This window comes from Malania oleifera, chromosome 4 (genome assembly GCF_029873635.1).
Source record: "Malania oleifera isolate guangnan ecotype guangnan chromosome 4, ASM2987363v1, whole genome shotgun sequence".
In the NCBI taxonomy this organism is placed as follows: domain Eukaryota; kingdom Viridiplantae; phylum Streptophyta; class Magnoliopsida; order Santalales; family Ximeniaceae; genus Malania; species Malania oleifera.
This window is the reverse complement of record NC_080420.1, coordinates 72,141,402-72,285,580: the sequence shown is the minus strand read 5'-3', so window position 1 is coordinate 72,285,580 and position 144,179 is coordinate 72,141,402. Positions and strand designations below refer to the sequence as shown.

Genomic DNA, 144,179 nt, shown 5'->3' with positions numbered 1-144,179 from the left:
AAAGAAGATCAATGCTCTCTTAAAAATGCTTTCAAAAGAATGTGAGTAAGAGAGATTATAAATATGCTCTTTGATCTTTAGAGAGAGAGAGTATCAAAATGCCCAATAACTTAAGAATATAATGCAATAATATCAAAAGATATTTAATGGCTCTTGGGCTTGATATATAATAATTTTTTTTGAAAAGTAGTCGTTAAGTAACTGTTGGGCAATATTTTAATATTAAATTTTGAATTTTCAGTCGTTTGGGAGCTTAAAAATGGCTTAATCTAAGTGGTTTGGCCAATTGGGACTTGCTCTGGTCGACTGGGCCAAGGTGATTTTCAAATCCCCAAGGTTTGGTCGACTAGGGCTTAAGATCTGGTTGTCAAATCATTAGGGAGGTCGACTGGGCTTCAACAAGTATAAATGTGGCCGGTCGATTTTTGCCTTTTGTAATTCTCCAAATGGTCACACCGGTCAATTGGGCTGGCTTTGCTAAAATAAAGTTCTGGTCGAGAGGTCTGGCCGGTCGACAGAGCCTTTGAGGCTGGTCGACTAGGCAACTTAAGAATTTGAGTTTAAGTCCTCATTTGACCATAAAAGCACTTCAACCTTATGTGTGTGAGTATGGCATTTTAAGTGAATGGTTTTCCATGAAAAGTTTTGGATCCTAAAGTTATTCTATGACCATTATTGAGCATCAAACCACATCATGCAAGATATACGTTTTACAAAACAAACTTAATGCAATTACAGTAGAAATAAAATTCTTCATTCCTTGCTCTTCATTTTTTCATACAGCAAGCCAGGTGATGTGAGCTTTCATTTACTCATGGCTTCCAATGTACCTCAACTATTTGTGCCTTCTAATAGAATTTTCTGCTCAAACACTAAATGCACAAGTGAGATACTTAGGATTTGTCATTATGAAAATGGGATAGGGCTCATAAATTCAACAAAGCTTATGTTAAACTTGGAGAGGACTCATATGTTCATTAAGGGGAACTTATATACAAAGGGAGAGAAAGAAAAAAGAATAGGAAACTACCTTGCTTTGATTCCTTTAAGGCATCACCACACAATATGTTAAAACATGATTTTAGATTCCAAGAATATGAAAAACATATGAAAACTGAGATACAATACCTTGCACTAGGGATTGTGTTGAAATTTTGATAAGAACAGACAATGGAAGAAAAGCGATTATAATCAAGTGTAGCAATTTTTTAGAAGTCTATAACCTTCGTTTCTCCTCTCCCAATGAACGTGCAAAAATTTAATCACTTTCCCTCTTAAGCTCTTTCAGGCATGAATGCTCTCCCCTCTCTTCCAAAAAAAATGTGTCTTGCCCTCACCATAATCTCCTATTTATAGACAAAGGGTTAGGGTTTAAAAGAAATTTTAATCCCAAAAGTGGCCTTGGGAGCAAGGGAAAATGCTTCCTTTCCCCTCAAGGTGTTTAGAAACTCAAAAATGCCTAAACTATACCAAGATAAGCTAGCCTAACTAGAACAAGGGTTTAAAACATTAAATTGATGCCCAAGGGGGCTCCAAAATGCAATTGGAGATGCAAAAGCTACAAAAAAAAAAAAGGTTTTAAACCTCTTTTATGCACATTTAGCAAGGAAAACAAGGCCTGATCAAAAATGGGCATCGACATATGTGCATTATAAAACACAAATTTTGAAGGCTTGCCAAAATGATGATTTTTGGCTTATAGTGTATCACTTGTGATAAATTGTAGACACAAGGGAAAATTGATCAAAGACTTGCAAAAGAAGAACAAGCATTGCATAAAATTGCACATATATAGAACAATGATCCTACTGTAAAATCTATAATAATATAATGCGTAGATTTAGCATAAACAGAAAGGAGTTGGTTGTTATAATGCATAATTTACTAAAATAAAGAAAAAATAATACACAATTGAAGAGAGAAAGTATATATTGAGGAGAACTAGTCCTCCAGGATAAAGAGAAGAAGTGAGACAAAAAGGGAGAAGTAATGCTAAAAATCTATAAATAGTATATTTAAAATTGTAGTACCTTATAGCTTTAAAATTTTAAGAATGATAGACAAATTTTGGAAAATGCAAAGAAAAATTCAAGATTGAATTTGTCATACAAAACACCCCATAAGAATAAAATCTATGGATCATAGTAGATACATACATTTGTGTTCAACGAATTGAAAGAACTAGACTTCTTCAGTGTGAGAAGGAATTGCATGACTGTAATTTTTAGTGACTTTTGGAATGATTTTCTAAAGAAAAATATGTGCTAGTAGAGATATGTGAAAGAGTTTGAGGGCCACACATAAAAGAAATCCAACTATACAATAAAGGGGGCTGAGAAAGGAAGGAGGCTTTAAGAGGGGGAGAAGAGGGAAAGGGCTTTAAAGGACAGAAAATCATGTCCTTAAGTCAAGTTGTAGGTTGATTACTATTTTTTTTTTGTTAAAATGCAGTAAATAACTGAATGGATCAATAACATTCAACCAGTCTTAGCTAGATAATTTTTTTAAAAAATGGGAAATTTGGATTTGGCATATTGTGGCTTGTGAGCATAATACATTTCATCAATTTATTATAAATCCAATAGAAATTGAGAATAAAAATTAACTCATGAAATGAATTTTGATATAATTGTACCCACGACTTTAAAATCTGAACATTTTGAGGAAAAAAGATTAAAGTTAGTCAAACAAATATTGAAAGACAAAAAAATAGAAACATGTATGATTGAATTAACAACATTACTTAACTTGCAATGTGTGCGCATCTATTAACTAGTTGTAAATGTGTTGTTTATCTGGAATTTAAACAAAGTATCAACCCCATTCGTGGAACTTAAGGCTTGGTTTATTTTTTTAAAGAAAGAAGGAAAGTTAATATATTTAAGAGTCTTATACTCATGATAAGTATAGGTCTTCGATCTGGGTTTATAAAATTGCAACTTTAATCTCTCTCTTTTTTTCTTTTTTTGTTGGGGCCGGGGGGTGGGGGGTTGAAGGGCCAGATTGACCGAGTTATAACTTAATTTACATTGGTTAATCTTTGTCAGTCGATTTATTACTAGGTCATGCCATATCTAGTTCTGACCCATGACCTAGATTGTTCGATATGAGTTTCACAACTATAATTAAAAAGATTACATCTAACAAAAAAAAGGAAAAATTGCATCATTTTAGTTATGGAAAAATAAATTTTTAGGACATCACTTTTTTGCATGATTAAAGAAGATTTAAAGTTGAGATATATAAAAATAATTTTTTTTTATTAAAATCACACTATAAATTCTATATATTTTTTATGGAAGAGATGATATTTAAATAATGTTAAATTAGAATAAGTTTTAGATTTTTATGTCCTATTGTTTGCGCAATTTTTGTGCACTCTCCATAGATGCAATGTGTAGGTTGAGTAATCTGTCACATGGTATACAGGAAGCCCACGATGCTCAAGAGGAGCAATAATCAAACACTTGACAAGTCTTCTCATGAAAAGAGAGTAGGCATAAAAAAAAAATCTTATTTATTACTACCAAAATGGAAGAGCGGACTATGACCACCTTTTAAAAAATGTTGATCTTAGAAAGGAAAGATGACCAAAGTTAATTATAACAAATGAAAATATTATTAATAAGCCTTTTATATTCAAAAACTCCTCAAAATATGCATTTAAGGTTATTGTTGACTTGATGAGTCCTATCTCGTCTTGATAATGACAAATACTAAGTATCTCATTTGTACATTAAGTGTATAAACAGAATTATCTTTCAGAAGGCATAAATAGTCAAGGTAAAATAGAAGTCATGAGGCACTTAAAGAACACATCACATGACCTACTGCATGGCAAATTGAAGAGCAAGGAGTGAAGACTTTTTTTTTTTTTCAATTGTATTGTATTTAGTTTGTATTGTAAATGCATGTTTTGTATGATTTGGTTTAATGCTCAATATAGACCATCAAACAACCTTAGGGAATCAATATTTTCATGGAAAACCTTTTGTCTCAAAATGCTAAACTCATACAAAAAGGTTTGAAGTGTTTTTGAGGTCAAAAGAGGGCTAAAACTCTTTTTTTTCAGTATGCCCAATCGACTAGCCTCTTAGGCCCAATTGACCGACCAAACCATATGGCCAGAGTACAGCTTTTGTAAAGGTCCAATCGACCGGACCTTAAAGCCCAATTGACCAAACTTCACACAAATGATGATACAGTCGACCAGATCATGTGCCCAGTCGACCGAACCTTGTGCCAATTGATCGGAACTCTCGGGTTGGGCCATTTTTAAGCCGAAAATAGTCACAAAAATTCAAATTATTATTATTTTAATGCCCAAATGGTCACTTAATAACTAGATTTTGAAAATCTCTATAAATACCCTGCCCAAAGCTCATTAAACATCTTTTTGCCAATCTTACTTATACTCTCAAATATTTGAGCTTAGTTTTCACTCATCCCTTCAAAATAAAAAGGGCATAGTTACTCTCTTCAACTCTTCATTGCAAAACCCTTTTTGATAGTAAATCTTTTGTTTCTCCTACTTCTTTTCTTGGAAATTTTTTTTGGAGAAACCATTTGGTGCTAGTGAATCTTTGAGCATTTCTATTGCAAGATTCAAGAGCTAGTTTAATCTCTTCATTTCAAATATCATTTTAAGAGCAATCTCCATCTTCTCCAAACCTCATTTATTGCAAACATCTTTTGTCAAGAAATCATTTATAGCATTTAGATATTTGAAAGCATTTATTGCATACTTTATATTTTAAATCAAAGATCATCTACTCTCATTTATTTCAAAATACTTTTTTAAGAGAGAAACCATAAAACTCTATTGAGCTTAAATCTCATCTTATGAGAGTGCATATAGATTTTCATTGTACAATTTAGCTTTTTGTGAAGCATTCATTTGTACGTAAAAATTTATTTATCATTTGTATCCTTGCAGTTCAGGTTGTGAACCATACCGGGCGTGGGCTATCGCCTAGAGAGGTTGGTCCGCCTAGAAGGACTGGTGTCATGGGGGGCTCCACCCAATTGAAGGAGGGTTGTAAAAGGTGGCTCCATCTTGTTAAGGAGCAACATAATGAAATCCTTAAGCGGGTTGACTTGGGGTGAGGACGTAAGAGGGTATAGCCGAACCTCATAAAAATATTGTGTTTGCATTCTCTTTCCCTATTCTCTTTATTTTTTAAGCACTTGTATGTTTATATTTGATTTGTTGTGATTATTGTACATGTGTTGAATATTTGCACACTTAAATACTTATTGGATTTGTGATTGTTTATAAAAACCATAGGCTTGCAAAATACTGGTTATGGTTTTCAAAATTAGGGCAAAAGTGACCTAGATTCTTAAAACTTCCAATTCACCCCCCCCCCTTTTTGAGAATACACCAAAAATCACACTTGGTATCAGAGCCTCGTTGTAAAATAACTTAACCATTTTTGTTAAAGATTGCAATGGCTCATCTTGGTGTATCCCCTTTTGGTGAGGGCTAATTGTCCACACGCTCTCTAATCTTTTGCGGTGTTAACTACACTTTTTGGAAACAAAGGATGAGAATTTTTCTAGAAAACTTAGATTGGAAAGTGTGGAGAGTTGTCTCTAAGGGAGACTATATACCTGTTAAAACTATAGAAGGAAAAAGTGTTCCTAAAGAGGAAGATGAATTTAATGATGATGATATGAAATTTGTACAAGTAAATGCTAATGCCATGTATGTGTTATACTATGCTTTGGATACAAATGAGTTCAATAGAATTATAGCATGCAAAACTGCTAAGGAAATTTGGGACAAACTAGAGATCACATACGAAGGTGCTAAAGACGTGAAAGATAGTCGTATTGATATTGTTGGCCTTACAAGGTTTAACATCTTATTTTGATGATAACAAACAAGAGGAACTTAACATATTTGGTTAAGTGACGACATTTCAAGAGTCAACTATGAAAATGCAAGGTCAAGTATTCACAAGGATCCACTGCAAACTTATACTTCAAAGAAGGATCATCATATGAAGCTTAAAGCACGGATTCAAGGATGACTTATTAAAGCTTGAAGAATATGAGAGCATGGATGTTAAAAAGCTTAAAGTATACCAAATCTTGAAGAAAAGCAAAAGAGCCAAAGAAAAGCAAAGCAAAAGAGCTCAAAGAAAAACAAGCATGAAGACTCAAGCGCCAAGAATGTCCAAAATCTTAGAAGTCTTTATGCCAGTGCTTCATATTCTAAATATCTTTTGAAATATGTTTAAGCTCATTAGGATGCAACAAAGACTTAGAGACCAGTTTTTAAAAACCCTGGAAAATGTCTGTGAAAAGTCACATTCAAGTTTTTCAAATAACAAAAGGTTTAAAATCTTAAAAAATTAGAAGTTTTTTTTTTTAAAAAAAAAAAAATTGACTGGTCAACCAATTGACCAGAATACACTAAATTTTCCCAGTTGACTGACAAATACAATAAGTTGAATAACTGCCTAACCGAATGGCCATTTTGACCTATGATCAGTTAGCCAATAGACAAGTCCAGCCAATTGACACTTTTTGAACTATATTCAGTCAGCCGATTGACAAATTAATGGAATTAATTTATGGAGACAGAAAGGTCTTAGTTGCCTATCCAGTTGACTAACCCTATATAAAATGCTTACCTAGTCACCTGTCCAGCCAACTGATCCTACGGGAATTCAAATTTTGAACTTCAACGGAAAAATTCTAAAAATTAGTTTTTCAAATGTGAACGTTATAAAAACTTGGTGGACACTCCAAGTAATTTGAGAAACAAGGAAACTCATCCTAAAAAGTCTATAAATACTCCTTTAACCCAAGGAATCAAATCACCAAGCATATAATCAAGAAATCAAGCATCCTACTTTCAATATCTCACAAAGCTCACTCTTGCTCACACTCTTGCTGGGAGAATTCTACTGAACTATTGCTAATATTCATCTAGAAAAGAAATTGGTGATATCTTATCTTGAGCTTCAATTATATTTCATCTTGATATTCAAATTCTTGAAATACATAGTGCTGAATTTGTACTAATATGCTCTGTTTGAGAGTGTTCTAGCATGTAGCGTTTATTTTATATTTCTTGTAGTTCTCTGACGATTGCAGGTTGTTGGACCATTGACCAAGAGTGGGGTATCACTTGGAGAGGTGCAGCTCTAGCCTATTAAAGGAGTGACCAAGTGTGGGGTATCACTTGGAGAGGCGTTGCTCTAGCCTACTTAAGGAGTGTTTAAGCATGGGTTATCACTTGTAAAAGTTTTTTTCCACTAGAAAAGGAACGGTATAGTGGAATCCTTTGGTGGTTTTGGCCAAAGGCGAGGACGTAGGCTAGGGATAAGCCGAACCTCGTAAAAACTCTTGTCTCTCTCTCTTTCCTTGCTCTCTTTAATTTCCAGCAAATATTAACTACATGGTTGTGTTTCAATTTCTGATCATATACATTATGTGGATTGGACATTAAATAAACTAAAGCTTAATTTGTTTTTGGGATTTGCGGAAACCAAAAGGAAGTATGTTAGTTAATCAATACAAATTGCGGAAACTATAAGGAAGTATGTTGATTGATTCAACACCCAAGACTTATTAACTGAAAGTTTATTTAAAGTCTAAATTCTTGGAAAGAGTATTGAATTTCATATTGAGCATCATAATGAGAAATCAAATCCATTAACCACATGGCTTACATATATTTACAAGGTTACAAACAAGAAAATATCTTGAATTCTTAAAAAGCTGAAAACTGCCAAAAGGCTATTTTGATTAGGTATTTGTGGATTGAACACTTTGATTGTTGAATGGTTGGTTGATTGTTTAATTTATATTTACTTGTGTTGTGTTGAATACTTTAGTTGTTGGTTTGTGAATTGAACAAGTAAATAAGATTTTGCTAAACAAGTAAATAAGCTTTTGTTGTGTATTTGATAAATCAACAAAGAATTCATAAAAAGAATTAAAAGAAATTTTAATAATCCAATTCACCCCCCTCTTGGGACAACTCCTTAACTTTCAATTGGTATCAGAGCAGGGTTGTAGCAAATCCTAACTAGTAGCTGCATAAAGTCTAGATGGCACACTTAGGCGTAGCTCCCCTTGGAGAGGGTCAATCCTCAACTAGGCCTCCCATCTTTTGTGGTTTAAATTATATATTTTGGAAACAATGCATGAGAATCTATCTTCAAACCATGGATTAGAAATCTTGGAAGGTTGTCACACATGGTAACTTAATTCCTACCAAAAATGTAGATGGCAAGGAAATACCCAAAGAAGAAAAAGAATGGACCGACAATGACCATAGGATGTTACAAATAAATTCAAGTGCTATGAATGCATTATATTGTGCCCTTGATTCAATAAAGTCATGGCATGTAAATCAGCAAAAAAATTTGAGATAAATTAGAAGTAACCTATGAAGGTACTATTGATGTTAGGGACAATCGAATCGATATGCTCACTAGTGAGTATGAAGCTTTTAGGATGAACCCGGATGAATCCATCACTAGTATGTACACTAGGTTCACCCACATAATAAACTCCCTAAATGCATTAGGAAAAACTTACACCACCTATGAGATTATCTGAAAATTCTTAGAGGGCTGCCACCTATATGAGAACCAAAAGCCACTGTGTTGGAATTGGTGTGATCCCAAGAGGGGGGTGAATTGGGTTTTTTTCGCTAATTTAAACAATTATGCCGATTCACCACATTTCATATCTCATTCAATGTATACGCGTGTATGTAAAATAATTTTAACAGTGAAAGCAAATATACACATGTGCAGTAAGTTTAAATCAAATGTGTGTATGTAAATAATTTTGACATTAAATAAACATTCATGCGCATGCTAAAATTAAAGTACAAGAATTTAAATAAGATAGAGAGAGCGACACAAGATTTGTTATCGAGGTTCGGCCAAACTAGCCTACATCCCCGCCTTGGGCATACCCCCCATGGATTCCACTATACCTACTCACTTAACCGGGTGAAGCAGAAGCATTTTACATCCTCTCTTTAAGGGGTGAGGAAAACCCCAGTTCAATTTTTAGGTTGAACCGAACCGGTTTCACTTACGGGGCTGAGACTCCCAAGTTCAATTCTGGGCTAAACCCAACCATCACTCCTTACCACGATGGCGCACCTAACTTTCCTAACCGGGTCAAAGCCAGTCCAGGTCTTTCTTAACCGGGTCTAAGTCTATCACAGGGCGAGTTTCCCTCTTCAATCCACGCTTGGAATACAAATATATTTAATAGAATTTGCGTACAAACAAATGCTTCTAAACTAAGCAGGGATGTACAACATTAAAATCTAATATGTACTTTCGTATGATTTTGAAATGAAGCTCATATAGAGTATGGGTTTTCTCTCAAAATATTTTTTAAGTAAAACTTGAGAGTTTGGAAAATGATTTTCATTTCTAAAATGATTGACCTTTTCAAATTCAAATCAAAAAGGCTGCCAAGCAAAAATGAATATATGCTTTAGCTTTTTTTTGAAGAAGAAGAAGAAGAAGCTTTTCAAGCCAATATATATAAATGAATATATGCTCCAAGCTCTTGAACAACCTAAAGAATTTCTCCAAAAATATACTTCAAGATAAGCAGGAGAAACTAGGATTTTGCTATCAAAATGATTGAACTTTTATAAAATAAAAGGAGAAGCCTCTCAAGCAAGTATATATTAAATTGACATATTCTCAAGGCTCCCTCTTGTGTAATCCAAAGAAATTCTCCAACAAATATATTTCAAGATAAGAGTAGGAGAATATTAGGGTTTTCTTCAAAATGATTGACCTAAGTAAAATTAATCCCAAGAAGGCATTCAAGCAAAATATATGAGGAAGAATATTAGCCCAAGCCTTCAAGGCATTATTCACAAGAAATTTCTCCAAAAAATATTTTTCCAAATAAAATAATATAGGAGAAATTTAATCTTTGAAAACATGAAAAATAGAAAGGCCTTCAAGCAATATACATATAGAGAATGTTATATGTTCAAGCCTCTTCAAATATAACCCCAAAAATATTTTCTCCAAAAATGGTTTTCAAAAGAAGAGAATAGGAAACATTTTAATCTTTGAAAATATATCACAAATGAAAGAAGAAGGTCATCAAGCAATACATATGTATATGATGTATGCTCAAGTCTCTTCACATAAAACCCCCAAGAATATTTTCTCCCAAAATGATTTTCAAATAAAGGAAGAGTAGGAGAAAAATAAGAATTTAAAGAACAAATGAGGTATAGAAGTGTGGGAGAATCAAAGAATGATAAACTAAATTAACAAAGGGATTCTCCAACAATTTTCAAGTGTTTTGGGGTTGTATTTATAGGCAAAAACCTCTTGTGACCGTAATACAGTCGTTAGGACCTTAAAATATATTTTAGCCATTTTTCGGTTGTTGGGACGCTTTCCCAAGAAGGTCAGTTGACCAAGCTCAAGGTTCGGTTGACCGAGGCTTGAAATCCACGAGCTTTGGTTGACCGGCCTTGACTTTTCTGCGCGGACACTATTTAGTGATTTTACCATAATGTTTTCTATACAACTCCAAATAGGAGGTTCTTGATTTCAATAGAAAGCTAAGACAAACTCCAATAACTTTCCTTTTGAACAAATGTTAATATAAGAAGTTTTGTATTGAGAAAAACTACCCATCAATGAGATGGAAGAAACATGAAGGGAATTTTTCTATTACGGACACCTTTCAATTTTTACCCATAACATTTTCTGTGTAACTCCAATTTGGACGTTCTCGATATCAAAAGAAAGCTAAGGGAAAATACCAAAATTTTCATGTTGAGCATAGTTTTAGATGAGATCTAATTGAGTGATAAAATTGCTCATTTCTAATGCTCGGTCGACTGGCCAGTTGACCGACCCCTTTGAAAAATTTAGTTTTTTCCTTCTTTTAACTTTAAAACCATTTAAAAACCTTTGTATAAGTTAGACATTTTATGAAAAGGGTTTTTGATGTTACTTGGAGGTCCTATGGTTAATCTAAGGTCAGGAAGAGCTTCAATTTAAATCATGTAAGATGCATGCACATTCAACTATAATTACTATTACAACCCAGAAAATAAATAAAGTCTTCGTGTCTTCTGCTCCTCAATGTTCCATGGAATACGCCGATTGGTGTTCTTCTCATTGCTCTTTACGAATTCCATTTTGCATTCATCATTTATGCTTACAGAAATATAAACATGTTCACACTCAGTTACACAAGTGGGATACTATGGTTTGTCATTATCAAAACAGGGATCGGACTTAAAAAGTTAACAATCTCCCCCTTTTTGATGATGACAAACACAGGAGGAAAATTGGGATTGCTTGATAAGGCTCCCCCTTACAATATGCATAAATTCAAAATGATATTAAAAAATGCTCAATCATAAGCATGAAACTTGTTTTCCATCTAATAGTTTAAAAGGTATTAGATCACCATTCGTGACAACCTCCCAAACTTTCCAATCCATAGTTTGAAGATATATTCTCATACACTGTTTCCAAAAAGCATAGTTCATTCCACAAAAGATTGGTGGTTGGGTTGAGGATTGACTATAATACCCCGAACCCTTAAACCCGGGTCCAACACGTTATACCTAATAAAATCCTTGATAATCCATAATGAACATATACGCAGTAGAAAACATAAATATAATGTAGTGACCTGAATAATAATATTATTTTAATAATAAAGAGGGAGGGAAATGGAAACTGGGGTTCGTCGACGATAAAATACCGAGAGACGGATTTGGGCTACTCTGAATTTCGTCAAAGAATACAGGGGTTCGTCGACGAATTTATTGAAGGACTCGTCGACAAGGTGACGTGTCTCGTCAACGAATCTGACCCTATAAATAGAGTTCACTCAGATTTTTATTCAAATTTCAGTGCTCTCTCTCTCTCTCTCTCTCTCACCTCTCTCTCTCTCTCTACAACCCTCTCTCACTTCTCTCTTCGTTTCCGGGCCTATTCCTCGCCGGATCGAAGATCTAAAGCCACCACGACATTCCTGGCGGAGTTCTCTTCAAGTTTTCTAGGACGGATCGTCAGTGGAATCGAGTTGGATTTCATCCCAAATTCAGGGTAAGGCCTTTTAGCCCATTTTTGGCCTTTTGAAAATTATAAGAAATGATGTAGGTGGAAAAATACTAATATTCTGTTCTAGAAAATGTTGTTTTCAGGGTGTTATGTAGGAGGCCCTGTGGGTGTTAAGCTAGTATACCATAGGGGCTTTCCAGTAGTCAAGTAAGGGAAATATGCTATACTAAGTGTATTTTTAAAATATTATATAGTTTATTAAATTGTGAAAATTATGTATTAAAGTATGGTGTGGCTTGAGAATATAAGTATACTACGGAGATATGTTTTATGAATTTCAGTATTATGATTTTATGAATTTCAGTACCATGATTTTACGAATTTCAGTATCATGATTTTACGAATTTTAGTACCATGATTATACAATTCCAGTATTATGATTATGCAGTTTCAGTGTTATGAGTATATAGTTCTCAGTATTATGACGTATGAATTACAGTATAGTTTATGCAGTATCATTGTTATTAAGGTTATTTTATAATCATGGTAAATCAAATAGTTATATATAGAGCTATATTATATAGTATCGGACCCTGTTGGACTATACAGTTACAGAGCACGGTACCGTTGCTATAGATATTATGTTATGTTATGAGTGCAACCACCTATTTAGATAATATGTGGTAGTAGGTCGATTACCTAGGCCCTTGATGTGGACAGGCTCCCCATCAGATATGGGTTGAGGTGGGCAGATCAGACCGATGGAGTATAGTGATTTATTTCTGGTTGACTAGTCAGGGTAAATCCCGCCTACGGGCCGCACAACCCTGTCATAAGGGGTTAAATCATGACACACAGTTATCCATAAGGAAATTTTTCAGTTTCTATTACGTATGTACAGATTTACAGAAACAGGAAACATACTTATGTATAATAGAAGTACTTTGAATAATAACCTACAATACTATCATATTAAGCAACATGGAAAGGGGGTGAATTTTATTACTTATACTGTATTTACTTATTCAGTCATACATGTTTATATGAAAATGGATTTTCTTAATATTGTAGCTCATTTGCCACACACTAGTAATAGCATATTTCATCTTACTGAACGTTGGCTCATCCCAGTGTTGAACCATTTTTCAGGTGATTTGGGTAGGCGAGCAGACCAGGCTCGCAGATAGAGGGGCTTCAGTAGTGCCCTGTCAGTAGATAGTGGGTATGTTTGTGGAGGATTTTTGGTATATCTCAGTATAGTTGAGGGTATTTTGGGAAATTGATATATGTGTATATTTTGGGGAAACATGGTAGCACGCTGGTATTGTATGGTATTGGTATTATATATATATTTACGTATAGTCATGTTTATTTGATTTCTGCTTCTCGCTGCTTAGGTTAATGATTGGGTTTACCCTGGTATGGTATTAGAGCATGTAGATTATCATAGTATATATAAAAATAAAAATAAAAACCTAGTTTATTAAGCAGGTCGTTACAGTTTGGTATCAGAGCTTAGGTTGCTAGGTTCTGTAGACTTTAGAGTGTAGCAGAAGCAATACCAGAATATAGGAAAAGGATTTGGGGTTTTTTCTGTGTCTGGGTACAGGATTTTCATGGTGGTTTCTATATTTTTCCTGTGGTGACAATTTTAGGAAAACCATAGTAAACTATTGTCGGGTCATGTGTCTAGGTGATAGAACTGGATATTGGTTAAGGTCAAGGAAGGTAGTTAATTTTTAAGTTGGTACAGGATAGGTTCGTATAGGAGATAAAGTGCTTAAGTGTGTTTCTTGTTTTTAGGATGGACTCAGGAAGCAGTGGCACGAATGCTGGGGAGGATAGGCTAGGACCTTCCAGCATGGGTGGAGGAGATACGGATGTTGTACTGCGTAGCGTCACTCATCAGGTGATGGCTGAGATGGCCAAGAACTCTGGGGAGTGTGGCTATTCGATTGAGCAATTTATGCGTATGAAGCCCCCATCCTTCACTGAAGGAGATGACCCGATTGTAGCTGAGAAATTGGGTCCAGGATATCGAAGTGACGTTAGCAGTGCTTCCTTGTACGGATGAGTAGAAGGTAGCATTTGCAGCATTCAAGTTGACAAGGGAGGCGAAGCGCTAGTGGAGAGCAGCGCGTCTGATAGAGGAGCGGAGGCCAGTTCCAGTACCAGTGATGTGGGACCGATTTAAGGAACTTTTCTTCGAGCGATATTTCCCTGCTATCGTTTGGAACGTGAAGGCAGCAGAGTTTCTGCATTTGGTACAGGGGCAGATGACTGTATCCCAGTACGCGGCTCGGTTTGTTGAGTTGTCGCGTTTTGCATCACATCTAGCACCTGGTGAAGAGAAAAAGGCAAGGAAATTTGAAAAGGGATTGAGGCAGAACTTGTTTGAGCAGGTGAGTGGTTTCAAGGCTCAGACATTCACAGAGGTTGTAGACAAAGCTGCGATTATTGAGAGTGGCATTCAGAGGGGTGTAGCAACTCAGAGTCAGAGGAAGAGGCCTACGCCTCAGGGTTTTCAGGCTGGCACCAGTAGGGGTCCATGGAGAGGAGGTTGCGATAGGGGAGACTAGAGGCAGATGGCAGGACCTCGTGGGAACCAGTGTGCACCAACGTACTCAGCGTGTCAGACATACAGGAGACATCATTTGGGAGAGTTTCGGGTAGGCAGAGGTGTATGTTATCGTTGTGGGAGACCCGGTCACGTGATGCGTGAATGCCCAGGTCAGCAGGACCAGGTCCCATCTTCCAAACCCTATCAGGGAGGACATCAGTAAACTTAGGGAGGATACCAAGTGCCTCGTGGTGGCCAGTAGAGGAATATGGCCCCAGCGCGAGTATACGCTTTGACGCCAGGTGATGCAGAGGCTGCTACGGAGGTGGTGACAAGTACATTTACTGTTCTATCATACCCAGTTATTGTTCTTTTTGACTCGGATGCTACTCATTCTTTCATTTCTACATCTTATGTTAAATTATCTGAGAGTGAGACCCAGTCATTAGATATAGCACTATCGGTAACTACACTATTAGGATCAGTGATCAGATGTTAGAGGGTACTTAGGGGTTATCCGATAGAAATTCAGAGGAAAGTACTAACATCATATCTTATTGTGGTTGATATGTATGGGTTCGATATAATACTAGGTATGGACTGGTTGGCTGCCAATCATGCCAACATTGATTGTTTCCAGAAGGAAGTAATTTTCAGACCTCCTAGAGAAAAGGAATTCAGATTCGTTGGTTCACGTGTATGTGCTCCAACGCAATTGGTATCCGCCATACAGGCGAGCAGATTACTCCTGGACGGAGGTCAGGGGTTTATAGCATTTGTGAAAGAAGCATCTGAAAATGAATTGAAGATTGATAGCACTTCAGTAGTATGAGAATTTTTAGATATTTTTCTAGAGGAGTTACCAGGGTTGCCTCTTATGCGCGAGGTAGATTTTCCTATAGATTTACCTCTAGGTACTGCCCCCATCTCTAAGGTTCCTTATCGTATGGCTGCAGCTGAATTGAGAGAATTAAATGAGTAATTGCAAGATTTTCTGAACAAGGGTTTTATACAACCCAGTGTATCGCCATAGGGAGCTCCAGTATTGTTCGTAAAGAAGAAAGACGGGTCCATGAGGATGTGTATTGATTACAAAGAAATCAACAAAGTAACTATTAAGAATAAATATCCTCTACCCCGTATAGAAGATTTGTTTGATCAGCTCCAGGGTACGCGGGTATATTCCAAAATTGACCTCAGATCCAGGTATCATCAAGTGAGAGTAAAATCGGAGGACGTCGCAAAGATAGCTTTCAGGACCAGATATGGGCACTACGAGTTCCTCGTTATGCCGTTTGGTTTGACGAATGCCCTAGTCGTGTTCAAGGACTTGATGAACAGAGTTTTTTACCAGCATCTGGATCAGTTTGTAGTAGTTTTCATTGATGATATACTGGTGTACTCAAGGAGTTTAGAAGAGCATGATGTACATTTGAGGCAGGTACTACAGATACTCAGAGAGGAGAAGCTTTATGCTAAGTTTAGCAAGTGTGAGTTCTGGCTTGAGAAGGTGACATTTTTAGGCCATGTGATCTCAGGAGACGGTATAGCAGCAGATCCTAGCAAGATTGATGCAGTGGTGAGTTGGGCCAGGCCGAGGAATGTGCAGGAAGTCAGGAGTTTCATAGGACTGGCAGGTTATCACCATCGTTTTGTTGAGGGGTTTTTAGCTTTGTCAGGTCCTCTCATGCGGTTGATTAGGGAAAAAGTCAGATTTGTGTGGGATGAAGAATGTGAGCAGAGCTTCCAAGAATTAAAGTAGCAGCTCGTCACGGCACCAGTTCTGACGATTCTATCGAGAGGCGATGCTTATGTTATCTACAGTGACGCATCTTTGAAAGGGCTTGGTTGCATACTGATGCAGCATGGTAGGGTGATAGCATATGCGTCCAAATAGTTGAAAGAATATGAAAAGAACTACCTTACTCACGATATGAAATTGACTGCGATTGTACACGCATTGAAGGTCTAGAGGCATTACCTTTATGGTGAGAGGTGTGAGATATTCTTTGATCATAAGAGCCTCAAGTATTTCTTTACACAGAAAGAGTTGAACATGCGGCGGAGGAGGTGGTTAGAACTTATCAAAGATTACGACTGTACCATTAGTTACCACCCAGGTAAAGCAAATGTGGTAGCTGATGCACTAAGCCGTAAATCAAGAGACACAACACAGTTAGCAGCGATAGTTCAGCATCCGATTCAGATGGACTTAGAAAGACTCGGTGTGGAGTTAGTGGAGGATGATCCTCAGGCGCTTATTGCCACTTTGGTTGTAAAGCCCACATTGTATGAAAAGATTAAAACTGCTCAGAGAGATGATCTAGAGTTAGTGGAGGTGATAACCAAAGTACAGGATGATCAGGGGGAAGAATTCAGTATTTCTGATGATGGGGCTTTGAGATTTCGCACTTGCTTGTGTGTGCCTACAGATGACAGCATCAGGAGGGCGATTCTAGAGGAGGCACACAGATCTTTATACACTGTTCATCCTGGTAGTACGAAAATGTATAGGGATCTGCAAGAGTATTTCTAGTGGAGTGGCATGAAGGGGGAGATAGCAGAGTTTGTGCAGCAATGTTTGACGTGCCAGTAGGTTAAAGCTGGGCACCATAGGTCAGCTAGTCAATTGCAGCCACTTTTCATTCTCGAGTGGAAGTGGAACCATGTATCCATGGATTTTGTTTCTGGGCTGCCGTCAACATCGCGTGGTCAGAATGCTATCTGGGTAATAGTTGATAGATTGACGAAGACAGCGCACTTTCTGCCCGTTAAGATTAGCTACCCTACGAACCAGTTAGCAGAGATATATATACAGGAGATTGTTCGACCCCATGGAGTGCCGATATCCATAGTCTTAGACCGTGATCCACGTTTTACATCACAATTCTGGAGGAGTTTGCAGGAGGCATTGGGGACTCAACTAACATTCAGCACAGCTTTCCACCCTTAGAACGATGGTCAGACTGAGAGAAGATATGCTTTGTGCTTGTGTGCTAGACTTTGGAGGTAGCTGGATTCAGTTTTTTCCAGTAGTTGAATTTGCTTATAATAACAGTTATTAGACTAACATCGGCATGGCACCTTATGAGGCATTATATAGTAGGAGATGCCGATCTCCTCTTTTCTAGGATGAAGTAGGCGAAAGGTGAGTTTTGGGTCCAGAGATAATTCAGCAAGCGTATGATAAATTCTGACTTATTCGAAATAGGATCAGTGCAACCCAGAGTCGGCAGAAAAGCTACGCGAATACTCATCGCCGAAAACTAGAATTTGAAGTGGGTGATCATGTATTTCTGAGAATAACTCCGCTGAAGGGGATCTTGAGATTTGGGAAGAAGGGTAAGTTGATTCCTAGGTTTATTGGCCCATTTGAGATACTTGATAAAATTGGGTCAGTGGCCTATCGGCTAGCTTTACCGCCATCGTTATTTCGAGTTCATGACGTATTTCATGTTTCTATGTTAAGGAAATACGTCCCAGATCCTTCCCATATCATCAGCCATGCGGAATTGGAAGTCAATGAGGCTTTAGCATATGAAGAAGTTCCAGTACAAATTTTATATAGAAAAGAACAAGAATTACGCAGCAAAAGGATACCACTAGTGAAAGTTTTATGGAGAAATCACGCGATTGAAGAAGCCTCATGGGAGCTAAAAGATGAAATCAAATGAAAATACCCCTATTTATTTAATGAATTATAGTATTGATGTATATGCTTAGATGGTAATTTTATTTGTTGAGTCCAGTGTGATTGTAATGTAGAGTATAAGTTAGAAAGTATTTTGGTTTTGGGGGAAATTTTCTTTTATTTTTGTAATCTCTCAGAACTACCCATGTAACCACGGTATTCCTCCACCATAAGTGAGGGGAGGTAATAAAATAAGTAGACAATTTTGCCTTATGAGATGATAGAAAGGAATACAGACAGTAAATTTCGAGAACGAAATTTTAAAAGGAGGTGATTACGCACTTAAATTGTATAATTAGATGCTTTAATTCATGCATTGCGAATAATATTTTGTATATAAATGCCTAATTACTCTCAATATTTTAACATTATGTTCTATTTATAATATTTGAGTTTTATTAAGTAATTTATGAAATTTTGGTATTTTTTCTTGTAGGGCAACTATCGGAAGCCAAAAACCAACGACACTTTTTAATCTGTGTGTAACTCTCTCATCCAACCTCCAATTCAAATGATTTAGGATGCCATAGAAAGATAAGAAAATTTTCTACAATTTTTATGTTTTGCATTTTGCGAAATAACGGATGCATCAAGATCGAAATCAGATGTGAAGTTAGCATACGCCGTTTTATGGATTATTTTGACAATTCTTTGTAATCTTAGCATAACTTTCTCATCAGAGCTCCGATCGAGACGATTCAAAATTCTTGAAAAATATGAAAAAGAGCTCTACATCTTTTGTGTTCTAAGCATTGAGAGTTACGAGCTGTAAGAGGGTCGAAAGTGTGCTTGAAAGAGGAGGGCAATTCATGTACCTTTGAAAAAAAAAAAAAAAATCAAAAAATGAGATGTGACCCGGCCATGCAGCCGGGTCATCTCATATGGGTGAGGCGCTGGGTACAATAAAGGAAAGACAAAGGAATGGAAAGACAAAAGAAAGGAAAGAAAAGCAAAGAAAGAAAAGTCAAAATGAAAGGAAGGAATGAAAAAGGAAAGAGGAGGGTTTCCTTGGGAGAGTAGGGTGTGCAAGAAGAGTAGAAAGGGGGGTAGCGTGCACTGTGCTGGAGGGAGAGGCGACACCATAGGAGAAAAAAAATGATTTTTCTTGGTGAGACACACAAGGGAGGCTAAACCATAGAAAATTTCTTGGAAAAATTATTTTTTTGGGAGCTTTCTTATGGTTATCTTTTGGGGGTGCTGCGAAGATACACACACAGCCAGTAAAGGAGAGTTGGAAGCACGCAAAATTAATATTTTTTCAGAATTGGAAGGCGGCGAACAACGGCGGTGTTCGGGGTGTTCGTGACGCGCGACGGCGGTGCGGCGAGTATTGATCTTTCCCGTACGCTCCAAATTAAAGAAAATATAGTGAAATCTGTTATGTTGGATTTAATTTTTGGAATGAACTAAATTTTTGAATTCTAGGAAAACGATGTAACCAATTTCGAACTATGCTTGCTCTTTGATGCTAATCTAAAGTAGTTTTCGTTAATGTTTGTTTGAGTTATTCTGTGCCTAATGCTTTTAATTAACTGACCATTAATTAAATGATTTTAGTCTTGTGATTTGCTACCGAAATGGGGGATTATAGGATAGATCTTGGATAATTCAGCGTAGGTAAATATAGAGATCGAAAGACTTGTATGAACCTACATAGCATTAAAAATCGAGGGTCTTACTGCGTTCTTGCGTTATTAATTTGCATACTCTTATGTTAAATAATAAACAAGAATAGGTTCTGATTGACTATCGAAAGAGGCTTTTGGAAAAATTGGTGATTTGCTAACAAATAGAGAAAACGAAGTTGAATTAGCTAAATGAGTAAAGCATAGTGAGAAACTAGGTGAAATCGGTTTCCTAGAAGTTTTCACCATCATCAATTTGACACGCGATAACCAGTTTTAAATTCTCCTGAATAGTTTATTTAAAGTAGCTTTGTTTAAATTTTGCAGTCTAAAATTATTAATTTTTCTAAATAAAATCAAGGTTAGTAAAATTTCGGTACTTGGTAAAATTAAGACATCAATCCCTGAAGACAATACTCTACACATCATTATATTATAAAACTACGATACTGTGCACTTGCAGTTTGCACCAATCAGGAGGGGAGAATGTAGTGACCTGAATAATAATATTATTTTAATAATAAAGAGGAAGGAAAATGGAAACAGGAACAGAAGGAGGCAATAGACTTCGTTGACAACATTGCATTTTAGAGATAATAATAATAATAATAATTTCAAGAAATTTCCAGAATTCGTTGACGTATACAGGGGTTCTTCGACGAGAAAATATCAAGAGACGGATTTGGGCTACTCTGAATTTCGTCGACGAATATAGGGGTTCGTCGACGAATTCACTGAAAGAGTCATCAACGAGGTGACGTGTCTCTTCGACGAATCTGGCCCTATAAATAGAGCAAACTCGGATTTTTATTCAAATTTAAGTGCTCACTCTCTCTCTACGACCCTCTCTCACTTCTCTCTTCGTTTCCGGGCGTATTCCTCGCTGGATCGAAGATCTGAAGCCACCATAACGTTCCTGGCAGAGTTCTCTTCAAGTTTGCTAGGATGGATCGTCGGTGGAATCGAGTTGGATTTCATCCCAAATTCAAGGTAAGGCCTTTTAGCCCATTTTTTGCCTTCTGACAGTTATAGGAAATAATGTACGTGGAGAAATATTGATATTCTATTCTGGAAAATGTTGTTTTCAGGGTATTATGTAGGAGGCCCTGCGGGTGTTTGGGTAGTATACCATAGGGACTTTCCAGTAATTAGGTAAGGGAAACATGCTATGCTAGGTGTATTTTTAAAATATTATATAGTTTATTAAATTGTGAAAATTATGTATTAAAGTATGGTGTGGCTTGAGAATATAAGTATAGAACGCAGATATGTTTTATAAATTTCAATATTATAATTTTATGAATTTCAGTACCATGATTTTACGAATTTCAGTATCATGATTTTACGAATTTTAGTACCATGATTATACGAATTCCAGTATTATGATTATGTAGTTTCAGTGTTATGAGTATATAGTTCTCAGTATTATGACGTATGAATTACAATACAGCTTATGCAGTACCATGATTATTAAGGTTATTTCATAATCATGGTAAATCAGATAGTTGTATATAGAGCTATATTATATAGTATCAGACCCTGTTGGACTATGCAGTTACAGAGCACAGTACTGTTGTTATAGATATTATGTTATGTTATGAGTGCAACCACCTATTTAGATAATACGTGGTAGTAGGTCGAGTACCTAGGCCCTTGACGTGGACAGGCTCCCCATCAGATGTGGGTTGAGGTGGGCAGATCAGACCAATGGAGTATAATGATTTATTCCTGGTTGGCTAGTCAGGGTAAATCCTGCCTACGGACCGCACAATCCTGTCATGAGGGGTTAAATCATGACACACAATTTTCCACAGGGAAAGTTTTCAGTTTCTATTACGTATGTACAGATTTACAGAAACAGGGAACATACTTATGTATAATAGAAGTACTTTGAATAATAACCTATGATACTGTTATGTTAAGCAATATGGAAAGGGGGTGAATTTTATTACTTATACTGTATTTACTTATTCAGTCATACATGTTTATATGAAAACGGATTTTCTTAATATTGTAGCTCATTTGCCACACACTAGTAATAGCATATTTCGTTTTACTGAGCGTTAGCTCATCCCAGTGTTGAACCATTTTTCAGGTGATCCGGGTAGGCGAGCAGACTAGGCTCGCAGATAGAGGGGCTTCAGTAGTGCCCTGTCAGTAGATAGTGGGTATGTTTGTGGAGGATTTTTGGTATATCTCAGTACAGTTGAGGGTATTTTGGGAATTTGATATATGTGTATATTTTGGGGAAACATGGTAGCACTCTGGTATTGTATGGTATTGGTATTGTATATATATTTACGTATGGTTATGTTTATTCGATTTCTGCTTCTCGATGCTTAGGTTAATGATTGGGTTTACCCTAATATGGTATCAGAGCATGTAGATTATCATAATATTAAAAAAAAAACCCTATTTTATTAAGCAAGTCATTACATATAATCTCCACAAATATAATACCAGAGTTTTCTAAAATCTATCTACACATCATAATAAATCATGCATCCACCTGTATTCCCATATATACACATATTTCCCAAAAAAATTTAATACTCACAATAGTATGTTTCACAACCATTCATAATATCTAGAAAACTTAAAACATAAAACATAAATTTTATAGATCCCAAAATTAACTTAGAAATTTACCCTTTTATTTTTCTATTTCCCAATAATGCTATAAAAATCTCGAGCTCTCAAAGCTCGATCTCGAGGATGTCCTGAAAAAGAAATACATTTATATTCGGGTGAGACACATCTCAGTAAGGGAAGAAATAATATATTAAACTCAGCGTGTTGCCATCATGAGATTGTACATATCATTTTATAATATTTGCAAATCATTAACATAATATTGAAAGTCATTTTCTGAACCTAACAATCACATGCAAAGGTTTACCCACGAGATTACCCAAGGATAGGAGTGATTACCCGCCCATACAAGTAGCACCCCCCTGTTCTGATACTTAGGTATCCCGAAGGTCACTACTGAAGTATACCAGAGCACTCACCTTACTCAGTAAGCCCTCAAGTGTTAACTTGATCTCATACTCACGCATTCAACAACAGTTTACCGGCAAAGGCCCTAAGGATAGGGAATTCTACCCGCCCATATAAGTAGGTTCCCCTTGACCTAGTGCATTATGCAACTACTGCCACATCTGAAGCTACTAGTGCACTCACCTTACTCAGCAAGCCCTCAGGCGAAGAGTTTGTCTCGCCCAATCGTAACATGTTTTATATACATAGATACTTCTAATATCATAATACATAATTCTTTCCATCATTATTCAATCATTCACACTATTTCATGTTCATAACTTAACATTTTCTTGTGTTTCACTTTAAGTGACTCTTTCCCATTGGTATCATTCACCTTTCACATTTCATTTCATTGCATTGTTATTCCTTGTCATTTCATTTCATAACATTTTCATTTCATTCCTTTGTACTACAGCTGCTCTTTAGCCGTCATCTGTTAGTCCACATACAAATGCGCTAGAATCTACACAGTCCACATAGAAATTCGCTAGAATCTGCTAAGTCGGATTTCAGCTGTTGCACCTTTACATGGTTGCATTTAATATACACAGGCAACATTGTACATATCATATCTTATTCTCATTGCTTTACTTATTTAGCCTGCATCTCATACATTTAACATATATTTGCATAAAATCTCATGTCACACAATTTAACAGTAAAATTCATACATATTCTTGTAAAATAGGCCAACCCACATTTAGCGTTTAATTACTGAAAATATAATTTCTATTTCTTACATAATTATCCAGAAAATTCCTTTCACTTTGTTCAGTTCATTTCCATAAATACATAACTAAATAAGTGGTCCTAAGCTCAGAAATCATGGTTTTACATGGTTGGCATTTTAATAATTCACACTAAAACATACATATAATATAACATAAATTATTATCTTTAATTTTATAAAATCTTATTTTAAAATATAATTTCCCCTTACCTGATTTCTTGAACTACACCAACAGGGATCCCAAAAAATACCTGTGGCACTCACCTGGACCCTGAATTAAAAATCCTAATTCCATTAAATTAATCCTAAATAAAATATTATTTTAATGTTTCCTAGTGCCATAAATTCTAAATAAATAAATATATCCTTAAATTTAGTCAAATTACCAAATTTCTCAAATCTCACTCTCGCTTTGGAGTAGGACCTAGAAAACCCCAATTGAAAAATTACCTACGTTAAAATGACGATGACGATGACTAGGACCCCGTGGTGATGTCTGATCGTCGATTCAACAGCAGATTTAATAAAAAATTGAGAAATTCGGAGAAATATACCTTTCCCCATGAATGGTGCCTACGTCGCTCCCACGACAAATCCGCTCCAATAGAAATGTCGGTGGCGGAGTTAGGAATCCAACGACACCTTCTGTTTTTTTATTGACGCTCGTTAGGCCGACGAAATCGAAGAGAGAGAGGAGGAGGATGGAGGAGTGAGACGAGGAGTACAGAGAGACTAAGAGATGTTGAAAAGGCTACACAGGAAGGCTTCATTATCTCCTTTTTTTTTCTTTTCTTTTTTTTTTTTTCTTTTTTTGGTTTACTTTCCAATTCTTACAGGTTAAGTTTTGTATATATATATATTCTACTTTTAACTTATATATCTTATATTATAATAATCTTACATATATATATATATATATATATATTTTATTCCAATTATTTTTTTTTTTACTATTCTTTTATTTATTTAGTTAATTAATTCAATAATAATTAATTAATTAATTAATAATTACTTTTAACTTTTTTTTCATACTATTTCTTTTTATTTGTTTACTTAATTAATTAATTTAATCATGTTTAATTAATTAATTAATTAATAATTAATTTTAATTTTTTTTTTCGAGTTATTACATTGACCCTCTCTGAAGGGAGCTATTCCTATATGTGCCATTTTGATCTTTATATAGCTTCTTGTTAAGATTTACTATAACTAGGCTCTTATACCAATTGAAAGTAGAATAGTGATCCCAAGAGGGGGAGTGAATTGGGTTATTTAAAAAAATTTAAGTTCTTTTTAAATTTTTGACTTTCTTGTTTAGGACTCACAGCAAAACTTAAGTAAATCAATCAATTATCAATCAAAACCAAAACACACAACAATTTGATGAAAACTTAAACAATCCAATCAACCACACGATACCAACAACCAAAATAACAAAGAAGTTGCAACTCTTTAAATTGCTTTCAGCTTTTGTAATTAGCCCTGTAATTTGTATGCAAGCTCTACTTTGGATTGAATTTTTATTGCGTTTCTCTTAATTAAGATTTCCGCAAATTAATCAACGTACTTCCTTGTGGGTTTTTGCAAACAGTTAATTGAAACGTACTTTCTATAAATTAAGAGTCTTCTTTGAATTCAGTGTTTAAGCTCAGCAACCTGCACTTAGCATACACAGGAATATATATAGTGCGGAAATTAAAAAGAGTAGGGTTGAGAAGAACACCAAGTTTTACGAGGTTCAGCTTATCCTCAGCCTACGTCCTCGCCTTTAGTCAATTCCACCAAAGGATTCCACTATGTACGCTCCTTTCCAGGCGGAGCAAGCCTTTTATAATAGTCATTCTTTTTTAGGAAAAGAAACCTCTCCAAGCGATCATCCCACGCTTAGTACAACGATCCAAATTAGCTTTGAACCGTCAAAATACAATGAGATGGCTAGAAGAATCTGAGTACAATAAAACCCTCAAAACAGAGCAGATTTGTACAAATTAGAAAACAAAATATACTTCAATCAAATAATAATATACAAAGTATGAAGCTCAAGTATAGAGATAACCAAGGGTTCTTTTAGTGATTGAGAAAACTCATTGTTAGAATCGTAGGTTGATGATTCAGCAGCAATTTCAGAAGATATCTCCCAGATGGAGTGTGAGCAATAAGGAACTTTGGGAGAAATTGAAAGTTTGAATTCATGAATGTTGTGTGATTGCTTGGTGATTAATTTCATAGGATTAAGGGAGTATTTATAGGCTTTTTAGGATTTGTTTACTTGTTTCCCAAGTTAGTTGGAGTGTCCACCAAGTTTTTATAATGTCCATATTTGAAAAACAAATTTTTAAAATTTTCCCGTTGAAGTTTAAAAATTTGAAATCCCATGGAGTTAGTTGGTTGGACAAGCGACTAGGTAGTGTATTTCACAGGATCAGTCAGCTGGACAAGCAACTGAGACCCTTTTATTTCCCAGAAAATAAATTCAGTAAATTGTCAGTCGGCTGACTGAACCACATTCAAAATGTCAATCGGTTGGGAAGACCAAGTTGTCAGTCGGCTAATTGATCCTAGTTCATAATGGTCAATCGTTTGGGCAAGTTTTCAACATATAGCTTGTGTTAGTCGGCTAAGTCATTCCAGGGTGTTCTTGCTAGTCGGCTAACTAGTCCATTCTTTTTCCAAAAACTTCCAGTTTTGATTTGTAAACCCTTCTAATTTAAAAGACTCAAATGTAACTTTACAAAATCATTTTTTTAGGGTTTTCAAAAATTGGTCTCTAAGTCTTTGCACCCTACTGAACTTCATATTTCTAAATTATATTTGATTTGAAGTACTTACAAACGATTTTACTGAATATGACTTTTTATGTACTAAGTCTTCAAGTCTCTTGAGGTTCATCTTGACTTCAAATCCCACTTAGCCTTTAAGCTTTTCGTTTGCCTTTTATTATTATTTCAATACTCTGAGAAGCTTTCACTTGATTTGGCTTTGATTTCCAACTTGCTTCCATGACAAACATGAGTGTAGTTTTATGTAATCCTGAAATAAAGTCACTCAACAACACATGCTAAACTATCCTTCATTTTTTATTATCAAAACAAGATTAAAAAGCCTAGTTAGGCCAACACACATGGATAAATTAGTATCCATGGGCAATGCATAATGTGGCATTAGCATTGGTATCTATAAAGTATATTGGTATCCATTAATATATCAATTAATATTTAAGTATGACAAGCGTAATTATATCCATGAGCATGATATGACATTGATATGATATTGTTATTTGATATTAGTACCCATGAGCACATACATGATATTAATCAATGTTTGAAACATGGGATGATAAATTTAAAAACATAATTGGTATCAAATCTGAATGTATTAAATGTAGGGGGAGTCATATGACTTATTGTTTATACTATGTTTTGTTTCTCTCTAATTTTTCAATTGATATCATGAATTAATGAAATGTTCAATTAGTATTATTTTTTAATGTTTTAATTGGTATCACAAATTCAAAAGTTCAATTGGTAATCATGAATTAAATTAATGAAATTTTAAATTGGTATCATGACTATTTGACTATTGAAGCACACTTCACATGCCATATTGAACATATTGAAAAATAATGAATTGAGTGTGTACATATCCTTGTTATGCATTTTGATTTTAATATGCTAAAAATATGATTTTATTTGAACTTAATCATTTTTTATATCATACTCTTTTTGATTGATGTCAAAAGGGGGAGAAGTTTTAAACAAAAATTGAGCTTGGTATTGAAAAATTTTGAAATTTTGAAAATTTTGAACATGATATACATATCAAAAGGAGAAGGGGTATTTGAACGTGAATGATGATCTTGAAGTTGAATAATGTGATAAGCGTGATAGTAAAAGAGTTTTTGAAATTGATCTTGATATTATTAAGTTTGTTGAGATGGTGTTTATTGTAAGGGGGAGTCCTTTTAAGGCTCACTCAAATTTTTGCTCCTTGTTTGTCATCATCAAAAAGGGGGAGATTGTTGGCCTTACAAAGCTTAATATCTTGTTTTGATGATAACAAACAAGAAGAACTTAACATATTTGGTCAAGTGATGACATTTCAGGACTCAACTATGAAAATGCAAGGTCAAGTATTCACAAGGATCCATTGCAAGCTTATACTTCAAAGAAGGATAATCATATGAAGCTTAAAGCATGGATTCAAGGATGACTTATTAAAGCTTGAAGAATATGAGAGCATGGATGTTAAAGAGCTTAAATCAAAGCTTAAAGAAAAGCATGAGAGCCAAAGAAAAGCAAAGCAAGAAAGCTCAAAGAAAAACAAGCATGAAAACTTATGTGTCAAAAATGTTCACAGTCCTGAAAGTCTTTATGTAAGTGCTTCATATTTTAAATATCTTTTGAAATATGTTGAAGCTCATTAGGATGCAACAAAGACTTAGAGACCAGTTTTTAAAAAACCCTCTAAAATATTTTTGAAAAGTCACATTCAGGTTTTTCAAATAACAAAAGGTTTAAAATCTTAAAAATTAGAAGTTTTTTCTTTAAAAAAAATTTATTGGTCAACCGACTGACCAGAATACACTGAATTTTCCCAGTCGACTGACAAATACAACAAGTTGAATAACTGCCCAGCCGACTGACCATTTTAACCTATGATCAGTCAGCCGACTGACAAACCCAGTCAACTGACACTTTTTTAACTGTGTTCAGCCAGCTGACTGACAAATTAATGGAATTAATTTCTAGAGACAAAAAGGTCTTAGCCGTCTGTCCAGCCGACTGACCCTATATAAAATGCTTACCCAGTCACCTGTCCAATCGACTGACCCTACAGGAATTCAAATATTGAACTTCAACGAAAAAATTCTAAAAATTAGTTTTTCAAATGCGAACGTTATAAAAACTTGGTGGACACTCCAAGTAACTTGGGGAACAAGGAAACTCATCCTAAAAGGTCTATAAATACTCCTTTAACCCAAGGAATCAAATCACCAAACATACAATCAAGAAATCAAGCATCCTACTTTCAATCTCTCACAAAGCTCACTCTTGCTCACACTCTTGCTGGGAGAATTCTACTGAACTACTTAAGGAGTGTTTAAGCGTGGGATATCACTTGTAAAAGGTTTGTTGCACCCGGAAAGGAATAGTATAATGGAATCCTTTGGTGGTATTGGCCAAAGGTGAGGATGTAGGCTGGGGATAAGCCGAACCTCGTAAAAACTCTTGTCTCTCTCTCTTTCCTTACTCTCTTTAATTTCCAGCAAATATTAATTGTGTGGTTGTGTTTTAATTTCTAATCATATACACTACGTGGATTGGACATTAAATAAACTAAAGCTTCATTTTTTTTTTGGGATTTGCGAAAACTGAAAGGAAGTACGTTAGTTGATCAATACAAATTGCAGAAACCATAAAGGAGTATACGTTGATTAATTCAACACCCAAGACTTAATAACTGAAAGTTTATAAAGTCTAAATTCTTGGAAAGAGTATTGGATTTCATATTAAGCTTCATATTGAGAAATCAAATACATTAACCACAGGGCTTACATATATTTATAGGGCTGAAAACAAGAAAATATCTTGAATTCTTAAAAAGCTAAAAATTGCCAAAAGGCTATCTGATTGGGTATTTGTTGATTGAACACTTTGATTGTTGAATGGTTGGTTGATTGTTTAAATTGTATTTACTTGTGTTGTGTTGAATACTTTAGTTGTTGATTTGTGGATCTAACAAGTAAATAAGCTTTTGCTAAACAATTAAATAAGCTTTTGATGTGTATTTGATAAATGAACAAAGAAAATTCATAAAAAGAATTAAAATAAATTTTAATAATCCAATTCACCCCCCCTTTGGGACAACTCCTTAACTTTCAAATATGCTTACTAGTGAATATGAGGCTTTTTGAATGACTACTAGTGAATCCATACAATCCATGTACACGAGATTCACACACATCACAAATTCTTTAAATTCTTTTGGTAAGACTTACCCCACATATGAGATGATCAAGAAAATACTCAGAGGGTTACCTCCAATCCAGGAGCCAAAGGCTACAGCCATAGCTGAGGGAAGAGATTTGAAAGCAATGACGTTGGATGAGCTCATTGGATCACTCATCACATACGAAATGGCAATCAATGAGAGAATAAACGAGCATAGTAGATTGAAGAAAGTCATAGCTCTCAAATCCTCAGCTAGTAGCTCCAGTGTGGATAGTGATTAGGACTCCAAAGAGGGCATGGCCTTGCTGACCAAGAAGTTCAGCAAGTTCTTCAAAAAGAACAGGAGATCCGATAGAAAATATTGAGGCTTGATATCAAAAAAAGGAGGGTCGAGCAAGAGAAAACAAAAATCAGATCCTCTGATATGCTATAACTATAATGAAGTTGGACACATCAAACCAGAGTGTCCATTGCTGAAGAAGGACTCAAAAAAGAAGAAGAAGACAATGAAAGCCACATTTTGGGACAAACATAGTACCAGCAATTCAGACAATGACTCCAGCTAAAATGAAGTCACGAATTTGTGCCTAATGGCACATAGGGACCATAAGGTAAAATCATCATTTTCTTTATCTTCGTATTATTCTAGTGATGATTCGGTAGATAACAGCATGCCTACTTAAAATGAATTGCAACAGAATATCTTCATGTTATTAAAGTGCTTGCGAAAATGACTAAGAAAAACACTGATTTAAAAAACAAAAATAAAGAATTTTCAAAATTTTTAGAAAATCAAAACGAGTCTCATTTTCAAATTTACTAAAGAAAACGATTTGAAAATTGAAAGCTTGGAAAGAAACTAGAAGATGACTCTAAAATTATTTTCAAATTTACTAAAGGCCAAAACAATTTTGAAAAACTCCTTGGCGCTCAAAGAAAATCTTTAGACAAGGAAGGCCTTGGTTTTAATGGAAAGAAAATAAAAGGCAGAAAAATCTTTACAAGGGATATTTTGTAAGAGAATCAAAATCGTATATTCCCTATAAAGACTCCTATTGGCATGCCACATGTTTTAAATGTAAAAAGAAAGGCCATATTAAATTTTACTATCCTTTCAAAAAAAAAAGGATACTAAAATCAATATGGTCTGGAAAGTTAAGGGAGAACCAGGTACTAACCCCAAAGGACCCAAGAAAATTTGGGTACCAAAAGTATTCACTTGAGTATTTCTTGTAGATATGCTTGAGGACGTCCTCCACTAAGGAAAAATGGTATATGGATAGCGTATGCTCAAGGCACATGACGGGTGATAAAGCTACGTTCGCATCCATCGCACCGAAGGTCGGAGGGTACGTCACCTTTGGAGATAATGCCAAAGGAAAGATCATTGGAGTTGGTAAGGTTGGTAAGGAACGCTCTCTTGTTATTGATTATAATTTGCTAGTGGATGGTTTAAAGCATAATCTGATAAGCATCACTTAGTTATGTGATAGAGGATATAGGGTTTCTTTTGAACATGATAAATGCATTGTAGAAAATCCATCTGAGCATAAAGTATTGTTTAGTGCTGAATGTAATGAAAATGTTTATGCTACTAGTTTTGACAACTTAGCCTCTTAAGACATAAAATGTTTTTTCCTGCAATTAATGAGGCTAGTTGGCTTTGGCATAGGAGGTTTGGGCATGCTAGCATGGATTTATTATCAAAATTGGTAAAAGGAGAACTAGTTAAAGGTTTACCTAAGACACAATTTGTAAAAGACAAAATCTGTGATGCATGTCAAGTGGGTAAACAAACTAAGTTCAACTTTAAGAAAAAGAAAAGTATCTCCACTAGTAGGGCACTCCAGGTGCTTCACCTAGATTTATTTGGCCCAAATCAAGTTCAAAGTCTAGGAGGTAAATCATACACCTTTGTCATTGTTGATGATTACTCTAGATTCACTTGTGAAATTAGGATAGCTTCCCTTCAAGTTTAATTCTTTGTTTTATATCAACAATCACAACAAGTAAATACAAAAACAATTCAACCACAACCAATCAACAAGATAATCAAAATCTTGCTCTTTGTATCAATAGCCCTGTAATAAATTGTAAAGCTCGCTGAATTTATGTAAGCCATGTGTTATTCCAAACTCACACTTCTTCTTTGTGTTTAGTTTTTAAACAAACTTTCAGATTACTAAGTTTAGGATGATCAACCAACGTATTCCCTTTCGGTTTCCACAATCAATGCTAATCAAGCCAAAACGTATTATCCTCCGGTCTATTTAACAACCATACACTCAGAATTTAACAATTTAAAGCATACACGCAGGTTGTAAGTATTGCTGAAAAATAAAGAGTAAGGAAGAAGAGAGAGACAAAGTTTTATGAGGTTCAGCTTATACCCAGCCTACGATCTCGCCTTTGGCAAACCACCAAAGGATTCACTAGTTCAATTCCATTGACGGGTGGAACAATACCGATTACAGTCACTCCTTCCTTTAGGCTAGAGTCTGTCTCTCCAAACGATATTCCCTCGTTCGGTCCAATGATTCTACAACCTTGAATCGTCTATAAAAAAAAATCAAGATATAGAAAAGTTTGTGTACAAAAGACACTCTCGCAGTAGAGTAGGTTAGTACAACATTCAACACAAGTATACTTCAAAGTAATTCAAATATAAAAGGATTGAAGCTCAATACTGAATTTAGATCACCAAATATCTTCCAAGTATTGAAAGATTCAGACTTTGAAGGCTCTATTTCGGAATTTGTATCAGCAATAACTCAATAGTTGAAGTAGGATGAACACAAAAGAGTTTGTCAGCTTTTTGAGAACTTTGATTGCTAGAAAATTTCTTGGTGTTGAAAATCTTTGAAGTTTGGGGCTATTTATAGAAATTTAAAAATAATTCCTTGCTCCCCAAGTTTACCTGGAGTAATCCCTAAGTTTTTTAAAAGAGTAGTGTCCAAGAAATCCGTTTAAAAAAATCTTCCTATTAGAAATTTTTAAACAAACATTCGAGTGGCAGTCACCTGCCACGACCTGACAGTCTGTCATAGAAGAATTTTAAAACACAGAACACTGGCAATTGCCTGCCAGAACCCAGCCAGTCACCTAGAATGACCACCCAGGTGCCTAGTTATGTTCAGGCAGTTGCCTGGCGCCCTACTGCCTCTTTGAAAATTTTTCATTTAATTTGGGCAGTCGCCTGACCCTTCTGTTTAAAAAAGAAAATTTTCTTTTTAAAACCTTTCTTTTCTTTGATTTGAAAAACATACTTTAGGGTTTTTCTAAAAATATATTTCTAAGTTTCTTTTGATTTTATGAGAGCTTCAATTCATTTTATATTTGAAATTTACTTGAAGTACTTACAAACATCCTTAAAAACATATTCTTTTGATCTTCAAGTTAATCCTTGTTCTTTTATCATCTTTGAGCTTTTAATCATCTTTCTTTCTTGATCTTTTTGGATTCATAAACTTTATCATCCTTTTGAGTTTTGTCACTACCTTTAAGTTTTGAGTTTTGTCACTACCTTTAAGCTTTTCCTTTTTCCTGAAAAATTTCACTTGAAATAAATCATATTAAACATAACATGATTTGTTGTCATCAAAATAAGAATTGTAAGCCTTGTTAGGCCAACAACCTAGGTTATATTTCTAGTGCATAAAGATGAATCATGTGAAAGATTTGCTAAATTTTGTAGGAAAATTCAAAATTCAAAATGCTATACAATCACACATATCTTGAGTGATAAAGATAAAGAATTTAAAAATCAAGATATGGGAAAATTTTGTGATTTACATGGCAATCCCATAATTTTTTTGCACCTAGGACTCCATAACAAATTGGTGTAGTTAAGAGAAAGAACAGATCACTATAGGAAACGAGTAGAACTATGCTTAACGAACATAACCTTCCCAAATATTTCTATTAATGAATAGAGTATTAATCAGGCCCACTGTCAATAAAACCACTTTATGAATTGTGGAATGGTCATAAGCCTAATATTTCCTACTTCCACATCTTTGGGTGTAAATGTTTTGTTCTCAGGGATAAAGATAACCAAGGAAAATTTGACCCAAAATCTGATGAGGGAATATTTCTAGGTTATGCATTTTTTAGTAAAGTCTACAGAGTGTTTAATAAGAGAACTTTAACTATTGTAGAGTCCATCCATGTAGTGTTTGATGAAACCAATCCCTTCTCCAAAAAGACTAATGAGGATGATCTTCAAATAAGAAAGGGATTAGAAAAATTATCCATTGAAAATAATAAAGAAAAAAGCACAAAAATTAAAGAAACATATGCTAAAGGTAATCAAATAGAAATTGAGGTTCATGAGCTACCTAAGGAATGGAAATTTGTGAAAAATCATCCTAAGGACCAAATCATAGGTGAACCCTCATGTGGAGTAGCCACCCAATCATCACTTAGAAACATGTGTAACCACGTGGCATTCTTATCTCAAGAAGAGCCTAAGAATGTGAATGAGGCCATAGAGGATGAATTGTGGGTGATGTCTAATGCAGGAAGAGCTAAACCAGTTTGAGAGAAACAAAGTATGGACCTTAGTTCCTAGACTTGACGATCATACTATTATTAGAATCAAATGGGTTTATAGGAACAAGAAATATAAGAATGGGGTTGTCATTAAGAATAAAGCCAGATTAGTTTCCCAAGGTTACAACCAGGGAAAGGGAATAGACTTTGAGGAAACCTATGCTCCTGTAGTTAGAATGGAAGCCATTCGAATGCTATTAGCCTATGTAACTTTTAAGGACTTCAAGTTATATCAAACGGATGTTAAAAGAGCATTTCTAAATGGCTACATAAATGAGGAGGTATATGTAGATCAACCTCCATGTTTTGAAAATTACAAATTTCCAAATCATGTTTTTAGACTGACTAAAGCCTTGTATGGACTAAAGCAAGCTCCTAGCACTTGGTATGAAAGGCTAAGGGGTTTTCTATTAGATCAAGGGTTCACTAAGGGAAAGATAGACCCAACACTGTTCTTTAAATCTGAGAATGAAAACATGCTACTAGTGCAAATATATTTAGATGACATCATATTTGGAGCAACAATTGAAGAGATGTGTAATAAGTTTGGCAAAAGCATGCAAGATGAATTTAAGATGAGCATGATGGATGACCTCACATTCTTCCTAGTACTTCAAATAAAATAGGCTAAAAATGGAACTTTTTTCTACCAAACAAAATACGTAAAAGAGCCGCTCAAGAAATTCAATATCGAAGATGCCAAAATTTTGGGAACACCATTGAGCACTTCCACTAATCTAGACAAGGATGAGCAAGGTATACCGATGGATGTTAAGCTCCACTGAGGGATGATTGGTAGTTTGCTATACCTGACTGCGAGCAGACTTAATATTATGTTTAGCATGTGTATATGTGTGAGATTCCAGGATGCACCAAAAGAGTCACACCCATTAGTAGTTAAGAGGATACTTAGATACCTCATCGGGGCCATTGATTTAGCTTATGGTACCCTAAGTATAGTCCATTTGAGATTATCAACTATTTTGATGCAGACTTTTCCGGTAGCAAAGTAGATCGGAAGAGCACGAGCGATACATGTCATTTCCTAGGACAATCTCTAATTTCTTGGTTTTCCAAGGAAGAGAACTCAGTTCCACTGTCCACAGCTAAAGTTGAATAAATAGCAACTGAAAGTTGTTGTGCTCAAACTCCCTACATGAAACAACAACTTATGGACTATAGATTGCACTATGACACTGTTCCCATAAAATTTGATAATACTAGTGCAATAAATATCTCAAAAAACCTCATCTCACACTCACGAACTAAGCACATTGAAATTAGACATCATTTTATTCATAATCATGTGCAAAAGGGGGACGTGGCACTTGAGTTTGTGTGCATTGATGAACAATGGATCGATATATTCATGAAACCACTTTAGGCGGATAGATTTATCCAAATTCGATGTGAATTAGGCTTACTGTACTCTAGGAAAGTTACCTAAAACTACTAGTGTAATCTTTTGAAGAATTAGGCCTATCCCATGATAATGAATGGGGTGAATAACTGAGGGGGAGCAACTCCCTTTGAAATTTCATGGCTGTATAAATTAAAATTCACTCACTATTTGTTTCATGCTTATATGCTTTTGTGAGTATACCGAATTGATTGATATAGTGGATTGCATGCTTGAATGGAACGCCATTTGCATGGCTGATGCAGAACTTTATGACTAGCATGTTGATAGCTATTTAGGGCACGTGCGTGCTATTTTGAATGGAATGCCATCTGCATGGTTGATGCAAAAACTTGTGAATGCATGCTAGTAGTTGACTAGGATATTGCATGATGAATTACATGATCATATAAGGACATACATGTTGTCTAGTTGACTGCAATTATGATTCCATAAGACTTATTTTGAACTCCAAACATCATTACAAGGCTTATGAATTATCAGAGTTTTTTTTTGGGTTATGGACTTTCCTAGCCTTATTATGTTTAACATGTCTGTTGATTTTAAATGGCCAGTCATACTATTTTGTGTACAAATTTGCCATATATATATATATATATATATATATATATATTCAAATTAGTCATAAGGAATAGCTTCTCATGCTAAAGATTTTTTTTTCTTAAATAATATCATGCTTAGCTTAGTCCTTTTGTTGATGAAAAAAGGGGGAGAAATATTTAAGCAAAATTCTTTTTCTTATAACTTGCATTCTCCTGACCTTTTGTTATTCCAATTGGTACAATTGGTATCTAAGCTATATTTCCTAAACTAAATGCATTTTGAGCTGAAATTCAAAACTTCTTAACATGAAAATTTTAATGTCTTCTTTCCACATATGCTTTGATTACATTGTCAAATTTTAAATTATGCATATTATAAGGGGGAGCTGGTAGGCTACCATAGGCTTGGGTCCTCAATTACCAAAAATAAAATTTATAAACCTAACTACTTCCAAGTTCAGTAGAATAGTGAGTAATTCGAGTATCGAACCACATGGACTAAAGTGCAGTTATTTACCACTTCCAGTCTAGTTTACTATACTTTGTGTAAAAAGGAAAAAAGAGAGATTTTGGTGGGTTTTTCTAACAACTATTGAAAGCATGTAAATTCTATATTATCACTACTCGTACAAAGCAGATCTTAGATCATGAATCAAGCCTAGACTGTCATGTGCGCTTGCTATGTCCAGTCAACTATCCATCTTAGACTACGACTAAGTGAACCATTCGGGGGCATAGAGTAACGAAAGTGCACCAATCATCCAGAGCTTGATCAGGAACTAGGGTATACTTTATCTCAACGATCACGAATTCACCCCATATATGAACTGTAGCCTAATCCGTGTAAGTGACTGAAGCCCTAGCTAGGCTATCCTTTACCCCTAGGCTATCATCACTCTCAAAGATGTAAACTTGCATTGTATTGAAATGAAAGCATGTAAATGAAAGCAATAAAGGAAAGCATGTAAAGATGGCTTCAATTACAAACTCGAAAGTTTGTAACTAAAAATCAAGAATACAATAGAGAACCCTAGTCTATGCCACAACACCAGAAACTTGAAGGTTGTCACAAGCCTTCACGAATCAAAGCATAAACTAGTACAGAAATTGAAATCAAAAGCAGTAAATCCTAATCTAATTGGCTCTCAATGGCTTTGTAGGTCTATCACTAACCCAAAAGAGGCCAAAGAGGAACCCTAAGCACATAGTCGAAGCTATTATTTATACCCAAAAGGGTTTATAAGGTTTAGAATTCAAAATAGAAAACTGCAACAGAAAATCTTGCACAGAAGATCGTGCTGTCTACTCGGTCGCACCCATAGTTTCCCCTGGTTGCACCTTGGTTGACGCTCCCAAGAATTCTATGATACAAACTTTAGCATCCTCAACCTAGTCGCACCATGGGGTATTGCTGGTCGAGCTGCTAGTCGAGGCTTGTAGGATCTTAATCTTTAGTTCAACTCAGGGTCTCAACTTAATCGCCCTTCACTGTTGACTCGTTTTGAGTTGTGCTTCTAAGTGCAGAAGTGTCAAGTTGTATTAAGGATGAGCCCAGGATCATATTCCATAGGGACCACTGCGTATCAAAGTATTTGTGAAAGTTTAGTGAATTCCCGTTACTATAAAATGTGGTTTGAAATTTTTTTTCGTCTTTTATGATTTTGAAAACAGTAAAAAAAAAAGGGGGGGGGAGGTATTTGAGAAAAATGCTAAAATGTAACTGAACTTTTATCGAATTTCCAAAAATATACACCTACTAACGCAACCAAACTAAACAGATTAACTGAAACAATTAACCAAACACTCGAGTTACGGGTTATTGCTTCCACCATTTACTAATTTCCTAGGCCTTACTCCTTTTCTTGTTAATCCAATCATTTTCTTGTTAACAAGAAAAGGAGTAAGGCCTAGGAAATTAGTAAATGGTGGAAGCAAATAAGATGAAATTTTATTACTAAAGCTTGAGTAAATTTGCCACATCCGAACAGAAGAAAATAAAAACTCTCATTAAGCATCAACCGAATTTCATGTAAAAATTAGCTGATGAAAATCCTAGGTTAAATCAAGGTTTTGACGTGCCTATCATCAACAAAAAAACAAGAAAGAAGAGCGAGCGATTTATCAACGATGCCTTCAATTTTCAGTTTTAACCAAATAAAAGTGTATCAATAATATCATAGGAGAACTAACAAACCATGGAAAGCAAACGATATTGACCGACAACCCGAGTTACCGAATTTAGCCCCTCATGCTTGCAATCCCAATTTTTCGGGTCAAATTAATTTCACAATAAACCATTGCAATAATAAAATAAAAGAGAACAACTTAAAGAACAATAAACTAGATGTATACTAATACTAAAAGAAAACTAATTATTCCACCCTATAGTCATGCCCAACATTAGCTTAAATGTATACTAAATTAAACAACTTAAACTAGCCTTGAAGCATTCAAAATAACAAACTAAAAAGAACAAGAATTTAATTCATCCAAAGACTACTCAAATAATAAAGTGAAGAAAAAAAATATTCAATCTAATATTAAACTAGACAAAAAATGTATTGGAACAACCATAACAAGAAATATTAAACAAGAGAGAGAGAGAGAGAGAGAGAGAGAGAGAGAGAGTTTGACGTGAGAAGTGCCCCAACACAGCACTGTATCATTCTCCCTTTTGCAGCAATCTGTACGACCCCTAGAAGAAGCCTCCCCTCCTCCAGAAAGGAAAAAAAAAAATCAACTCCTAAACCCTATCCCCTTTTTCCTCCTTTTCTCCTTTTTTTTTTTTATTTTTTTTTTTATTAATTTAAACACATATGGCTGATTGCTCCAGCACCTAGTACTCAAAAGAACAACCCGGTTGCATAGCCGGGTCAAATCAACTCATTTTTTTTTTCCTTCTTTCTTCTTTTTGTTAACACATAATCAGTTCTTAACTTTTAAAACAAAATTTGACCTCATAAACGTCCATATCTCTCAAAACATGAAACAAGAAAGTTGTAGAACTCTTTCTTAGCTTTCCCTAAAATTTTGAATCTTCTCAATCGGAGTTTGGACGACAAAGTTAGGCCCAAAATACGAAGTAGTGTCGATTTTTGCTTCCAATGATTGCCATGCGATAAAAACCACTAAAAATTCATAAATTACTCAATAAAACCCAAATGTTATAAATAGGATACAATGTTAATTTATTTAGGGTAATTAGGCATTTTAATAAAAAATATAATTCGTAATGCATGAATTAAAACACCTAATTATGCAATTTAAGCGTGTAATCACACCCTCCAACTAATGTTTTGCAAGTGTCTAGCAAATAACGTGAATGCATTCAAACTAGGGGAATAGCAACTAAGATTCCAATACTTATGAAAATTACATGTCATGAAAATATGCTTACTAATTTTAGGAACATAGGACACAAATTAAATCAAGTTAAGTATCAACTGAAAAATTTATACACCATCTAGTAACTCAACCAAGGTAATGGAGTGTAACACAGCTCACGTGTACAAGAAATGGTCAGAATTCCAAGATTGACTACCAATAGGAATTAACGGTTTCAATCACAACAATTAGTCTAAGATAACCGCACGGCCTTACTCTAATTCAAAACCATTGTATTGGTGGCTTTCACACTATTACACTTTAAAAGGTACCCACTTTCTTGATTAGTTAGGACTCCGGTAGTAGGTAGCCATTTCCAGTGCGTAAATGTACAAATGTGGCTTTCACGCTACTATGCTTTAAAAGGTACCCTCTTTTTGTTTAGCTAGGACCCCGGTAAAGGTAGCCCTTTCCAATACACAATTGCTTGCCTCTTTTCTTTTCTTTTTTCTTTTCTTTTTTGATTTTTTTTAATTTTTTGATTTTTTCTTTCCTTATTGTAATCAATCCTTGACTTGTTTCTTATTTTCATTTGCTTCAAACTTTTTTTTTTCTAAGTCATTAGGATATGGTTCATTAGAATCCCAAACAATTGAAGTGTATATCAACCAAAAATAGTCTAAGGTAGTCGTTCAAAATTTTCTAACCTGTGTAGTGTGTGTAGCAAGACTTTCAAACTCCTTCCCTTGGATGAAACTAAGTGAAATGAATATAAATCTCTTTTGATTTAAACTTTGATTGCACTACATCCTACATGTTCCATATCCTCAAGAGAAAATTTTGGCATGTAACGTTCACAAATGAGAAATTTAGCATGCTTTGAGCTCCATAACAGTATTTTTCCAAGGTAAACCAACATATATTTAAAGCATGCAAACCATAGGGTAAATTCTCTTCCACCCCCAACTAGAATGTAGCATTGTCCTCAATGATGCGGGAGAAATGAAAGAATTTACCCAAGAGAGCAGTTAAAAATAAAGCAAAATAACTGTAAGACGAACAAAGAAATAAAGGAAAAATTACAAGATAGAGGAAAAAGAAGAAGTACCTGAACCACTTTGAAAAGAACACAATCCTAGGGAATAAGAAATAACAACTAAAGAACAAAGGAAAACAATGAGAGAAATAAAAATATAAATGAAAAAAAAATGGAAAAGAAAAGAAAAGAAAAGAAAATGAACTATACTAAGTGGGATCAAGCAAATGTAGAGTACATTCCTCAGTGCAAAGATAGAAATAAAAGGCTTGAGCCTTTGACCATTAACCTTAAAAACATTACCATTGTGAGGATTCAAAATCTATACAGCACCATGAGGAAAAACAGTCTTCACCACAAAAGGTCCACTTCACCGAAACCTTAACTTACTAGGAAACAAGTGCAGTCGAGAGTTGTACAATAACACCTGTTGGTCGGGCTCAAAAGTCTTACGCTGAATGTGTTTATCATGAAAGTTCTTCATTCTTTCCTTGGACAATTTAGAATTGTTGTAAGCATCCATTGTCAACTCATCCAATTCAGATAACTGCAATTTTCTCACACAACTAGCGTCATCAATGTTAAAATTGCATTGTTTAATAGCCCAATACGCCCTATGTTCCAACTCTATAGGCAAATGGCAAGCCTTACCACACACTAACCTATATGGAGACATGCCCAAAATGGTTTTAAAAGTTGTTCTATAGGCCCATAAGCTATCAGACAATCTCAAGGACCAATCCTTCTTGTTTGAGTTAACAGTTTTCTCAAGAATATTTCGAATTTCCTTATTCGCTGGTTCAGCTTGTCCATTGGTTTAAGGATGGTAAGCAGTAGAGATTTTGTGATGGATACCATACTTCTTCAATAAGGCTGAAACATGTTTGTTACAAAAGTGCGTGCCATGATCACTGATTATGGCTTTAGGCATGCCAAACCTTGCAAAAATGTTTTCTTTCAAATATTTTATAACCACTTGATGGTCATTAGTTCTGCAAGGGACTACCTCAACCCACTTAGAAACATAATCAATGGCAAGAAAAATGTATAAATAGCCATAAGAAGAAGGAAATGGTCCCATGAAATCTATACCCCAACAATCAAAAATTTCAATCACTAGTATAGGTTGCAAAGGCATCATGTTTCTCCTAGTGATTCCCCCTAATTTTTGATAAGGTTCACAATCTTTATAGAAACTCAAAGCATCCTTAAACATGCTTGGCCAATAAAACCCACTTTGAAGAAATTTTGCCACTGTTTTGTGGGCAGAAAAATGCCCATTACAAGCTTCTATGTGGCAAAAATTTAAAACATCAAAAATTTCATTGTTAGGCACACACTTCCTAATGATCTGATCTAAACAATATTTAAAGAGATAAGGATCATCGTAAAAGAAATTCTTAGCTTTAGCCTTCAACCTTCTGATGTCCTGAGCATTCCAACGAGGTGGAGTTTTCCCTATGACCAAGAAATTCACAATATCAGCATACCATGGTAAAGATTCAACTGCAAATAACCATTCATCAGGAAAATAGTCAGAGATTAAAGAAATCTTCTCAAAAACTTCTAGTTGAAGCAGAGAAAGGCGATCTGCCACCACGTTTTCCACTCCCTTTTTATCTTTTATTGTGAGATCAAATTCCTATAGCAAGAGTATCCATCTTACCAGCCTTGGATTAGTGTCCTTTTTTTACAATAGAAATTTCAGAGCTGCATGGTCAGTGAATATTATGACAAGAGAACCAAGAAGATAAGATCTAAACTTATCCAATGCAAATACTATAGCTAGTAGTTCTTCATCTGTGGTGGAATAGTTCTTCTGTTCAGCATTTAAAGTCTTACTAGCATAGTATATAACATATGGCAGTTTATCTCTTCATTGTCCAAGAATAACCCCCACAACAAAGTCACTTGCATCACACATTAATTCAAAAGGAAGTGACTAGTCAAGAGATCGAATGATAGGTGCAGTAATGAGGCATGTTTTCAGTTCATCAAAACCATTTTGACACTCTTGGGTCCATTCAAATTTAACATCATGCATCAAAAGTTTGCAAAGAGGTTTAGAGATAAAGCTAAAATTCCTTATGAATCTTCTATAAAAACCAGCATGCCCTAAAAATGATCTAACATTTTCACATTTTTAGGCGTAGGCAAATTTGAAATCAAGTCTATTTTAGCTTTATCCACCTCTATACCTCGTGAGGATATAATGTGCCCCAAAACTATTCCTTGTTGGACCATGAAGTGGCATTTTTCCCAATTTAACAACAATTGCTTTTCTTCACATATTTTCAAAACAACTTGCAAATTAGACAAACATGCATCAAATGTTTTCCCAAAAACTGAAAAGTTATCCATGAAAACCTCTACACTGTCCTCAATCAAGTTGCTGAAAATACTTAACATGCATCTTTGAAAATTACTCAGGGCATTGCATAGCCCAAATGACATTCTCCTGAAGGCAAAAGTTCCAAAGGGACAAGTGAAGGTAGTCTGCTCTTCGTCCTCTAGAGCTATTTCTATTTGATAATAACCAGTGAATCCGTATAAAAAATAGTAATATTCATGCCATGCCACTTTTTCTAAAACCTAGTCAAGGAAAGGCAAAGGAAAATGATCCTTCCTAGAGGCGGCATTCAATTTCTTATAATCTACACACATCCTCCAGCCTGTGGTCTCTTTAGTAGGCACCAATTCTACCTTATCATTTTCTACAAAAGTTATACCAGATTTTTTTGGAATAACTTGTATTGGACTAACCCATTTACTGTCAACAATTGGATATATGATGCCTATGTCTAACAATTTCAAGACTTCCTTTTTTACCACTTCCTTCATTGTGGGGTTTAGTCTCCTTTGCATCTTTCTAGAAGGTTTTGAATCCTCTTCTAAATAAATCTTATGTGTACAAATGAGAGGACTTATACCTTTAATGTCGGCAATGGACCAGCCAATAGCTTATTTGTGTTGTGTCAAAATTCTCAACAACTTACTTTCTTGGTTAGGAGTCAACAATGTAGAAATCACCACTGGAAATGAGTTCTCTGGTCCAAGGTAAGCATATTTTAGCTCCGGCGGCAGTGGCTTCAAATCTAGCACTGGTGTCTTCTCATTGGATGGTTGTGTTGGGGTTTGTATTGCCGGTAGTGGTTCAAATTTGAGCTTCCATTGCATCTCAGTTGAATCATCTACAGCACAAAGAGAGGAAAAATGATCAGTGGACTCAGTTAAATCAAGGGAGTCTTCTAAATCCTCCCATTGCTCATCACAATCATAATTTAACCAAGGAGTGTCTGCAATTAAGCATTCTAGTGAATTGACTTCTTGAATGTCTTCATGTTCATGAGGTTGTCTGCACAAATTGAAGATATTCAGTTCTAAAGTCATTTTTCCAAAACTTAATTTTAAAACACCACTCCTACAATTGATTATGGCATTAGAAGTTGCTAAAAATGGTCTTCTCAAAATCACAGGTGGTGAAGAATTTGTGTGGGATGACACTTTCATATCCGAGACCAAAAAATCCATAGGGTAATAAAATTTATCCACTTGGACCAAGATGTCCTCAACAATTCCCTTAGGAATTTTTATGGATCTATCAGCAAGCTGCAAAATAATGGATGTGGTTTTCAATTCCCCTAACCCTAATTGTTTATACACACTATAAGGTAGCAAATTAACCCTCGCACCTAAGTCTAGCAAGGCCTGCCCTATCTTAGAGTTTCCAATGACACATGAAATAGTAGGTGACCCAAGATCCTTGTACTTAGGTGGTGTGTGATTTTGAATAATGACACTAACTTGCTCAGTGAGGAAGGCCTTTTTATGCACATTCAGTTTGTGTTTTATAGTGCATAAATCCTTTAGAAATTTAGCATAAGCACAAATTTGTTTTATAGCATCTAGAAGTGGAATGTTAATCCTAACTTACTTACAAATTTCCAATATTTCAGTATGTTGTTTATCCTTGTGCAAAGAAAGCAAATGTTGTGGAAATGGTGCAGGTATGGGACATGCATCATTATTTGAATTTAAAGTGCTTGACTCACCACTATCAAGAGAAGGGTTAGCATTTTTACCTGAACTTCCTGCACTATGGGCAGGGTCACCCAAAACCTTACCATTCCTCAAAGTTGTAATGGCTTTCACTGATTTCACATTGCTTCCTTCACCAGTATTCTGAGATGATTGACTGTGCCCTTGTGGATTGGGTTGGGGTTAAGCTGGTTTTCCTTTCGCCTGGTTACTTAAAGTGGTGGTTACTCTAGTGAGAGTCCCTCTGATGTAATTGATGGCCTAGGAGTTCTGGTTGTTGATCATGCTCTGACTCTGCATAAATTGTTGCAAGCTAACAGTCAGCTGTTGTATGGAGTCTTCCACTCCTCTTCTCTGCATTGGGGGCAGTAGATTTGGAAAGTGAGGTGGTCCCAAGCCTTGGCCAGCTGCTGCATATGGAGTATATTGACTTGATCCCTACATAAATGGCCCTAGTTGGTCATTTTTACAGCTAAGATTTGGATGATTTCTCGAACCTGCATTATAAGTATTAGAATAAGGTCCACAAGAATTCTTAGAAACCATATGCACTGGGTTAGATTGATCAAGCAAAACTTCCTTAAAAGCAGGAATAGTTGGACATGCATCACTCACATGCCCTAGATCCTCACATATGTTGCATTTTTCAGAAGATGATGGTAAAACATGCATTTCATTTACCTTCTTAAGCTCAATGGAATCTAACCTTTTGGACATCAATGCAAGCCTAACATTCAAATCATCAACTTCTTTCAATTGATACTTACCACCCCCACTAATACATTTTGCTTTTTAGATCTATCATACACATCAGAGACATCCCAAAATTGGGCGTTTTCATCCAAATAATCAAAATAGTCAAAAGCTTCTTCGGGCCTTTTATTGAAAAACTCACCATTGCACATTGTTTTTATAAATTGCCTCATCTTTGGTTGCAACCCCTCATAGAAAAAACTGATGACCCTCCAAGTCTCATACCCATGGTGAGGACATGTATTTAAGAGGTCTTTGAAACGTTCCCAACACTGATAAAATGTTTCCACATCCTTTTGGAAAAAATTCATGATTTGTCTTTTTAAAGCATTAGTTCTTTGCATGGGAAAAAATTTCCTTAAAAACTCAGTTTGCATTTCTTGCCAAGTCCCAATGGATCTTGGTCTTAAGGGATTCAACCAAGTTTTTGCCTTGTCTTTTAAAGAAAATGGAAACAATTTCAGTCTTATTACCTCTTTAGTGCATGTTCTATCCATGAATGTGGAATGCACTTCTTCAAACTCTTTGATATGCAAGTATGGGTTTTCAGATTCAATGCCATGAAAATGAGGTAACAATGGAATCATCCCAGGTTTAAAATTAAAAGCATTTGCCCTCAAAGGTAGAATAATGCAAGATGGGGTGCTAGTCCTAACAGGGTGCAAATATTCTCTAAGGGTCCTATTAAGGTTCTCCTTATCATGATGTTCATTCTCGGCTATGATGCTATGAGTGTAAGATGATGATTCAAGTGATTCAAGTGAAACAAGTGCACTCGATGATGAGATGGATGAGTTTGTCCTAACCAGTCTAAATGTGTTATCTTTAGCCCAACCAGACATACAAACTTAATATAAACGAAATAAAACAAAAGCAAAAGCAAATAGGTCAAAGGAGAGGAAGTAGATATCACCTAGGTTGTGAAGACGTTCACAGCTTTATAAACACCCCCTCTGAAATTTGAGAAACACTTCATGACACCAATTGGTCCTCGGCGACGGCGCCAAAAACTTGACTCGTTCTAAGTTGTGCTTCCAAGTGCAGAAGTGTTAAGTTGTATCATGGATGAGTCCAGGATCGTATTCCACAAGGACCACTACGTATCAAAGTATTTGTGAAAGTTTAGTGAAATCCTATTGTTGTAAAATGTGGTTTGAAAATATTTTTGGTTTTTTATGATTTTGAAAACAGTAAACAAAATGGGAGGTATTTGAGAAAAAATGCTAAAATGTGACTGAACTTTTATCGAATTTCCAAAAATATAAACGTACTAACGCAACCAAACTAAACAGATTAACAGAAACAATTTACCAAACACTAGGGTTATGGGTTCAACGTCTGTTTGCTTCCACCGTTTACTAATTTCCTAGGCCTTGCTCCTCTTCTTGTTAATTCAATCAAGGCATTAATAAGATGAAATTTTATTACTAAAGCTCGAGTAAATTTTCCACATTCGAACATAAGAAAATAAAAACTCTCATTAAGCATCAACCAAATTTCATGTAAAAATTAGTTGATGAAAATCCTAGATTAAATCAAGGTTTTGATGTGCCTAACATCAACAACAAAACAAGAAATAAAAGCCAGCGATTTATCAACGATGCCTTCAATTTTCAGTTTTAACCAAATATAAGTGTATCAATAATATCATAGGAGAACTAACAAACCATAGAAAGCAAATGACATTGACCGACAACCTGAGTTACCGAATTTAGCCCCTCATGCTTGCAATCCCAATTTTTCGGGTCAAATTAATTCCATAATAAACCATTGCAATAATAAAATAAAAGACAACAACTTAAAGAACAATAAACTAGATGTATACTAATACTAAAAGAAAACTAATTAATCTACCCTATAATCATGCCCAACATTAGCTCAAATGTATACTAAATTAAACAACTTAAACTAGCTTTGAAGCATTCAAAATAACAAACTTAAAAGAACAAGAATTTAATTCATCCATAGACTACTCAAATAATAAAGTGAAGAAAAAAACGTTCAATTTAATATTAAACTAGACAAAAAAATGTATTGGAACAACCATAACAAAAATTAAATGAGAGAGAGAGAGAGAGAGAGTTTGATGTGAGAATTCCCCCAACACAGCACTGCTATGTTCTCCCTTTTGCAGCAATCCACACGGCCCCAGAAGAAGCCTCCCCTCCTCGAGAAAAGAAAAGCAGGAAAAAAAATCAACTCCTAAACCCTATCCCCTTTCTCCTCCTTTTCTCCCTTTTTATTTTTTTATTAAGTTAAATACATATGGCTGATTGCTCCAGCGCCCAACACTCAAAAGAATGACCCGGCTGCATGGCCGGGTCAAATCAACTCATTTTTTTTTCTTCTTTCTTCTTTTTGTTAACACATAATCAATTTTGAACTTTGAAAGCCAATTTTGACCTAGTTAACATCTGTATCTCTCAATGTTTGAAACACGAAAGTTGTAGAGCTCTTTCTTAACTTTTCCCAGAATTTTGAATCATCTCAGTCGGAGGTTGAACGACAAAGTTACACCCAAAACACGAAGTAGTGTTGATTTTTGCTTCTAATGATTGCCCTGTGATAAAAAACACCAAAAATTCATAAATTACTCAATAAAACTCAAATTTTATAAATAAGACACAATCTTAATTTATTGAGGGTAATTAAGCATTTTAATTAAAAATATAATTCGTAATGCATGTATTAAAACACATAATTACGTAATTTAAGCGCGTAATCAATGGTCTCTTGGTTAAACATTTGGTCAAGACTCTCAGTATCTCTGGCTGAGTGGGCTTTAGTATCTCGACCAGATCGCCCTAGAGGGTCACTTGATCGAACACTTGGTTGAACCTTGCAACATTCTTCTTTCAATCCAAACCTTGGAGTTTGCAACTTGTGACCTAGTTGCCCCTATGTGTTGCTGGTCGCACCACATGGTCGAACAGAGTCTTCTTTCCTTTGATGCATTGAGGCTCTAAGGGCTTGTTTGAGCATTTGTTTTGAGCTTTGTGCACTCCAGTTACTCCCTTGGCTTCTCATAATGCTTAACTCCTCGGTTTTAACCTATTTTTCTTGAAACATGAACAAACATGACATAACTCCAAACTATGATAACAAAGGGTATTTACAAGATAAATGAAGGCAATACAAAGGTAAATTGGGGCCTTAAATAGTGCATTTTAGGGACTCAACACAACTCCCAACTCACACTAAGAAAATCCTATCTACTTCCTCTTTTGTGGCAAATTGGTATGCTCGTCGAGACTTGGGTCCTTAACTACCAAAAATAGTATTTATATAACCTAACTAATCTAGAGTTCTACAAAAGTGGGGAAGTCGAGTATCAATCCACGAGGACTAAAGTGCAGTTATCAACCGTTTCCAATCTAGTTTATTATAGCCTTCTGTAAAAAAAGAGTGTAAAGGTGGGGTTTTTCTAACATCCTAATGAAAGCATGTAAAATCTGTATTCTATGGGAATTCTTCTGAAATTCCGTATGAGTATCTAGATGAATTTCTCGAAATCTGTTCCACCATCTGCATCCATAAGTTTAATGATGATGCCCTTTGCCTAAGGTTTTTCTCGTTCTATCTTAAGGATAACGCCAAATATTGACTGACGTCCTTAGAGCCAAACTTGGTGACCACCTAGGCCACCATACAACATGTGTTCTTAAAGAAGTACTTCCCAATTTGGATGACTAACCAACTGCGAAAGGCAATCACTAGTTTCTCCGAGTTGGATGGGGAACTATTCTTCGAGACCTAGGAGCACTTTAGGGACCTACTACATAAATGCCCACACCATGAAGTCCCTAAGTGGCAATTGGTTTAGACATTCTATAAAGGGTTGGTTGAACGAGATAGGTCGATGGTAGATGCATCACGTGGAGGTACTTTTCTCACTAAACACGAAAATGAGGCCTAAGACCATGTGGCAAAGGTCCAACACTTGGATTTAGGTAAAGTAACTATCTCTTTTATAGACAACATTTGCCCTTAAAGTGGGTAATCATAGGCGGCATTATTTGTGGAACCTTTGCACACGCTCTAAATATGCAATGTAGAAGTCACATAAGCAATCACATAGTGAATATGAAGTCTAGACTCAAGAGGAGCAATAATCAACTACTTGACAAGAGAGAATAATCATAAAAATCTTGGTCGGACTTAACTATAACCAAAGGGGAAGGGTTGATTGTGGCTACACTTTAAAGAACATTGATACAAAAAATGGAAGATGGACAAAGTCAACTGTAATACATGATAATATTATAAATAGTTATGTTAAAAAGCTTAAATTTTTGTTTATGGTTGCAATTTTGTGCAAGTATTAGGGGTCATTTATGACTAGAGAGTTGACTTAGAATGGGTATAAGTAGTTTGATATTTTTATAAGATACCTTCAACACATAATCTTATAATACAATCGGCTACATGCGATTTTATCCCTCCTTCCCCTCTTATTCTAATGCTTTGCAACCTTATTTTTTCTATGCATTCCTTACCTCTTCTAAACCGAACCTCTTCCCTTTTTCCTCATTTTAACTATCTCTACACTTTATATTATTCTAATATTATATTTTATAATATAGGGCAATTTTTTCCAGCGGTCAAAACACATAAAATCCCAAATACAAAATACCAAACACTCCACTTTCTCTAATTTTTCATAATCAATCAATGTTCACCCCCACCCACACCCAAATTCGACAAACATCTACATGCAGATGTACGAAGTAATATTTTGGTCCCTTGGTTGAAAGCCTGAGCACCACATGGCGTTCCGCTAAGGTCCTGTTGAAAGTTGAAACGGGGAGTGCTATTCCGGAGACAGACGTCGTGCCGGATGCTATTAATCTGAAAACATATCCCCAGACAGCGCGGGTGCAGAGAACTCCTACGGCGACTGGCGCCGGCAGTGCTATTATCATTCCGTTGAAAAAGGTTAACGAAAAAAGGAAAAGAGGAGACTCGAGGAGACTGAGAGGGGCTCTCGTAGTCGTAGACCCCTCCCCGAGAGATTGAATGAAACAATGTTTTCGACGAGAAATCCTGGTGTAGCATCATGGAGATTGATGCTTGTGGGATCATTTCTCCTTTTCTCATCTTGCCCCGCCGATTCTTCATCTGCTGCTGCCGGCGGAGGAGCAGGGAAAGGAGGAGGAGAAGGAGGAGGATGCAGCATCGAATGGCAGATCCTAACTAAACGGAACTTCTCCTCACAGATCGGCCTCCATTCTCATGTCCTTCTCATGGTCACTGTTCCCTGTAAGCTTCTGTCTATTTTACTTCAATCTCTTTCACGATTCCCTCTAACCTAACCGCCTGTGTGCGTGTGCCCTTAGTCGTCCATTTGGTTGCTGAGAATACGGGAAAAAGGTAACGAAAATAGTTTTAGGTTGTGTTGGTTTTGTGTCCTAGATAAGGCATGATTTCGGTTTTGAAATGTATTTTTTGAATGTATGCATTTCCTCACTAATCTTTTCCTTTTTTTTTTTCAAGATGGGTCTACCACTTTCTCAGACGGCTGTATATTTTGATTAGTTGCTAACGTGCTATCATACTATTCAATTCATGCTGCTGTTTTTTTTTTGTTTGGTGGAAATTATTTTCTTCTCTTGCTCTTATTCTTTCTACCTCATTTGGTGCAGAGTCCAATAGTGTTCGCCTTTTTTATTCCGTTTCTAATCCCCATCTTTTCCTTCTCAATGTTTGTTCTCTTCCTTTCTTTCCCATTAATTCAGTCCTCCTTCCCACTACATCAACGAGTTTTCTGCAAGCTGCTTCGATTTGATTTCTCATCTCCATCTTCAATCCTCCCTGTTGAAGGAGCTCAGGAATTCTCTGCAACTGTGGAAAGAAACTTCCACTGATGCAAGCACAACTACTTCCATTGAAGGAGCTCACTAATTCCCCTAAAATCAAAATGATCCACTGAGGGTATTGACTCTTTCATGCAACTGTTTGTCTCAAGTTCTAAGTCATTCAAACTACTCGCTGAAACACTTTATTGCTTGTCATTTGAAATAAATCTGCGGAGTATTGGAAGTCGACTTAGAATTATAAGAGACTGGTGCATGACACTTTAAAAAAGCGATTTTATTTTTCAGAGAAATTTAGTCCCTAGTTATCACTAGAATTTATGATAAAAAAACTTCATTCTATTATAATTACTTCCAATGGGACACACTCACACAGTGGCTGAATTTGCAGTTCCATAGCTTCTTAGACACCTATTCATCCATGGGTGAAAATTTTTAGGGCTCCAAATAACTTGGTTTTGCTTCATTTGAGAGTCATTTCTAGTAAATTTGTAAATTGGAAAGAATTCATAAAGGATCAGCACAAATGTTGTGCATCGAGATGGTAGAGAGGTCTCAGCTGGTAGTCTTTATGACTAGTTTTTTCCAGTTTCTATCCAAGGGGTTTGGAAATGAAGAAAAAGAAAGTCATAGATGGGTGTGTGATGTAGGACAAGGGTTGTTGCGTTTAATTAATTAGTTTATTGTGTATGTTTCGTTTGAGGGCAGGCCTTGGATCAACGGTAAGGTTGCTCCTTTGTGATCGGTTGGTCATGGGTTCGAGTCCAAGGAAACAGTCTCTCTACATAAAAGTAGGGGTAAGGTTGCGTACACTGTGACAGCCCTCCCCTTACCCTCGCGAAGTGGGGAGCCTTATAGCCTAGAGATGCCCTTTTTGTATGTTTAGTTCAATTCATATAGGATTATGTGTATTTGAGGCATTGTTTGTAATATTTGTGTAATTTTGGGTGTGTTTGTAATTTCGTGTACTTTTAGGGGGTATACGTGTAATTTCATTTGTTAGTGGATTTCTTATAAATAATGTGTGAAGGCCATGTCGGAGCTGCTATTGATGAATTTAAATTGAATTGAATGTGTGGTTCCCCCTATCTCCTCTCTCCTCTCTTCCCATTCCTCTTCAATTTCTTTGAATCTGTCCCATGGCTTCAGATTTTTTATGCTGTCCTGCATCAGCGTGTTATTGTGTTTGGACTGAAGGATGGGTGTGAGGGTGGGAAGAAAACCCAGATCATATGGTTAGGTTTGTGGCTAAACAAATGTATTCCAGATAGAGAAGCTGTTTGTACAATGGTTGATTAATTGATTGATTGATTGATGCTAATAGCAAGACATTCATGATTTTCTCAAGGTTGAATCTTGTAGATGGCTGTTAATGGCAGTTTTTTTTTTTTTTTTGGATATGGGAATGGGCTGCTTTTTGAAAGGAATGAATCTCTCATAAATCATCAGTCCCAACAAGTAAACATAGGTCACCCGTTTAGGTGTAATTGTGCAAGTGAAAGCAAGGTCTCTACCTCTGGAAATAATGTAAATGGTCACTTTCTCTGAGAGCTCATTTAACTTTGATTCAGAAGCATCAGGATGAGAGAATCAAGGTAATTTCTTCTCAGGATCACCCACGAAAGCTATTTCTTTTAGCATGTTCCAAGTGACAACACAACGAGATCCTTTTGTCTCCTACACATTTTTCTTGCTTCAATTCAACTATTACAGCGATGTAGTTGGAGTTGAAGGGGCTTTTCGAGAACAAAAGTTGAATCTTCCTTATGACAACAATGATACAAAGTTTCTTTCTTGTGCAACACATTATCTCACAGCAAGTGAACCGATATGTGTTTCAATGGAGTCAAAGGGGCATTCTATGCATTATATTCTATAACGAGATCCAAGGTATTAAGGGGAGATGGGATAAGGACTCATAGAGAAGAAATATGAGATGGAGGTGTGTGAGCTTGTGAAACAAAGGTGATTTGAGAATGAAACATTACAAAAATCAATGGGGAGATACTGTGAACAGAGGTGATATGAGCTTGTGAAACAGAGGTGATACTTACAGTGGTTATGGACACACTACGAACTTCTGGTTTTGGAATTCTAAAGCCAGCTAGAGGTTTTGACACTTAGCAGCAAATACAAAATAATTCTTAGTGTTTTCTGATTCTGTTGGTGGTACTCATAATTTGAGAGAGATTCTCCTAGCTGATCTTGTCTCCTATGAAGAAGCAGTGAAAGGTTGATTTTCATGGGGATACTTACTTAGGGTGGTTCGATGAACATGTTGCGAACTTGGTTTTGGAATTTTGGAGCGAGGTAATGTTGTGAACTTCTGATTTTGATAATGTGCAGCAAGTATGAGCTAATTGTCAGTTTTCTCCGATTCATTTTGGTGTAATAGTAGAAAACTTTGTTGGTGGTTATTGTATTTTGAGGCAGAATTTCCTAGGTAATCTTGTCCTCTATGAATAAGTAGTGAAAGGTTACCTCATGGGGATGCTTATGGTGGTTCAATACTTATTGTGGTTCAATGTCTATGAGCATGTTGCAAACTTCTGGTTTTAGAGTTTTGAATCAAGTTAGGGATTATGAGTCTTCTTTGATTCATTTTTTTGTATGGTAATTAGCAGCTGGACAACTTTGTTGGCAATGCTCATAAGTTGAGGGAGATTCTCCTCAGTCAAATGTCAAGAGAACGGAAGTAGATCCAAGAGCAAGTTACGTGAAGTTTTGAGAGATAAGAACTAAGTAAAATTGGGATAAGAAATAAATAAAACCTCCTTCACTAACTTTGGACAAACATACATTTCATCATGAATCCAAAAAGTGTAGTCCACATGCCCCACCTTTTAATTTCTATTATTTTTTGAGGAGGATTTATTATTCTCCTTCTTTTTACCTACTTTCTTCGTTAATAAAATCTCTTCTTTTTTTGAAAAAGAAAAAAGAAAAACTTCCACGACATGTGTTTTCCTTGTGTTATTATAGAAACTCATCTTTGAATTGTTGGAATAGTTTATTTTCTATTTTAATTGGTTTAGAGGTGGCAATGGTGCTATTGCTAATGGAAGTCTATTAGACTTGGGAATGACTACATAAATTTATAAAGGGACTTCTTCCTAGGTCCACATTAGATAACTTCCCTATTCCAATTGACATGAGAGATGTCAAATGGGGGCCAACCCCTTTTTGCTTTAAGAACATGTGGTTAAAGCATAATGGTTTCGGAGACCTCAGTAAGAATTGTTGGTCCTCGCATTAGGCTCTGGGGAATGCTAGCTCCGTGCTAGCATCAAAATTAAAGGGGTTGAAAGAGAAGTTTAAGGTGTGGAGTAAGAGCACCTTTGGAAATATTCAAGCAAAAAAGGACTACCATTTTCAATGGCGTCAAAGATCTTGTCGAGAAAGAGATGGGTCAAGGGCTCAGTACCGAAAGTAGGGCAAGAAGTGTACAGCTGAAGAAGGAATTGTCTGGGATAGCCTTGAAGAGATCATCTAGAGGCAGAAATCTAGAGCCTTATGGCTAAAGGTGGGGGATCATAGCACTAAAATTTTCCACTGGACTGCGAATTTCTGCAGGCTTAATACAATTTCTAGCATTGAATCAAGGAGAACACCTTGGTTGAGGAAGGGGAAATCAAAAGGAGCATCTGTCAGGTCTACAAAGTCCTTTACTCCAAAACCAAAAATATTAGACCTGTTGTGGATGGTATTAATTTCAAAACTCTTAGCCCCTCAATCGTGGAGTGGCTAGTGAGACCCTTCGATGATGCTGAAATCCTCCTAGATATCAGATATTGTAGTGGAGATCACTAGAGCACCAACTAAAAGGTTGAGTGTGGTACTTGATAAGACTAAAGTGCTTTTGTGGCGGGGAGATAGATTGTGGACGATAATGCGATTCTGATTGCGTATGAAGTCGTGGAGGATATTAGGAGAAGGAAGAAGAAGGGGACTATTTTTAAGTTGGACTTCAAGAAAGCCTATGATAGGGTGAGTTGGGACTTCTTGGATAAGATTTTATGAAGAAGGGTTTAGAAAAAGATGGCGAAGTTGGATGTCTAATGTGTTTTATTTGGTATTAGTGAACAGTGAGCCTAAATCTTGGTTTAGGGCTACGAGGGGGATTAGAGAAGGAAATCCTCTCTCCCCTTTTTTGTTTGTTTTAGTGGTGGATGCCTTGAGTAGGATGGTTGATAGAGCTGTGGCTAGAGGTTTAGCGAAAGTTTTGTGAGTGGGGAGGGAGGAGAGAATGGTTTTGCACCTCCAATTTGTTGACGGTACTATCTTTTTCTTATGTCGTTTTTTTTTGAATATTTTGGGGCTTCTCCTTATATTCGAAAGGGTTTTGGGGCTTAATATTAATTTTCGGAATAGTAGTATCATACTATTGATATGTTGGTGTAGTGCGTTAGGGAGTGATTTTCAGAGGTAGGGTGCGTTGCCTTGGGTTGGCTGCTATTTAGGGGTTCCTTTTGGGGGTAATCCTAGATTCGCTTGTTTTTGGGATCCAATTGTCAAAAGATTGTCTAAGCGTTTAGATGGTTGGAAGGGTGCTCTTTTTTATTTAAGAGGTAGGATTACCCTAATTCAAGCTTGTATTTCTATTATCCCACTGCATTTTCTTTCTATTTTCAAAATTCGTGTGGGGGTGGCTAGTAGGATTGAGAGAATCATGAGTGATTTCTTTTGGTCAAGGGTGGGGGAGGGGTGTTTTTAGGGACCATTTGGTGAGATGGGAGGTGGTTTGTAGGTCTAGAGGGGAGAGTGGCTAGGGTCTTGGTAATTTGGTGTCTTAGAACACGTCTCTCTTGGCTAAATGGCTTTAGTAGCATAAAGTTATAGAAAACAAATTTGGACTTGATGACAATGGTTGGGATACTAATTTGGGTCTTAGATGTTCTTCGGAGTCTATGGAAAGCCATCTCTTAGATGTATTCCCTCTTTATTCCCTATACTAAATTTTTGTTGGGTAGGGGTTGCGATATCTGCTTTTGGAAAGACCTTTGGTTGGGGAATGTTGTTTTGTCCACCTCTTTTCCTCCCCTATTTCGTTTGAGCTTAGGACAAGATGGATTTATTTCTTATTTTATTATGGAGCTGGGCGGTTCTTTATCTTCTTGGGATTTCCACTTTAGGAGACCCTTGAATATAGGGAGACAGAGGAGTTGTTCTCCTTGTTAGTCTTGTTGAATAATTGTCGAGCCTCTTTGGGAGCTGATAGCCGCTCTTGGTCTTTGGATCCATCATGGTGTTATTCTTGCAAATATTTATGTGAGTTGTTGACTAGCTCTGATTTTTCTTTTCCTCTCCATAAAAATATTTGGAAGGCCAAAGTCCACCTTAAAATCAAAGCTTTTCTTTGGCTGGTTGTGCTTAATAGGATCAACACGAACAACTTGTTATAGTTTAGGAGAAAATTAAATGCTCTCCCTCCATCATGTGTGCTTTGTTTTAATTGCTCTGAAATTGCTCCGCATCTTTGTATGCATTGAAATTTCACCTAGAGGATTTGGAACAAGCTATTTAATTACTTTGGGGAATGTTGGGTTTATCAAGAGACAGTGGAGGAGTTTTTGGCAATTCATTTTGTCAGTTGTGGCAGGAAAAGGAAGGTAAAGAGTTATGGAGCCTTATCTACTGTATTTTCGGATTTGTGGATGGAACGAATCGTGTAATTTTCTTAGGGAAGTTGTCATTTTTGTTGGTTTGGAAGAAGATTCACTACCTGGCTTCTCTTTTTGGTTGGGTAATGAGAACTTCAAGTGGGCGTGCTTTTCAAATATTCAACGTGATTGGCTTTCCTTGTTGAATTGATAGAGCTTGCTGATTATTTTGGGTTGTTTTTAATGTCTTTTGGTTTTCCCTTATTATTTTTTTTGGAGTAACCCCAAGTTTGGAAAGGAGATGTCTTATTCTCCTGTTTGTACATTCTTATTCTATCAATGAATTTCTTTTGTTACAAAGAACCTATTAAAAAAAAAAATGAGAAGAAATTACTAGCAAAAGTTATCTTGTTTCAGTTTTTGCTTACATTAGTGAGTACTAAGTTGAATTATACATGCAATTATCTAAAATTGTGAGCTCAAAGTTGTAACGTCATTGAATTGTAATATTTCAGGTAACAATGTGTTATATTGAAATTTCTCTGATTGCAAACTTCCTAGCTTGGCAGTTGTTATAACTGTTATGTTTAAGGCTTTATTTTACATCTTGTATGCAATTAATTTGAGTGTGTAAACATGTGTCATATGCCATAAATTTATGATTCATAGACTTGGCATTTTTTGCATTTTAGTTTTTTTTTTTGGTAGTTCTGATCAACTTAATCTTTGCACAGGGTCAGGTGAGTCTAGATCCCTTATGAAGGAATTAGCACATGCAGTTACTCGTAAGCAAGAAAAGTTTGGTGCCCTCAAGCTAATGCTTGTGTACCGAAATAGTGAGAAGATGTTGGTTGACGCCATTGATGCTACAGATGAAATTACAATTCTCTTCTACCATTACTCTATGTCTTTTAAGTACAAAGGGAGACTTCGTGCCCAAAATATACTGTCTTCTGCTCGTTATCTTATATCCCTTTTGCCCGAAGAACTTCCCCTCAAAACCCTCAGCACCCAAGAGGACTTGGTAAAATTCCTTGATTCAACTGACAAGGCTATACTTTTCTTCGAATTTTGTGGATGGACCCCCATATTGTTGGCCAAAAGAACAGAAAATGCCTTTGGCATGACAGGCATGTCAAACACTGGTAGTTGGCATTATCAACTTCTTGTTCCTTTATCTAATGCATGTTTCTTAATTTGGTGCATCAATATTAAATTTTCAATTTTTGAGATTGCTCTGAAAGGCATTGGTGCTTGATTATAATTAAGAATATATTTGTATTGGTTGATGATCTAAGATATTGGTTGGACATTGCAGGCATTTCATATGGTGTGTTACTTGGAAGTGTTGACCTTCTATTTGGTGGCCTCGTATTTTTTATTTTTTATTTTTTGTTTATGTTTAATATCATGTGCTTATGTGAGGGGCCTCAATGTCATCTTTGTTGCCCTATTATTTTATTACACACTATAATATGAACACTGTAGTTTTTGTTCAACAATAAAAATGTGGATGTCAAAGTAAATGTGAATTTGTGTACTCACAAATAGAAAATATTCAAAACATGTTAAAGGGTGTATCAATGAGATGTTGAGGAGGATGAAAAACAAGAAAGTAAGAAACATAAAATTGGTTGCAGGTTGAATAATTTTCTTTATATTTATACCGGTATTTATATTTGTGAAAATACTGTGTGAATTGGATAAGATTATGTAAAAACTTACTCGAAATCTCACTTATCAGATTCTATTGTGGAACACTATTTTTTCTGAGGAATTTTGGAAGACCTAAGCATGGTGATTAGTCTTCTCTATTTATAAGATATGTCAGGTACATATCAATGACCTAATACCCTCTTAGTTACTAACATAGGTAATAATACAAAAAACCAATAAGCAAGCAATAACATTCCCCTCAAACTAAAGCATAGATATGCTTGTATAGGTAAAAAGGCAACAATTCAACCTAGTTACCCAGCTGGTTGTGGGTTTCATTGAGGTTTTGCACAAGTTTCTTGCATCGGCATGCTTCATTTTCTTATAGAAGATTGATTGGAAGGAATAAGAATAGCTTGATTATCGCACATCTAACTCCATAGGCTGAGATTTTCTTCCTACATGTTCTTTAGCCTACTTAACATAGTGGGTGGCATGGTCCTATATTTAGACTTAACACTCGAGGGGCCCACAATAGTTTTTTTCTTACTTTTCTGGGATACTAGATTACCGCCAACAAACGCACAATATCTGGTTGTGGATCTCCTATTTGAAGGTGACTGACCCAACCAATCCAACGTGCATTTTTTATAATCCTAAATACAAGTGTGACCTCTTGATACAGGAGGCCTTTTCCTAATGCACATTTGAGGTATCCCAAGATATGAATGATAGCATCCTAGTGGCTTGTTCAGCGAGAATATAGGGACTAGCTCATAGCACTTGTTGTAAAAGATATGTACAGTTGTGTGACAGTGAGGTAGTTTAACTTCCCAATAAGTCTTCGATAGCGTCCAGGGTCAGCCAACAAATCACCCATATTTTATAATAATTTTCCATTAGGATCATAGGTGTATTAGTGCTTTGGATCCAAACAACCCTCTCTCATCTAAAAGATCTAAAGCATACTTCCTTACAAGATGGTCCCACATGAAATATGGATGCTTCTATACCCAAGGATTATCTTAATGGACCTAATTCTTTTGTTTCAAACTTTATCTAAAGAAATTGCTTTAGACTATAGGTACCTTGATCTTCATTAGTAATAACACTGTCATCTATGTATTATAACAACAACAACAACAAAAAAACTAAGCCTTAAGTCCATTAGGTTGGGTCGGCTACATGAATCCTTTTTCTTATGGACCATTTCTTTTGACAAATTCAAGGCTATTAAATCCTTAATAACTATCTCATTCCAAGTTATTTTAGGACACTCTTGCCCCTTCTACTACTCCTCATAGTAACTAACTCATTCTTCCTTATTGGTGCACTATGTGGCTTCCATTGCAAGTGCCCAAACCATCTGAGTTGTCCCTCCCTTATCTTCTATAGGAACTACACCTAACTTACCACGAATATGTTCATTTTTTAATTTATCTTTCATTGTAATACCACTAATCCATCTAAGCATTATAATCTCGAAAAGTTTTACTTTTTGGATATTCTGTTTCTTTGTCCCCAACATTCTGATCCATAAAGCATAGTTGGTCTTATAACTATTCTATAAAACTTCCCTTTTAATTTTAAGGGCTTTCTACGATCACAAAGCACTCTTGAAGAACTTCTCCATTTTTTACCCAACCTGCTTTAACTCTATGCATTGCATCCTCTTCAATTTCTCCTTCAACTTGCATAATAGATTCAAGGTATTGAAATCTACAAGTGCTATTTATTTCTTGATCACAAAGTTTAACTTTGTCTCCAATATTCCTCCTACTATTACTGAAATTACATTTCAAATATTCTATCTTATTTCTACTTATCCTAAAACCTTTAGATTTCAAAGCTTCTCTCCATAATTTTAACTTAGCCTCTACTCCGCCCCTAGTTTCATTAATCAATACAATATCATTTGCAAATAACATACATCATGGAACCTCATTTTGGATACTCATAGTCAGTTGATCCATCACTAAAGCAAATAGATAATGGCTCAAAGTAGATCCTTGATGTACACATATTATGATTGGACGTTCTCCAGTCTCTCCATTTATAATCCTTACACTAGTCATTACTCCATCATACATATCCTTAATGACATTAGTATACTTGCTACATACACCTTTTTTTTCTAAAATCTAGCATAAAACTTCCCTAGGTACCCTATCATGCGCTTTCTCTAAATCAATAATTACCATATGCAAGTCCCTCTTCTTTTCCCTAAATTTTTTCATTAATCTTCTTAAGAGATATATAGCATCTGTAGCAGACCTCCTAGGCATAAAACTATAATTTTTCGAGACCTTTCTTGCCTTAAATCTTTGTTCAACTACCCTTTTCCACAATTTCATCGTATGATTCATAAGTTTAATTCCACGATAGTTACTACAAGTTTGAATATTTCCTTTATTTTTGTATATAGGTATTAATGTGCTTTTCCTCCATTCATATGACATTTTCTTAGTTTTTATATTTGTGTTAAATAAATTAGTTAACCATAAAATTCTATTGTCACCTAAATATTTCCAAATTATAATTGGGATGTCATCCGATCCTATAGCTTTTCCATCTTTCATCTTTTTTCGTACAAACTTAACTTCGTTAACTCTAATTTTGTGAAAATATCTCATATTTTTAATCTTTTCCTCATTTGTCAATTCTAAGTTTAAGCCTTCTATTTGGTTTTCATTAAATAGCTTACTAAAGTAACTTCTCCATCTTTCTTTTTTGTCTTCTTCTTTAACCAAGACAATATCATCCTCACTTTTTATACATTTTGCATTTCTCAAGTCCTTACTCTTTCTTTCTCTAGCCCTAGCAAGTTTAAATATATCTCTTTGCCCTTCTTTTGTATCTAATTTATCATACAAATTATTAAATGCTCTATGTTTAACTTCATTAATGCCCTTTTTGGCATCTCTTCTCGCCTCTTTATACTTCTCAAAGTTATCCATGTTTTTACATTTTTGCCACGTTTTATACCAAATTCTTTTTTTCTTTACGACTTTTTGGACATCTTTATCCGACCACCAACTTTCTTTACTATTCGAGAATCTTCCTCTAGATTCTCCAAAAATATCTTTTGTTATCTTTTTAATAGAACTAGCTATCCTACTCCAAAGAGCATTTGTATCTATCCCATCCTTTATAGTTTAATCACCATCTTTGATCATTATATCTTTAAATTTTATTTTCTCCCTTTAGGTTCCACTATCTAGTTCTCTTACACTAGTTTATTTTATCATTTCTCTTCCATTTTTTAAATACATATATCTAACACTAAGACCCTATGTTGTATAGTTAAGCTTTCACCTAGGATAACTTTACAATCCTTGCATGATAAACGATCTACCATCCTAGTTAAGAAAAAATCTATTTGACTTTTATTTTGTCCACTTTTAAAGGCTATTAAGTGTTCTTCTCTCTCGTTAAAATAAGTATTCATTGTAATAAAATCATATGACATAACGAAGTCTAAGATCATCTCCCCATGCTCATTTTTGTCTCTATAACCATATCCCCCATGTATCCTCTCATGACCTTGATTATCTCTTCCAACATGTCCATAAGATTTGCTCCTATGAATATTTTCTCAGTCCTCTATGCCTTATATAATACTATCCATATTTTTCTAGAATTGTTTCTTAAGATTTTCTGCTAAGCCTAGTTGAGGAGCATAAGCACTAATGATATTTATTATCTTTTGGCCTAAGACCATCATGATTTTTGTAATTCTATCCCCTGCTCTATTTACATCTATATCGCTATCTTTTAAGTTTTTGTTTACAATAATTCCTACCCCATTTGTATGTTTTTCTTTCCCAGTGTACCAAAGTTTAATTCTTGATTTATCAATTTCTCAAGCTTTCTCCCTCACCCACTTAGTTTCTTGAAGGCAAATTATATTAATTTTCTTCTAATCATTGTGTCCACAATTTCCATGCTTTTACCCGTATCCCTATTTTTCAAGTTGCTGATCTTATCCTAATCTCCTTAACTAACTTATTTAGTTGCCCATGTTCCAAATGATGTAGGAACCCTCGCATATTTGACACCGCACATGGGCGCCGACACAACGCGTCACTTTGGGGCAACAACCTAGCCTATCCTTGCCCACTTTTCGCTACACCTAGGTGGTACAAGTGCAACATGTCGCTTGTAGTGGATGCGCCAATGAATATTCGTAAGTATTCATATCATAGTATCTGAAAAATTTTTGGCTGGCTCTCAACTACCTAATGCAACCCTTCTCTTTTACCCGGGCTTGGGGGTTGTGTGTGAAAAGATTAGGACATTATGTACATCACAGGCGGAGTTACTGTCAACTATGTACTCAATCAGCAAAATCCTATTGGTTGCATTTTGTTATTAGAATATAGAGTGATCTAATGCACATTGTTGAAGGCCAAATCAAGCACAATTGAACCTACCAAACCATCCTTTGGGAGATTGCTTTAGACAATAGAAGGATTTTTTTTAGATGACTCACCAGTGTTGACTCTGCTTGAGCAACAAACCCATATGGTTGCTCCATATAGACATATTTGGTTATTCTTGAAGATCACCATGTGGGAAGGCATTCTCATCGATCTCTTTCAAAGGCCCATGATAGGTGGCTAAGGTGATGAAGAAACAAACTAAGGCAAGTTTGGGGACTAGGGTGACTGTGTTAGAATACTCCAAACCGTATGCCGATATCCTTAAGCAACAAGATGGGCCTTCAGACAAGACGTGGAGCCATGAGGATTGAACTTCATGGTATACACCCAATGACAAGTTTGACAACCAGCAATAGACTTGTGGAAGGGTATGTGTTCCAAAGTTTCATTATCTTGTAACACACACATTTCTTCATTTGTTGCATTCCTCCCCTCATAATGGGATAAGGCTCTAGGGACAAAATTAGGAAGGGCAACAATTGATGGCGTTCTAACAAAACAATAATATATGGGTGACAAGAAGTCATAGTAAACCAAATTAGAGATTGGATGTTAGGTACATGTGTGTCTGTTTCCAGAGTGTGAGGAAGATTAACACTTGGGAAACTGATCATGATACGAGGAAGACAAAGGCGTTAGTAGTAGAAGTTGGGTCCACCCTTGGTTGCTGTCATGTGTAAACCTGCAAATTAGGATGACTGAGGCAGCTAGAAAGAGTCAAACTAGATCAAGATGCAGAAGGATGACTAAGCTAAAATGATAAGCCATACTTTGGAAGGCTAGGCAAAGGAAGGGACTCATCAAGGTTAGTGGGGTTCAAGGAACTAGAATGGTATGGTGTAGACTCAAAGTGGTAACTTCAGTCGAAACAAAAATGCAATACAAGGTAGGACTATAACAACAATAGACAATGTGACTTATCCCTACCAATCATCTTCCCAAACAGAATACTAGTTCCACTACCCAAATGAAACTTAGTAAGAGGAAGGAAGACAAAGCAAACCTGAGATATTGACCTGCAAGGACTCTGTAAGGAACTTCTGAAACCCACATCTGCATCCCACATCTCCACCCATTCTGTTGCCGGCCAAATTTACCTCAATAGATTAATGTGATAACCATTTAGCCAAGAGGGCAGTGTTTTTAGACACTGTTTTTAGACACCAAATGACCAAGTCCCAATCCTTCCTCCTCCTTAGAGATCCATCTCCTACTTAACTAAATGATCACCAACCTTGGTGACAGATTACATTTTACCTGGATGAGTATTTGAGATAGTCTTCCAATGCATACCTGATTTCTCCCTTTATCCGCTATGTTTAGGTGTACAATTGTTTATATGTTTTGGCAAACGGCTTTCCAAAGTTTCCAGAAGTAAATTATCTTGGGTTATGTGGCTGCATAGACATAACTAAAGAGTTTTTTGTTCTACTGATTGAGAGTTGAATTTATAGCTGAATGTCTCTTCTCTTTTCTTGTGTGTGGTATAGTTATGCATCTCACGTGCCTTGATGAGCCATGAAGAAGATTGAGGCCAGGAAAGATCATTGCTGCATCTAACTTTGCAGGAATAATCTAGAAGAGGGTTATCTATCAGTAGGAACTACAGCCTGATTCCCTTTACTCTTCTGTTTGTTTGTTTGTTTGTTTGTTTTTTTTTTAATTTTATAGCAAAACGAAATTTCACTAATAGGGAAAGAATATACAAGAGGGAGAATAAGACATCTCCTGATAAAAATTTGGGACAAAGCAGAAATAAAAATTAAAAACAGCAAAGGGAGGAAATCATCAAGCCAGCAAGTTCCTCCAATCTCTTTGTAAATCTGGAAAACTAACACCCTAAAAATTCTGAACCCAGCACACGACAAAGAAGCCATATACTGAATCTTTTCCCACACCAGTGCCCAGTTTAACTTCTTCCAAAAAAATATCTGTGCATTATGCTCCAACCATAGACCTCATAAAACCGCAAACATGCCTCACTTTCGCAATGCTGCCCTATCCTTCTTGCAAAGCCTGCGAAGGAGGTGGCTAACAAATCTTCCGTTGAAAAAGGATGAATCCAACTCTCATCCATTTTACCAAACAGTTTGCTCCAAATTGAACTAGAAAATTCGAAATGGAAAAGAAGATGAGATGCTTTCTCAAAATTCCTATAAAAGAGCATGCAAACATTTGGAGAGAGAGCCTTCAAAGGTCTCCTGATCTGCAGCAATTTATTGGTATTAATTTTGTTAAGCAAAACCAACCATGTAAAAGCCTTCGCTTTTGGGTGAACTTTGGCCTTCCAAATAAAAGGATAGAGAGAAAATGAAAAGTTGGAGCAGGTCTAGGATTCAAAGAATGATTTGCAAGAAAACACGTCTGACTCATCTAAATATCAAGAACGAACTTCCCTTCCCAAGAATAGGTTATTTTTATTTAATAGGGACAACAAAGATGACAACTCCACCATTTCGCTATCATTTAGAGGTCTCTTGAAATGGAGATTCCGAGAAACGAAAGGACTATGTGAATTGCCTGCAAAGAAAGAAATAACTCTATTCCTCTCAGACCTCAATCTAAAAAGACAAGGGCCGTGTAAAAAGAGGTATTCCCAAGCCAAGGGCTTTCCATAAACAAATTTGGGAACCTCTCCCCACCTCAAATTTAGTGTGAGGAGTGAATAGAGTCTACATCTAAGAAATAGACTTCCACAGACTCCCTAAGGAACATCTCAAACTAGCATTGGTAGCCTAACCATTCTCATCCATCCCAAACTTTCATATAACTCTATGCCAAAGGGAAGCATCTTCCAGGGGGAAAATGCCATAACTATAGCTAAAAGGGTGGTGTTTTTAGACACCAAATTACTAAGACCCAGCTGCCCTCCATTTTAGAGCTACAATCCTCAACCTAGCTCACTAAATGGTCCCTACGATTCCCCATGCCAGACCACAAGAAATTTCTCATGATTCTCTTAAGATTTCTAGCAATCCCCACTAGAATTTTAAAAGTAGACAAGAAATACAAAGAAATGCTAGAAATGCATACCTGAATAATAGTTATCCTACCCTCAAGAGAGAACAACATCCCCTTCCAACCATCTAATCGCTTCGTCACCCTTTCCACCATTGGATTCCAAAAATCCTCAGCTCTAGCCTCTAGGATTCCCTCAATAATAATTAAGTCCAATCCAATAAACCACCCCCACATCAGTAGCCCATTCTCTTTCTTGCTTAATGGATACATTTAAGGCTGCTAAACCCTTCTTTCCTATATTTATTTTGAGCCAAACACCCTCTTGAATACTTGGAGAATACCCAAAATTCTCCTAATGAAGGGCTATGAACATTTAGGAAGAAAGTGGTATCCTCAACAAATTGAAAATGAGAAACCGCCACTTCCTCTCTCACCTTTACCCCTTTCATCAACCCCCTCTTCACTGCCCTCTCCACTATCTTGCTCAATACATCAACTACAAGGATGAACAGAAAGGGAGATTAAGGGTCTCCTTTTCTAATGCCCCTTGAAGCAGTTAACCAAGATTCAGGTTCACCATTCACAATTATCGAAAACTACACATTAGACAAACAGCCCCTAATCCACCAATTCCAGCGCTTACCAAAACTCTTTCTTGCAAAAACCTTGTCCATGAAACTCCAACTCACTCTATCAACTTTTCTCAAAATCTACTTTGAAAATGAACCCCCTCTTCTTATTCCTATGAATATCCTCCACCACCTCATTAGCCAATGAAATTGCATCCACTATTTGCCTCTCCCTATATACACACACTGAGGAGTAGAAATAGTATCGTTGAGCACCGCACTCATCCTATTAGCTAACACTTTAGTGATAATCCTATATATATATTAGAGATGAGACTAATAGGTCTAAAATCCTCTACCTTGAAAGGTCTAGATCTCTTAGGCACTAAGGCTATAAAAGAGGAATTAATGCTCTTACTTAGAATCCTGTTCAACAAACCACACTTAATAATCTCCCAACAATCTTGGGAGAAAGCCATGTTAAAACCATCAGGGCCCTGTGCCTTATCCGTTTCCATCCCAAAAACCATCACCTTAGTTTCTACTCGTCAAATGGTCTCTCTAACCAATGCATTTGATCATTGGTTGTAAGTTTCCATTCTAACCCTTCCGTCATTGGTCTACAATGGTCCTATTTTGAATATAAATTATGTAAGAAATTAGTAATAATGGATGCAATCTGACGATGGTCAGCAGTGACATTCCCACCCCCTGTATCTAGCTCCCTAATCAAGTTTGTACTTTTGTTCCCATTTAGCTAACTTGTGTGCTGCAACATCCCGAAGGACTACCTCCCTAAAAAGGGGGTCAAATCTCAAAATCACCTCGATTGAATGGTGACTTAGAAATTAAGGAGAGTGATGGGTTTAAGATTTTGTCTTATAGAATCGCCACTAACCTTTTTCATCTCGAGTGAGGTTAGAACACCTAATTAATTACTACCAATTGATCGGTCTCTAAGCTAATCTTAGGGTCAATGAACTGATAGTCAAAGTCTGCGCGACCAGATAAGGTTCAGGAGTATATTTATGTGAGAGGAAGGTATTAGCACCCTCTACACACCCATCCAATGAACGGTTCTTGATTAACCTAAAATTGTCTTTGAAATAAACCAATCAAGACTTTCATTCTTCCGTTCTTTGTTTAATTACTGAGCCTTTTGATATTGGATAGCTCTGCGAAAGACGGAAACTATCCCCACCTCAGGACCTCCAAAGGTGTGCACAGATATGAACCCCAAGAATCCCCAAGAGGAGTTACTCTTTATCAATTATTTTTCCAATTTTTTATGTGTGCCATTTACCTTACCTTTAAATTTTGGGGGTTTTGCATAGGACAAAGACCTCCCTCACTCCCATACCCTCAAAGGTATGCAAAGCCATAACCCCCAAGTTTCAAAAGAAGGTTTATTAAGAATGTTCATTTATCTTAATCAAGAGACCACATAGACATATGAAGAGGCCGAAAACACGTATGAGTGAATAGATTAAACTACTTTATACTCAAATACTCATGCAAACATATATAATAAGTGGAGAATTATTAGTTGTGTGCACCGAAATTAGAGGGTCTAATAGAATCGCCTCAAATGAGTTCAAAGTGATTATATTAGACTTTTTTCCTAGTAGTATGCAACTTCAAGTGTGCATGTACATGCATTGTATGGATGCATTGTATTGCTCACAGAAACCAATATACACACACTTACACCAGCCCACTTGTCCCATGCAAACACTCCCTCACCATGCACAAGTGTGCATGTGCATTCATTGTACAGATGCATTGTATAGCATACTCACAGAAACCAATATACACACGCTTGCACCACCCCACTTGTCCCATGCAAACACTCCCTCACCATGCACAAATGCACATGGCTTCATGTATGCCCAAACACATCTATGGATTCACAAAATGCAATTACACATGCACATTGTCGCATCTTGATTTCATGCATGCATCATAGCCGATTACTTCACGCCACACACATGCACCACCTCACTTCGTGTCACCATGCATGTATATAACATTTAGTCAAGGGCCTGCTGGAGGTTGGAAATGGGTCGTTGAAGTGCTGGAGTCTCCAGTGAAGACTCTCGACCCTTCTTCTTTCTCCTCGTCCGATTTTAGAGTGCTTAGGGTTGGGACGGAGTTTGATCGGAGTTGCAACAGGTGAGTTCGGATTCTTCCTTCCTTCTCGTGTTTCTGTTTGTGTCCTGCTTAGGGGTGGGGGACGGATTTTTATAGGCATATTCTCCGGTTAATAACCTTAGGACGAATGCTTCAACTAGAGCACAAAAGGGGGCGTTGGACATAGACCTAGCTGGTGAGCCAGATCTCGGCCTCGGGGGTTTGCATTGAGGAGGGGGCTTAGGGGGAAGAGTGGAGAAAGGGGAACTGGAAAAACCCATATTGGGATGGTTTGTGGTGGCAGGATGTCAACAACAGCCTTTGGGAAAAATGGCGAAGCAGGCCGGTGGATTGAGAGTGATGCTCGTGTAAGGGAAGAAGACGACAGGGGGGCCTAGAATGACGTCGCTTTGGCCCCCACCCTGTTTATTTTATTTTTTACGATTTAAGTAACCCAAACGACGCCGTTCTATAGGAGTGTCAACTCATGCGCTGGCGCATAAGGAGTCCACACGGTGCCCGACTGTTTTTTTTTTCTTCAAAATTCTCTTTTTCTTTTTCTTGTTTTTCTTTTTTCTTTCCAAAATTCAATATTTTTTTCCAAAAATTCAGCCTCCTCTTTCCAAATTCATCTTCTTCACCCACTCTTAACTCAAATTTCATTCCCATTTTTCCCATTTAAAATTCATTTATTCATTTTCAAAATTTATTTTCAAAATTGCATTTTCATTTTCAAAAATCCAAATTTCTAGAATTTTTAAATTTATTTTCTTCAAAGTTCAATTTTCCATCTCTTTTTCTTGTTTTTTCCCTTTTGAAAAAAATTCTTTTTTCTTTCCAAAATTCAATTTTTTTTTTCAAAAATTCAGCCTCTTCTTTCTAAATTCATTTTCCTCACTCACTCTTAACTCAAATTTCATTCCCATTTTTCCCATTTAAAATTCATTTATTCATTTTCAAAATTTATTTTCAAAATTGCATTTTCATTTACAAAAATTCAAATTTCTAGAATTTTTAAATTTATTTTCTTCAAAGTTCAAATTTTCACCTTCTTTATTTTGGGATAAATTCCTTATTTAGCCAACCCCATACAAAATGTGTGTCGACATTGTGAAAGAAAGAGGAATTACAATCACCATCTTTAACCCATTTGAATTTGTTTTTTCCTCTCCAACTCCTCATTTCTTGAAAGATCACCTCTTCTAGCTCACTTTTAATTGGAACTCTTTGCCTCCTCACTTTCCAAAGGAATAATCTCCTCCTCCTTTAGATTGGAGAAAACCAACTCACCCAAAAAGGCTTATTTCTTTATTTTAACATCGCCAAGCACCTCCTTATTCCACATTTTCAGTTTCTCCTTAAAAAGTTTCAATTTTCTCATGAATCTAAAATCTTCCCAACCCCTCTCCATTTCCTCTCCCCAAGAATCCCTAACCAAAGGCTTAAACGTCGCATGGTCCAGCCTCATATTCTCAAGACTGAAAGGGGTAGTTCCTTATGACGCCTTAATTCCAACAAAATAGGGAAGTGATTGGATATGTTTCTAGGATGAGCAATTTGGGAAAGATTAGGAAAGTCATCCTCCCACTCACTACAAAACAAAAATCTGTGCAGTCAACTAGCCACCGCTTCAGTCCCTCTGCAAACCAAGTAAAAGAAAGCGTTCCCCAAGGGGAGGTCTCCCAAACCACAATTTCTAATAAGCGAATCAAAATTAAGCATGCTAGTAGTAGGTCTAACCCCACAACACCGCCCCCCCCCCCCCCCCCCCCCCCCCCCCCCCCTTTTTCACAAAAAAAAATCCCCCTCTTCTTCTCTTTGGAAAACCTAACCACATTAAAATTACCACCCATAATCCACCTGGGGGAGCAAAAGCCAAAAACATAGCAGAACTCTTCCCAAAAGAGCTGCTTAGAGTAGATCTGGAAGGCCTGTAGGCTGAAGAAACCCATCATTGCCCCCACCCTCTGACTTCAAATAATACGAAAAAAGAAAAAAACCCATCAAGAGTATTTACACTAGAAATAGACTGAGAATCCCACATGAAAAGGACACCCCCCAAGACACCATGCAAGGTAAAAAATCCCAATCCCTACGACAACCACCCCAAACACTCTTGAGTACATCCCCATCTATCAATCCCAGCTTAGTTTCCTGAATAAAGACGATATTTAGGGAATTCTTGTCCAAGACTTCCTTAATCAAGCTCCTCTTTTTCCGGCCCCCTAACCCTCTGACATCCCTGCTAACTATCTTCATAATTTAACATGCTTATCACCCTTCCCGAGCCCTTTTCCACCCCCATAATTAATTATCAAAACCAGAGTTGTAAGCTCTTTCTGGACTTTCTTCTTCACTCTCTCATATGTCCTAGGGCTCAATCCCATCCTCCCCACATTCCCAGCAAGGTCTACTAATTCCAATCCCAAGTCCCCAAAGAGTTTTTGTGGGTCTAAGCAGTCTCTCACCTCCCTTAGAGCTAAAACCACAGCCCTCCCTCCTAGTAAAATCCTTCCTATGGCATATAGTTTTTGGAGAAAGGGTGGGTTGAGTAGGAAGGGGAAGGGTACCTGTCTCTACTTTTACACGAACAAGGATCATCCATAAGAGAATCAACCTTTCCGGAGTGACCCCCCCCCACCACACAAAAAAAAAGAAAAAAAGAATCCAAGTCACCAAGGATTTTTTGCTGGTCTAAGCAGTCTCTCACCTCCCTTAGAGCTAAAACCACAGCCCTACCTCCTAGTAAAATCCTTCCTATGGCATATAGTTTCTGGGCAAAGGGTGGGTTGAGTAGGAAGAGGAAGGATACCTGTTCCTACTTTTAGATGAACAAGGATCCTCCATAAGAGAATCAACCTTTCCAGAGTGATGCACACCCACACACCCACCCCCCCCCCCCGGGGCGCGGGGCGACACCTAAAGGAACAACAGAATTAACTGCAAGGTAAGAACTGAGCCCATGGCCATGTTCAGATGACAAAGATCCCACAACATTTAAAGCTTTAATCTGATCACAGTTGTGAGTAAAAGAATTATTATCTGCGTGTGCCGAATCCGAATCTGAATGAAGACTATCTCTCGCCAACTGCTGTGATCTTGTTGCCAGAATGTCAGTCTTTTCTGATCCATCCTCTTCAAGCTCCCTGCTAGATCCTTCAAACATCTGGAAAACCTTCCTGCTTAAAATGAGCTTTCCATTGATCAACCAAAAGCTCTTTTGCTGATTCACACACACTACCCATCTCTTCTTCCGAATTGTACAACAGTTTCATCTTCAATATTCCCATCTGGTAACAAGTTAAGCTTCTCTTTTGGAGCTGAGGTCAAAGGAGTAGCTTGTTTCATATCTCAGATTGCCTTTTGCTGTTTGTGGGAGCCTCTACCCCTGATTCTTGTAGATCCTAACTGCCATTTGAATTCTGCCCAGTCAAAACATCCAAGCTAGCCTGTTCTAAATGATCCCCCCCCACTTCTTTCGCAGTCCTTTGTTGCAGCAATTCTGGAATTGGGCCCTTGACTTCTACCTCTTCTAGGTTGATCTCCTCCTTTTAATGATCCATACAGCCTTAGTTTTCCTCATTCCAAATGTTTTGGGCCTCTGAAATACTGGCACAGCCATAAACAACTCTTTTAGCCCCACAGAAGGTCACCCAGAAAATTTTAAAAATTTCCTTATATTCCTGTCCTCAGGTCTCATGGGATTAAAGACTTGAAATAGGCTTGCGTCCTCCTCAATCCCTGTGATTAAAGGATATTTCCTTCTCAGCCTCCAGCATTGCTGCCGGAGCTCGTCTGATCACGTCAGCATAGGAGGAGTATGATGATAGCTTCTGAAACACGCTAATCATCTCGCTTTTCTCCTCTGCTGTCTGAATGTTCGAAGAACTGCAGTTGGAAAATTGCAAACTACCATTGTTGGATTTGGAAGATTCATTCATGGATGATAACTCCAACCGAGCAGCAAGGAAGTCCCTCCACTCTTTTCTTTTGGTCATTCTCAGGAATATGTATGCCGTGGAAATACTTATTGTAATCCTTCTTCAAACATTAAAACCTGCCTCTGCCATTTTCAAGAATCTTGAAGTTTTTTCTGACTCCAACTTACCAAGGCCCAAAACTCCCATCCAACTTCGACCTTTACATTTTCTTCAAATTGGCAAGTTGATCTCTCTTATCCCCAACCCCAGACCAAAGGAAATCTCTCATAAATCTTTTCAAGCTTACTACCTCCACTGGTATCCTAAAAATAGACAAATAATAAAGAGGGGTACTAGCAAGACAAGCCTCGATGAGAGTAATGTTACCCCCGAACACACCTTTCCACCCGTTGAAATGGTTAGACACCTTCTCCACTGCTGGGATTCCAAAAACTTTGACTACATCATTTTCAGGTTTTGGGAGGGGTAAAGATGGTTTGGTAGTTTGGAGGTGTTTTCGCGATTATTGAAGTTTTTTTGGGGGATTTGTTTAGAGAAGCATGCTCGAATTTTTATGGGAAAGAAGATTCTTCAACTATGATGTCGGACAGAAATCTGAATCTGGCCTCCTGGCTTTTTGATGTTTCAAAATGGTTTCTTTCTCCTGCCTTTTTGATGTTTCAAAGTGGTTTCTTTTTCTGATTTACAGCGTGATTGGCTGGCTGTCTTGCTTTTTATCTTTTTTTTTTTTGTTCTTGCATCTTTTAAGGAGGATTTCTTATGCTCCTTGTTGTACTAGTTCTCCTTAAAATCTATTCTTTTTTGATAAAAAAAAACTTACTCAGATTAGAGCTGCGAAAAAAAATTCTCTTACTATGCTTCAAAATAGTGAGATTATCTTATTTTCCCTCTGTTTGATATCCTAGCCCACAACACTCTGTGCCACCAAAATCTGTGTGCCTGTTGTTGTTAATCATGAATTTATGCTATATTAGTTTTGTCTGTTCATTGCTGGAAAAATGTTTGCATATGGTATGACTTTTTCTAGTAGAATTTTACCAATTTCTGTGTTGACATTTTGTTCCTTTATAATACTTGGAACAGTTCTGCTTTGTAGGGGTTTCTGGGATGGGTTTCAATGGAGAGGTTAATAGAACATTTACACTCCAACAGAAGAAAAAGCAAAAGGTCGGTTGTAGTTTATGGTTGCACTTCAGTGTGAGGGTGATTTTTTGATAAATAAAGGTGAATGCATATTTGATAATTTCTCAATTGTTTTCCTTTATCTCATAATCAGGGAATAGAAAATAAAAATATGAATTGCGGTGTTGAAAACAAGTTTAGTGGAAACTGGCTCAGGAAATTTAGCTCAGCAAATAGGAGTGCTCCTTGTGTGGATGCTGAGAATAAAAGGCCTGATGTTGGGTTGTGCTGTACATTTGAAGAGTTTCAGCATTTTGATTCTTTCTTCTCAAAGTTCTTGACTGCTGCACAAGAGTTTTTTCTCCCTCCTGAAAGGCAAAGATTTGGTCTGATTTCTGACAGATCTCTGCTAACATCTCTGGGCGTTGGGGATTCTGCTTCATGGCTGGCAATGATTTACTTTGTCGGTTGTCCCAGTTGTTCAAAGATTCTTAAGGAAAATGATGACTTCAAAGATGCTTTGCAGATGCATAATTCATTTGTTTTAGAGGTAAGTTTATATGTAGTGTTTCAATTCCCATATGTCTGGCTAAATAACTGCAGGCAAATGACCTTTAAGAATTTTTTTTGGCTTAGAATGACTTTTCCACAACAATTATGACTTCTTATTGAAATGACTTGTGAAATTAAACCTGGCTGTGTGTAATGGACATCTATATTGTGGCTTATCTAATGAATTGTTATTTTTTTTTGAGAAAAAGAAGATATACTATTAAGAAAAAAGGAAGAATATAAGAAATGGAGGATAAGGTATCCTCCCACAACAAATAAAGCAAAGAGTGAATAAAATAGAAGAAAATGCAAGTGTAACAAAACCCTCCAATGTCTTTGTACATTAACCTGCTGCACTCCTTTAATACAAACCAAAAGCAAAGCATGAAATTTAACGACCAACAACCACCACCACCAAGGCTGGTGCCTTATGTCTCATGGGTTGCCTGCCTGAATCCTTTTCCACAATTCCATCCACAGCAATATCCTTTGACAAATGGAGGGCTGCCAAATCCATGGTCAATATCTTCGTCCAACTTATCCTACATCTATCCTTCCCCTGTTCATGCCATAAACATTTAGTAGTTAACTTCTTGTCACTTCTGCATTATTTGGCCTATATTGCACATGCCCAAATCATCTTATAACCTTTTCCCTTATCTTATCTTCTAGATGTTCTATGCCTAACTTATCACACACACATCATCCCTTAATTTACCTTTTAGAGTTATACGTCTCATTTACCTTAGTGTTTTCTTTTATGCAACTTTTACTTTTGGGTATGTTGTTTCTTAGTTGCCTTGATCCAATCTTGATTCAGCTATGCTATTTGGATTAGAATGTTGGGAAACTAAGAACAACAAATCCAAAAAGAAAAAGTTGCTGAAATGAGTGAGGTGGATGAGTGGTATAACATTAAAAGATAAATTAAGGAATGAACGTATTCGTGGTAAGTTAGGCATCGCACCTGTAGAAGATAAGGGAGGGACGACTTAGAGGGAATAAGCCAAATAATGCACCAATGAGGAGTGAGCTAGTTATTATTAGTGATAGTAGAAGGGGTAGGGGTAGACCTAAAATAACTTGAAATGAGATAGTGAGTGAGGATTTAATAGCCCTTAAATTGTTGGCGGAAATTGCCTGTCATTGTGTAAATTGGCAGAAAAGGTTTCTTGTAGCTGATCCAACCTAGTGGGACTTAAGGGTTGGTTTGTTTGTTGTTGTTATTTGCCTTGATCCATAGTCCATAGTTGGTCTTATAATCCTATAATTTCCTTTCAATTTTAAGGGTATTCTACAATTGCACAACACGCCGAAAGCACTTTTCATGTTACCCAACATGCTTTAACTTATGTACCACATCTTCTCTAGTTTCTCCTTCTGCTTGCTTTATAGATCCAATGTATTGAAATCTATTAGTACTAATAATTTCTTGACCAAAAGTTTAATCTTTTGTCCAATATTACATCTAAAAGGATTAATAGTTCGTATATCTTATCTTATTTGTGCTTAATTTAAAACCTCTGGATTCTAAAGCTTCTCTCCATAATTCTAAATTAGATTCTACTCTACCTTAGTTTCATCAACCATGACAATATCATTTGCAAACAACGTACACCGTGGAACTTTGCGTTGGGTATTCCTTTGTAAGCTTATTCATCAGCAATGTAGAAGGATTCAAAGAAAACCCTTTATGCACACCTTTTGAAAATTCTTGAGATTTCATGTGTAGAATGAGTACTCATTATGGTTCTTATACTTGATGACATATATATATATATATATACCTATGACATATTCTCATTCTTCTAGAACCCATAATTGCACTTCCCCAGATACCCTGTCGTAGGCTTTCTTTATGTCAATAAAAAAATCATGTGCAAGTCTCTCTTCTTTTCTTTAATATTTTTAGTTGATCTTGATAATAGTTGTATTACTTCTATCCTAGATCTCCCAGGCATAAAGTCAAATTAATTTTCTAAAACCATTGTTTCTAGCGTTAGTACTTGTTAAATTACATTCTCCAAAGTTTCATTGTGGGACTCTTAAGTTTAATTCCACAATAGTTAATACAAATTTGAATATCTTGTTTATTTTTGTATATAAGTATTGAAGTGCTTTTCCTCCATTGGTTCTTATAATTGTGCTAAATAAATTAGGTATTCATATCATTCCATTTTCACCTAGACATTTCCAAACTTCAATTGGGATGTCATCTAGTCCTAAAAAGTTCATGGAAAGCCATCTCTCAAATTTATTCCCTCTTATTCCCCATACTAAATTTCTATTGGGTAGGGGTTGCAATATTCACTTTTGGAAAGATCTATGATTGGGGAATGTTGTTTTGTCTACCTCTTTTCCTCGCCTATTTCTCTTGAGCTCAGGATAGGATGGATCTATTTCTTCTTTCATTGTAGAGCCGGGTGGTCCTTAACTTTTTTGGGGTTTTCACTTTGGGAGACCCTTGAATGATAGGGAGATTGAGGAGCTATCCTCGTTAGTCTTGTTGAATAATTGTGGAGTTTCATGGAAGTTGATAGCCGTTCTTAGTCTTTAGATACCTTGGGGTTTTATTCCTACAAATCTTTTTGTGATTTCTTGACTAGCTCTGGCTTTTCTTTTCCTCTATAAAACTATCTGGAAGGCCAAAGTCCCCCCTTAAAATCAAAGCTTTTCTTTGGTTGGTTGTGCTTAATAGGATCAACACCAAGAACTTGTTATAGATTAGAAAACTGTTAAAGGCTCTCTCTCCAGACGTATGTGTGTTTTAATTGCTCTGAAACTGCTCCACATCTTTTCTTACATTGTGATTTCGCCTGGAGGATTTGTAACAAGCTATTTAATTATTTTGGGGAACGCTAGGTTTATCCAAAGACGGTGAAGGAGTTTTTGGCAATTTATTTTTGGTTGTTTTGGCGGTAAAAAGGAGGGTAAGGGAGTGATGGAATTGTGCCTTATTTTCTGTATATTAGGGTTTGTGGATGGAACAAAATGCGCACATTTTTTCAGGAAGAAGTCATTATTTTTTGGCTGGTATGAGAGAAGATTCACCATTTGGCTTCTCTTTGGTGTGTTAATGGGAAGATCATAGGAATGCATTTTTCAGATATTCAGCCTGGTTGGCTTTCCTTGTTGAATTGATAGGGTATGCTGATTATTTCGGGTTGTTTCTAGTGTTCTTTTTGGTTTTTATTTTTTAATTTTTTCGATGCCTTTTTCTCCTGCTTGTACATTCCTATTCTATCAATGAAATTCTTTTTGTTATTAAAAAAAAAAAAACAAAATGTCATATGGTCCAATAGCTTTTCTATTTTTCATTATCTTTAATTCAAACTTAATTTTTGACTCTAATTTTGTGTATTAATCTCTTATTTTATTTTATTTTTATTTATGTTATTTATTTTATTTTTTCCTTTTCCTCATTTGTGGACATATTTCAAACCACACATGTGGCTTGATTATCAATCTTTTTATCCTTTGATTAAGAATACTTGGCGTGACTCAGAGGGTTTGGGAAGGTTTTAAGCTTATGGAAAAGCTCAAGCATTGATGTTTTGAAGAAGTGGATCGTTGGAGTTTTTGGAGATAATAAGGCAAAGAAGGCTAGCATTTAGAAAGGTGGAAGAAATGTGTCTCTTAGATTCTTAGTAGGCTTAGTGCGTTTGTTGAAAAATGAGTTAGACGAGATGATCTTTAGGGAGGTGAGGAGTTGGAGGTAAATGACAAAATTTAAGTGGGTTAGAAAAGGTTATTGCAATTTTCAATTCAAAATTCTAATGTGTTATGGCAAAATGAGAAGGGATTTGATCAAGGAATTAGAACCCCCCGGGGGGGGGGGGGGGGTGTTTGGAGATTGGGGTGGTGGCTTTACATTTGAGCCTTGTTTGATTGCTAATGAGGTTGCAGAATGAGGACGATGGTAAGATTTGTTTAAGGGTTTGGAATGGAATCCTACTTCTAGCACCTAGGTGAGTTTGAAAAGGATTTTTTAGGTGAAGGCCGTGAGGGATGCTGTTTTTGGGATGAATAGGGATAACAATCCAGGTTTGGATGACTTTAATAACTTTCTTAAGGGTTGTTTGGATGTGGTTAGTGTTTATTTGTTGAATATTTTTAATGCATTTAGCTTTAATGTGGTTTTGGGTAGAAGCATTAATTCTGCTTTCATCACTTTGTTGCCTAAGAAGAATAGCTCTATTAATGTTGCTGATTTTCACCCTATCAATTGAGGGACTTGTTTATATAAAATCATTGCTAAGGTTCTGGTAGATAGGCAGTGTTTGTGTTAGGAGATACTATTTGTTAGGTGGCTTAGGCCCAAAGTGGTTTTGTTAGGGGTGGACAGATCATGGATTGGCAAGAGCTAATGAGGTAGCCGAGAGGGTGTTCACCAGTGGAAAGAAGGGGGTCATTTTTTAAACTGGATTTCTTAAGATCAAGTTGGAATTTTTTCGGATATGCTTTTGGCTACGAAGGGTTTTGGGGAGAGGTGGTGTGCTTGGATAAGGAGGTGTTTTAATTATTTATGGTGAACCTAAGGAGCTGTTAACGACTTTGAGAGGTGTTAGGCAAGGGGACTAGGTGTCTCCTTTCTTGTTTGTTCTTCTAGGTGATGTCTTGATTAGACTGATAGATAGGGCTCATCTTCAGTTTGCAAGCGATACTGTTCTTGTTTTAGGTGATCATAGAGAGTCATTTTTAGAATCCAACTTTTTTGAGAAGCTGTCCGGTTTAAAATAAATTTAGGCAAGCGTTGGATTTCTACTATTAATCTTAGTTTCTATAGGTCTTTGGAGATGGCTTCTTTAGTTGGGTTTGGCATTTTTTTTTTTTTAATCAGAAAAGAAGTATATTGATTGAGAAAACACAATCCAGGAGAATGAGGAATTTTCCAAAAAAAGAAGAAGAAGAGGAAAACAGAAAAATGTAAGTAGAAAAGCAAAACAATTAATACAAAACAGCAGACCAACTACGCTGAACATCCAGAAATAATTTTCTTGAAATAAACAGCAGCAACGGCCCATATAGAAGGTGAATACTGAATCTTATCCCAAAAGAAAACCTGAGAAGTCTTCTTCCCTTTAAAAATGTAATTGCTCCTCTCCGTCCAAATACCACACAAAACAGCAAACAAACCACATCTCCATGGAGGTGCCTTGTCTTTGCTCCTTTGGAACTCCAGAGAAAACTTTTTCCAAATCCTCCAAGAGAAAGAACAATGCAATAACAAATGGGAGGCAGATTCATAACTATCAAAGCAAATGACACACATGTCCGGAGATCCTTAGAAGGCCTCCAACTCTGCCACAGATTGTTAGTGTTAACTCTATTAGGAACAACCAACCAAATAAAAGTCTTAGTTTTAGAGGGAACTTTGGCCTTCCAAATCATGTGAAATAAATAAAAGGCTTCCAAATCATATGAAAGGAATAGGACATGTTCTCTCAGGTCAACAACTCCAGGACCCACTTCCTCACATGCTTCATATTGGAAGGACAACAATCCCCTAATTAACTCCACCCCTCTATCATTCAATGATCTATAGAAATGAAAGTCCCACGAAAAATTCTCTCCATTGGAAAGAAAAAGGAAAGAAGAACTTGGGCCATATGTAATGAAGAAAGAAAAAATGAGGAAACAACATGAAAATAGAAGAATCCTGCACCCCAGGGTCTTTCGAAAAATGAATACTCATCCCATTGCCCGCCTTAAATTTAGTATTAGGAATAAAATATGGCTAAAGCTGAGATATAAATTTCGAGAGACTAACAAGATCTAAAACCTACATTGGTATCCCATCCATTTCCTTGCATGCCAAATTTACTTTTAATTACTTTATGCCAAAGGATGTTCCCCTCTAAAGGAAACCGCCGAACCAATTACTCATTAAGGAAATGTTTCTAGACTCCAAATTCCCAAGACCCAAACCCCATTCTTTTCTAAACTTACACGCCACCTCCATTCTAACCAAATGATCTTTCTTCTCCCCACTCTAGGCTAAAGAAAGTATCTCATGATTTTGTCAATAGTCCGATCCCAACAAAAACTTTAAAAATAGACAAAAACTAAAGAGGAATACTAGTAAGACAAGATTTGATAAGAGTTACTCTACCACCTGAAGAAAAAGGAAACCCTTCCACGTGTCAAGATCACAAAAGCCCATAGACATAGGATTAGCTCCCAATAGAAACCCTAAATGCGATAAAGAAATCCAAGATAGCACACCCTACTAAAGAAGCCAACTCCAAAGATCTATCACCATCTAGAGTAATATCTTTTTAGTTTTTGTCTATTTTTAAAGTTTTTGTTGGAATCAAAACCCCTAAATGCGATTAAGAAAGTTGAAGATAGCACACCCTACTAAAGAAGCCAACTCCAAAGATCTGTCATCATCTAGAGTAATATCTCCTATCTGAGTGTGGTATTTTATAGTGGCCTTTGACTTGTTTAGGGGTTCCCTTAGGGGGTGATTTTAGGTCTCTTGGTTTTGTTGGTGGAGAAGGTGCCTAAGTGCTCCAATGGGTGGAAGGGTGCTTCAGTCGCTCTAAGTGGTCGCATCGCCCTTATTCAAGCTTACTCTAGTATCCATCTTTATTATTTGCCTATTTTTAGAATTACAGTAGAGTTTCTAGTAAAATTAAGAAAATTTTGATAGATTTTCTTTTGACATGCTCAAAAATATAGATTATTACATGATGTGTGTGTCCTTTGTTCAAGAGTTATGAAACTTGCTCTCACTTGTTCTTAGATTGTCACTTCTCTTGATCTCTTTGAAACAAAATTGTTTGGAATTTTTTGTGGGAATTGGGTTTGTCCTTCCTCCTCAAATGCATTTTATTCTTTGGCTTTTAAGGGGTTTGATTATGGCTATCTTATGTATCTGGTTAGAGAGAAATGCCAAAATTTTTGAGAACTCGGACACCCCTCTTAACTTGCTTTGGATTAGAGTGGTATTTCTTGAGTTTGTGGGTTTCGACAAATCTTTCATCATCTACCCTTGGCAGATTTACAATATTGGGTGGTCTTCCTTGAGTAGAGTTGATTGTAATTTTTGGTATTTGGAGTTTTTATTTTGCTTATTTCTTTTGTTTTTAGTGGATATCTTATCCTCCAATTCTCTCCCCCCCCCCTCCCCCAACCAATTGTTGCACTATTTTCCTCTTTCTTTAATAGATTTCCTTGTTTATCAAGAATTCTTTTGTTATGGGTATGGGAGAAGAGGGATGATTTGGTTGGCAGGAAGATTGTTTGTGGGTCTAAGATTTTTTTTTTTGTTGGGGGGGGGGGGGGGGGACTTGGCAAGTAGGTACATGGGTGGACTACCAATATGGGAACTAGGATGTTTTGTTTGAGTCCTTGGAAGTGTATTGCTCAGATTTAATCTCTTTTTTTTACTCATATGGTCATACCGAATACTATTTGAGTAATGGGTCTGGATTCACTTTTGGGTGATTTCGTGCTACATCTCTTTTCCTCGTCTCTATTTTTTTTCTTCATTTGGTTTTAGTATTTTTTAGGATTTTAGGCACTAGGCAATGGGATCTATTGTCTCCTTTTTTTGTTTGTTCTCATTGTTGATTTTGTAAATAAAATGATAGATAAGACAGTTTGATAAAGGTTTTGTGAGAGGGTTTGATGTGGATAATTGGGGGGGGGGGGTAGTTGTCTCATCTTTAGTTTATAGACAATGCTATTTGTGTAATGACGGCTAGTAGTGTGAATGATGGCCACAGTTGGTGAATGACAGCCACCTACCATGGTAGGTGAGCCACCGCCGCCTACCTACCATGAGATCTTGCCACAAGCCAGATTCTAAATTGAGACCCCCCACCGAAGCTAAACTACACATCTCAACTGCAAGTTGTGTCCTTTCTATTTTTCCATATTTTATTTTTTGTGTACATGTTAAATAGGGACGCGAGTATGTAAAGAATACACAATTGAATATACAATTAATTCATTCTCATTCTCTACATGGTATCAGAGCTCGGGTTACTCTAAAACCCTAAGCAATCCTTGGCTGCCCAAAAAGGAGACAGCCATGAGTCCAGCTAGTCGGCAACCCAGGAAGGAGAGTCGGAGATAACCTCGTCCATGGGCTTGGGCGGCGTATTCAAGAATCCCCCACTTCATCTTACTGTTGAAAAATTCAATGGTAAGAATTATAGAGAGTGAGCACAGTCAATCAAGCTCGTTATCGACGGTAAGGGAAAGCTCAACTTTCTTACTGGCAAGACTTGGCGACTACCTCCTACCGAGGCAGTGGCATCCTAGAAATGGCAGTCCGAGAACTCCTTGACAACGTCATGCTTGATAAGTTCTATGAAGCTAGCCATTGGCAAAACGTACTTGTTTCTCCCGACGACAAAGGATGTGTGGGATGCAGTGCGTGAGACATAGTCCGATGCTGAAAATGCTTCCTAGATTTTGAGTTGAAGATGCGGCTATAGCAGACAAAGCAAGGAGATCGGGAAATCATGAAATACTACACCAAGATGCTCGAACTTTGGCAAGAACTCGATCTCAGCTGCGAAGAGGAATAGGAATGCATGGGTGACAGTGTACGTTTCAAGAAGATGGAAAATGAGAGAGTATTTGAGTTTCTGGCAGGGCTGAACCGAGAGCTTGATGACGTGAGTTTGAGTAGTCTTCTCTGAGGTTCAGCGTGAGGAAAGTAGGAGGAACATGATGTTGAAGGAGCAAAACAAGTCTGGGCCCGAGGCATTAGCTCTTATAACCCGTGGGCCTCATACTGGATCTAGCCCAAAACAGTCCAGAAGGACCTATTGTGAGCATTGCAAAAATAAAAATAAAAATGGGCCATACTAAAGACACCGATTTGACCTTAAATGGCAAGCCTGCAAATTGGAAGCCCAGACAGCCCAATAAAGCCCATGGTCATCAGTCCACCGAAACCCAGGAAAAAAAATACCCATAGAAGCCCATGGCCCAACAACTTCTAGTGGGGGATTTAATTCCGGCCAACTTGTGAAAATATATGAGCTATTTTCCAATTTCCAAGCCTCGGGTCAGTCTGCTAATACTATGTCATCTGGCTCTTTAGCCCACAAAGGTACTTTTTTGACAGCCCTTAGTACCACTCTTCATTTTACCCCTTGGATTATTGACTCTGGTGCATCTGACCAAATGACCGATGCTCATCATTTATTTTCAACATACTCACCTTGTGCCGATAATTTAAAAGTCAAAATTGCCAATGGGACTGTCCCCTGTCGTTGGCAAAGGGAGTATTCGTATTTCTATTACTCTTGAACATGCCCCCCATATTCCTATTTTATCGTGCAATTTGCTATTTATTATTAGTTAGTTAACCAAACAGTCTAATTGCTCAGCTAAATTCCTACCCTCCCATTGTGTCTTTCAGGACCTATCATCGGGGAAGACGATTGGCAGTGCTAAGGAATGTGACGGGCTCTACTACTTGGACAAAGCTAATGTGAATTGACTGTGTCCTCCTACTGTTTGTAATTCTGCATCTAGTCCTAGGGAAAGTGAACTTTTGTTTATGGCACAAAAGGATGGGACATCCTAGTTTTCAGTATTTGCAACACTTATTTCTTTCAATATGTTCGAATAAAATTGCCTTGGATTTTCAGTGTGAAGTGTGTGAACTTGCCAAACACCATCGTACTACTTTTTCTAGATCTCTGTATAAACCATCCAGGCCTTTTAGTCTGATTCACTGTGATCTATGGGGACCTTCTCGTACTCCTAATAGGAACCATACAAAATGGTTTATTACTTTTATTGATGATCACACTCGTCTGTGTTGGGTATATTTATTGACTGATAAAATTGAGGTTCGATCAGTCTTCATGAATTTTCACTCAATGATACAAACCTAGTTTCACACAAAAATCCAAATCCTTCGTACTGATAATGGTACTGAGTATTTCAATCACTGCTTGGGCACGAATCTTCAAGAGAATGGTATTATCCATCAAAGCTCTTGCGTTGACACTCAACAAAATGGGGTTGCTGAACGGAAAAATCGACATATTCTTGAAGTTGCTCGTGCCCTATTGTTCACCTCTCACATGCCAACAAAATTTTGGGGTGACTCAATTTTGACAGCCACATACCTCATTAACCGAATGCCTAGTAGAGTCCTATCCCTTGCAACTCCGCTCCAAAAACTCCAAGAGACTTTTCCCAACTCTAGGCTCGGCTCACATCTTCCGCTTTGTGTCTTTGGGTCCACTATATTTGTCCACATTCATGTGCCCAAGCAAAACAAATTGGATCGCAGAGCACTTAAATGTATCTTTCTTGGTCACTCTCCCACACAGAACGATTACAAATGCTATGACCCGATCTCCTAGAAACTAAGTTAGCCTGGATGTCACCTTCTTCAAACATACCATTACTCGCTTCAGGGGGAGTCCTTGAGTAAAGCTCGACCCTCAAACTCAGACTACTTCGATATTGCTGTTTTTGAGACCACTCCATACCCTATATCCTTGATTCTTTATCACCTTTGCAAATCTATCAAACCACGCCCTCGGTGATTGCTTGAGTCCATACAGGGATTTCTTCAATTTACATGCTTTGGTTTCTTCTCCCTCCTTGCAAAATCCTAGTGGTAGCATCATGAACACTTCTTCTAGCTCACCATTCAGAAAAGCATTCTATGATCCAACTTGAGGGGGAGTGTGGAATGACGACCAACAGTGTGAACAAAGGCCACTCAAACTCATACTACTTCGATATTGCTATTTTCAAGACCACTCCATACCCTATATCTGCTCCTTCGCCTAGTAAACAAGGAAACTTGAGCTCAGGGGGACATGCGGAAATACAAACAAATAGGGAAACAATTGTCTACTCAAGGAGGCCAAAATCAAAGTCCAATGAGACCCTCACTTCCGAAGCACCGAAAAAGTCAGAACCGGTGATAATTCCAACTCCTCATGAGTCCGACTCCAATCCCGACCAAGTAAAACATGACTTACCCATTGCTTTTATAAAATGTCGTTCATGTACGCTCCACCCTATCTCAAAATTTGTATCTTACAATGCTCTTTTTGCCAAGTGTCGTGCTTTTACTTCTAACCTTGATAGAACCCAGATTCCTAAAAACATTCAAGATGCCTTAGAGATTCCAGAATGGAGAGAGGCAGTGATGGAAGAGATAAGGGCACTAGAAACGAATGGAACTTGGGAGGTGATGACTTTGCCAAGGGGGAAGAAAGCAATGGGTTGTAAGTGGGTGTTCACAGTAAAGTACAAGGCTGATGGCACAGTAGAATGACACAAAGCCCGCCTTGTGGCAAAGGGGTTCACTCAAACATACGGTATTGACTACATTGAGACGTTTGCAATAGTAGCAAAGCTGAACACTATATGAGTTCTCTTGTCCTTGGCAGCAAACTTGGACTGGCCACTCCATCAGTTTGACAACAAGAATGCTTTTTTGAATGATGAGCTAGAAGAAGAAGTGTTCATGATGCTACCACCAGGATTTTGCAAGGAGGGAGAAGAAACCAGAGTGTGTAAATTGAAGAAATCTCTGTATGGACTCAAGCAATCACCGAGGGCGTGGTTTGATAGATTTGCAAAGGTGATAAAGAATCAAGGATACCGACAAGGGCAGTTAGATCTCACTATGTTCTTCAAACAATCCAATGAGGGAAGGACCATCCTGATTGTGTTCGTCGATGACATCATTCTCACTGGAGATGACACAAAAGAGGTGGATAGATTGAAGAAGTTCTTAGCCACAGAGTTTGAGGTAAAAGACCTAGGTCAAATGCGACATTTCCTGGGAATAGAGGTTGCCAGATCAAGGAAGGGAATTATTGTCACCCAAAGAAAGTATGTACTTGACCTTTTGACCGAGACTGGCATGCTTGGTTGTAAACCAAGCGATACTCCTATTGAGGCAGGAAAAAGAACGTAAGACGTAGGAAAGCCTGTGGATAGAGAGAGATATCAGAGACTAGTGGGTAGATTGATCTACCTCTCTCACACTAGACCTAACATTGCTTAATTAACACAATAAAATATTCAATACGCTTAGCTCATCATTTTATATCCAATGTGCTTAAGGTATTCATTCAAGCTCATCTTTTCACTTATTCAATATTTTCAAAATTCGCAACTCATTATGATCAATTTTCCAAAACTTGATCACAATTACATAATCAAATATGATATTCAATCCAAGCATTCCCCCCCCCCCCACCCTAAAATCAGTGCATTCAAACTCAAGATTTAAGCATTGGGTTTTTACAAAGAGCATTTCAACATAAAATAATGTCAAATTTTCATCAACATGCTCAATGTTGGCCCTAGAGTCGAGTCTAGAGGGGGGGTGAATGGACTTTTTTGCGTATTTTAGCTTTCCTCTACAAAATAATAAATCTTGGCAAGATACAAGCAATTAACGTGGTTCAGCCCCTTGCCTACGTCTACGCCTTGAGACACTCAAGTATTCCACAATCCACTATCAACCTCCTTCACCGGCAGAGAAGCCTTTACAAATGGGAACGAATGCCTTTTGCTCACTTGGAGCCTTCTAGCAAGGTTCACCAAGAACCCTTGCAATTTGGTTCACGAAGAACTTTCAGATGGGAGCCAATCCCTATTGCTCACAAAGAGCCCAAACAAAGGAACCAATCCCTATTGCTCACAAAGAGCCCAAACAAGGGAACCAATCCCTTAAACACTTGGTTCACAAAGAACCCTTACAAGATGAATATGAAATACAAAAACAAAGATCCTTGAATGAGCGATATTTGATACGATACAAACGTCACACAAATCTCTCAAGTAATGAATCATTACAAGATTAGAGAGCAAGAGAGATTCTGAGCACAAGAATGGTGGACTAAAATGTGGTGTGCTTGGGAGTAATATATGAATTACTAAATCAATCTTTAAACAAGTCTTTGGACTTGTATTTATAGGCAAATTGAGCTACTAGCTGTTTTATGGCCGTTGTGCTAATAAATTAATTGTTTAATTTGAAAACTAGCTATTTTATGCCCGTTGGATTAAGAATCCGACGCAAACTGTCGACGGATTTCCCCAAACTTCTAGGCTAAAATCCATTTAGCTCTCTACCTAAAACCATCGACGGTTTGCCTTGTTTCTTTACAGACTTGATTTTCTTGTTTACTTAGGTGCATTAAAATGGTTTTAACCCAACCGGGATCAAGTATATAAAAGATTTACAACACTAGGATGATTTTAAACTTGTTCCATTAAAATACATTTGAGTATAAGATATTTTCGTCAAATTCTTTGTTTTGTCTTTGAAAACCATGAGTATTAAACTTATGACTTAGTGAAATCCTATATGCTCTTATGACCTAGTATGCACATGCAATTTGCTCAACTCTTGCTCAATAAACATGTGTGAAACAAAACTACAAGAGTTACAACAAATACTACCTCAAACACTCCCCATTACGTATGTTTCTACAACAGCTTCCATTAGTATGTGCTTGAGATCTTCCGATTGAGTGTCCTCTTGATCTTTTTGCCTATTTGAGTGTCCACTCGATCTTTGCCTATGAGAATGTTCGCTTGATCTTTGCACAAAACCCGTATCAGTGTGATTTTGCCACTTACACCTATCACAGCTTAGTATGCAAGTATTAGTTTAACTAAGAACCACTAATGGGTTGTTATCATCAAAATACGACAATTAGGATCATGTAGCCACTTAGGCTAGCACTCAATATTCAAAATATGTATTTATCATTAAAACACCACAAAGAATTATAACTCAAAATGTTTTCATATATTTCATAAAATAGAAAATATATGCACAAAACATGTTTTGAAAATTGCTAAAAGATTTGAAAAGGCCCAATTTTCATTTTTCAAGGAAAGCTATTTTCAATCAAGTTCCAAATTTAAGGGTATTAGGCAATTCATCTTGAAATTTTTCATTCAAGGATAGGGAGCTTACCATATCTTTGTCCTCAATGGTCATGAAGCAAAGATTCGCCATTTATTTGTTGGAGTTGGATTCAAACTCACTATCTTCCCAAATGGCATTGGAAGCCTTCTTTTTGAATCTCCTCCTTTCCTTCTTGAGATATGGGTATTCGATTCGAAGGCGCCCTGGCTTCTTGCTTTCATAACAAGTAATCTTCTTGTGTTTGCTTGCTTCTTCATTTTGTTCTTCCTTCTCCCTTTTGAGGTATCTTTTGAACTTTTTAGTGATGCGCATAATTTCTTCTTCTTCTTTTGTTGAGGCACGTGCAAATGTTTTCTTCTTGTCTCTTGAGTCCATCGCCGTCTCTGCTTCCATTTTATGCGCAAGAAGGGAACCAAGAAACTCCTCAAGTGCAAATGTTTTCTTCTTGGCCTCCCACTCTTTTGGCAAACACCTAAGTATTTTCTGCACAAGTTCAAAATTAGCATAATTCTTGCCAAGAGATTTTAAAGCATTAATGATATTAGTAAACCTAATAAACATATCGTTAATTTCTTATTTAGATGCATTTCAAACATTTCATATTTTGTGAACATATTTATCCTGAACAATTTTACCCTATAGGTTCCCTTATGGGTCACATGAAGTGTGTGCCAAATTTGATGAGCAGAGGTACATCCAATGATGTGATTAAATTCTCCAAAGTCTAGTGCACGATGCAAAATATTCATAGCTTTACAATTTATTTGATGAGTGTGTTTTTCGTTTTCATTCCACAAGTGTCTAGGCTTAGGTTTGGTTTCATCATTTCCCACAATGATTGGGGGATTGTATTCATCTTGAATAAAATCCCAAATTTCAAAATCAAGGGAGTTAAGAAAAATGGTCATCCTATTTTTCCAATAGGCAAAATCTTCTCCATTAAAGAATGGAGGTCAAACGGTGGAGAATGCCTCAGTGCCAATGTTGGTGGTTGCCATGGACCACTCAAAGACTATTAAGCCAAAAATTTAAAAGAAGTTCCCTCGCTCTGATACCCAATTATTGGCCCAAAGGCAGCCCTCTAGGGGGGTTGAATTGGGTTTAATAAAAATTAAATGCTTGATATCAAAATTTAAAGAAAATTAAAACAAACAAGCAAATCACACAATATAAAAGCAATTAACTCAAAGCGAGAAGGGAAGAGAGATGCAAACACTTTTATAGTGGTTCGACTATCCCCACCTACATCCACTCTCTCAAGACCAACCGTCTTGAGGTTCCACTAGTTCCCCTTGCTTTCATGGTGGCAAGCACACCAATTACACCCCTTGTTTTTCACGGAGACAAGGAAACCAAAGCATCTTGCTTTGAAAGAGGCAAGGACACCAACACAAGAAAGATTACAAATCAAATATCTTTGCAACGAAAGATTTACAACTTAAAGCTCAAGACAAACTCTCAAGAGATAACAAATATAAGACTCAAGAGTTTTGGTGTTCTCTCAAAAGTAAGCAAATAAAGCACAAGAAGAGATTGGGAGAGAATTTGATGCAATAGCACTTGGTAGTTCAGTGTATATTAGTTCTCTAATGTTCTTAAGGCTTAGGAGGGCATATATATAGAAATTGGATGAAAACTAGTCGTTTTTGGCCCTTTGAAGCCTTTTGGCTTGTCAGACCGGTTGATCGCTTACAGGGTCCAATCGACTACTTACTAGCTGTTAGAGACAAGTAGAAGACTGTTACAAGCAAAACTTGTCAAACCGATTAACTGCCTTCAGGAGCTTGTTGGCCGCCTTTGGCCTCTGCCTGAGCTAGCCTACCACTCCCTTGGGCTGGTCAACCACCCTTGGCACAAGGCCAGGGTTTCTTCTACTCTTTGTTCCCAATTCTTCAGTTTAGGTCCTTATGTGCTATGCTTTATGTTTTCTCATGAATTTACAATATAAAGTACATTACAATTGAGAGGAAAACAATACAAATAAATCAAATAAAGTCATCAATTTCTTCTCTCAATTCTTTAACCTTTCTTTAGCTTTAATGACTTAAATCCTGTAGAAAACAACTTAAGCACAAAGCCATTAGTCCATAGTAGTTTATTGTCATCAAAACAAGGTTAATGAAACCTTGTGGCTAACATCTCTTAGAAACAAGGTGGGCCTTCAAACAAGCCACAAAACCATCAGGATTGACTATCACAGTGTACACCCAGCGACAACCAACCACATACTTATCTAGAGGAAGAGATACGAAATCCTAATTATCAATATTATGTAGCGCCCTCATCTCTTCAATCATTGTAGTCCTCCGCCTAGAATGGGATGTGGCTTTAGAAATAGATTTTGGAAGAGAAAAAAGAAAACGGAGTACTAACATAATAGTAATACAGGGGTGACTAGAAATCATAACAAACAAAATTGAAGATTGGATGTTGGGTACAAGCGCACTTACCTTTTCAAACAACTATAGCAGGATCAACATCATAGGAAATAGGATCATCTGATGAGGGAACTAGAGGCGTAGAAATATAGAAGCCGGAGGTGGCTCTCCTCCTTTGAATCTCCAATGTGCATGCTTGTAAATTGGGATGATCAAGTGACAAGGACTCAAACTAGATGAATACGTAGGAGAATTGAGCACAAATAATAGGTTAGGATTTGAAAGGTAAGGCAGAGGAAAGGACTCATTAAGGTCAATAGACTCAAAGAATCATAATAGTATGATGCAAACTCAAAAAAAAAAAGTGGCATCAGAAGAGACAAAAAATTGAGGTAAAGTAAGGCTATAACATCGATATCTATTTTGGGTAGAGGAATAGCCCATAAAAATACATTTAATAGCACAGGGATCCAACTTATCCATTCTTGGATTTAACTAATGGAAAAAGGACACAGTTGAATATACGAGGAGAAAGGTAGAACAAAGGGGCCTTAGGAAAGATAATTGAATATAGAATTTTACCACCAAGGACAAAGGACAATTTATTGATGATAGAGCTAGCAGTGAGCATGACATCACACCAAAAAACTTTGGGGACATGCATTTGAATCAATAGGGTATGAGTGATTTTGAGAATATGTCTGATTTTCCCCTTTGCAACTCCATTTTGTTGTTTAGTGTGGGAGTAAGACGACTGATGGATCATACCATAATTAGTCATATAGGTAGTGCACTAGGCGCTAATGTACTCCTTTGCATTATCAATACTACGTATCCTTATTGGCATATCAAATCGAGTCTTTATCTAAAAATAGAAGACACAAAAGATATTAAACAACTTAGAACAATCTTTATTTAAATACAACTAAGTTATCTTGGAGTTGTCATCGAAAAATGTAACAAAGTATCGAAAACCCAAGTTTGACATGACATGGCTAGGACCCCAAACATCGAAATGGACTAGCATGAAAGGGCTAACCACCCGTTTGTTGACCTGGGAAGCAAAGTGAAAGCAATGATGTTTTCCTAATCAACAAGACTCACACTCAAGATTAGGCAGAAAAGTCAAGGTAGGAACTAGCTTTGAACTTGTCCAAGGACAAGTGACCAAGGCAACAATTGATTTGAAGTGGTATAGCCGTTGTTGTGTAGGCAATGGGAGTAGAATGCAACTCAAAGTAGTAAAGTCCACGAGCCGCACTATCCTGTGCCAATCTTCTTCCTCATCTTTAGACCCTAAATAATTAGAGAATCAAGAAAGAAGGTTTTAGAATAATTCACTAAATTTGTTAGCTTACTAACTTGCATGTGATTGAAAGGGGATTTAGGAATGTACATAACAGAAGAAAAAGCGCTGGCAAGAGTATGATTTACTGTTCCTATGCCCTTAATTGCAGTAGTGGACTCATCAGCAAGGGTACCTTGAGGTAGTTTTTTAGTATACTAGAAGAAAAGAAGTTGGTTACACCTATTATATGGTTAGTGATCGATAACTCAAGGACTAGTGGGAGAAATAGCAGATGACATGCAGACTGTAGGATTACCTTTTTTAGCAAAAGATGTTATGTGATGAGATGATCGTTGAGATGCTTGATACTACAGAAACCTTGGATACAACAACAAAAAGAAAACCGAGCCTTAAGTCCCACTAGTTCGGGTTGGCTATATGAATCCTTTTCCACCAATTTATGGGATCATGGATCATTTCTTTTGACAGATTCAGCGCTATTAAATCTTTACTCACTATTTCCTTCCAAGTTATTTTTAGGTCTACGCCTACCCCTTCTACTACCCTCCACTGTAACTAACTCACTCTTCTTCACTAGCGCACTATGTGGCCTACATTGCAAGTGGTCATACCATTTAAGTCACCCCTCCCTTATCTTATCTTCTATAGGAGTTACATCTAACTTATCGTGAATATGTTCATTTCTTAATTTATCTTTCAATGTTATACTATTCATCCATCTAAGCATTCTCATCTTAGCAACTTTTACTTTTTGGATATTTTGTTTCTTCGTCAGCCAACATTCTGATCTACTGGTCTTATAGCCGTCCTATAAAACTTCCCTTTTAATTTTAAGAGTATTCTACGATCACAAAGCACACTTGAAACACTTCTCTATTTTACCCAACCTGCTTTAACTCTATCCATCACATCATCTTCAATTTCTCCTTCAACTTGCATAATAGATCTAGGGTATCGAAATGTATTAGTTCTATTTATTTCTTCATCATCAAGTTTAACTTTGTCTCCAATATTCCTCTTACTATTACTAAAATTAAATTTCATATATTCTGTCTTATTACTACTTATCCTAAAGCCTCTAGATTCCAAAGCTTTTGTCATAATTCTAACTCAGCCTCTACTCCGTCCCTAGTTTCATCAATTAATACAATATAATACAATATCATCTGCAAACAACATACACCATGGAACCTCCTTTTGAATACTCTTAGTTAGTTGGTCCATCACTAAAGCAAAAAGATAAGGGCTCAAAGCAGATCCTTGATGTACAACTATGGTGATTGGAAATTCCCTAGTTTCTCCATCTATAGTCCTTACACTAGTTATTACTCCCTCGTACATATCCTTAAAGACATCAGTATATCTTCTACATACACCTTTTTTTTTTTTTTTTCTAAAACCCACCATAGAACTTCCCTAGATATCCTATCATATGCTTTCTCTAGGTCAATAAATACCATATGCAAGGCTTTCTTCTTTTCCCTAAAATTGTTCATTAATCTTCCTAAAAATATATAGCTTCTATGGTAGATCTCCCAGGCATAAAACCAAATTGATTTTCTGAGACCTTCGTTTCTAACCTTAATCTTTGTTCAACTACCCTTTCCCATAGTTTCATCGTATGACTCATAAGTTTAATTCCACGGTAGTTATTACAATTTTGAATCTCCTTTATTTTTGTATATAGGTATTAAAGTGTTTTTCCTCCATTCATCTGACATTTTATTAGTCTTTATAATTGTATTAAATAAATTAGTTAACCATATAACTTCATTACCACCTGAGTATTTCCAAACTTCAATTGGGATGTTATCCACTCCTATAGCTTTCCCATTTTTCATCATTTTTAGCTCAAATTTAACTTCGTTAACTCTAATTTTGTAAATAAATATCATATTTTTAGTCTTTTCCTTATTTGTCAAATCTAAGTTTAGTCCTTATATTTGGTTTTCATTAAATAACTTACTAAAGTAAGTTCGCCATCTTTCTTTAATGTTTTCGTCCTTAACCAAGACAATATCATACTCACTTTTTATACATTTTACATTTACTAAGTCCTTACTCTTCCTTTCTCTAGCTTTAGCAAGTTTAAATATATCTCTTTTCCCTTCTTTTGTATCTAATCTATCATACAAATTATTAAATGATCTGTATTTAGCTTTGTTGTGAAAAACAAATTGCACAACGGAATGTATTTGTGTAGGATCAAACACACAATGCAATAAATGATGAATATATAGAACAATCCACAACCACAATAACTATATGAAAGCAAGAACAACAAATAGCACGTGGGTCAATAATGCCTACATTCATGAAAGCAAACGACAAGGATTCACTATCTTCTTGTCCAAATTAAAAGAACAATACATCAATCCTCCCAACTATTACAACCATCTCTCAACCATCCTCTGCAAATACATATGAGAAGACATACAAATAGATTTCTCCGACGTTTTCCCTCCAAACTCCAACCATTTTAACGTCCCCTTTCAAAATTTGAAATCTGCGTTGTGTATCCCGAGCCAAATTGTTGACGGTTTTATACAGAATGTAATTTGTAAGAAATACTGCTCCAAACCGTTGACGACTTCCCCTGCTGCTACTTGATTTCCTTCATGATTTCCCTTTGTGTATGCTTTCCACTCAGTATGTGAGCCACATTTCACAATAGTCTCCACCTTGGCGAATATACGCCCTCTAGGAGAAATCAAAAACATGAACTCACTGCTCCACCTTGATCTTGGGATGTTAGGTTGGGATCGCCTATCGTCTAGCAATTGGAGACAAACACCAAGTCCAAGCAATGCTTGAACTTGCCCATGGCAGCTTCGGATTCTACCATCAACTCTGATTTAGTTGTAGATGTAATAACCTGAGACTGCGCCTTAGGCTTCCAAAGAGGCATTCCCACAACAGTAAACACAAAACTTGTTGTAAGCCTTATATCACCAAAGCTCCCTGCATAGTCTTCAACAAATCTCACAACTGAAGGACCACTTTGTTGCTTGACAAAACACCCCATTGCACCATCATGGGGGACCTTTGACATATATCGGACATCACAGTCCGTCCTTGGGTACCGAGCGGTAGACATTTCACATCAATTCTTCACAACCCCCCTTGAGACGGCAAACCCTGTAGTTTTGTCCACAAAGCCACCCTGAGATAACACCAATCTCCCTGCAGCCTTGTCCACAAAGTCACCCTAAGATAACACTAATCTTGCTGCAGCTTTGTCCATGCGAATCTTCAAATCAAGACCCTTCTTGGTCGTACCCAAAACATTCATGTCAAAACCTTTCAACATAGTTCCCAACTGATTAGCCTCAATCAAAGCCTTCCCAGCCAATAACATGTCATTGACAAACAACAGATACATCACTCCATTGCATCCTATCACCCTCTTCCTCATTGGAAGTCTTACCAACTTCCACACCTGATTCTTATGCAATATTTTCATTTCCTCCACCATAACACTCATCCATCCATTTTTCTCTTTGCTGTGCACTGCAACTTGAAAAATAGTAGGAACCTTGCTACTGGTAGTAATGAATGCATAAAATACCAAAATGTCTAATTTAGACCTTAATGGTGGTCTGATAGTGCACCTAGGCCCACATGATCCTGTTGGTCACTCGAGCTAAAACTCCCTGCAATATGAACAATGTCATCTTTGCCCTGAGTTTGTAGCTTTGCATGCATCACATGCCTATTTATACTGTGATACTGTTGACTCGGGATAGAACTCCCTGCAATTATGCCCTGAGTATCTAACTTCACTTGAATTATATGTTTGCTGCTGCCGCAATTTTCTGGCTATTGTTTCTCTTCCTTTACCTGAGTATGCTGCTCCATGGCTTTCTCACCAAAAGTCATGAGAGTGAACATCATCAAAAGAGGGATGAGCACTGGAGGAGGTGTGGAGTACATGAGAGTAAACATCATCAAAAGAGGTCAACTTGTGCTGCCCAGAATCTGAGATTGGAGTGGCTCCTTGGGTTTCAAACCGGCGAAAGTCCCACAGAACTGTCATATGATCTGTTTACTTCTGTGTGTGAACATCAGCTGTTATGGGTTGCATGATTTCCAGGTACCTCTGCTTCAACCCATTTGATTTCCAGAACCTATCTATGTGACAAATGCAGACCTCTCACTCTCAGAACCAGAGTTTGGGTATGGGTACTAGAAGCTGAGGGATGAGCACTGGAGGAGGCATGGAGTACATGAGAGTAAACATCATCAAAAGGGGTAAACTTGTGCTTCCCAGAATCTGAGATTTGAGTGGCTCCAACTTGGGTTTCAAACCAGCTAAGACCCGAAGAATTGTCATATGTTCCCTTTGCTTCTGCATGTTACCGAACATCGGCTGTTATGGGTTGCATGATGTTGAGTTTTTCATGGATATGCTTCGGGTCTGCTGTATACTCTGTGACACTCCTGTTCTGCTATTGTAGTTGAAAGTGCTCAAGGGAGTGATCATACATGCAGGGCAGGTTGTTGGAGTTAAATATATCCCAAACCTGTCAAATAAATCTTGACAGCCCTAAACCGCTGATAATTATTTCCATTCAATTTCTCTAATGTAATATGTGGTATCAGTGAGGGAATATAAGAAGCATACCAACAAGAAACAGCACAAACAATCACATCAACAGATTGAATCGCAAAAACAATGGCATAATTATTGTTCCCACACCCATGACCTCAACCACCTACAATTATACACTGAAGCCACTAGACACACACTGGCAGACTGTACCTGATCCAAACATGAGCGAACAACGAAAAAAAATTTGAAACTTTGGGCTTTAAAGCATAGCAATCAACTTGATATCGTGGTCTATATGAAGACCCAAACCATGAAAACCAAATTGGATTGAAAATAGGGTTTGATGAAGCCCATGTGCTGGTATGTGGCGTCAGAGCCGCTGGGCTGTGATGGCACATGAGGCTTGGGGGGAGGGGTGCGTCCATGATGATCTTTCAGGTACTGGCACTTTGGTGCCGCCTGTGAACAACTGTCATGTATGTTTGATCTGGCAGTGTTCTCTGTAGAAGTTGCTGGAAACTTTTTAACAGTGGTATATCTCATGAACAATATAATGACTGTAATACCTGTACATTACTATCATATCACTCACATATGGTAATAATACAACATAACTGGTGACTCTGGCAATGTGTGTCCTACCCAGCTGTTTTTTTTTTTTGATATCCATTGTATAAGTTACATGCTCAGCTTGTTTTGAGAGATATCCATTGTATAAGTTACATAATCGTGTTTAGCTGCTATGCGTCCAATTGTTTTCTTAGAGGAGCCTAGGAAGCTCTGCTGTTATTTTTACTATAATATGATGTTTATGCTGTATTGATTTTTTTTACTTCATTCGTACCTAATGTAGCTAGAGGGTGATGGGCTCGATCTTGATCCTGCATTACCTGCAAATAGGCCATCAATACTTCTTTTTGTAGATAGATCATCTGAATCATCAAAAATTAGAAGAAAGAGTAAGGAAGCTCTTAAAGTGTTCCGAGAACTAGTGGTGCACAATCAGATTTCATACCAGATGGCTGGGAAAAACAATGACAAGCCTGAGAAGTCCACTTTCCAGGGTTATCAAGTATCGACGAGCAGTCATGGACCTTGTCAATTAGAGCTGTCTCCAACCTCTCAGAAAGCAGGACTGAAAGATACGATCTCTATTATGATAATAAATGAAGGTGGGCATGTTGCTTTGGATAATATAGCTTCAGATGTACAAAGCAATTCCTTGCAGAAGATTTTGGAATATGTACTCCAGCACAAGAAGGAAGCAAAATTGAAGTCACCCGCAAAGGAGGTAGGCTTCCAACTTCTTTCTAACGATTTTGACATAAAAATAGCTGATATGTTACCATCACCAATAGAAGATGTTCAATTACATCACATTTCATCGGATCACACAGTGGAAAACCATGTTAATCATGTTGATTTGAACAATGATGAGTTGCTACCTACGGAAAGTATATCTGCTCGGGAGCATGAACAATCTAAACATACAAGTATTGGATCTTCTTCTCAGTATAGTGAAGAAAAGAGAACTGTTGTGGATTCAAGTGCACAGGTAATATCTTTAGAATCTGATTGCTGCGATTCAAATGATGAACTTACTAATGCTGAAGATGTAAGAGTTGAGCAACCAGGTTTACCAGAGGTTGACTGTTTGCGAGAACAGCAGCAGTCTGCAGCTCTCAAGGGTTCCTTTTTTTTTTCTGATGGCAGTTATCGGTTAGTTAGAGCTCTAACTGCTGGGTCAAAAATTCCTTCAGTGGTGATAATTGATCCTATTTCAAATAGACATTATGTCTTCCCAGAACATACAGTTTTCAGCTATTCAGCCCTAGTTAATTTTCTTGACGGGTTTCGCAATGGTAGTCTTATTCCATATCAACGCTCAGAGACTTTATTTTTAAAACATAGAGAGGTTAAACATCCACCATTTGTTAATCTTGATTTTCATGAGGCGGACTCTATTCCTCGAGTTACTGCTCATACATTTTCTGAGATGGTTCTTGGTTCCAATCAGTCTGATAGTCAAAATGCAGGCAATGCTTGGAAGAAGGATGTTTTAGTTCTTTTTAGCAATAGTTGGTGTGGCTTTTGCCAGAGAATGGAACTGGTTGTTCGTGAAGTTTACCGGGCCTTGAAGGGATACATGAACAAGCTGAAAAATGCATCTGAGAAAGGAGAATTTTTATTTAGTTGTGGTAATTTGTTTGTCTAAAATTATTTAGTTGCAATAAGGACTGTATTTACGTAATTAGTCCTTTTTTTTTTGGCATTTTTTATTATTCTTGCTCTTCATCTTTTTGATATTTCAGCTTCTCAAGTAAATACATCTGTTATTGCTATGTGGAATTTATCTTCTTTAGTTAATTAGGTCAAGCGGTTTTGTGTAGAAGTGACTAATTGATATGATTAACTCAAAGGAAAACATTTTTCACATAATTGACGCTGTGAATGACTGGAACTCATGGAATAGACTGTCCCATTGTCATCAATCTTTTCACTAAACTGAACAGTTCTTTTTCCCTTTATGGTGGACTGGGTTCTAGTATTTATTTTGCAACATCATTTCTGAAAGGAAAGCAACGTATGCAAGCCTGTGGGACTTCATGGAAGTTTTAACTTGTCAACTTGGTCAGACCTCAGTGGAGGTGGACTTGGTTGATACAGTTTATGGAATTTAATTCTTGATGAATATCAATGTAAATAACTTTTTGTGTTTGAAAACTACTGTAGGAGCAAGGAAGCCTGAGGGTATGCTCCACTTTTAGGTGAAAATTGGGTTGTGTGTCTTTTCTGATTTGATTTTTTTCTTTTGTTATAGTGATATAGTACACTATAGTTATAGGAATATGTTACTGGAGTTGTGGAAGAAAGGAAGGAGAGGTGTCTTTTCCGTAGCTTTTTTAATAACTCTTGATTAGACAGTGGACAGTGGAGGCCAAATGCCCATTTTTTGGAAGACTTGCTTTTACGTGCTGATGTTAGATAGCTTTTGGGCTAGAAGCATGTATTCTGAATATTTTTGTTTTTGTTTATTTTTTTAAAAATGAGTGCTGAATCCTCTACTTGAATATGGGCTTTCCACATATATTCCACAGTTCCAGAATTAGTTTCATTTTGTGCTTTCTATTCTTTGATTTCAGAATCTTTTGACATGTATTGCCCAGCAGGCTGTGCTTGATGTATGTAATTTGTTCAGTTCTCCTGCATCTTGAGATTTGTAGTCTTCAGCTGTTGTCAGAGAAGTCTGCTTTACTTGGTTTTGCTTTGATTTCCATTTCAAAACATTTTTGATATTTTGGTGTACATGCTGTCAAGCACTACTGGAATTCAAATAGTAAAAATTTCATCACCTTGATGTCCTGAAAAATGTATAAATTTATGTACTAAATGATAGCAGAAATGTATATACATGCTGTCGAGTGCCACTGGAATTCAGATGGTAAAAGTTTCTTGACTTTGATGTCTTGAAAAATGTATTTATTTCTGTACAAAATAATAGCACAAATGTTATGTCAAGGCATAACTTCCTGTACATTTTTATGTTTTCATGTCACAGATAACTTGGAAGAATTTATGCTGAGGCTTCCACTAATTTACTTAATGGATTGCACATTGAATGATTGCAGTTTGATCTTAAAATCGTTGGGCCAGGTGTGTCTTCTAAAACTAATATTCAACTTCTCTTTATATATTTATGAAGATATTGTTAAGATTTGATTAAAATTGAATGTCCTAACTTGAAGATAGGTCTCTCCCTCTATTTATAATACAAATTTAAATGCATTCTGATGACAATAATACCCTTACTAACTCTCACTAATTAACATACTAACACACAATAATAATCATACTAAACGAAATACATTACGTCTAGCACTCCTTTTCAAGTTGGAGCATAAATGTCATAAGCTCCTAGCTTTTAACAAATGAATCTAACACAAGAACCCCCAACACTTTGGTAAACAAATCAGCAAGCTGTGTGTCCAACTTCACATAAGCGGTTGTAATGAGCTTGTGTACAAGTTTCTCCAGAGCAAAGTGGCAATCAACTTCAATGTGCTTCGTCCGCTCATGAAAGATCGAGTTGGAGGCAATATGAAGAGCAACTTGATTATCACATGTCAACTTCACAGGTTGAGAATGCGGAAAACGCAATTCTTCCAATATGTTCTTCAACCAGACAAGTTCACAGGTAGTCTGAGCCATAGCTCTATATCCTGATTCAGCACTTGACCTTGTCACTACAATTTGTTTCTTACTTTTTCATGAAACCTAATTAATTCCAACCAAGATGCAGTGCTCGGTGGTGGATCTCCGATTAGAAGGCAATCTAGCCCAATCTGCATCTATATCCATGGGTATAAGTGTGACCCTGATAATGATGTAAAAGACCTCTCCCAAGTGCACCTTTGAGATATCTCAAGATGCAAATTACTGCGTCCCAATGACTTTTCCTCGGAGAATCTAGAAATTGACTCATAAAACTTGTTGGAAAAAGATATATCCAGTCGAGTAACTATGACATAATTCAACTTTCTAATAAGCCTCCGGTATTTGTCCAAGATAAGGTAGCAAATCACTCATATCCGACATTAACTTGCTGTTTGGATCCATGGTTGTATCAACCAGTTTAGATCCCAACAAGCTAGTTTCATCTAACATATCAAGAACATACTTCCTTTGTGACGCAACAGTTCTGATACGAGATCTCGATACTTCTATACCCAAGAAGTATTTCAACGGTTCTAAATATTTGGTCTAAAACTTAGTCTGTAGGAAAAGTTTGAGACTCTGAATACCTTTATTATTATCACCTGTAATAACAATATCATCCACATAAACAACAAGAAGGATCCTACCCGATCAAATATGATGATAAAACACAGAATGATCCACAACACATTGTTGAACACCAAACTCAAGTACTATAGCACTAAAACAACCAAAACGTGCTCAGAGAGATTGTTTTAAACCATATAAAGCCTTCTTGTGCCGACACACTAAGCCCGACTCCCCTTGAGCAACGAACCTAGTTTGTTGCTCCATACAAGCCTCCTTCTCAAGGTTACCATGCAAGAAGGCATTTTTCACATCTAGCTGATGCAGAGGCCAGTGACAAGTAGTAGCCAAGGAGATAAGCAAACGTAGTGATGTAAGTTTGGCAACCGGAGAAAAAGTATCAGAATAATCTAGACCATACACCTGAGTGTATCCCTAAGCAACCAAACGAGCCTTTAGACAAGTCACTGAACCATCAGGGTTGACTTTCACAATGTAAACCCAACGACAACCAACCACAGACTTGTCAGGAGGAAGAGGTACCAAGTCCCAAGTACCATTGTCACGTAAAGTGTTCATCTCTTCAACCACAGCATCCCTTTGCCCAAAATGGGCTAAGGCTTCCGAAACATATTTAGGAAGGGTAGTAGATGATAGAGAAGCAACAAAACAATAATAGGGGGGTGATAAGGAGTCATAAGAAACATAGTTGGAAAAGAGGTGTTGAGTACATGTGCGTTTACCTTTCTGAACAACAATAGGTGGATCAACATCATGGGAAGTATGATCATCAAACAAGGAAACCAAAGGCGTGGTAGTAGAAGCTCCTCCTTTGAGCTGCCGTTGTGAATACACTTGCAAATTAGGATGATCAAGACGATGAGAAGGACTCGAATTACATGGAGACTTAGATGGTTGGTTCGGCATGGACAACAAAGTAGAATCTAGAAGATTAAGCAAAGAAAGAGACTCATTGAGCTCAGAAGCACTCAGTGACTGGGTGTAGTACTAGGTGTAGACTCAAAGAATAACACATTGGCATAAACAAAGAAGCGATGCAGTGGACAAGGGTGGCGAGTTCATGGCTGGTCTGCGTGGAGGTGTTGCGGTGATGGTGGTGCTGTGGAGGGATGGGGTTAAGGGTGGAGCAGGTTGATAGCTCTGTGGGAGAGAGCAGAGAGGGAGTGGTGAGGAGTAGAGAGATGGGTGAGGCGGAGATGGAGTTCAGATCTGCCGTGGCGGGCTGCAGTGTGGTGTTGTGGCTTTAGGTATGCCGGGGGGTTGCTGCGATGATGGTGGTAGCAGAGTGAGATGGTGTTCACTGCTGGGTTCCGTGAGTGAGGTCAGATCTAATGGAGCTCGCGGCCGAGGGTGGTGCTGTGAGGATGAAAGAGGGGGAGCTGCTGGACTGTTGTGTTGGGTGAGTGGAGCTCAGAGGTGACAGACGGTGGAGGTGGTGGAGGACTGAGGTGGCTGGCTCCGGTTAGGGAGATGATTGGGAAGCAGCTGAGAGAGAGATGATGGAGAGAGAGGAAAGAATGAAGAAGATGAACAGTGAAAAATGGTGACTCCCCTCCCTGCGTGTGTGCGTGACCTATAGCCTTTATAGGCTTTTTTGTTTTCTTCATTTTTGTATTTTTTTGTTTGCTTTGTTTCTTCTTTTTTTGTGTTTTTATTTTGCTAATAATGATAATAATAATAATAATAATAGTAAGGTACCACTTATAATAATAATACGAGTACTAAAAACTTTAATAATAATAATAATAATAATAATAATAGTGTACTAAAATTATAATAGTAATAATACACTAGTAATAATAGTAACAATAATAATAATATTACACTAATAATTATAGCCCCCCTTTTCTGGTATTCTTCCCCCTTTTTGTATTATTATTTTTATTATTTTGTATTTTTTTATCGACCCTTATTTTTTCAGAAAGAAAGACTCAGCCGAAAGTTAAACTTAGTTTCCCGAAAATCGAAGGACCCGGACTCCATTTTTCCTAAGATGCTCGGAATTTGGTGAAAACACACCGGGACTCAGCAAAGACATTGGGACTCCTTGAAAACGAACCGAACTCAGTACAGACATCGGGACTCAGTAAAGACAAGCTGGGACTCGGTAAAAATACCGGGACTCATTGAAAACAAACTGGGACTTGGTAAAAACAAACCGGGACTCGGTAAAAATACCATGACTCATTGAAAACAAACTAAGACTCGGTAAAAACAAATTGGGACTCGGTAAAAATACCTGAACTCATTGAAAACAAACTGGGACTCGGTAAAAACAAACCGGGACTAGGTAAAAACACTGAGACTCGGTCGTGTTTCTCAAAAGGGTCCTCCAATTTCCGGGACACGAAGCCAACTTTTATTGTGCCGGGTCTTCTTGGGGTAGCTTGGTTAAAATTGGGGTGTTGACACAAACTACCTCAAACTTAGGTCTCGAGTATACTAGAACACGAAGAACTATCATGTGCTCCCTCTGCTTCTACATCTCACAAATGTCGGCAGTTATAGGTTGCACAACGTTAAGCACCTCATCAATACCTTTCATCTCTCCAAAATAATTTGCAATGCTCCTATCACCTTGTTGTAACTGAAAGTACTCTTGGGATAAACCAAGCATATGTGTAATGTTACTGGAGTAAAGAAGTGACATAATCCCAAATCTCGTTGCATGTATGTAGATGCATACACATTCATGCAATCTGTGGCTCCATTGAATTCCATAAAAGAGAAACAATCAAGACATCTTCTTGAACCTACACGCCTTTTCTCTTCTCATCAGAAGAATCAGATTGGAGCAAGTGGTCAGATTTCCCTAATCTTGCTAAATAAATCCGAATAGCTTTAGACCATTGAACATAGTTCTTTCCATCCAAATTTTGAAACGTTATTTGTGGCAGCCATGTAGGAAACAAATTTTTGGGATTCATAGATTCCATCCCAACATTAACAAATCAGCAATCACACCAAAAAACAAGAACAATCAAAACTAATTGGGACAATCACAAACTATGTGAAGCATCAACACAACGATAGACGAGGTGAACAACTCAGCGATGGATATAGTGCTGCCACAGCACTCACAAATCAGCAACCACACCAAAAAAAACATCGGAACAATCACAAACCATGTGAAGCACCGACGCAATCATGGACAAGGTGAACAACTCACCAACGGATATAGCACTGCGACAACCTCACAACTGAACATATAAACGCTGCCATGACTCCAAAAGACTCACAAGCAAGCCTTCACAAATCCTGAACAGAAATTAACAGAATACTGCGAGTGTATGGTTGAAAAAGGTTGAATTTTTTTAGCCAAAAACTGGCGTAACAGCTTGATGATATAGTCTAAAGAAGGAATCGGAGCATGGAAGAAAAAAATAAAATAAAAAATAGTTAAAAAAAATAGTGGCTAGAACTGCTCTCAAAAGCCAACATGTGGGGTCGGCCCTGACGGCATTTGGCCAGTTTGTGGGGGCGCGTGGGGTGCCCTAGCGTTGGGGTTTTGTGGGGTGGGTCGTTGGGGGGGTTCCGATTATGGGTATATGGTTGGTTTTGTGATTTAGTATGGTATGGAGCCAGATTAGGGAAGAACAGCCGCAAGAATGGTGCTTTTTGGCGATGACTAAGGGAAATAGGTTTTAGATAGGATCATGCTCTGATATTATTGTTAGACTACAACTTTACGTAAAAGCTTAAGCTCTTAGGTTGTGGGCCAACAATGTATATCAAGCTTTAACGCTCCCCTGCACGTGCAGCCCGACAGCACGTAGAGAGATAAACACACAATAAATAACACTCATGATAGGGAACATAATAATTTTTTAAAACACCACACAATAAACGTAGGTAACAAGACTAGAACCCAGGACCGCCTGGTAACTAGCTCTGATACCATGCTAAGATTTGATTAAAAATAAATGACTAAACTTGAAGATTGGTCTCCCTCTATTTCTAATACAAATTTAAATACATTCTAACGGCAATAATGCCCTTACTAACTCTCACTAATTGACATACTAACACACTCAATAATAATAATACTAAAAGGCATATATAACCTCTAACAGATTATTTAGTTTTGTTTTGACTTCTTTCAGTTTGTGACCTTTAAATTCTTTGGTTACTTCTCATTATAGAGTTATGAAGATATATTTAGTTTTATTTTAACTTCTTTTAGTTTGCGACATGTAAATTCAGTATTGTTGATGCCAGTAATTTATAATAAGCATTGGTTGAAAATACACCATCTTTCTTTTACAACAACCTCCTTTCTCTTCATGGGTTATCTTAAACTAGTCATCTATCTACTTGGACCAACTCTTTAGATTCTCCATCTTAGTTGTTATGCTATCTTTTTTTGATAAGTATATAGCTTATTAAATAAAAGAAAGGAATATAAAATAAATTTTAAAATGAAAATAAAAACTGATGGATGGGGAACTTAAATGTTCATGCATAGAATTATCAAACATTGTAAAACATGCAAGTTGCCCTTTTAGCCATGACTGTCCATTTTTACTTCCCCAAGACACAGTGAATCTGTCAAAAATGTGATTATACTTGCTGAAAAATATCCCCTGCCTAGCTGCACTTGGAAGGGTACATAATTTCTGAGAAGTAGAGGATTGCAAGAGTTTGTGAAAAATTGAGCTTTTCACATAAAGAAAAATGTGGAGTAAACCTGGCCAATTTATAGATTTAGGTGTAGAATCAAACTGATGATGTCAAGATGAGTAACAATGAAAAAGATCAATGGCGGGAAGGGTCAAGAATCCATGAATGATAGTCTGTCCTATTAAAAGGAATACTACCCTCCAACAAATATAATAAGGAGGTGAGGTCCAACACCTCTCATCTAACCAACTCAGGATTCAATATAGCATCACCCAATGATACACCATCAGATGCAAAGAACGTGGCGTTTAACTCCTTAGCTGTTGCTAGCACCTTGGCATTAGTCAACCAACTAAACCCAATACAATGAATAATTTCATTAGCATATTTAAATTGACATCAGAGATGCCTTTAGGAAAGGAAGAAACCTCAATGCCCGAAAAGTAACAAAAAGGTGCGAAATTGATCATCTCAAACTCATGTAAAACATGGCGTTTGGTTACATCAATACCAATAGGACAAATTATAATCATACTATGAACATATGGCAAAAGAATAATTGGACTTGAGCTGAACCTTTGCAATAGAAAAAATAATTTGTTGCAAAAGAATAAAGAAAATGCATGGAAAGGACAAGTTGTCTTCCTCAATAAAAAATAAAATTTAAAAAAAAATAGTCCTATAAACTCTTTGCAAACCATTCAAAGAAACAACTAAAAGTTGAGCCAAAAGAGAAGCTAGAATGACCACGCTATATTAAAGGAAGGTGTGAGATCTTTAAAATTTTGGGAGTTCCTTTTCAACCACAACAACCAAAGCATTGTATTAAATATCACTAATTTTACCAAAATTTCAACCAAAATTTTAGATATCGGGAGTGTTTGAAAGAAAAAAATTGAGTTTTTCTTTGCATTTTGTTTTTCAATTAATCACAATCATATATTTTAATATTTCTCAAAGTTTCATTTGTAATTTCCATAATTTATTATCAGATTTCAGTGTTTCTTTAAATAAAAATCGAAGTTTCTATAGAAATCAAAATTTCTGAAAAATTTGTAAATTGAGACCCTTGAAAGTTCCATTGAAATTGAAATTTTAGTACTTGGGTTGAAGAATAGCAAAGCAAGTGCACTTTGGAACACATTCCCTTACTTCTGTAGATGTGCCAAAACTTCACCATCATATGTTAACCCTCATTTCCCGACACGCTCACCTCACCAAAAATGGCAAATATCCTAGACTAAGGCTCAGTAGTCACCTGACAATGAAGAAACAAATACTAATTTGTTTGATTAGAAGCCACACATAGAGTAATACAAGCACGTTGAGTAAAATGGAGTAGTTCGGGCATGTTGTGTGATTGTAGAATACACTCAATATTAAAAGGTGAGTTTTATAAGATGGATATAAAACCAACTATGCTATATGGATTAGAATGTTGGGTAACTGAGAAACAACATATACAAAAAGTAGAAGTTGTCAAAATGAGAATACTAAGGTGAACGAGTGGTATAATGTTAAAAAATAAATTAAGCTATGAACATATTCACTATAGGTTGAGTGTAGCACCTATACAAGATAAGATGAGGGAGGGGCGGTTTAGATGGTTTGGGCATTTGCCACTTGGGCCAAATAGTCACTAGTGGGGAAGAGTGAGCTAGTTATCCTAATTGACAATAGAAGGGGTAGGGTTAGACCTAAAATAACTTGGAATGAGATAGTAAGGAATTAATGACCCTTAAATTGTTGGAGGAAATTGTCCACAATCGTGTAAATTCGCAAAAAAGAATTCATGTGGTCGCCCCTTCCCAGTGGGACTTGAGCGATGGTTTGTTGTTTTTGTTTTTTTGTTTGTAGTTAGAAGTTCTCACACAAATATCTTGATTGATTGCCTTGTTATGCTTTCTTGCTTGTGACAAACCATTACTAATAATTCTATTAAGAAACAAGGTCCAAACAAATGCCTTTATCTTAGAGGGAGTTTTTACCTTGCAAATAGATTTTTTCCAAAGGGAAAGATGAGAAGAAAATTTCAACAGGTGTAGCCAAAAGAAAAACAAAAATTCTTACCTGACTTCTAGAAGGAAGTGTAAAAGAATGGATAATGTACATCATACTATCTAATTCATCTACTTATAAATCAGCAAGATTCCCCAAAAAGAAAAAAAAAAAAAAAAAGAAGAAGGAAATACCATGAGAAAGAATCCCTCCCAAGGAATGAAGGGAATAAGTTAGAGCATTATGAAAATACGAGCCTAGAAAGATGAGGAAATGAAGTAATAAGAGTAGGGGCTGTTTGGTATCATTGTCAAAAATTAGAGAAATAAAAACCAGAAACGAAAATGAAAAACCAGAAATAGAAACTAAAAATTAGAAACCAGCAACCTATTTAGTTAACATTTATGAAACTAATACAAATTAAAAATCTAATGAAAAAAAATTCTCATTTTCATCTTTAAATCAAAATATTATGAAAATATGATTAAAATAGTAAAATTACAAATAATACGCATTTAAAAATTACTATAATAAAAATTAATTTTATTATAATTATTTTAACTACTTTCAAATTTTACTTTACAATAAAAATTTTATTGGACATGACAATTGAAAAATAGTAAAAGTATTTTGTAATTGACTTTGTTATTTTTTTTAAAGAAAATTTGTATATTTTTATTTTAATTATATTTAAATTCATATGATCATTTAATTTTGATTTTAATTTAAAAGTGTATAAAATGAATAATTTAATCCAAAAAAATATTTTTTGGATATTAAAATTCCTAGCAACAAAATTTGTTTTTTAGTTTTTTAGCAAACAGTCGAAAACTGACAACAGAAACAAAAGCGTTTTTATAATCTTTTTTTTCACTATGGAGAAACAGAAACAAAAAACGAAAAACAGCGACGATACCGACAGGCCCATAGCGTTCCAAACCCAAATATATTTTCAAAAGCGTATTGAAGAACCATGTTAAGTTACCACTTTACCTAAAATATTAAGCTATTAGGTTGTGAGCCAACAACAAACATCAAGCTTTAGCACTACCCTGCAAGTGCAACCCAATTACACGTGGATGGATAGACAAACAATGGACAAACATATTGGGGAGCATGATATTTTTTTAAACAAACTTACACGAAACGTGGGCAAGAAGACAACCTAGGACCTCCTGGCAATAATGGCTTTGATATCATGCTAGATTATCACTTTACCTAAAACCTTAAGCTATTAGGCAGTGGGCCAACAACGGATATGAAGTCTGAGCACACCACTTCAATTTTTTTTTTTTCCCAAATTAGAAGAGGGGGAAAAAGGGAAACCTAAGATGTAAAACTACAAAGTACACTCATTACGATGAAGCCTATACTTTGTTGCCTATGGAATTTAGTTTCAAGAAAATTTCCACAAAAATTTCCAACTGGAGGAATGTTGTTACATCAATTTCCCATATCAATACCTTTAGATTGGCTAAGTGACCCCTCTTACGATCACTCGTACCTGGCCATAATGAATCTCTCGTCATCCTCTCCAACTTCTTAGCCTCTTCAATAGGAATCCTACAAAGGTACAAAATACAATGGAATAAGAGACAAGGCATTAATTAGATCGATATGATTTCTGAAAAAAAATGTAAGCAGTCTACCTACTATTGAATCCCAAAAGGTATCTAAGTAGGGTTGCCTGCCAAAGGAGTGTTTGAGTGAGAAAAAGAAAGAAGAACCAAAGAACTTGCCAAGGAGCTAAACATTGTATTTCACATTCTTATGTTGCCCCAAATTTATTCTGGCACAACTCAATCTCACTTTGCCTCCAATTTAATTCCAATTGTTGTACTATATTTATTTTCAATTGTTGCATTTTCTAAAACTTTTTAAAAAGAGCAGACACTTTGCTAAATTTTTCCACATCCTCCAAGAAATTTTTAAAAAAAACCTAGCATGATCTATAGACTAAAGATGGAAATGGCCACATTGTCCCTCCCAAGCTTAATCCCTTTGATAACACTTAACCTTTGAGCTTGTAAAACGATCCAATCATAGTTACCCCGAATGCTGCATTTTGGTTGTGGTACGGGATTGGGTACGCTACTTAACAGTGGGTAGGCTTGATCGATACGCCATTTTCAGGTTATCGTATGCTCAAACCACTGTGTTAGATCATAGTACGCATTTAACTATTTACTTACCGTCTATAATTTCCTTATGTGAGTTTAAAAATGTGTTAAACTTGCAATTTCAATATATATATTTTTGAAAATTTAAATTTTTTTTACATTACAACTATTCTTAATTGAATTATGTAAATTTTAAATGAACAACAATATTTAATTAGTAAACTAATTTATTTATTTTGATATAAATAAATGTGTTGATTTTTTAATACTAATATTATATTATACTACTAAGTAAAAAAAAATTGTTACTCTTTGTGGAGGGGGTTCTTGAGAAGGAAGGAGAGCTCTGATGTACATGAGTAATGGATGTTCTAGAGAGGACCTAGAGAGGAGAGGCGGGCAATTCCCAAGAATCTCAAGCTTGGATTGTGGCAGGTGAATGTATTTTGATGGCTAAAGGGATTCCATGATCTTGTGGGAATGTGATTGTTCGAGTGTCAAAAGGATTCCCTTTGGAGAATAATCCAGGGTATTTGTAGGGGATAGCCAAAATGTTACAAGATGTCGTCTTCCAGTAATAGATTGACATGTCATGCTTCAATTAATGAAAAAAAGATGAATTTTGGAGCAAAGCTTGCAGTGAGACATGGTTAAGATAAGAAACAAAAAAAGAACACATGTCACGAATGACACACGAGTGCTTGAGCAACTTAGGAAAAAGCTAACGGGTAGGGGTTCCCTTAGTGAACCTTGACTCAAGCCCACCAATCCAAAACACTCTAGAACATCCTAAGACCGGGATTGGTAGAGTCCCTCAGGTGCCTCTATGGCTAATCCCGACATGCATCGTAAATATTGATCTCCTACAAGAATGCAAACATAATATGCTTAGTAGTTAATTTAATTATTATCTACATGTGAGTTTAATATTGATCAATTCAAAAATCTTGGGCACTTGGTAATTTTATACATTTGCACTCTTTAAATAAAGACGTTGATAATAAAAAAGTTAAAGTTAATAATTACTTGCTACAGTGCTATAAAATTTCAAAGGCAAACTAAGATGAAACGTTTAGCATTCCTTTCCCCTACTGGTTGTTAGACTACCACTTTACCTAAAAGCTTAGGCCATTAGGTCGGGTTCAACAATGTATATCAAGATTTAACACTCCCTGCACTTGCAGCCTAATAACGTGGAGAGATAAACAAACGAAAAATACCAATAATACAACAAAACAACAACAATAACAACAACAACAAAACCAAGCCTTAGTCCCACTAGGTGGGGTCGGCTATATTAATCATTTTTCGCCAATTTATGCGATCATGAACCATTTCTTTTAATAGATTCAAGGATATTAAGTCTTTACTCACTATCTCCTCCCAAGTTATTTTAGGTCTACCCCTACCCCTTCTACTGCCCCCCACAATAATTAAGTCACTCTTCCTCATAGGTGCACTATGTGGCCTACATTGCAAGTGTCCATACCATCTGAGTTGTCCCTTCTTTATCTTATCTTCTATAGGAGCTACACCTAACTTATCACAAATATGTTCATTCCTTAATTTATCTTTCAATGTTATACCACTCATCCATCTAAGCATTCTCATCTCGGCAACTTTAACTTTTTGGATTTTATGTTTCTTCGTCACCTAACATTTCGTTTCATATAGCATAGCTGGTCTTACAGATGTCTTATAAAACTTCCCTTTCAATTTTAAGGGTATTCTACAATCACAGAGCACACTTGAAGTACTTATCTATTTTACCCAACCTGCTTTAACTCTATGCATTATATCATCTTCAATTTCTCCTTCAGCTTGCATAATAGATCCAAGGTATCAAAATCTACGAGTGCTATTTATTTCTTCATCATCAAGTTTAACTTTCTCTCCAATATTCCTTCTATCATTATTAAAATTACATTTTCATATATTCTGTCATATTTTCTGCTTATCCTAAAGCCTCTAGATTCCAAAGTTTCTCTCCATAATTCTAACTCAGCCTTTATTCCGTCCCTAGTTTCGTCAATTAATACAATATCATCTGCAAACAACATACACCATGGAACCTCCTTTTGAATACTCTTAGTCAATTGGTCCATCACTGAAGCAAAAAGATAAGGACTCAACGCAGATCCTTGATGTACACCTTTGGTGATTGGAAATTTTCTAGTTTCTCCATCTATAGTACTTACACTAGTCATTACACCATCGTACATATCCTTAATGACATATACCTATTACATACACCCTTTTTTTATAAAACTCACCATAGAACTTCCGTAGGTGTCCTATCATATGCTTTCTCAAGGTCAATAAATATCATATGCAAGTCCCTCTTCTTTTTCCTAAACTTTTTCATTAATCTTCTGAAAAGATAAGCTTCTGTGGTAGATCTCCCAAGCATAAAACCAAATTAATTTTTTGAGGCCTTCGTTTCTAACTTTAATCTTTGTTCAACTACCCTTTCCCATAGTTTCATCGTATGACTCATAAGTTTAATTCTACGATAGTTATTACAATTTTGAATATCTCTTTTATTTTTGTATGTAGGTATTAAAGTGCTTTTCCTCCATTCATATGACATTTTCTTAGTTTTTACAAATGTATTAAATAAATTAGTTAACCATATAATTCCATTATCACCTAAGAAAAATACCAAGAATAAGGAATAAAATTATTTTTTAAACACCACAAAATAAATCCGTGCAATAAGACCAGAACTCAAGACCCCCTGGTAACCAACTCTAATACCATGTTTGATTACCACTTTACCTAAAAGTTTAAACTATTAGGTTGTGAGCCAACAATGTATATCAAGCTATAACACAAACAACAAAAGAGAGTGAGGTGTGTGTTGGGGTAGGGGTTGGGTTTAAACTTGCAATCCTCATTCACTCAAAACATCTCTCTTGGATTTATTATGTAAACAGAAGGGCAAACTGAAGAAGATGTAATACATAGAATTAAAGTAGGTTGAATAAAATGTAGGAGTACGTCAAGTGTGTTGTGTGATCATAGACCCTTAAAATTAAAAGGAAAGTCTTATAAGACGGTTATAAGGCCAGGTATGTTTTATGGTTCAGAATGTTGAGCAACTACAAAACAAAATGTACAAAAGGTAAAAGTTGTTGAAATGGGAATGTTAGGTGGATGAGTGGTATAACATTAAAAGATAAACTAAAGAACGAACATATACGCAGTAATTTAGGCATAGCACCAGTCAAAGATAGGATAAGGGAGGGGCAGTTTAGATGGTTTGGGCATTTGAAACACAAGCCTAGTAGAGCATTTGTAACAAAGAGTGAGTCAGTTATTGTTTCTGACATGAAAAAGGATAGGGATAGGCCCAAAATAACTTGGAATGAGGTAATGAGGAAGGATTTAATAGCCCTTAATCTAGTAAAGGAAAATGCTCTCGATTAAATGAATTGGCGAAAAAGAATTCATCTAGCCAACCCCACCTAGGGGGACCTTAAGGCTTCTTCTTGTTGAAACATCTCTCTCTCTCTCTCTCTCTCTCTCTACCCATTCAAATGGAATCCGTGCATCAGTGCAGTGGCAAGCTGGAATCCTTTTCTCTCTCCTTTGCAGGCTTCACAGCAGTTTTGTGGCGGTGATTACATTTTTGTTCCACAGTTCTACTATTCAAGGTTCAAGCACAGTTTGGTTTGAAATTTTTCTTACAATTTGTTTTAAAATGGTTATCTAATTTGGGTCACTACTTTTGATTATTTGGATCCCAACGCCGTCAATCCAGGATCCTGTCAACCCTTGAATTGGTACATTCGATTTGGATCGTGGTCCCTTGGGGGTGGGGGGGGAGCGACCCAGGTAACTTACAGATCTTGCTAAATATATCAACTTCTAGAATAACTGAAAAAGGGAAGGAAGGAGTAAAGGCCACAGGAGGCTTTGAAGCACTCTCTTGGCTGCCCAATCACAATAGCAAAAATATTAGTAGGCAACGAAGAATATATGATCAATCTATTATGAATAAAAGCTCTTTGCAGTTTTTGGAACTCAGAAAAACCCTGACAAACAGCCTCCAGCAGTACCACAACAATTCCTGGAGTGCAGCACATGAGCAACCAAAAGGTGAGATCTTTGGACAAAAAAGTGAAATCACTAAAACACAATAATATGGTTTATATAGGATTCAAACAATAGGATCAATTCAGGATGAAAACATGGCTGTATGAAGCCTCACATGCCTGTGCATGAGGTCAGCATTGCAAGCCTTTGTGCATAAGGGCATACAAGGCAGATCCAGTGATGAAAATTTGAGGAGTTGGCTGATCAGCAGTGTGTTTGGGTGGCTATGGTGTTGATTTTGCAAAATCTAAAGGGGTTTTGGTGTCCCTGAACTGGCAGTCATCCAGGGAATTTCTGCGGCTGTTGCGTCTTCTGGCAGCTGCTCTCTGGTTTTCAGGCCTATGGTGGGTGCTAGCAGTTTTCCTACGATGATAGACATGCAGAAGATTTAGGGCGTTAGGATTTTATTTGATGGTGGCGGAAACCCTCAGGGATTAGGTATCGAGACCATGCTCTGATACCCTAGTAAGAGTACTGTGTAAATTGGAAGACCTAAATATAATTGGAAGCCCTAAAAGTAAAGCAAGCTCTATTTATAATATAAACCAAGTTCATGACAATGACTATAATTCCCCTACTAATGCACTAACTCATGCTTACTAACACATTAATAACACAAGCAATAATGATTAGCTTTTAAAAACCAGTAATAGTAGCCAAGACCAAAGTCCAATTTTGCATAAAACTTGAAAAGTCTAAAAGTCGTCATTCAGATCCTTCTTGCAATAATATTTAGTTTTAATAAAAAATAAATTTTTTTAATGATAGAAATTTTAATTTGGGTTTTGCATCTCAAATTTCAATTTCAAAATTTTTTTTTCCCTGTAGTCAAATTTTCAAGATGTTGAAATTTAAATTCCAATAAATTTCAGATTGTAGAAATTTTGAGGAAAATTGTGTAAAAAGGATTCTCTTTAGATTTCGGAGTGCAGAGAAAATTTTGACATGTTTGTGGGAGAAGTTGTCACCTGTTGTTTAATGTATCTTCATTGGGTATTGTAAAACTCTTAATGGCTGCAAGTGTTATGATCCTAACTTAAGATAAATTAGTGAGTGAATTTTTCCACGGCATCAATTAGGAATGGATAAGCAAAAGACGAATATGAACATTGCAGTGGTAGAGTAGATGCAAAAAAAGCAAAAAAAGAAAAAGAAAAAAAGAAAAGAAAAAAGGTGAGACAAATGCACATTCACCACCAAAGCTAGGTAGAAGTTTGAGAGACATGAATGACAGCGAACATACTTGATTAGACCGACAAAAATTTCCAACTGTTGTATCTTCAATTGTGTAAGTGTCACTGAATAATTAAATTGACCATATGAATTAAACTGTATGTATTATTTGCATTTGCAGTACCCAAAATTCAGAAGCTAGTCAAAACTCAAAAAGCAGTATAGAGAATTTTTTTAAGAAAAAAGTCTTGTATCATCTCCAGGTTGTCTAGCTCAGAAACTAGGACAAGAGACAAACCTGGGTACCTTCAGAGAAGCATAGAACCCAGCCTTATGCAGACTGATGTGTATGCTTATATCAACAAGGACAGTGTGAAATGTATCAAAATGCCTTAGGCAATATGAATGAAATCCTAAAAGAGCTTTAGGAGGGATTCGAAATTCATGTACAGCAGCAGGGCACATACCTGCACAAAGCACATTCCAATCTCAACTTTTAACTAAAAATGCATTGAGACAGAAAATGGCTTCCATTTATACATGGTGAATAATGCACTCTAAAATAAATTAATTTCCACTTGCCCTCAAATTATTAGGAAAAGTACCAATTAATGAGCTCTGTCAGCTTACCTGTTCTCCAATATAGGAGCATACATAAGCTCAAATTTCAAAATAACCGCAGTGGTTGATGGAGCTGGGAAAATCAATTCCATATCAGCTGCCAAGGCTAATATAGGCATTATATAAACATAAAGAAACTTAATAACATGCAAAGAAAGCCAGACAGGGATGAATGCTAGAAAGTATTTTAGTGTGCATCTCTTTGAAACTTAGGTCATATAATTCAATGAAGATGCTGCCATTTTTTTGGGTCTTTGCAAACCAACCAGAGTCAGGGACTTCAACAAAGTTTACATCCTCACTTCCTTGGACTTGTTAAGTGCAATAAGGCATCTTATAGATGATGCCATCGTTATTGTGAGGGCTAGCATTGGATTAGGGACTGATGATGATATACACACATTTTTCCTGGATATCTGTGAGCAACCAACTTGTATTCAATACTCCCGAATAGAAGAGTGATGGAACATTTAGCACACTTTGCTTTTGATAAGCATGATCCAACATTTACCAATCTGTGTTAAAATTTTTCCTTTCCCCCTTTTCTTGTGTTTTTCTTCAGATAGCACCTGCCAGCTTTTTGGATATCTCTTTCACTTTTTTCTTGGATTTACTATCTTAAATAAATAATCCACTTATTTTGCACACACACAAACACACCCAGAAACAGAGGAGAGGGAGGGATCGCTACCTCAAATTTACCAAGAGATGCAACGTTGTTATATTTCTTGGCTACTGGTTCCTCAACTTCTTCTCTAGTGGGCACATCTACAACATCTGGCAGTGTCCTCATGGGGACAACTCCATACACTCCCAATGTCCTGGAAGCCCCTAAGTATAGTGTAATGGAGACCACACTTACACTTATGGGTGCAATATCCACCCCTGAATGGGCACTGCATTTGCAGACATCTTATGTTTTTCCTTTGTTTATTAAACAATTAAAAATGCCCCCAAAGGAAAAAAAAAAAACTAGATTTCCCAATGCTAGGCAACACCCAGACACTGCGGATCCACAATAGACTTATGTTTGAGATTAAGTTAAAAGGAAACTGGAAACAATATCAAACAGACGACTAAGTCCTTCTAAAGAACCCTAGGCATTGGTACCTTGCAGCATAGGGAATGTATCAAACATTGGTCAGTCATGTTCAAATCCTGAAGAATTCATACAAAACAAACTGCTATAATTCAACTACTAAATACAATAGTATTTTGGGATGTCTACATTCATCTATGCATAATCAAGCATTGTGCCCAAGGATCATAGCATATACTACTTGTTTTGCCCAATCCTCTTAAGGCCTGTTGATGCAATGTTTTGAAAGGCTCAATTGAGGCTTGCCTCAAGACGAGGCATGCCTAAAACGCCTTCAAGTTCAATCTAAAATACCAAACCCCAAAAGAGCCAACGCATTACACATTGAGGCTTATGAATTTGTATAATAGACATGCCTTTTGCATATTTCCAATTGAGGCTTAAGCATTTTGGTTCCTTTTGGGTGTGTGAATCATAGTTGTCAAAACGGGATTCCATTTGTGGATTGAAATTCCAATTTTGGGAATCAAGAATGGAATCAAAACGATTGAAAGATTTGGTAAATTTTCTAACACCAATTCTAATGACTTGCATATATTCATTTACAAGCAATAAGGAAAATAATAAAACACATTAAAATTTTGATGATAAAAGAATCATATATCATGTGTATACACTTTCCCTAAACAAAGAAAAGCAATAGAATGACTTAGGAAATATTAATAAAATAATGAACTTCATGCTGTTTAAGGGAAGAAATCAAGAAGAACTAAGAAAATTTGAACTTTTGGTGTTTATCAATAGTTAAAAAAAATAAATTTTCATGCATATTCTCTCTTGGATTAAAGAAAAAAAAAAAAAGCCTAAAAAAATGAGAACTAACATGAGTAACACCTTAGCCAGTGAGCGTCCCTGCCCCTTCTTCTCAATGGTAGTGCTTTTCCTCAAGTTCAAAACTAACGTAGACAAGGAGTGGAAGGTAATCGTGTAAAAATAAAAGCAATAAAAAAGAATTTTGGGGGTTTTTTAACTAGTTGGTTTTTTCGAAATATGATAGGTCCAAAATCAAGTGAATTGTAGATTTGGATCGGTTCTATAGATTCACAATCAATAGCTGAATAGTGAATCTATAAATTCAGCTATGATTCAATTATTTTTTTATTCATTAATAAGATTCGAATCGATTTGGTGCAAAATTGATACGAATCATATGAATTGAATTGTGAATTGTAAGGTTCTAACAACTATGGGTGTGAATCTTAAGTTAGGTTTGGCTAGAAAATTTTAACTAGATGTTAAGGGGATGTCGTAATATGAGTTGATTTATATAACTCTTGAACTTCAACCTTTGGGAGGTATGATCTATTAAATCAATTCAAGTTAGTAAATGACCAAGAAGTAGTTTACAAATTATATTTGATTTGTTTACATATTTTTTTTGTAATTTCTTTAAAATTTTATTTATTTTAAAAAATGTGTAGTTTATTTACTTATTTTTATCTAAAAATAAAATTCTCAAAATGCTTATGCCTTGCCTCTCAAGGGTTAAAACTATTCGCCTTTTGAAACATTGATCCTAAACCTATAAGCATTGTGCAAGGGCAAATGACCATTTTGTGGGCACACTTTTCTTTTGCTATGCATTCCTTGGATTAGGCCATTATTGGTTTGTCAGCTATTGGTGGGTCTCCAAGTCCTGCCTTTATTGAATAATTGTTCTTATTCCTCTACAGGATAACTCTGCACAGCTGGCCCAATGAGCTGTGATTACCCTAATAATATTAAACTTTGCTTCTAGGGATCAGTCTCACTCAAACTTCGATTTGACTATTGCTCATTGAATACTAGATCTTGTACTAGGAAGTTCTTAGTTCCTTAATTTATTGTTAATTGTGTGTCCTTGGCGGCTTGACTCGTCTTTTCCCTTGGTTGTTCATTCTTATGCCCTATCTATTTTCTTTGTTTCTATCCCTTGGTCTTATGTTAGATGCCCTTGCTATTCTTTGGTGAAAATATGCAATAGATGTCATATTGGAGCTTTGACTTCTCAAGGGACATGGGACAATGTATCTTCCTTATGGTAAGGAGCATTGGCTTAAATTTCCACGAAATTTTTGAAAATTTTGTCCAAATTTCTGCTTTCCATCACCATTGAAATTGAAATGACAGTCAATTTTCACCTTAATAATTTTTGTTGAAATTTCAATGAGTCCTCCACAATTTATCAAAATCTTAAAATTTTTGCAAAACTTATTGAAATTTTAACTGTAGAATGAAATTTCCATAGAATCAAATCTGAGATTTTGATGCAAACTGAAATTTATCTCTTAATTTATCTTATTTTTTTGTTGAACAAAGATTATTACAAAGGACTTTGAAATAATATGAAAAATTAAGCCTATAACAACCTTTTATTTAACCATTCATCTCTAAATTATATTTATCTTTATCTGATTTGAACAAATAATAATATTTAATTGATTTATGAACTTCATTTATATTAACCAAATATGTGCTATACTTATGAATATGTTTAACACACATACAACATTACAACTATTGCACCTCATACACAGCATAGATGTACTTAATTTGTAATGTATTAGTCCTAAAACCTTCATTATTATGTCTATTAACCATTTCTAAAGTTTCGTAAAATAACTCCATGTTTTACTATTAGTTTCCATCATTTTCCAAATCAAAATCAAAATTGACATCGGAATTTAAATTTCCATACTTTTGGAGGTATGAAATTATAATCAAAATTGAAATATAAGACCTTGGTAAGTTGTTGGGTGTTGTATCATCATGATGACAATTTGAAAGGCAAAAAATTCAGTTTGTGGCCAAGGGTTACAGTCGGAATGGTGTTTACTATTTTTGAGACCTCTCCTATATCCTGGCTGAGTTCTAGGCTTGCTTTGATTTTGTTGATAGTTAATTTTGAGTGACCTCTATCTATTAGATGTTAACTTGCACCTGGAAGAGGTTTACATGAAGCAGCTTTTGTGGTATGTTGACACTCGAGAGACTGCCAAGTTGTGCACATTGCACAAGGCCATTTATGGTCTGAAAAAATCTCCTGGGGCCTGGTTCGACAAATTCAGTACATTGGTTTCTGATTTTGGCTTTAGTGTAACTAACTTTTTTTCTGATTTTAGCTTTATACAATGTTACTCTAATCATTCTTTTGTTTAGAGAAGGAGATAGGTGTGGTGTTTCTTGAGGTTTACGTAGATGACATGATCATCATTGCTATTGATTCTAAGAACGATGCAAAGCTGGGATCACTTCAATATTTCTTGGGTATTGAAGTAGTCAGATGTAGCAAAGGCCTAAGTTTGTCCAGAGTTTGCTGGTCTTACTAGGTGATACTTTGGAGTTAGACAATCTGATACTCCTTGGACCCAAATTGTGAACTTAGTCAGGGATGATGGGTTCGGATATTGAAGATACACATGGTACAGGAAGTTAATTGGTAAGTTGATATACATAGCTGTCAGGAGGCCTGATATTTGCTATTGAAGTTGGTAGTCAATTTGTAGCAGGCACATTATGATGCTGCATATAAGATTCTTAGATATCCCAAGTGCTTCACTTGTAAGGACTGGTTGCAAGTGTCACAGTGGTTTGATTTTGTTGGGTTTTTTGGTTCAGATTGGGCTGCTTTGGTTAAAACCAGAGGTGTACTACTGGTTATTTTTTCTTTGCTGGTGTTAAGCTTTTTTGTGGTGTTAAAAAAAAAAAAAAAAACAAATGGTGATAAGCTTGTTACATCGAATAAGAAGCTTCAGCCTGCAAGATCTAGCGCTGAAGCAGATCAGCCCACACTGTCAATGAATTAATGTGGCTAAGATCCTTTGTATCTGAGTTTGATTTCCCATGACAAAACATATGGATGTGTTGTCAAGCAGCTATCTATATTACCAGCCATTTGGGATTTCATGGAAAAACAAATTATACTGGAGTACCATTTTGTGGGGAATGCTGCGAAGAAGACTGGCTACTCTATGTTCTGTAAAAAGTTAAGAGATTTATTTACAAATGCTTTTGTTTTTAGGTCTGTTTTCTCTGCTCATTTTGCACTTGTACCAAGCAGGGGCTGGGTAACGTCTTTGAACCTCCAACTTAAAATTGGTGTTTTTTTTTTTTGGGGGGGGCCAGGGGGGGGGGGGGGGTGTGTTGTAGGGAGAGAGGTGTAAAGTGGCAGTAGGTCTTTACTTGGTATTCTTGTCTTATTGTAATATTTGGACTATTTTGTTATTAGTGAAGGGGGAATATCTGGAGAATGTAACCTCATTCTCTCACCAAAATTTTTCTCTTTCCTTCTATTCTGCTCATGCTTTTTCTTGTTCAAATCCTAATTCTGTTATTGCTGGCCCATCCAAGTCAGATTCCTCAAATTAATAACGTGTTCTTATTCTTTGCTCATAGAAGATAATTCTTTTTCTCATCCCGCTTAATTTCTGCTCCACATTTTCTCTGCATTCTTGGCATTCAAAGGTGACAGTTTGAAATGCTCCATATGCTGCTTGTAGTTTGATTTTATTTTTGCTTTCTTCATTTTCCCCTTGTGAATGTTCTTAAGTAATTGTACTCCATCAGCATCTTTGCATTTTTTCTGATATAATGATGTTTAGATTTTTATACTCTAGAATATCCGGATAATAACTATTACTACCATGCTGAATTCAATAAATTAACTGTTACTGCTTCAATGCTTCCACTCCATCCATGACACTGCAGAATTGTTGAAATCATCCTGGATTCTCACTAATAATTTGCTGCAGTTTATCTCTTTCAAGTTGAGGGTGGAGGTACATTTATATCCCAACCTCCCCCAAAAAAAAAGAACCAGCCCATGCCTATACCCCGCTGCAAAAATAAAGTAGTTTCTTGAAAAGCAGTGAATAAAATGACGTGAGGTTGAGAATGGAATGAGCATATGATTGAAAGCAAGGGGTCGCAAAATCCTGAAGTTAAATCATTTGTTAGTTGTCATGAAATCTGTTGGGCATAATAGTGGTAGCTTAGGTGATGGTTTGTTACCCACAACTGGTATTGAAAGAATTGTTGTTTTCTACTAAGGGTTAGAATGAGGTTATACAAGATCAGGCTGAAAAATGCTGCTCCCCAATAACAAGAATTTAAAATTATTAATTTGGTGAAAATTTTGTCTTAGCCCCTACATTTGAGATCATGGATTTTGGGTTTTGAGTTCAGACTTGTATGGATTTGGAAAAAATGTAATATAAAATTATATTCAATTTCTTCTAAATCTGCGCAAATTCAAAGGAGCTTTAATAACTTGGTGACTTTCATTAATTATTGTTAGAGGTTATATACATCTTTTAATATTATTATTATTGAGTGTGTTGGTATGTTAATTAGGGAGAGTTGGTAAGGGTATTATTGTCATTAGAATGTATTTAATTTATATTACAAGTAGAGGAAGAGACCTATCTTTAAGTTAGATCATTCATTTTAATAAAATCTTAACATGGTATCAAAAGTGTGATCCAACCTAAACCCTATTCCCCTCGGTCGTCGCCAGAAAACACCATTTTCATGGCTGTTCTCTCCAGATTCACCTTTATCCCATATTACTTCATAAATCCAACCACACAAAACCCCATCACTGGAAGACACCCCACACACCCTCACGCATTGGCCAAATGCCGGCAGGACGCAAGTGAAGTTTCGACCACTTTTTTCTTCTTTTTTCCTCTGTCATGCCCTGATTCCTTCTTTAGGTTGTATTATCAAGCTGTTAGGACAGTATTTTGCTCAAAAATTCAACCTTTTTCGACCATACACATGCAGTATTCCATTCATTTCTGTTCAGGGTTTGTGAAGGCTGCTTTGTGAGTTTTTTGGAGTCGTGGCAGCATTCATATGTTCAGTTGTGAGGCTGTGGCAGTGCTATGTCCATTGGTAACCTGATTCCTTCTTTAGGTTGTATTGTCAAGCTGTTAGGACAGTATTTTGCTCAAAAATTCAACCTTTTTCGACCATACACGTGCATTATTCCATTCATTTCTGTTCAGGGTTTGTGAAGGCTGCTTTGTGAGTTTTTTGGAGTTGTGGCAGCATTTGTATGTTCAGTTGTAAGGCTGTGGCAGTGCTATGTCCATTGGTAAGTTTTTCACCTCATCCGTGGTTGTGTCAGTGCTTCGCATGGTTTGTGAATGCTCCAATTATTGATTGTTTTCCTTGTTTTTGGCATGGTTGCTGATTTTTGAGTGTTGTGGCAGTGCTATGTCCGTCGGTGAGTTGTTTACCTCATCTGTTGTTGTGTCAGTGCTTCACATAGTTTGTGATTGTCCCAATTAGTTTTAATTGTTCTTCTTGTTTTTGGTGTGATTGTTGATTGGTGAGTGTTGGGATGGAATCTATGAATCCCAAAAAATTGTTTCCTACATTGCCATCGCAAAAAATGACTCAAAAGTTTGATGGAAAGAACTATGTTCAATGGTCTAAAGCTGTTCGGATTTATTTAGCAAGGTTAGGGGAATTTGACCATTTGCTCCAATCTGATTCTTCAGTTGAGAAGAGAAAAGACGTGTGGGTTCAGGAAGATGCCTTGATTGTTTCCCTTTTATAGAATTTCGATGGAGCCACAGATTGCACGAATGTGTATGCATCTAGATATGAGCCAGGAGATTTTGGATCATGTCAAGCTTCTATATTCTAGTAGCATTACACGTGTGTATGATTTATCCTAGGAATACTTTCAGTTACAACAAGGAGATAGGAGTATTGCATATTATTTTGGAGAGATGAAGCATATTCATGAAGAGCTTAACGTCGTGCAACCTATAACTATCGACATTCGTGAGATGCAAAAGTAGGGGGGAGCAAATGACAGTTCTTCGTGTTCTAGCAAGCTTGAGACCTAAGTTTGAGGCAGTTCGATCTCATATACTCGGTAGTGTCGATCTACCATCATTTGCCGATGTTTATTCTCGTGTTCTTCGTGCTTTCTTTAGCATGCATTCTCCTACTCTTGCATCTGGATTTGAGAGGACAGCCGCTACACAGGGTAATTCTAGTTCTCTACCAAATAATCCCAAAAGTTGGCACGTTGGTTCAAGTGGTTGTAGTGGTAGAGACGGACGAGGCGGAGGAACTTCTTGCAAGTGCACTTATTGTGGACAGAATAACCACACCATTAAGCAATGTTGGGATCTTCACAACAGACCTTCACGTGTTGCCAATGCAGCCACTGCTGGTTTCACAGCTTTGGGGGTAGCTAATGCAGCCACCATCGACTCCTCACCTTTGGGTCAAGTGGGGGGCAACATACTATATCTATGTTAGGAAGAGTATTCCAAGTTGCAGTAGTATCAAGCGTCACAACAAGCTTCTCTCCCCATTGCATCTCTTTCCCAAACAAGCAATCACATAGTATGTCTGCCATCCAGTACTTCTCGTAGTCTTTGGGTCATAGACTTCCCTATCACTAATCATATTATTCGTATACCTAACCTTTTATCCACTCTTCAATATCCTGCAAATTTACCTTGTCTTATTCTTACTGATGGATCTACTACTGCAGTTAAGGGAATTGAGACCGTAAATCTCACTTCTTCTATTTCTCGTCCTTCTGTTTTATATATTCCCAAATTTCCTATCAATCTTATGTCAGCAAAATTACTAAATCCATAAATTGAGTGACATTCTTCCCTAATTCTGTGGTTATTCAGGATTTGAAGACGAAGAAGGCAATTGGTGGAGGGTGTGAAGCTGGTGGTGATGACAATCAATGAGCACCATTAAAGGATCCATTTCATGTTCCAGTTGGACCTATCACTAGAGCGAGATCCAAGAAGATCAAAGAAGCACTTAATGGGTTGATTCAAGATATTTAGGCTTATTCAAAAACGAGATACTCCAAGCTTGGCTCAAAGAAAGATGAAAGTGTAATAAACTTAATCCAAGTTTTCTTGATGGAGCTGATCTTGCTTAATTGGGCGTGACTTTCCAGACAACCAATTAATTGGCCAATTGACTTTCCAGGCAAATTAGTTGGCTAATTGACTTTCCAGACAAATTAGTTAATCGATTGACTTTTTAGACAACCAATTAATTGGCCAATTGACTTTTCAGACAACCAATTAATTGGCCAATTGACTTTCCAGGAAAATTAGTTGGCCAATTGACTTTCCAGACAAAATGGTTGGTTAATTGACTTTCTAAACAAATTAGTTGGGATCATTGAATAAAAATGTGAGGTTTTGTTTCTTCTATTGGTTGTTCAGAGAACTTATGAACTTATCAAGGAATTCTTCCTTGTGGTGTTCAAATTTTATACCTTCGGTTCGTGATTTAACTATAATCATTGGATCGAGGTTTGTTACTTTATACCTTCGGTTCATGATTTAATTATAATCATTGGGTTGAGATTTGTTACTTTATACCTTCGGTTCGCGTTTCATTTATAAACGTTGGGTCGGGGTTTCCTATCAAATCTGAATTTTAGCTTTCTTGAGCAAGTATTCCAATATTGGTTGTTGGGTTTCAACGCGTGTTGATTGAGGTTCACTTCATTTGGTATCAGAGTTTAGGCTCTAAAATCAGGTTTACTATTATTTTATCTTTTATTTCTTGCTATCGAATGCGAATTCTCGCCAAAATAACGAGATTCGACAACGAAAAAAAAAAAAGAACCCAAGATTGTTCTATGTTCATAATTGAAAGATAGACCTCGACCAGTTGTTTACGATAAACAAGAACCTTGGTATATACGACCTTAACTCGATTATTCCGAAAAAAGAATCTCGGTATAAGGAAGACGCCACAAACGGTGGTGGAAAACTGTTTGATAAGTCGTTGGTGAACACCACGGGAAATCCCGATAAGTTCAAATAGTTCTTCAAATAACCGCAGAGAAAATACTTTCACAGTTTTTACTAAATAATGATCCCCTTTGTACTTACAATAAGAAAGCATTTATAGGCATAACCTGGGAGACAAAACATTAAACACTTCAAACCACTCTCAACAACTCTCGACAACTTACTAAGACTTCTTGCAAGATTACAAATTAGGCTCAACAACTTACTAAGACTTCTTGCAAGATTACAAATTAAATATAACACAAAAGTCAAAGGTAGACTCAACAACTCAACAACTTACTAAGACCATGCAAGGAAACAAGTTATCTTGCATGATTACAAAGTAAATATAACACGAAAGTCAATCCCATATTTGAATAGCACACCATTATTACAGCATTTAAACATGCCAATTTAAGCTTGACCTCGGCCAGATTCTTCTAGAGCTTCAATCATGTTGATGAATCTTTGTTGCTCACATGGGTCATGCTCAATGGGCCTCCACGAATTTGCTTGAGTCCATGCCTCTTGAATCAGTTCGTTGAGTGCTACTTTAAATTTCCTTGCTCGTGCTCTCGTAACCGGCCCAATTGGCACTTGGACAAGGTCCTTTGAAGTTGTGCTATGATTTGTATCACTATCATCATATCTTATTCCGTTTGTGTTCATTATTCATTGTTCTTGTTTTGTGACGTATACCAAGTAGGGAAAAAAAAAGGTGTTTGAAAAGAAAAAGAGAAAAAAAAAAAAAGGAGGCTTCAGGAAAAAAAAAATGTGATATTGAAGCAATAGATACTATCAAAGTTGATTTTTTTTTTTTTTTGGTCATCTTTCGTTGATTCGTTGTTTCTATAATATTATCTTGTTGTCGATATTGGTTTAAAATACTACATGGATTCGAGGATGAATCCTTTTGAAGAGAGGGAGAATGATGAGAATCAATAAGCACCATTAAAGAATCCATTGCATGTTCCAGTTGGGCCTATCACTAGAGCGAGATCCAAGAAGATCAAAGAAACACTTAATGGGCTGATTCAAGATATTTGGGCTTATTCAAAAACGGGGCACTCCAAGCTTGGCCTAAAGAAAGATAAAGTCGTAATAAACTTAATCCAAATTTTTTTTATGGAGCTGATCTTGCTTAATTGGGCGTGACTTTCCGGACAATCTAGGCAAATTAGTTGGTCAATTGACTTTCCAAAAAAATTAGTTGGCCGGTTGACTTTCCAGGAAAATTAGTTGGCCAATTGACTTTCCAGACAAATTAGTTCGCCGATTGACTTTCCAGGAAAATTAGTTGGCCGATTGACTTTTCAGACAAATTAGTTGGCCGATTGAATTTTCAGACAAATTAGTTGGCTGATTTACTGACATATTTTGTAGTCTTTTCTTCATTCATGCTTTATAAATAACATGCACTCATTGTAATGAAGGAGATCATTGAATAGATCTATGAATAAAAATGTGAGGTTTTGTTTCTTCTATTGGTTCTTCAAAGAACTTGTTAACTTATTAAAGAATTCTTTCTTGTGGTGTTCAAATTTTATGCTTTCGGTTCGTGATTTTACTATAATCATTGGGTTGAGGTTTGTTACTTTATACCTTCGGTTCATGATTTAATTATAATCATTGAGTCAAGGTTTGTTACCTTGTACCTTCGGTTCGCGTTTCATTTATAAACGTTGGGTCGGGGTTTCCTATCAAAATCTGAATTTTAGCTTTCCTAGTTTGAGCGTTGTGTCTAATCTCGATTATAAGTCTTGTCAGTTGGGAAAGCACCATTGTGTTTCTTTCGCATCCTGTGTCAATAAATAGGCTACAAGCCCTTTTATATTAGTTCATTCAGTTGTCTGGGTTCCTAGTAAGGTCGTGTCCAAGTTGGGTGTTTCCAGTACTTTGTAACCTTTGTGGATGATTATTCAAGAATGACTTGGTTATATTTAATAAAAGATCGTTCTAAGTTATTTCATGTATTTTGTGTCTTTTGTTCTAAAATAAAGACTCAATTTGGTTTTCCAGTTTGAATACTTCGAAGTGATAATACTAAAGAGTTTTTCAGTGCACAATTCACTACTTATATGACTCAATATGGTATTGTTCATCAATCATCTCGTACCCACACTCCTCAACAAAATGGAGTTGCAGAGCGAAAAATAGACATCTTCTTGAAATCACTCGCACCTTACTTTATCAAATGCATGTACCTAAAGTGTCTGGGAATGTTGTACTTACTATTTGTTCTCTAATCAACAGAATGTCATCCTCTATTTAGTGGCAAAATTCCCTACTCTATTCTCTTTCTTAATTCATCTTTATTTTCTCTTCCTTGTATATTTGGGTGTGTGCCTTTTGTTTATCAATGAACTCTTGAGGTGGATCAGTTGGATCCTCGTGCTATAAAATGTGTCTTTTTGGGCTACTCATATACTCTAAAGGGATATCATTGTTATTTTGTGTTGCATCACTTCTTTGTCTTTGTCAATGTTAACTTCTTTAAGTCTACACCTTACTACACCCCGTCACTAAGCGCTTTTGTGCCCAATGAGTCTCTTCATTTGCCTAATCTTCTAGATTCTACATTGTTGTCCTTGCCCAACCAACCATCTAAGTGTCCATGTAGTTCGAGCCCTTCTCATCATCTTGATCATCCTTATTTGTAGGTTCATGACGGCGGCTCAAAGGAGGAGAGTCCCCTTTAGCTTCTACTACCATGCCTTTGGTTTCCTCCTTTGATGATCGTACTTCCCATGATGTTGATCCTCCTACCAGTTCAGAAAGGTATGTGCACATGTACTCAACACCTTATTTCCAATTATGTTTCTTATGACTCCTTATCACCCTCCTATCATTGTTTTGTTGCTGCTCTATCATTTGTAGCTTCCTAAATCTGTTTCGGAACTCCTGAGGTGGATCAGTTGGATCCTCGTGCTATAAAATGTGTCCTTTTGGGCTACTCATATATTCTAAAGGGATATCATTGTTATTTTGTGTTGCATCGCTTCTTTGTCTTTGTCAATGTTAACTTCTTTAAGTCTACACCTTACTACACCCCATCACTGAGTGCTTCTGCGCCCAATGAGTCTCTTCATTTGCCTAATCTTCTAGATTATACATTGTTGTCCTTGCCCAACCAACCATCTAAGTGTCCATGTAGTTCAAGCGCTTCTCATCATCTTGATCATCCTTATTTGTAGGTTCATGACGGCGGCTCAAAGGAGGAGAGTCCCCTTTAGCTTCTACTACCACGCCTTTGGTTTCCTTGTCTGATGATCGTACTTTCCATGATGTTGATCCTCCTACAAGTTCAGAAAGGTAAGTGCACATGTACTCAAAACACCTTATTTCCAACTATGTTTCTTATGACTCCTTATCAACCTCCTATTATTGTTTTTTTGCACTCATCATTTGTAGCTTCCTAAATTTGTTTCGGAAGCCTTAGCCCATTCTAGGTAAAGGGATGCTGTGGTTGAAGAGATGAGCACTTTACATGACAATGGTACTGGGGACTTGGTACCTCTTCCTCCTAACAAATCTGTGGTTGGTTGTTATTGGGTTTACATTGTGAAACTCAACCCTGATGGTCCTATGACTTGTCTAAAGGCCCGTCTTGTTGCTAAGGGATACACTCGGGTGTATGGTCTGGATTATTCTGATACTTTTTCTCTGGTTTCCAATCTTACATCAGTACATCCTTTCATCTCCTTGGCTACTAAATGCCGCCGACCTCTGCATCAGCTAGATGTGAAAAAATGTCTTCTTGCATAGTAACCTTGTGGAGGAGGTTTATATGGAGCAACAACTTGGGTTTGTTGCTCAGGGGGAGTCAGGCTTAGTGTGTCAGCTCAATAAGGCTTTATATGGTTTAAAACAGTCTCCTAGAGCATGGTTTGGTCATTTCAGTGCTATAGTACTTGAGTTTGGTATTCAATGGTGTGTTGTGGATCATTCCATATTTTATCATCATACTTCATCGGGTAGGATCCTTCTTGTTGTTTATGTGGATGATATTGTTATTACAGGTGATGATCAAACCAAAGATTTGGAACCGTTGAAATGTTTTTTGGGTATAAAAGTATATCTAGATTTCATATCAAAACTATTGTGTCACAGAGGAAGTATGTTCATGATCAAGATGAAACTGACTTGTTGAGATCTAAACTGATTGATACACCCATGGATCCTAGCACCAAGTTAATGTTGGATATGGGTGATTTGCTACCTAATCCTAGACAATACTGGAGAGAAAAGTTGAATTATCTTAAAGTTACTTGGCCGAATGTATCTTTTGCAACAAGCGTTGTGAGTCAATTTCTAGATTCTTCGAAGACAAGTCATTGAGACGCAGTAATTCGCATCTTGAGATTTGTCAAAGGTGCACTTGGAAGAGGTCTTTTATATCGTGATCAGGGTCACACTTATATCCATGAATATAAAATGCAAGTTGGGTGGGATCACCTTCTGATCGAAGATGCACCACTAGGTATTGTATCTTGGTTGGTGCTAATTTGGTTTCTTAGAAGAGTAAAAAACAAACTGTAGTGGTAAGGTCAAGTACGGAATCAAAATATGGGGCTATGACTCACATTGCTTGTGAACTTGTCTAGTTGAAGAACATGTTGGAAAAATTGGGCTTTCCACATTCTTAGCCTATGAAGTTGATATCGCCTCCAAGTGCGAAAGAATTGTTTATATTGCCTCCAACTCGGTCTTTCATGAGCGGATGAAGTCCATTGAAGTTGATAGCCACTTTGTTTGGGAGAAACTTGTACAGAAGCTCATTATAACCGTTTATATGAAATCAGACATGCAGCTTGCTGATTTGTTTACCAAAGCGTTGGAGGGTGCTTGTGTTAAATTCATTTGTAACAAGTTAGAAGCGTATGACATTTATACTCTAGCTTGAGTGGGAGTGTTAGAGGTTATAAATGCCTTTTGGTATTATTATTATTATTATTATTATTATTGAGTGTGTTAGTATGTTAATTAGTGAGAGTTATTAAGGGTATTATTGTCATTAGAATGTATTTAAATTGTATTATAAATAGAGGAAGAGACCTATCTTCAAGTTAGGTCATTCATTTTAATCAAATATTAACAATTATATGATGGAGATTGGATGGGTGTTAAAGCGAGGCTAACAAGTGTTCTTATTTCTATTTTTCCTTTTAATTTTTCTCCTTTTTATTTTAAAATATTTAATTCCAAGGACTTCTTGTCCTCATTAACTTTTTACTCTTCTTAGTATTTTTTTTTCCCTATAAAACGTGGATTAATTTAGATATGAACTTGTTTTCTAATGTGCAAGGGTTTAGCAGGGTCACGAAACGCTTGCCTATTATAATTTTTGTACAAAACAAATGTTAATTAAACTGCAAAACCATATCAAATTATGTTCCTGTCTAAATATACTTGTGGGTCATTCTGTTTATATTCTGTTGGCGTAAATATGCAGGTAGAACTTTATCCATCTCTGCTGTTATTTCCAGCAGAAAGGAAGAGCGTTGTATCTTATGAAGGTGACATGGCCGCAACCAGTATTATGGAGTTCATAGTTCATCATGGAAATGATTTTCACAGCAAAGGATAATTTTTTTTCATCAGGAATTTTTGTTTTTTTGTTGCAAAAGAAACGTATCAAGAAAGAGTAGAGGAAACTGCAATCAAGGAGAGGATTTTCATTTTTAAGCTTATGAGATTTTGTGCCTATCAAAAAATTATGCATCAAGATTTGCATAGAATCCCACCCAACTTGAATGGTTGTCCACTCAGATAAGTTGTTGGATTCTTTTATAGGCGAGCTTCTTTACCTTTTATAGACAATCACATTATTGTATCTTAATGATGTTCGCATCAGTAAATATTACATGGATTTAGTGGATTCAATTACATGAATTTTTCTCTTTTTTCGTCAATTTATACGATGGTGGCATTTTCCTCCGATCATTTGTCATCTCAACTAAAATTATTTTAGGTAAACTTGTTCTGTGAACACTAATAATAATTTGCTCATTTCTCTTTATTAGTGTACTGTTCGGTGCATGTTGGTGTTAATACCATGCGAGTCATTTTTCCTTATTTTGTAGAGGTTTTATGTTTCAGTTATTGTAAATATCTTCGTTGCTTAATTTATCTTTTAGTATTATATCACTAATACATTTTAACATAATACATTTTAAACCATATAGTGCAGTTGGTCTTATAATCATTTATAAAACTTTCTTTTTAATAGAGGATACTTAAAACAAATTCATTTTATCCAACCTTAATTCTATGCATTACATCTTTTTTTTAACTTTTTCTTCATCTTGTATTATAAATTTAAAGGAATTGAAATTTACTAGTACTATTATTTTTTTTTATTATCAAGTTTAATCTTTTCTTTGATATACCTTCCCCATAATTTTAGCTTAGACATCAACCTAGTCGCATCAATCGAGACTATTATAAACATCTATTCTAACTGACAAGTCCTTAGACTTTCGCACATATCTTTCATGACATTAATATAGATATTGGATACTTTTTTTTTTTTCTAAAGAGGTTGTGGTCTCTTTTACCTTAATTAGTAGCAATAGAGATCCATATCCTTTTCAAAATGAAATTTCATTTTGAGTGAGAAATATATGGATCAAAGTTGCAATGGAAGAAGTACAGTTTTTACATAAAAATCAAACATGAAAAGTTGGTGGAACTTCATAATCGAATGAAAGGAGTGAGGTATAAATGGGTGTTCAGGAATAAAGATACAAATTTAAGAAAGAGATAGTAAATGATTCAGAGCTAGACTAATGACAAAGGAGTACTTCTCTCAGAGGGAAGGGATAAACTATGGGTAGTCATTATCTTCTTTACTTGTCTGACATACCTACATTTGGGTTTTACTATCTTAACAGCTTAGTTTGATCAGAAGTTGGAGCTTAGTTTGATAAGAAATTAGAGCAATTGAATGTCAAAACAACATTTCTTTATGGTGACTTAGAATAGAAAATTTATATCAAGTAGCCAAAAGGTTTGAAGGAACCTAAGACAAAGAACCAAGTTTTATAGGTTGAGGAAATCATTGTATGGTTTGAAGCAATCAAGGCACTGGTACAAACAATTTGATTTGTACATGTTGATTATTAGATATATTTGCTATGTGTGATTTTTGTGTTTGCATTAGACTTTTGCTTGAGGATTCACTTATTTTCCTACTATTATCTATGGATGATACGTTGATTGCTACAAAGAATATTCATGATATCAATGATTGTGAATCTTTGTTCAATAAGGAATTTTAGGTGAAGAATCTTGATGCTACAAGGAAGATCCTTTAGGTGAAAATACAAAGAGACATGAAAGCTTTAAAAAGACTTAGAGAAGGTGTTTAATACATTTAGCATGAGTAATGTTAAGTGTCTACCATATTAAAAAATCATTTACTATCTAAAACACAATGTCCACAATTAGAGGAGGATGTGGAGGAGATGTTAAGGTACTTTATGACAATTTCATGGTAAGTTATGGCATCTAAGAAAGGAGCAATGGAGAGCTTTGAAATGGGTTCTCAAGTATTTGAAGGGCACTACAAATTTTTGGCAATAAGTTTAGTACAAGACCGAATTCACCATTAGTTGAGAGGTTAATTGATGCAGATTATATAGGACATTTGGATGGCATATAATCCTCACAAGTTGTGTCTAAATAATGACAAGTGAACTTATCTATTGAAAATCCATATTACAGACAATTTATGCCTTCTTTACCACTGAGGCAAACTATATGGCAATGACATACACATTGAAGAAAACTATGTGGCTAAATAGATTAATAGAAGACAATTCGTTGGCATTGTGATAATCAAAGGGTCATTAATTAGTGAGAATCAAGTAGTGAGATTTAGTTACTTAAGGTGGCTATACAAGAAAATGTAGCAAACATGTTATTGAAGGTTGTTAATAGGGTGAAGTTTTTGCATTATTGAACTTAGTCAGATGTTTCTAGTTGCTGAAATAGTAATGTGCAACTTCTAGTGGTGGTACAAGTCTCCAAAAATCGCTCCACTAATTGGGGCGATTCCATTGTCCAAAAAATTCTTTCTAGAGGACCTAATTTTTTCTCCCAAATTTATTACCATAGTTTTGATAAGATTGTTTTACCATTGAATTAGTCATTGACTTCATCCATTCAACATTTAAAAGCCTGCTCCATAAGAGGGGAAGAAAGAGCATTGCATTTCTTTTGTGATAAAATTCAGTCCTTAAGGTGAAATTCCAATACAATTAAAACGTCCATTGGAAATTAAAGCCACTAGGGGTTAGAGAGAGAATCTTATATTTTGCATTATTACATTTTTTTTTATGGTAAAAGTAAGTCAAGAGATTGGGGGAAGAGGGGGGGGGGGGGTTGGGGAGAGAGAGAGAAATCTTATATTTTGCATTATTACATTTTTTTTATGGTAAAATGAAGCCAAGAGAGTGTTAGCATGGACATTTTGCAGGAATGAGGATCCACTTTTGCTGTCAATTTGCCTTGATATGTCATCTTTATAGTACGATGCTGCCACAAAGATAACAAGTCATAAGTTAACAATCTTTTCCTTCGTATATTGTGTTATGAAGTTTAGCAAAGAGCATCAATTTTGATTAAATTGTTGTGCATATCAAATAGAGTACTTTGGGCTAATTTCATTGACTTAAAAATTTTATATTTTAATTATGATTTGATGATTTTGTCAAGTTGATTGTTCTCTTTGGACTGCATTTTGACCAAAAAAAATAAAAAAAATAAAAAATCCAACTAAGACAAAAAACCATTGACATAATATATGACATTTATATTTTTATATATTCTATGAAAAATATGCTACAATCACCTAACATATAATAATTTTTTTTACGAATCAAGATGGACCTTTACAGATATTGTTTATGCTTGTAAACATTAACTTTTGGAGTTAATGAGTTTAATGTATGAATATGTAGTGTAAGACATTTGTTGGTGTATGTTACTTTAAGTTTGTATTTATTGATATGTATGTTTTAATATGTTTTACAGTGGAGCATTGTGCTTATAGTCACTGTTTTTATTTATATATTTATTTTACCTATCCATTAAAATTTCATCCATAAAAGCTCAATTTAGTGAAATGTGAATTTAATATTTATAAAACAAATTTGTTAGAGATCAGCATGTCGATTTAAACTGTCAACCGTGTCAATTTCAACAGTTTACAATTGATTAGTTTATATAATTAAAAGATGCTTACTGTTCAAATTATAGGATATCATCGTATTTTATTTTTGTATCAAAACCAAAACATACTCACCCTTAATATATATATACACATGTGTGTATGAAAATTTCAAAGTTCGTCTATGCGCATATGTAAAACACAAGTGCATATCAACTTTTATGCCTTTATTTGTTAATCATGAGTTTATGGTCCCATATGTCTCTTGCTTGGACTACAATATTGTCAGTTCTATATACCAATATCATCCCAATGAGCCGTGAATGTGGAAGAGAGAGAGAGAGAGAGAGAGAGAGAGAGAGAGAGAGAGAGAGAGAGAGAGAGAGAGAGAGAGAGAGGAATCTTATATTTTGCATTATTACATTTTTTATGGTAAAATGAAGCGAAGTGATAGCTATTAGAATGGACATATTGTAGGAATGAGGATCCACTTTTGCTATCAATTTGCCTTGAAATGTCATCTTTATGGTATGATGCCACCACAAAGATAGCAAGTCATAAATTAACAATCTTTTCCTTCATATATTGTGTTGTGAAGTTTTGCAAAGAACATCAAATTTGATTAAATTGTTGTGCATATCAAATAGAGTACTTCGGGCTAATTTCATTTTGACTTAAGAATTTTATAGTTTAATTATGATTTGATGATTTTGTCAAGCTGATTGTTCACTTTGGACTGCATTTTGACCAAAAATAAATAAAAAATCCAACTAAGACAAAAAACCATTGACATAATGTATGACATTTATAATTTTATATATTCTATGAAAAATATGCTACAATCATCTAACATATAAGAATTTTTTTTTATGAATCAAGATGTACCTCTACAAATATTGTTTATGCTTGTAAATATCCACTTTTGGAGTTAATGAGTTTAATGTATGAATATGTAGCGTAAGACAATTGTAGGTGTATGGTACTAAGTTTGTATTTATTGATATGTATGTTTTAATATGTTTTATAGTGGAGCATTGTGCTTATAGTCACTGTTTTTATTTATATATTTATTTTACCTACCTATTAAAAAATTCATCCATAAAAGCTCAATTTAGTGAAATGTGAATTTAATATCAATAAAACAAATTTGTTAGAGATCAGCATGTCGATTTAAACAGTCAACCGTGTCAATTTGAACAGTTCACAATTGGTTAGTTTATATAGTTAAAAGATGTTTACTTTTCAAATGATAGGATATCATCGTATTTTATTTTTGCATTAAAACCAAAACATACTCACCCTTAATATATATACACATGTGCGTATGAAAATTTCAAAGTTCGTCCATGTGCATATGTAAAATACAAGTGCATATAAACTTTTATGCTTTTATTTGTTATTCATGAGTTTATGGTGCCATATGTCTCTTGCTTGGACTACAATATTGTTAGTTTTGTATACCAATATCATCCCAATGAGCTGTGTATGTGGAAGAGAGAGAGAGAGAGAGAGAGAGAGAGAGGAATCTTATATTTTGCATTATTACATTTTTATGGTAAAATGAAGCCAGGAGATAGGTGTTGATTTGCCTTGAAATGTCATCTTTATAGTACGATGCTACCACGAAGATAACAAGTCATAAATTAACAATCTTTTCCTTCGTATATTGTGTTATGAAGTTTTAGCAAAGAACATCAAATTTGATTAAATTATTGTGCATATCAAATAGAGTACTTTGGCCTAATTTCATTTTGACTAAAAAATTTTATATTTTAATTATGGTTTTATGATTTTGTCAAGTTAATTGTTCTCTTTGGACTGCATTTTAACCAAAAACAAAAAAAAAAAATCGAACTAAGACAAAAAAAAAAAAAACCGTTGACATAATATATGCCATTTATAATTTTATATATTCTATGAAAAATATGCTACAATCATCTAATATATAAGATGTCACGCCTCGAACCCGAAAATGGGACCCAGGGGTGAAAAATGTAATCTAACCAGTCCCTATATCATACAAAACATCCAAGATATAAAACAAAGGATGAGGGTCCAACCCCGTGGGGTTCCTAGGCACCCTAAACACATCCAAACACAACACATACGCAGCAGAAAAAGGTCATTCTATATACATATGCAGTTCCATACCAGAGTTTATACAAGAGCAAAAACAAGGCTCTATGAAAACTATACAAATGGGTGCCCTATACATCTCAAAATGGCAACCCATCAAAACACAGTCCTAGCACTTACCCAAGCACTAACCGCAGTACACTGGCCACTACGCTCTCTACACCAGGATGCTAGTTCCTGTTACTTAAAGGACCTGTAAAAATGTATGTACAGTAGGGGTGAGACACCTCTCAGTAAGGAAGAAGACATGTTATATCGGTGTGTGGCATTTGAGTGTTATCATGATGCAACATACACGCAGTAAATGCAGTTCTAGTACTAATTTCACAATAGTGCATACACGCACATACACATATGATCAGTAATCCTGGTGTCGTCACACCCATCAGTCTGAAGCTAGCCCGTGACATACGGCGTTAGCCAGTAGCCAACCTGCGTAACACGGCGCCACCGGCACATGGCTAGTCCCCGACTCCCATGGCATTGTACTGGCGCTAATAGGTGGATCCACACCCTTCGTCTTGATCTATCAGAATAGGCTCACGCCTTCGGATATAGAGCTGGACACTTTGCCAATCTATGGCTAGCGATTTCATACTCCCTCAGATATAGAGCCGGACACTCTCAGTACCTAGAATAATTCAGAACTGCGTTCCTACTAGCATTTCAACTAATCACACACACATGCATGCTTATATAACCAAAAAGACCCTACCCATTTGGTAATCTAAAATCATGGCTTTTCAAACACATACAATTTAAACAAGTCAAGGCACGACCATCCCTATAACAAAGTATAAATCAACATATACATTCGATTTTCAACAAAACCAAGGATGCAGCCTGTTGTCCCCTTTTTCCCAAAACTGTAATCATGAAAAACCCATAGTTTTCCCCGTTAGATCCCCCCAAATAAGTAGCCAAAACACACACAGGACCGTGAACCACAGTTCTACTGAATCTGATTTAAAAAATAACTGATATAAACACAATTCCCTTTACCTTTCCCCAAATAGCAAATCCCGAACTCTAAGGCCCCTAAACAGCAAACTGAGGTCCAAAACCTACAATCAACAGTATAGAAGATACTCACAACACTATTTTCTACTACACTACCAGATCAGAATTGAAAACCGAGCCATACCTCGATTTTAAGACTAAACCCAAAAATCTCCGAAATGGGATTCCGATCCGTAGAACTTGTAGAGAATCCTTCCACGATCCTTGTGGTAACTTCAGATTTACGATTCTCGCGATGAATGGTGAAAAAATATAGACAGATAGAGAGTAGGGAGAGTTCTAGAGAGAGAGAGAGAGAGAGAGAGAGAGAGAGAGAGAGATAGGATTTAGTTTTCTTAGTTGAGAAGTAAAGAGAATTGATATTTATAGCCTTTTGACTCGGGCATCCTCATCGACGAAATGGTGTCCTTGTCGACGAGGTCATATAAACAGCTCGTCGACGAGATGGTGGATTCGTCAACGAATCCTGATATCTTCGGTTTTCTAAAACTCCTCGACTTTTCCTTGTCGACGAGCCTCTAAACTTCGTCGACGAAGCTAGAGTTCGGTTCTGGTTCGCCAGGTATTTGCAATAAGAACCTGCACACAAACTTGGCAACCATTAAATCAGCTAAATTCCTAATTTGCCCCTCTCTTATTTATTTAAATCTATACCACGGTTCAGGTTCTTACAATCACCCCTCCTTACAAAAATTTTGTTTTTGAAATTTTCCATCTCTCGTTCGCAAACTCGTACATACAACTTAATACATACACGTAACGCTAGAGAAAAACTAGCGACTACTACAGCGTAGCCCCATCATACACATATATACACACCCTCACTTATGGCGGATGAATACCGTGGTTATATATACAACCGTCTCAGGAGTTCACAATACACACACTCCCGACGACTAACCATCTATCCCAACCCAAAGTAGGGTAACATGTAAGTGCTCAAAACAACTGTGGTTACTTCCGGCGTATTTCCATTTCCAGTTCCCAAGAAGCTTCCTCAACCTCATGGTTCCGCCACAATACCTTCACTAACGGTATCTCTTTAGTACGAAGCTTTTAAACTTTATGGTCCAGAATCTGAATAGGTATCTCCTCATACGCTAAAGTATCCCTAATTTCCAACTCATCATAGTTGATACATTTGAAGGATCCAACACGTACCTCCTTAACATAGATACATGAAACACATCGTGGACCCTCGAGAGTGCTGGGGGTAGTGCAATCTTATAGGTTACTGGACCCGCTCACTCAAGTACCTCAAATGGTCCGATATACTCAGTTTGCCCTTCCTCCATAATCTTATCACCTTTTTCATCTGAGCGATACGTAGAAATACCTTACACCCCACCTCATACTCTAAATCACGGCGGCGGACATCTTTGTAACTCTTCTGCCGACTCTGAGCTGATCTAATCCTCTCCCGGATCAAACCCACCTTCTCAGACGCTTGCTGCATAAGTTCAAGTCCTAACACCTGACGTTCACCAACCTCATCCCAACACAAAGGAGATCGACACCTTTGACCATACAAAGCCTCGAATGGTGCCATCCCAATACTAGTCTAGAAGTTGTTATTATAAGCGAACTCTACTAGTGGCATAAATTGTATCCAGCTACCACCGAAATCTAACACACAAGCTCGCAATATATCTTCCATGATCTGTATCGTCCTCTCCGACTGTCCATCAGTCTGGGGGTGGAACGTTATACTGAAAGTAAGCTTCGTCCTTAGTGCCTCCTGCAAGCTCATCTAGAATCGAGAAGTAAACCTCGGGTCTCGATTTGACACAATTGACACGGGTACCCCATGTATTCTCACAACTTCATGCACATACATATCTGCTAATCTACTCAGAGAATAGCCAACCTTCATCGGTATGAAATGAGCAGATTTTATCAATCTATCCACGATCACCCAAATAACATTCTGCCCGTGAAGCATTGGTGGCAATCCGATCACAAAATCCATGGAAATATGCTCCCATTTCCACACCGGAATAGGCAAAGGCTGCAACGACCCTGCCGGTCTTTGATGTTCAGATTTCACCTACTGACATGTCAGACACTGCTCCACGAATTGAGCTATTTGCCTCTTCATACCAGAACACCAAAAGGTCTCGCGCAAGTCCTGATACATCTTTGTATTACCAGGATGTACCATATATAAAGAAAGATGCGCCTCCTCCAGAATCGTCCTTCTGATCTCATCGTCGTTTGGAACACACAGCCTGGTCCCAAACCTCAGCACACCTCCCTCAGAGATGTTAAAGTAGGTAGCCAGTCCTTGCTGTACCTTTTCCATAACCTTTGCCAACTCAGCATCACTAGCCTGTGCGACTTTTATACACTCAAACAAAGTTAGCTGGATCACCAAGTTAGCAATGAGAGCCTGATGATCACCAGACACCAACTCCATGCCAAGGCTTTCCAAATCCTGTCTAACATGATGCTGAGCTACAACTGCAGATACTGCTGTATGTTCTAACTTTTGACTCATCGCATCTGCTACCACATTAGCCTTCCCTGGGTGATAACTGATCGTGCAATCATAGCCTTTGATCAACTCTAGCCACCGTCTCTGCCTCATATTCAACTCCTTCTATGTGAAGAAATACCTGAGGCTTTTGTGGTCAGTGAAGATCTCACACTGCACCCCGTACAGATAGTGTCACCAGATCTTTAGTGCATATACAACAGCAGCCAATTCCAAATCGTGCGTAGGGTAATTCTTCTCACACTCTTTCAATTTCCAAGAAGCATACACTACTACCTTACCCTGTTGCATAAACACACATCCCAAACCCTTTAGAGATGTGTTGCTATAAATCATAAACCCACCATCTCTCGAAGGAATGGTCAAAACTGGAGTGGTAACCAGCCGGTGCTTCAACTCCTGAAAGCACTGCTCATAATCACTGGTCCACTCAAACTGCACTCCCTTCCTGGTTAATCGAGTCAGAGGCCCAGACAGTTTAGAGAACCCCTCCACTAATCGACGATAGTAACCCTATAGTCCTAGAAAACTTCGAACCTCCTGCACATTCTTCGGCCTCACCCAGTCGACCACAACTTCAATCTTGCTAGGATCAACTGATATACCATCACCAGTAACCACATGGCCTAAGAATGCAATCTGACTCAACCAGAATTCACACTTCTTTAGTTTAGCATACAACTTCTTCTCTCGCAGAGTCTATAATACTAACCTCAAATGGTCCTCATGCTCTTCCGAACTCCTCAAGTATACCAGGATATCGTCAATGAATACCATCACGAATCGATCTAGGTACTCATGGAAAACCCTATTAATTAGATCCATGAATACCGTCAGAGCATTTGTTAATCCAAAAAGCATGACCAAAAACTCATAGTGGCTATATCTGGTTCGGAAAGCTATCTTCGCTATATCCTTAACTCTAACCTTAACTTAATGATATCCTGACCACAAGTCAATCTTCGAAAAGACCCGCGTCCCCTACAACTAGTCAAAGAGATCATCTATACCAGGTAAAGGATAACGATTCTTCACAGTTACCTCGTTAATCTCACAGCAATCAATGCACATTCGCATCGACCTATCCTTCTTCTTCACAAACAATACTGGAGCTCCCTAGGGCGAAACACTAGGTCGAATGAAACCCCTGTCCAGTAATTCCTGCAAATGCTCCTTCAATTCCCAAAGTTTTGCTGGAGCCATTTGGTATGGAGCTTTAGAGATCGGTGCCTTGCCAGGCAGCAACTCTATCGCAAACTCCACCTCTTTATCCGGAGGTAAACCTGTTAAATCATTTGGAAACACGTCTGGGAACTCGTTGACTACCCGAATATCCTTGAGTTTCAACTCATCCCGCGGCGGTTCCTCCATACAAGCTAGGTACCCCTGACATCCGTCCAAGAGTAACCTCATCGCCTGTAGTGCTGACAGAATCTGTGGCGCTGGATGCACACACGATCCCTCGAATTCATACACAAGAGGTCTGAAAACTACTACCTTCCTACAACAGTCGATCACAGCATAACTGGAGAACAACCAATCCATCCCCAGTATAACATCAAATCCCGACATATCATATACCATAAGATTCACCGGCAGCTGCTTCCCCTGAATTACCATTGGGCAGTCTACCAACATCTTCCCACAAAAAGATACACTCCTAGATGGCGTAGTAACAGATAACACCTCGTTCATGTCTTGGGTCTCAATCGCACTTTGTTTAACAAAATTCACAGATATAAAAGAATGGGTTGCACCCGAATCAAACAAAATAGAAGCCTTATTTGAATGCAATAATAAGGTACTTGTCACTACGTTCCTTGCATGCTCAGTGTCCGCTGGAGTGAGAGAGTATACTATGGCTGGAGCTGTATTCGTCTGAACGGTTCCATGAGGTATCTGATCGCTCTCTCAGTTCACATTAGATACATGCACGTCTCACTTCAGTGCACAATAATCATGAAACATGCAACCTGGCCAGCCACAGTTATAACAGTTACCCCCAAATGACTGGCACTCACCCTCATGCCATTTGTGGCATTTGGTACAATGACCACTCGTCTGGCTCATCTGAGAATCCCGGCGCTCGGTATTTTGGCGGTAGCCCGAGCCTTTATTCCTCTTCTTCCATGATCCCTGACGAGATCCTATCTGAGAACCAGAAGGTACTGTCCTCTTCCTCAATTCCTGATACACATCGTCCTCTTGGATACCAGTCTCAATCACCGTGGCTTTATCTACCAACACCGAGAACTTGCAGATCTGAAGTATACCCACTAGTCTGCAGATATCCTTCCTCAGGCCCTTCTCAAACCTCCGAGTCTTCTTATACTCGCTCGAGATCAAACACGATGCAAATCGGGATAGCTCTATATACCGAGCCGCATATCTCTGCACCGCTATACTCTCCTGAGTTGGAGTAGAAAACTCATCCGCCTTCACATCACGTACAGAAGCCGGGAAGTATCTGTCGAAGAACACCTCCTTGAAATGGCTCCATGACATCTCCTTCGGACCACCCCTCTGCTTCTCCAGTAGATTCATTGTAGTCCACCATCGACCCGCCTCCCCAGATAGCTAGAAGGTAGCATAGAGGACTCACTGCCTATCCGTGCAGTGCAGGAACTCCAAAATCCTCTCAGTCTTCTCCACCCAATCCTCTGCTATTGTTGGGTCAGGTCCTCTAGAGAACATTAGAGGATGCATGCATATGAACCTCTCAATGGTGCACCCCGCAGCAATAGGAGAGTGCTCGCGTCTCCTCACACTCTGCCCGATCTCCCGTAAAACCTGCCTCGTCAAACCTTGAGGCACAGAAGGGGACTCATCACTCGCAGTCTCCTCAGAGCCACTTCCTAGGTAATTATCCTTGGGCTCCATGCTGCAGCATAATAGGAATCTATCAGTATCCCTACAACACATACAGTTAACATAATGATCTATCATTAATCGTGTTAACCACTCCCTGCTAGGTTCAAGTTTGCCCTACCACATTGACACAAAAGTCGTCAATGGTTTGCCCTGCTTTTACTAGAATTGTCACTCCAAGAAAAACACGAAATACCACCAAAAAATCCCGGTCTAGCAATAGAACAACCCTCAACCAACTCTACCCATATCCAACATCCTATACTCTGGTACATACTCACAGCTAAGCCTAACCAAGTCTACAAGACCTAACAACCTGGTTAGTTTTGACACCAATCTATCACGCCTCGAACCTGAAAATGGGACCTAGGGGTGAAAATGTAATCTAACCAGTCCCTATATCATACAAAACATCCAAGATACAGAACAAAGGATGAGGGTCCGATCCCGTGGGGCTTCTAGGCACCCTAAACACATCCAAACACAACCATATATGTAGTGGAAAAAGGTCATTCTATATACATATGTAGTACCATACCAGAGTCTATACAAGAGCAAACAAGGCTCTATCAAAATTGTACAAACGGGTGCCAAATACATCTCAAATTGGAAACCTACAAAAACACAGTCCTAGCACTTATCCAAGCGCTAATCGCAGTACACCGGCCACTACGCTCCCTACACCAGGATGCTAGTTCCAGTTACTCGAAAGACCTGTAAAAATGTATGTACAGTAGGGGTGAGACACTTCTTAGTAAGGAAGAACACATTTTATATCAGTGTGTGGCATTTGAGTGTTATCATGATGCAACATACACGTAGTTAAATGCAATTCTAGTACTAATTTCATAACAGTGCATACATGCACATACACATATGATCAGCAATCCCGATGTCATCACACCCATCGGTCTGAAGCTGGCCCGTGACATACGGCGTTGGCCCATAGTCAACCTATGT

At 36.6% G+C, this 144,179-nt stretch overlaps 1 protein-coding gene and 1 non-coding gene across 3 annotated transcripts; both read left to right on the top strand.

Moving 5' to 3' along the window:
* Positions 1-45,526: 45,526 nt before the first annotated feature.
* LOC131154638 (small nucleolar RNA R71) lies at positions 45,527-45,634 on the top strand. The gene has a single exon (XR_009136555.1). It is a non-coding gene; the product is annotated as a small nucleolar RNA R71 (small nucleolar RNA).
* Positions 45,635-49,983: 4,349 nt separating this feature from the next.
* LOC131154017 (uncharacterized) lies at positions 49,984-131,441 on the top strand. Of its 2 annotated transcripts, none has more exons than XM_058106469.1 (7): positions 49,984-50,563; positions 57,452-57,862; positions 73,513-73,583; positions 73,693-74,088; positions 97,074-98,418; positions 99,780-99,874; positions 130,982-131,441. In XM_058106469.1, the coding sequence occupies exons 1-7, from the start codon at positions 50,329-50,331 to the stop codon at positions 131,114-131,116; spliced, it is 2,688 nt and encodes an 895-aa protein (XP_057962452.1). In that variant the 5' UTR covers positions 49,984-50,328; the 3' UTR covers positions 131,117-131,441. The 2 variants fall into 2 exon arrangements, with proteins under 2 accessions (XP_057962452.1, XP_057962453.1); XM_058106470.1 differs by having other exon boundaries at positions 50,001-50,563; positions 57,452-57,847.
* Positions 131,442-144,179: the final 12,738 nt, after the last annotated feature.

What these genes read in the sequence shown, in the direction of transcription:
- LOC131154017 (XM_058106469.1), top strand. Translation starts at nt 50,329, where the DNA reads ATGTTTTCGACGAGAAATCCTGGTGTAGCATCATGGAGATTGATGCTT. An exon ending in GACAGGCATGTCAAACACTG is followed by an intron (nt 57,863 to 73,512) that starts GTAGTTGGCATT and finishes TCTGCTTTGTAG; the next exon opens with GGGTTTCTGGGATGGGTTTC. An exon ending in AGAATTTTTATTTAGTTGTG is followed by an intron (nt 98,419 to 99,779) that starts GTAATTTGTTTG and finishes TTCATGTCACAG; the next exon opens with ATAACTTGGAAGAATTTATG.